At 43.5% G+C, this 114763-nt stretch overlaps 8 protein-coding genes, 1 long non-coding RNA gene and 2 pseudogenes across 14 annotated transcripts; 6 read left to right on the forward strand and 5 right to left on the reverse strand.

The window, feature by feature from the left end:
* Positions 1–6491: 6491 nt before the first annotated feature.
* On the reverse strand, positions 6492–8566 carry tmem74b (transmembrane protein 74B). The gene is made up of 2 exons (XM_029502346.1): positions 8375–8566; positions 6492–7088 (listed from the first exon to the last, which is right to left on the reverse strand). Exons 1-2 carry the CDS (start codon positions 8564–8566, stop codon positions 6492–6494), a joined length of 789 nt encoding a protein of 262 aa, XP_029358206.1.
* Positions 8567–13408: 4842 nt separating this feature from the next.
* LOC115043988 (butyrophilin-like protein 1) lies at positions 13409–48038 on the forward strand. 4 transcript variants are annotated; one of them, XM_029502796.1, is made up of 8 exons: positions 13409–13625; positions 14737–15051; positions 15482–15489; positions 16841–16871; positions 18766–18911; positions 45228–45360; positions 46725–47003; positions 47934–48038. In XM_029502796.1, exons 1-8 carry the CDS (start codon positions 13559–13561, stop codon positions 48011–48013), a joined length of 1059 nt encoding a protein of 352 aa, XP_029358656.1. In that variant the 5' UTR covers positions 13409–13558; the 3' UTR covers positions 48014–48038. The 4 variants fall into 4 exon arrangements, with proteins under 4 accessions (XP_029358656.1, XP_029358657.1, XP_029358659.1 ...); XM_029502799.1 differs by having other exon boundaries at positions 13412–13625; positions 47601–47953; XM_029502797.1 differs by lacking the exon at positions 18766–18911 and having other exon boundaries at positions 13411–13625; positions 45082–45360.
* On the reverse strand, positions 30882–31284 carry LOC115043998 (uncharacterized). Its single transcript, XR_003840757.1, has 2 exons — positions 31199–31284; positions 30882–31131 (listed from the first exon to the last, which is right to left on the reverse strand). It is a non-coding gene; the product is annotated as an uncharacterized LOC115043998 (long non-coding RNA).
* LOC115043994 (butyrophilin subfamily 2 member A2-like) lies at positions 32743–38775 on the forward strand. Of its 2 annotated transcripts, XM_029502809.1 has the most exons (7): positions 32743–32941; positions 34049–34363; positions 34794–34801; positions 36154–36184; positions 36710–36988; positions 37373–37465; positions 38136–38775. In XM_029502809.1, exons 1-7 carry the CDS (start codon positions 32875–32877, stop codon positions 38144–38146), a joined length of 804 nt encoding a protein of 267 aa, XP_029358669.1. In that variant the 5' UTR covers positions 32743–32874; the 3' UTR covers positions 38147–38775. The 2 variants fall into 2 exon arrangements, with proteins under 2 accessions (XP_029358669.1, XP_029358670.1); XM_029502810.1 differs by lacking the exons at positions 34794–34801; positions 36154–36184 and having other exon boundaries at positions 32746–32941.
* Positions 48039–49702: 1664 nt separating the features above from the next.
* LOC115043987 (V-set domain containing T-cell activation inhibitor 1-like) lies at positions 49703–58849 on the reverse strand. The gene is made up of 6 exons (XM_029502794.1): positions 58763–58849; positions 56539–56853; positions 54086–54364; positions 52306–52584; positions 51558–51659; positions 49703–51043 (listed from the first exon to the last, which is right to left on the reverse strand). The coding sequence occupies exons 1-6, from the start codon at positions 58827–58829 to the stop codon at positions 51012–51014; spliced, it is 1074 nt and encodes a 357-aa protein (XP_029358654.1). The 5' UTR covers positions 58830–58849; the 3' UTR covers positions 49703–51011.
* A 929-nt stretch (positions 58850–59778) lies between these two features.
* Positions 59779–67560, reverse strand: LOC115043989 (butyrophilin-like protein 1). Of its 2 annotated transcripts, XM_029502800.1 has the most exons (7): positions 67284–67560; positions 65886–66200; positions 65448–65455; positions 64066–64096; positions 63505–63783; positions 62338–62442; positions 59779–61835 (listed from the first exon to the last, which is right to left on the reverse strand). In XM_029502800.1, exons 1-7 carry the CDS (start codon positions 67348–67350, stop codon positions 61786–61788), a joined length of 855 nt encoding a protein of 284 aa, XP_029358660.1. In that variant the 5' UTR covers positions 67351–67560; the 3' UTR covers positions 59779–61785. The 2 variants fall into 2 exon arrangements, with proteins under 2 accessions (XP_029358660.1, XP_029358661.1); XM_029502801.1 differs by lacking the exons at positions 64066–64096; positions 65448–65455 and having other exon boundaries at positions 67284–67556.
* Positions 67561–74269: 6709 nt separating this feature from the next.
* On the reverse strand, positions 74270–87442 carry LOC115043697 (recombining binding protein suppressor of hairless-like protein). Its single transcript, XM_029502357.1, has 12 exons — positions 87406–87442; positions 84374–84515; positions 80754–80888; positions 80581–80651; positions 80374–80489; positions 79513–79687; positions 79016–79153; positions 78506–78618; positions 76689–76829; positions 76460–76615; positions 75741–75844; positions 74270–74567 (listed from the first exon to the last, which is right to left on the reverse strand). The coding sequence occupies exons 1-12, from the start codon at positions 87440–87442 to the stop codon at positions 74270–74272; spliced, it is 1626 nt and encodes a 541-aa protein (XP_029358217.1).
* Positions 84268–100024, forward strand: LOC115043985 (matrilin-4-like). Its single transcript, XM_029502792.1, is given in 16 exon segments — positions 84268–84429; positions 91658–91801; positions 92974–93149; positions 93429–93509; positions 93511–93588; positions 93713–93944; positions 95050–95172; positions 95487–95518; positions 95520–95610; positions 97325–97447; positions 97822–97919; positions 98026–98157; positions 98424–98607; positions 98688–98840; positions 99466–99570; positions 99919–100024. Coding segments are annotated over 15 exon segments (1749 nt in total). The 5' UTR covers positions 84268–84429; positions 91658–91719; the 3' UTR covers positions 99978–100024.
* Positions 100025–104112: 4088 nt separating this feature from the next.
* LOC115043701 (odorant receptor 131-2-like) lies at positions 104113–105199 on the forward strand (annotated as a pseudogene).
* A 1842-nt stretch (positions 105200–107041) lies between these two features.
* Positions 107042–108632, forward strand: LOC115043703 (odorant receptor 131-2-like). The gene is made up of 2 exons (XM_029502364.1): positions 107042–107191; positions 107838–108632. Exons 1-2 carry the CDS (start codon positions 107042–107044, stop codon positions 108630–108632), a joined length of 945 nt encoding a protein of 314 aa, XP_029358224.1.
* Positions 108633–110376: 1744 nt separating this feature from the next.
* On the forward strand, positions 110377–114759 carry LOC115043706 (odorant receptor 131-2-like; annotated as a pseudogene).
* The last annotated feature ends 4 nt before the right edge of the window (positions 114760–114763 follow it).

Genomic DNA, 114763 nt, shown 5'->3' on the forward strand with positions numbered 1-114763 from the left:
GAGGCTTCGCTGCTCCGTTGATTTTAAAAAGAGAAACAGACGACCACCAAGATGTTTTTAATCAGGTTGTGAAGCTCAAACATTAAATTGGATGAAACTGATCTGAGGTTGAAGCGAGAAACAGACAGAACACACTGAAGTTAAAAACAACAACAGCAAACAGAAGGTTTTATTGGTCATGTAACAAAATCAGACTTAAAAATCAGCTCCAGGAAAAAGGCATCAGGCCGTTACAGAGTCACTAACAACATGCAGGCTCCCCGGTTTCCTTAAACTATGAGTGAGGAGCGAAAACACTCATTCAGATTTAGGTCACACCTTTTTCTGAAGCAACATTATGTTTAATCCCTCCATTCATCCTCATTAATGTTCACAAGGAACTGAGCTCCTCACGCCAGGAGCTGGATCGGGGTCTGTGGATCAGGAGTCTGTAGATCAGGGTGTGTGGGTCAGAGATCTGTTGGTCTGTGGATCGGAGTCTGTTGGTCTGTAGATCAGAGGTCTATTGGTCTGTGGATCAGGGGTCTGTTGGTCTGTAGATCAGAGGTCTATTGGTCTGTGGATCAGGGGTCTGTTGGTCTGTGGATCAGGGGTCTGTTGGTCTGTGGATCAGGGGTCTGTGGGTCTGTGGATCGGACTCTGTTGGTCTGTGGGTCAGAGTCTGTGGCTCAGGGGTCTGTAGATCAGAGGTCTATTGGTCTGTGGATCGGAGTCTGTTGGTCTGTAGATCAGGGTCTGTGGGTCAGAGGTCGGTTGGTCTGTTGGTCTGTAGATCAGGGTCTGTGGATTATCGGTCTGTTGGTCTGTGGGTCAGAGTCTGTGGCTCAGGGGTCTGTAGATCAGAGGTCTATTGGTCTGTGGATCGGAGTCTGTTGGTCTGTAGATCAGGGTCTGTGGATTATCGGTCTGTTGGTCTGTGGGTCAGAGGCCTGTTGGTCTGTGGATCGGAGTCTGTTGGTCTGTAGATCAGGGTCTGTGGATTATCGGTCTGTTGGTCTGTTGGTCTGTAGATCGGGGTCTGTGGATTATCGGTCTGTTGGTCTGTTGGTCTGTAGATCAGGGTCTGTGGATTATCGGTCTGTTGGTCTGTGGGTCAGGGTCTGTTGGTCTGTAGATCGGGGTCTGTGCTGCCTTTTCAACCAGACTCGTTCATCAGGAGGAAAACAAGACGACTCGTCTGAACAGACTGAAATAGAAACAATTCACTTTGATCCAAAAGTACAAATGATACAAAAACGAGTTAACATTCCTGTTTCCGCTCATGTTTTGGGTTTAAAACACGTTTCTGTTGTGACCGTCGGTTTGGATGTTTCACATCTGGAGCGGATCAGCAGCTTTAAAGTTTCCTTCGTCCAGAAAAGGTGTTTTATATTTGAATTTTCTCAAACATCTGAACCCCTTAGATCAAAAATCTAATGAGCCGCCGTCAGTTTCAGACCCTGTTTTCACTCAGCTTAAAGGGATATGTCACTTTTTATTTCAGTATGTACACACACTACAAACAGAGCAGCAAAGAGAAAAACTAAGAAATAAAAGTGATACATCCCTTTAATGTTCATTTTTCTTCTGTGCTAAATGTTACTTTCACTGTCATATATTGATTTTCTAATAAATTCACATCTTTGATTCACAAACAGACACAACAACTTTCTCACAAACAGATTTCTTCATCGAATAATTTTCTTAAAGCGATATTTCACCTGGACAGAATATATTTCATCTATTTATTTATATAGATCTCTTTTTTTACATTTGTATTTTAATCAGCAAAGAATCTGAGTTCAGCCAAATGTGTCTTTTCAAACTTTCCCTTTTCTTCGGCCACAAAGCTTCAAACTTTTTAACTGTATTAAAAGCTTAAAGCTCAAATTTTTCTGAAATAATCTGAAGACAAAAAAGCGTCACATGATCGGTGTCTCAGTTCAAAGGTCACATCCTTCAGAGGACTCATCGTCACAGTCAGACTGTCCAGTTAAAGATGCAACCTTTCCCATGATTCATTGCAGATTTGTAACTAAAAAGTACAGCAGCTGGAGAATTTCACAGGTTTTTTTTTTAGCTAAACCCGCTGGCCTAAAAACATCCAGCGACAGCAGCCAGATTCCAGCTGAGTGAAATATCGCTTTATCTCCTCTAATACACACCTAAATAAACCTCTGGACGCTCAACACAGAATTTCAAAGTAAAGGTGCAGGAAGGTTCCACAGGTGAACCGTGAGCGACACATTAATGGTGAAGGCGCCACTTCCTGCGCTACGCTGTCATTTTGTACATTCAGTGAGTCTCTGAGTAAAATGCTACTGTGTGTTCGTAAAGGGAAGAGGGACGCGTCTGCAGCATGATTCTGGACAGATGTTTTCTGCAGCCTGAACTGAGTCTCTGCTGAAGTGTCCTTCAGGACGTGCTGGATCTGACCTTTGACCTCCGACCCCTCAGTGTTGGGGAGGGAAGTGGAGTGTGACCGTGAGAGAAGACAGACGGTAAGTTAAAGCTCTAAATGACATGAAATGACGGAAACCTTCATTCTATACAATCACCATCAGGGGGCGACGCCGCTGGTTGTATTGAAGTCTATGGGAAAATGTCCCTCCTCCTCCCTGATGAGTTTCTGGTCTCAGTCTGAAATACAACATGATGTTCATTTAGAGGGAAAGGGGAGGCGCTAGGGGGCGGGGCTACACTGTGACTGACAGACTGAACCCCCCAATCAGAACAGAGTCCAGAATGGGGCGGAGCCACCAAATCAGGTTTCTTTTGGTTTCAAAAGAAGAAGATGGCAGCTGATTTCATGAGCCTTTGCATTATAACAAACCTTTATCCAACAGAAACATGAACTGGTGTCACTGTCACAGCCGAAATAAAATTCTAAATGAAATATTCATAAACAGACGCTCTGCCTTCTGACATTAAAGCTCTGGTTCTTGGAAAACTTCCACTGAGAGATGAGCTCATCTGAAAACCTCCTTTATTCTCGACCGTGTCTCTTTTGTCGTGTCCTCACAAGGACTTTCCACGACACTGGAGACCAGCCCTCGATATAAATAGACCCTTTCTGTGGTAACAGAGTCGCTGCCGCCTGAACAAAGATTGATTTTCTCTGTTTGACCGAGACACTGGAGTTCAGTCCTGACATTCAAACATGCCCGTCCTGTTAACACCCATTCATGTGTTTGTGTCTTTGTTGTTGTTCTTTAAACCGAACATCTGGCCGAAACCAAATGTTTCCCTCTTGAAGGTCACCTCAGCAGAGACAGAAAGGAATTGAACCTGTGACTCTGCCGTTCCACCACCAGCTCAACCTGCTCCTTGTACCTGACCGATACAGAACGTTTCTGCTGATGAAACGATCATCAAATTACTGAATTCAATTCAAATGAAATCTTTGATCAATATTGTTGAAACTTCACATTCAGCGTTTAACTTTTCTATCTGCCAGAACTGAACAAGTGTGCTCTTGCTGATGTTGGTTTTTGGAGTTTCAGCAAACTTGGAACAATAATGATTCCAAATGAACTGATTCTGATGAACTGATTAACTTAATTCACCAATTTCCTCAATTTTTTCTCAAACTAAATCATTTTTGTGACAAAAAGACACTTTAATTTTTATGTATCGTTCTAATTTTTGGGCCAAACAAACAGTTTTAAAATACTTTTCTACGTTGTTACTTCCAGCTCAAATATCATCTCGCTGTGAGCTGTCTGGTACTGAATGAATGTAAATGTTAATTATAGTTCAGAGTTGTGTTTTCTCTGTTATTTGTTGGTTGTGAAGTTGCTGCTGACAGAAAGAAAACTGGTCCACGCGGTTTTTCTAATTTTGCATACCTGCGTTGTGTATTTGGTTTGTATAGCGTTGGCTTCTGCTGGTCCGACACGTCTATGGCAAATATTTACAGTATATTTGTTCTACGATATAAAACGTGGTTCGTTTGAATCAAAAGCTGGAGATTAGCATGTCAGTGATGTCCAGTCACGTCCTCACAGGACACCAGTGTGTGTAGCTACATTACCCTTGGCTAAATCGCTCACAATACAGACCTTAATACATTAGCATAATAATATTGGCGTATACACAATTTACAGTGTGTTTACTCATTAAGGCATATTGTACCCTTACATGACAGAAACAACATGTTTACATATAATACAAATGAGTAGGTGCTGAATCATTAAAGGTTCATTCCAGTCAAACTAAAACTCCCAGACGAAACGTTTGTTTTCTACTTTTTAAATAAAATCTGGATTTTTTTTCTCACTTCTTAAATGTTTTAGTGGATTTTCTTTCCACTTTCTGCACCAGAAAGTAACTGGAGGACAAACTGGTTAGCATTTAGCTTTGAATTTCTTTTTCTATTTCAGGTCTGGGAGGAAAAGCTGCTGTGAGCTGATATCAACCTTCAGCACACAAACATCCAGTTTCTGATTTTATTTGTGTCCAAATTCAGAAACTGCATTTAAAGAACAAAGGTGTCTTCACGTGCGTCCTCCTTTTCCTGGATTCATTACATCCCACTCACTTATTGGACAAAGTTTTGTTTTTCTGATTATGATTAAAACCAGGACTTACAGCCTCATTTCGGTACAAAGGACCAGATCTTTGTAGACCAGGTCCTCAGAGGGATGAAGCCTCTGAATCAGGACACAGCTAGTTTAAAGTGATGCAGAATCTGTTGATTAATAAAGAAGAGGCAACATTTCTGGGCCAATGCAGAACGAAACGCTGGACATGTGAAGTGACATTTTGGAGGTTTTGGTGTTTGTTATTTCATTCAAATTCAAGCCTTCAGGCACCAAACAGGAAAAAGTGGAATAAATATGAGATCTCAGAGGATCCGACTTTCACGCCTTGACAGATTTTTTTGTCTCATCTTGTCACTTTTGAAATCTCCCGTCTCCTCCAGCTGTCTGAGCATCAGACATGTGATCCTCAGAGCTGATTCAGTTTGAAGTCGTTCCATCCTCCATCTTTTCCGAAATACAAGCAACGACAAAATCTTTCCCACACAAACAACTCGGAAAATAAAATCAGGACGTGATGGAAATGACTAAACTAAACATTGAAGTGGGTGGGTGTGATGCTCCCAGTGGTTTCTGGGTAATGTGTGTGTCATGAACTAAATTGGGACTCATTTCACTTTGACACCTCTCAGTCTGACACTCATCATTCTCTAACACCTTTTTCTGCGCCTTCTCTGCATTTCTTTACTCAAACTTTGTCCTTTTGAGCTTTTCGGTTTGATCTCTTTGTGTTTTTCATTTTTTAAAAGTCTCCTCACCTTCAGACTCAGCTGATTCTGTCTGATCAGTTCAGACTCTGAATGTTTCCTTCGTCTCCAAAGAAAAGTTCCTCTCGTGTGTTTGGGTTGTTTCTATCTTTATCTGATCAGGAGTTTTGCTTGTTAATGATGAAAAATCAGTTCCAAATATCTGATTGTCTTTATTCTGTCAACTCAGAAACATGCAGGACTGATCCTGATTGGCTGTGACATCACCCACCGGAGCCAATAGGAGCGTCCGATGGAAAGACGTGACTCCAGACGTCACTGTCAAAGATGGAGGATGAGGATGGACGGATAAACACACAGAAGGAGTCAGAGAGTCGGACTGATCCAGATCGGACAGATCAGCTGATTCTGTTTAAGGGGGAAACAGGAAGAGCCATCAGGTTTGGAAGTTGACATAAATGTGTTTTAACTGCAGAGGAACAATAACTTCAAAAGCAGTCTTTGGTCACTGATGGAGCTAAGTCTTCAAACTTCTTAAAGTTGTTGACATTTCATATTTTCAGTGAAGAATAAATGAAGAGATCAGTTCAGTCTGATGGTCACTAAGAAACATTTGTCCTTCAACATGTCTCAAATCTTTGCTTTCTGTCAAGTTGTGAGACAAACTGATCCTGGGGGGTTGAGGCTGATGACACATGTTTTTGTTTCAGCGTGTTTTGTCTGTTTTGTCCGTGTGACTGCTTCCTGATGGGTTTGTTATTAGATTATCTTATTCTCTGGCTCTGGTTTGGACTGTAGATGTGAAGTTATTGCTTTCAAAAATGTTGCCTCAATTTATTTCTGCGACAGTTTCTATCACAATTAATTAATCAAGTCAGATAATGAAAGTCAGATATTTCATATCTGTGTTCAGGTTAATCTGGTGTTTAGGATTTAAATGTTGAACATCAGTTTGTGTGATAACTGAGCATCAACACTGAATCTTTCCAGGTTCATCACACACAATGTGCTTTCACATTAGAGCTCTACTGTTTGACATCCGTCCTGGCTCTGATCCACAGACTTACCTCGTCTGAACTGGGCCGAGCCCTCAGACGTCCCTGCTGATTGGTCAGAGCAAATATCCCATAACCTCAACCCAGAACGTTGGGCTGAAGCTGAAAGCCTGGTGCTCACGATGTGCTTCTCCTGTTGGCACAAATGAGGACCTGCTCCGTTTAGCAACTGAGGGCTCGCTGAGAGGACGGCAGAACGCAAGGCTCAGCTAGTTGAGTCCGTGTGCAGAAGAAGAAGCCCCAGCAGAAGAACTACTCGGTCCTGGTTCGGATCTGGAGTCCCAGTCCGGACCTGGCTGTTGGTTATTCCCCGTCTCCGGATGTTCCACCAAAAACGCCTCGCCTCCTCCGGCCTCTCCAGTGGCCAGCTGTTTCATCCTCAGGTTGATGGAGCCATAAGTCCTCTTGGGTCGGACAAACGCCGCCCGGCGCCGGTACATCTCGCCCCGGCAGATGGACACCATGAGCAGAACCGACAGGAACATCCCCCCCAGGGTCAGCAGGCCCAGGCCCGCGATGATGCACTTGTCCAGGTGGGAGCCCAGCTGGGCGTAGTACATCTCCAGCTTCTCCATCTGGCGAGCCGACAGCAGGTCCGGGTCGACCTTTGCCTCCCGAGGGATGGTGTAGGCGATGACCACGAGGACGATGCCGCTCACCAGGAACACCAGGGCGAAGATGAAGCCGTAGTCCGCCGAGTGGTCGTCAGCAGGAGTCAGCTCAGTGAAGTCCTGCCCGTCCTCCTGCCCAAGAACGCCTTCCTCCTCATCCAACGGCCTGGGGGGACGATCCTGATGCTGCTCCCCCTGGAAGAAAGATGAGGACAGGTGAGGACAGGTCAGGTGAGGAGACGTGAAGATGGGAGAGGACAGGTCAGGTGAGGAGACGTGAAGATGGGTGAGGACAGGTCAGGTGAGGAGACATGAAGATGGGTGAGGACAGGTGTGGACAGGTCAGGTGAGGAGACGTGAAGATGGGTGAGGACAGGTGAGGACAGGTCAGGTGAGGAGACGTGAAGATGGGTGAGGACAGGTCAGGTGAGGAGACGTGAAGATGGGAGAGGACAGGTCAGGTGAGGAGACGTGAAGATGGGTGAGGACAGGTCAGGTGAGGAGACGTGAAGATGGGTGAGGACAGGTGAGGACAGGTGAGGACAGGTCAGGTGAGGAGACGTGAAGATGGGTGAGGACAGGTGAGGACAGGTGAGGACAGGTCAGGTGAGGAGACGTGAAGATGGGAGAGGACAGGTGAGGACAGGTCAGGTGAGGAGACGTGAAGATGGGAGAGGACAGGTCAGGTGAGGAGACGTGAAGATGGGAGAGGACAGGTGAGGACAGGTGAGGACAGGTCAGGTGAGGAGACGTGAAGATGGGAGAGGACAGGTGAGGACAGGTCAGGTGAGGAGACGTGAAGATGGGAGAGGACAGGTCAGGTGAGGAGACGTGAAGATGGGTGAGGAAAGGTGAGGACAGGTCAGGTGAGGAGACGTGAAGATGGGTGAGGACAGGTGAGGACAGGTCAGGTGAGGAGACGTGAAGATGGGTGAGGACAGGTGAGGACAGGTCAGGTGAGGAGACGTGAAGATGGGAGAGGACAGGTCAGGTGAGGAGACGTGAAGATGGGAGAGGAGAGGTGAGGACAGGTGAGGACAGGTCAGGTGAGGAGACGTGAAGATGGGTGAGGACAGGTGAGGACAGGTCAGGTGAGGAGACATGAAGATGGGTGAGGACAGGTGAGGACAGGTCAGGTGAGGAGACGTGAAGATGGGTGAGGACAGGTCAGGAACCAAACGAACCGTGACAGGTGAGGACAGGTCAGGTGAGGAGACGTGAAGATGGGTGAGGACAGGTGAGGAACCAAACGAACCGTGACAGGTGAGGACAGGTCAGGTGAGGAGACGTGAAGATGGGTGAGGACAGGTGAGGACAGGTCAGGTGAGGAGACGTGAAGATGGGTGAGGACAGGTGAGGACAGGTGAGGACAGGTCAGGTGAGGAGACGTGAAGATGGGTGAGGACAGGTCAGGTGAGGAGACGTGAAGATGGGAGAGGACAGGTGAGGACAGGTGAGGACAGGTGAGGAACCAAACGAACCGTGCTGCTGTCAGAGGTCGAGGGCCCAGCTGCCGCCTGCTCTTCGTGCTGCTCGTCCGGCTGGTAGGAGGCGTTCTCAAAGCCGCGGGCGGACGGCGTCCAGGACGTAGAGGCCTGAGCCGCAGACACGACCTGCCGGCCTCCTCCGCCTTGGAGCTCGCGGAGCTCTACGGCGTTAAAAGAGGACTCCATCGAAACCTGCTGGGTGTGTTCATGTCTCCGCCATCGTCCTCACTGAGGAGGTGACATCCACAGTAAGAGGTCAAAGGTCTCTGTGGAGTTTCTGTCATCATGTCAGACGGTGACAAACTCTGCAGAAGTTTCTGTTTGTTTTGGGGGGTTTTTTGGAACTTGGACTAAACGAGAATTTTTTCCACGTCTGGAGACTCACAAAGCTTTTGGTGCCAACAGTGAAGCACAAAAAAACATAGTTCAATTCACATCATCAATGTAATAATGGCGTCTCACCTCGGTAGATTTTATTTCCATTTCTTCCTCCTCTCGTCATCGCAGCCTCTTCTTCCTGTTGAGGTGAATGAAGAATTGAAACCAGAACCTCAGTCCTCATCAGTGTCCACACACTAAAGAGGAGTCCGGGCCTCAGGACAAAGGGAACCGGATCCTGTGGTCCTGGTCTACGTCATAATTCTGTTTTCTTATTTAAAGCCACTGACAGATAAAGGTGACAGTTAAACGATTTATCATGATGACGGCTGCAGGTTCAGGATCTGATGAAATACTGAGACGGTCCTCATCAAACCTGATTCAGTTTCCTCCAAAACATCTCTTTCCCTTTAACTCCTTCTGGGAGCTCCCGGTGCCACAGGGAGGGGGCCGGGGGGGCCAGGAGGGCCCGGGGCCCCCCGGCCAGTGTGTCAGCTCCTGATGTGCACAGAGACGGTGTGACCTTGATACGTCAACCTGCCGAAACCTGGAGCACTAAGTGTGTGTGTGTGTGTGTGTGTGTGTCTCTGTGTGTCTCTGTGTGTGTGTGTCTGTGTGTCTGTGTGTGTCTCTCTGTGTGTGTGTGTGTCTCTGTCTCTGTGTGTCTCTGTGTGTCTGTGTGTGTGTGTGTCTGTGTGTCTCTGTGTGTGTGTGTCTGTGTGTCTGTGTGTGTCTCTGTGTCTCTCTGTGTGTGTGTCTCTGTGTGTCTCTGTGTGTGTGTCTCTGTGTGTCTCTGTGTGTCTGTGTGTGTGTCTCTGTGTGTGTGTCTCTGTGTGTCTCTGTGTGTCTCTGTGTGTGTGATCATATCAGGACCAGCCCGGACAGATAAGCGCCACCGACTCATTCATCATCCGACCTGAGGGCTGATAAGTCGGGCAGACGGAGGATGGAGAGTCCTGATCCTGATCCGGATCATCCAAATGAGCCAACACGGAGACGGGAAGTACCGATTTAACCGGCTGGGGGTGGGGTGGGGGTGGGGGATGACCGGGATGGAGTCGGTATCCACCGGACAGCCATCGACGGTGGCTCCGGTTAGACGGGCGGAGGACCGGAGTGACAGCGGGGTCTTACCTGCTGCAGGCGGCCGAGCAGATCCGGAGACATCCGGAGAGGAGGGAGCTGCTGGAGGATGGAGGGGATGCTGAGGGGGGAGGAAGGGGAGGGACTGAGCATGCGCAGATGAACATGAACACAGTCTGAACTCCAATCATCAGTCATGATCGATTACAGTGTCAGCGGTGGGGGAACATCAGGTCTGTCTGTCCCTGTGATGGACTCTGATCAGAATCAGAATCAGAATCAGTTACAGATGCTCCCATTCAAAAGTCTGAAGAAGTGTAAAACACTAAAATAAAATAAAATATAAATGTCCATTTGTTCCTGTATCTACAAAGTGATGAATAAAACAGCAGTCTACCAACATTTGAATATAGAATATAGAATAAACCAGCTGACTCAGAGTGAGTCAGTGTTTTCAGCCCAGTCCAGTTTATTGTCCACACAGACCGTCTGGATGGACTCAGGGGTCATCGGCACCTTAGTCCTTCTCAGGTCCACAACCAGGAGGGGACGAGTTCAGTTCGTCTGGAAAATCTGCTGAAAAACAGGCTGAGTTCGTCGGCCCCGTCCACGCTGCCTTCAACCCCCCTGCTGCCAGCTGACCTGAAGCCTGTGATGGTCCTCCGGGATGGACTCTGGAGGACTCTGGAGGACTCTACTGGACTCTACTGGACTCTACTGGACTCTGATGGACTCGGATGGACTCGGATGGACTCTGATGGACTCTGGAGGACTCTGGAGGACTCTGGAGGACTCTACTGGACTCTACTGGACTCTGATGGACTCTGGAGGACTCTGTAGGACTCTAATGGACTCGGATGGACTCTGATGGACTCTGATGGACTCGGATGGGCTCTGATGGACTCTGATGGACTCTGGAGGACTCTGGAGGACTCTGATGGACTCTGGAGGACTGTGGAGGACTGTGATCTGTCCAGGCTCCATCAAACCTGGAAAATGTTGATGAATGAACTTCCACAGTGATTGAAGAGGAGAGTACGGCGGCCCATTGAGGACAAAACTCAAAGATTAACGTCTCTCTCTGAATGTTCAGAACCTGGACCTGGACTCTGGTCTGAAGAGCTTTAAACCTTCATGACCATCAGGGGGCGACTGGACTGATGTGAAAAGAATTCAGATTGATATGAAACACGAAACAGATTTTCTCCAAACTGCACCAGAAGAACCTGAACTGACTCCATCTTCATCCCAGCAGCAGCCCGTCACTTTATCATGACCTTGAGCAGAAGTGAGGAGAAAAAGAAGGATTTTTATTTAAAGGTGTTCCTTAAAAATTTGAATATCAGGTTACATTTGCTGTTCAGTTTTTCTTGCTGGTTTTGTTTCGGTTCTTTCACCGGAGCAGTACTATCTGTACTTCATCTTCATGAATACTCTGGGTTCTTTCACCGGAGCAGTACTATCTGTACTTCATCTTCATGAATACTCTGGGTTCTTTCACCGGAGCAGTACTATCTGTACTTCATCTTCATGAATACTCTCGGTTGCTTCACCGGAGCAGTACTATCTGTACTTCATCTTCATGAATACTCTGGGTTCTTTCACCGGAGCAGTACTATCTGTACTTCATCTTCATGAATACTCTGGGTTCTTTCACCGGAGCAGTACTATCTGTACTTCATCTTCATGAATACTCTGGGTTCTTTCACCAGAGCAGTACTATCTGTACTTCATCTTCATGAATACTCTCGGTTCTTTCACCGGAGCAGTACTATCTGTACTTCATCTTCATGAATACTCTGGGTTCTTTCACCGGAGCAGTACTTTCATCTTTGTGCATGTACTTGTACCAGAGTACATTTTAGCTCCAACAGTAACTCTCAGTATTTTTCCTCCCCTTGTGAAGCTGTTAGATGTGATCATCAGTTCGTGGTTCCTCTGCAGGTCTGCTGGAGGAATTCATCTGATCAGGATCTGCAGAAAAGACATTTCATTTCTGAGGAAACAAGAGAGCAGTTATACTGAAATGACTTCTGCTTACTTTTCTTCCTGTGATTTTCAGAGTCCTTGATGAGAAAGAACTGAACCAGAGCTAAAACTGTTGCCACGACCAAAAAACTTCCCAGATCCACATGTAGACACGGCCGCGATCAAAGAGTTCCTCTGAAACATGATAAAATCTCTCAGAATCATTGTGTGTAAAATGTGGAACTTTCTGTGAAAACACTGAGATCTCACTTGGTAAAGAGAACTGAGCTTCAACAACATGGAGATCAGTTTGATGGTTTTATTGTATGAAATCACTCAGAGAGCTTTGATTTGATTTAAACCTCTGTGTAAGATGTCATAATGAAAAGACACATCCAAGTGGTTTGTCATGAAGGAGGCTCACAGGATCATCTACTCCGAACGGTGTGGAGACAAACAGGAAGTCAGACTGACAGCAGTCTGTCTCTGACACACTCCGACTGATGCTTTGTCTCATTTAAACAACGCAGTTTAGATTTGTTGTTTCTTGACTAGAAAGGAAATGCACTCCTCGAGCTTTTAACATTTACAGGGGGGCACAGAGCATGTTTACTGGGGCACGTTCACGTGCTTGACCCCAAACGGGCTCATTAGGATCTAAACCTTCAAGGTTTCTGTTCTGGAAAAAATCCAGATTTTCAAATAAAATGAAAAACAAAACAGTTTGACATTTCCACAGAAGAATGAGGAGGTAAAGGAGAAGTTGTTCCTCCGCTGCTTCACTTCAAAAACTCTCGATCACAGCTTTTAGGAGATTAAAGCTGACGTTTGAGATACTCCGGACGAAAAGTTTCTCTTCTGTAAAATGAACTGAGAAAGAAGATCAGAGGAACTGACCTCTGAGCAGCAGAAGTCAGAGTGAAGACATTTCCCAGCCTCCTCCAGCCTGAAGCAGCTGAGAGACTCATTCCTGTCGTTCAGGGTGAAGACAGAAAACTAACGGAGCATCATACAAGTGAACGTTAAAGCAGCAGCACACTGATCACTGCTGTGAACGTTCATCTCTCTTTGCTGTCTGTGTGGGGTTGTGTTTCATGGGACGTCAGCTGATTGGACAGACTGTCTGTGTGTTCCTGCAGGGGTTCGGGTTAACCCTAACCCACACAAAAGGAACACAAAAAGAACCCACAACCACACATTCATGAAAAACTGAAAGTGCTGAACTCTCATTTTGGGGAAGTGGCTGATTTCATTGGACCTGAATCTGAAACCTGATCTGAACCTTAAACTTTTCTCCAAAATCAACACAAGACTCACTAAGTCTCTGTTTCTCCAACACAACAAACATAAATAAATAAAAATTAAAAATCGAAGGGTCAAAGGTCACAGGTCTGTCGGCCATCTTGTTCTTTAGAAACCAGATGAGGAGAAGGTGGATCTGAGCCCCCTTCAGGTCAAAGATCAGACTGAAACTGTAACAGGAAATGAAAAACATCGATCAGATATTATAAAATAAAAAAACTCTAATTTTATTTCTATTTAAATAAATAAACAGATGAGCTCCTTCGGCTTTTCTTCATTTTCCAGCATCACTGAATGGATCTGATGAGCAGGTTCAGTTTGTGGATTTCTCTGCACTTCTTCACTCTCTCCTTCCTTCTGATGATGCAATGACCGTGTGAAGGGGCTGACTGCGAGAATCGAAAGCGTTCTGCAGAAAAGCTGCAGGTTTGTGTGCCAGCTGCAGTTATGGAGCTGCTTCCTCTGTGTGTGTGCGTCCTGATGTGGGCTGCAGCAGCGTCTGCCGAGGAACCCGGTGAGAAACTGAGCTGCACACAAAACAACAACTTTGTGTTTGTAAAAGTCGTTTAAAAATCTTTCTCCATGAGTCGGCGACAAACTTTTCTGTTCATATTTGTTTAAAAAGTCGGCTGTTACTTTTAATTTGACAGCGACATAAATGTGAAATCATGTTCAGGTTATTTGAAATTGATGAGACTGGGCAAAGATTTGTTAATATAAAATATTAAACTGTTATTGTCACAAGCACAGGTGCTGATTTATACAAGAAAGAACTGATGTAGAAAACTAATACAGTATATACATTTCTTATCATTGTCAAGCTTTTGTGTTATTTTGTTGTCTGATGTGAACAAATTTTCACGGAAATCTAAAGTGAGCAAAAAAAAAAAAAAAAAATGATTCTTTCTCCAAAAGAAAAGAATTTAGTTTTTAATAGAATAAAGTGATTTTTCATTTACACCCAAAAAACAACTTGCTGTTTTAGCTCACATCAAGTTTAACAGTTTTCATGTGTAACTGTAACTTTAAATGTTCTCATAGATCATAATTTAAATTATTTTACAGATTTCTGAATTTATCTCACTGAGCCAAACGCCCCTCAGACATGGAGGCAAAAACACCTCGAGCTGTCTAAACGGCTGAGGAAGCTGAGCGACCACACACACACACACACACACACACACACACACACACACACACACACTCGTCTTTACTGAGGTGATCACTTCACTTCCTCATTTCAAACGTCTTCAGGAGAAAAAGAAACTTTCCCACATTACGGCCTCTTTCATAACACGAGTCTGTTTGAAACGTCCCAGAATGAAAATAACATGACGAAATAATGAGATGTTTGTAATTTTCTGATCATCTTATTTCCTGCTGAGCCGTCTGTTGACTGAACATTTAGTGTCACTGAAACTCTTCATTCTGTGGATGGACACCTGTTTATTTAGAAACGAGTCATTTTACAACAAACAGACAAACCAAACAGTCAAATGTCTCAGAATTTGTATTTGTTAAGTTGTTTCTGTCTTTAAGTGAAAGTATTTTATTCTAAATTCAGTTGATGTTTAGTCAGAACAAAGACGTCCACGTGTCTAAATCCAACATGTTTTGTCTTCCAGGACCAGAGATCACAGTGATAGAAGGACATGATGTGACTTTACCCTGTTCCATCTCAGAGGATATTACAGCTGAGAGGTTTGACTGGAGGGCTGACGGTCAGAAGGAGGTTTATGTGTATGAAGGTGGTCTTTCTTCCAGTAAAGATCTATCAGGTCAACATGAGCAGTTCAAAGGTCGTGTCTCACATTTTCCTGGAGGACTGAAGGACGGAAACGCCTCCATAAAGATCAGCAACACGAAGGTGTCTGACAGTGGAAAGTACAGCTGTGAATTTAGACGTACAAATCAGACACAGCACGTGAAGCTTCTTGTTGGTGAGTGTTTTCATCAAACTCCTGATTATTCACTGATCTGATCTCAGATCAAACATCAGAATACACATCTGGAGGACCTCGTCCCCACAGACCTGCAGCCACATCTGGGCTGATTCCCTCTGAAGGATCAGACATGTTGGATATCTGACACGTTCCAGTTTAGTTCATTCTGAACAATCACCTTTCAGCAGTTTGTGGTAGATTAAATTTGAGATGAATCTACTTCAGACTGATGAAACGAGATTCAACCAGAAAGGTGTTTGTTTCCAGCTCAGCATTAACATGAACATCTTTGAATGTTGTTTTTAAACTTAGACGTTGGTGAAATTGGTTTTAGGTAGATCTGTCATACATTCCCAGGTTTGTTATCTGTTTTCTACACGAATGATTTCACAAACTAACATCTGTTTTGCTTTGTTCTTCCTTTTAGATGGTCCCTTAACCTGTTAGGGTTCATTTTACTGATGTGCATTTCTGTCTCTGAATACTTTCCCATTTTTAACCGTGTTTTCCACCAAAAGTACAAGAACCTGATCCATTTCCACAGCATGAGTGAAAACGAGCTGTCGGAGGTTTCATGGGCTCCGTTCATTTGACTTTCAGCTCAGAATCTGTAGAGCTGACGAAGGATTGAACCGACAAACACGGAAACGCTGCTCTTCTTTGACTTCCAGCTCATATTTAGACCGCAGTAAAACCGTCGTATCAGCAGATATCAGGCCCACGTTCACACCGTCCGTTCGTCAGCTGGCGTCCAACATCTGTACCAAATGTCATGTTGATAGACTGAAGTGTCTCTGAGATATTTCCCAAAGTGCAGCACAGATCATCTCCATCAGAGGACTACAGAGCTTTAGAAAAGCTCTCCAGAGCTCCAAATAAAGAAGAGAAAAGTGTTGAGTGGCTCTAAAAGTGTCCCTGAATGTTAAAGCCGACTAAAAGAAGCTGCACTTCATGTTCACATCCACATTTCCATCTTTAGTTTATTCGATCTGCTCTCTGTGGCCCGATAAGGACTTCCTCTGTTCTGTGGGCGGGCCTCCGCCGCAGGAAGTCCGGCTACGCTAACTTCCATATATGGGCAGGCAGCTCCTTTTACCGCCGACACGCTCTGACTGTTTTAACGGAGCTCACTTCCGATTGGACGGAAGCAGCTGTCCATCAAAGTCATGAGGGGCCGCCGAAAGGCGCACTCCTCTGATTGGCCGAGGAATAAAGCGTTCGTTAGTGACGTCAGTGTAGGTGCTGTAAAGGTGCTGATTAGTTTGATTTGTTGCTGGGCGGGTCCGGATGTCAGAGACCTTGAAGCTCATTGGTCAGTTATTCGGTCCAAAGTGAAAATTGACAGAAATGCAGATGAAGCGGAAGTTTGAAGAGCAGCGTTCAAACTAAAGGCGGGAATTCATTCACTTTAATTTGGCTCGTTTTTACATCCACTGGATTTAAAACCAGCTGGATTCAATCTGCGGCTTCTTCTTCTTTAAAAAGAGCCCACTTCGTCTTTAAAAGTCTCTTTTTGGACCAATAAACCGATTTTAACGGCGGCGACACAAGTTAGCAAGCTAGTTTCTGTCGGCTGACTGCCGTAAAGTGAGACGTTCCTGTTCGAACGTCGTAAATCCGCCGTGAAGATCGTTAAGGGCGATGAAAAAACGAACATCTGAGCTTTCAGATGAGATATAACGTGTTTATATGAACATTTGGCTCCATGTGGAAATATGTAGTCAATGTATTTATGGACTTTTCCACATTCATGTCGGGTCGTATGCAACCTCTGAGCCACAAAAGGTTAAAAGACAGAGGTGACGAAAACATCCCAGGTGAGTCGTGATTCTGATGACGTCAGTCGTCCTGTTGTAGCCTTGTACAATATCATTGAAGGATATCATGATTAGCTGGAAGTTCACACATTAATTGTTCTTTGACTTAGATATTTCTAACATTAAGCTGCTCATTCAGAATATTTCAATGTTTGTGTATCCGTGTTTGCTTCCCTTTGTCTTATATGACAGCACCCATCCAGCATCAGACACATTTTAATCCACATTTTAATGTGTCTAAAAAAAAAAAAAACTGAAAAAGAGGTGCTGAACTAAAAGATTGAGGAATTAATTTTCTAATCCTTAAAAGTTCTTTAAGTTCTTGTTTATCAGAATCAGTTGGGAACTCAAACAAGTAATGTGATTTGGTTCATTTTACTCTCAGCATGTGAGTGTTTTTAAATGGGAGATATGTTCATGACAAGGTGAAAGTAAACATATAAAATTGGACGGACAAGACAGTGAGAAGAATATATAATATAAAAAATATAACTTTAAATATTAATTCACAGTGAAGATTGAAAAAAAATGTGCAAATAGCCTGAGGATAAAATACGCCATGTGTTATTTAGAGTCCTGTACTTGAATGCTCCGACAATGTTCATCAGACTGACGAAGAAACTGGGTAAGAAACTGTCTCTGTGCTGGCTGGTTTTCACAAACAGCACTCTGTAGCGCCTGCCTGGAAGGAGATGTTTTAAGAGTTTGTGTCCTGGATGGTGGGAAGATCAGCACTGATGGTCTTCTCTGCAGACCTGATTGTCCTTTGCAGTCTGGTCCTGTCCTGTTTTGTGGCTGAGCCAAAGCAGACAGTGGTGGATGTGCACAGCAAAGACTGAATGATGGCAGTGTAGAAGATGACCAGCAGCTCCCGTGGAAGGGCTTGAGCTTCCTGAGCTGCTGTACCAAGTACAACTGCTGGGCCTTCTCCCGGACATTGTTTATGAGTGAGGACCACCTCAAATCCTGTGAAAGGTGGATCCTCGGAATCTGAAGTTACCTACAGTAGGCACTGTGTTTTTGAGGATGGTGAGAGGCAGGAGTGTGTTGAGTGAGGATGGTTCTGAATGCATCACTGGACCAGTCATTTACAAATTTCAGGGGCTTCACCGACCAGTCCCCTGAGGTGCAGTTGTTTGTGTAGGGAGAGAACACACCTCTGGGTGCTGATGGTCCTTATGCCAGATGTGATACTCCCCAACTTCACCTGCTGTTTCCTGTCAGCCAGGACGCTGGTGATCCACTGACAAGTGGAGGTGGGCACAGTGAGCTGGGTGAGCTTCTGGGGGAAGATGTCTGGGATGACAGTGGTAAAAGCCGAGCATGGCATGCATCCCTGGGTAGTCAAAGTGGTGCAGGATGTAGCCAGTCCCACATTGACTGCATCATCAGCCAACCTATTTTCCCAGGAGGGAAACTGCAGGAGGTCCAACAGGGGGCTTGTGATGTCCTTCAGATGGATCAGCACCAGTCTCTCAAAGGACTTCATGACCACAGATGTCAGGGCAACAGGTCTGTCATCATTTAGTCCTGAATGGTGGACTTCTTGGGGACTGGGATGTTGGTGGAGTGAGCAGGAGGGAACTTCACGCAGCTCAAAATATCTGTTCAAGATCCAGATGAAGATGGGGCCAGTTTGTCAACACAAACTCTCAGTCAGGAAGAGGACACGCCATTTGGTTTCCTGGTTCCTGGCATTCCTGGTTTTCTGTTTCCTAAAGAGTAGACAGACATCTTCCTCACAGATCTACAGTGCAGGCAGGGAGATGGAGAGACGGGGGGTGGGGAGTGAGGTGAGGGTGAGCAGATAGGAGGTGTGAATGGCTCTCTTTCCAATCTGCAATAGAAACTGTTGAAGTCATCAACCAATCAGGGATTATGATTATGTCAACAGGTGCAGCTCCAAAACCATCTGTCACAACGCTGCAAAGAGGAGAAGACTGGGAACTGTTGCAGTGTCAAGTTCTTGGAGCTTCACCCAAACCTGAAGTCCAGTGGAAGGACAGAGAAGGAAACATCCTCCCTGCTGAAGAACCAAAGATCTCTGAAAGAGGAGGAAGCTACGACATCACCCTCCAAATTAAAGTGACCAAGACCGGCTACTATCGCTGTGTATCTACACAGGAGAGCATCAGACATCAGACTGAGGCTGAGACCTACGTTCATTTTGACGGTGAGATTCTTCCTCTTGGTATTTTAATCTTCGGATGGTTTTAAATCCTCCTTTGTCGATAGTTTTCACAGAGAGTTCTTCTTACCCAGTAACAGATTTCAAAACATCTGATGTGAGGACTGACATAAATCTGATGGATTAGAATCATGATTCAGTTCCTGAAGTGAATATAAACTCTGTGGAACAATCCAAAGTTCATTCATCACTTCAGGATTCACATATTAGTCGTGTACTGAAAAATATTGTCCATTTCCATGTCCAACAATTTCCTCCAGTGATGTTTGAGAAACGTCTGAACTTGTTTTCATAGGTTTCAGCAGCATGCACATCTTCAGTGACGATCTGAGTGTATGCTAAATGACTTTGTTCTGTATTTCAGGGGGAACGAACACACCGGTCCGTCTGTACGTGGTTATTGCAGGGTTATGTCTTGCTTTACTTCTTGGAATAGTTTTCTGCATATGTCGCACTAGTAAGTTCAAATCAACACATCCAAATAGATTTATTCAAACTTAAGACAGTTATCATGACTGTCCTTAAATGTCTTTTAAGCAGAGCTCACATTATGAATCATCTTCATCCATGAGTTGATCAGAGTGTCCCTTCTGGTATTTTACAGCAGGTTTTACCTTTTAGCCCGTTAAAGTGTCGATACTTCCGAATATCAGTTTACCTCTGTGTTTATCCGTCCATTCTCATCCTCCATCTTTGATAGATGTCACAGCCAATCAGAGTGTGTCATTCAGAGGCCTAGCTGCCAAAGTCTCTGGATATTTGGAGCTGATTGTTCATCATTACTGCTCCAAAGAATGAGCAGAACTCCTGATCAGATAAAGATAGAAACATCAGCTCAGCTGTAGAACGACCTAAACACATAATTTTACAAATACAAAGACAATTAATGCTGATCAATAATAATACTGACACCAATGTCACATTTGTTCTAACAAGTCAAACTGTATCTCAGGATTTATCATGACGCTCTCTGTTTATGGGCTCAGGATCTCAGGAATGTAACCAAGGCAGAGACCATGTTCAACCTGATTATGAATGACAGACTTGACCACAAGTAGTTGAATAAATAAAACATCCTGCTGACAGTTTAGGTTTTCTTCCATGTAATTTTGTTTTCTCTTCTGCAGGAAGAAAATAAAGTCATCCACAGATGAACAGGATCCACATCAGTCCTGAGCCATCAGACATGTGCAGTGGGTCCTTTCTGATGTGTGAACCAGTTTAGAACGGGAAACTGGATCATTTCAAAAGCTTCTTATCATTCATTCCTCTTTAAAAGGTCTTTGTAATAAACTTGCATGAAAAGTACTTCTCAAATAAAGATTGATTAACATGAACACACTGATCAGAACAGACTGACAACGTGTCACATTGTGATCTGATGGAAACATTCAGGTTCACCTGAATAGTCGAGGCTCTGTCAGGGCAGAAAATAAAAACCTGTGTCAGATTCAAACTACAGAATTCATCAGTGATGACAGAACATCTGGACCGCCAACAGACTGGAAACACCGACAGACCGGAACCAGAACTCCGGACCAGGTGACCAAAAGAAGGAGAATTAGTGGAATCAAATAAAACTAATGGAAAAACGAGCATCGAGGTTTGGACAGTTCTGGTTTCTGCGTCACTTCCTGCCAGTCCAACATTGATCATCCGAACCGACCCAAACTGATGACCACATTCCTGAACTTCAGTCAACATGAAGTCAGACTCAGAGCGCCACCTGCTGGACACCAGAAGTCAGTGTCACATCGTCACTTGTCAGATATACGTCACACCAGCATATGTATGGAGGAGTTTTTGTGCCACTATGAAATAAATAAATACTTCATTAAATAAATTAATAAATATATAATTAAATAATTACTTAAATGTGTCAATTGAAATACCAATTGATTTTATGTAAAAACACAATTATTTCAGTATTTAATTATTTTTGTGGTCCTGTGATGCAGTGTTTCATGAATTTATTTATCTGTCAAAGTCAGTGGGCGGGACTAATGCCAATTTACTGTGATCCATTGCTTTGGTCTGAAGTCTGTGCGGAAGCCTTTCAAAACATGGCGGCAATAGAGGACGTGCATGAACTTTCACGGGAGTTGTTGATCTTTTAGACCTTGCTGAATATGTGGAAGCAGGTACTGCAGACCCAGAGCATGCTTGGTCTGCAAAGTGACTGCAAATTTAGAAGAAGTGCTCCGCTGCTTCTCTGGTACCAGGACACAACAGACAACGCACACAGGGACCGGGGCGTTGGGCATTCTGACTTCAGTTCTGGAACATCAAGTTCTTTCTGGAGCACCAGCTTGTCTAATTGCAGCAATGCTTGGAGTGTCAAAGATCAGAAGGCGTATGAAACAAAACGGCCTGCCAGATTTCGACTGCGAGTAGATCCTGCAATTTTTAGAAATTCAAATACTCCCCCTTCTTGGAGTTTCAGGAACACTTCCATAAGTTTGTTAAAACCATCATCCCCTGTGGAAAAAAGCACATCATACTGACTTACCAAAAACTAAACAAGGCCTGTGAAAACTTACCAGGTGTTCACAACATGACGTGACAAACTACATAAGTATGAGTCAAATATGGACATTAAGAAACGTATGTCTTTGAAAAAGAAATGGAAATGCTAAGTAGAACTGCACAATTTCAACTTGCCACAGACAGTAAACTTTATGGATTAGCTAAATTCGTTTTACTCATCCAAAAATGTGACTCTTTGCCCTCCAAGTCCTGAAGAAAGAAGCTCCTCTTTAAGCCAGACATCAGACTTCGGTTTGTGTTGGTGGTCTCTCTTGTTCCTTCTGGCTCAGAGAGTTTTGATACTTCAGCTACAAGACAGAAAAATATCACAAATCAATCAGCTAAAGCAGCTAGTCTCTGGGACAGGTCCGCTTCTCTCCGCAGCTCCGGGGAACTTCTCAGCATTTTGTCCGACTCTGCCACTCGCGGGACGGAACGATTGAATGATTATTATTGACCCAGTTCGGCAGTCTGTGCGGACCTTTGTGCTGTTGTGTACCGGAGTGTGTTCTCCAGCTCTGCGTCGATCCGTGATCTGGATTCGATCTGTTTTGACTTGATGCTCTGGGTAACCAATCAGGCGTTAGTCCCGCCCACTGACTTTGATGGGTGAGTTTGACAGATTAAATTAATTAATGAAACACTGCATCACAGGACCACGAAATGATTAATTAAATACTGAAATAATTATGTGTTTTTACATTAAATCAATCGGTATTTCAATTAATAAATAACACATTTAAGTATTTAACTAATGATTTTTTTATTTAATGATGTATTTATTTATTTCACAGTGGCACAAAAACTCCTCCACACTTTTGGCTCTCTGAAGACAGGTACATGCAATGTACCACTCTGACCGGAAGGTGTCAGTGTGAGTCCATTAATCACCACAACAAAACACAACATGACGTAGAACTGGCGCCACCTGCTGTCCGCTCTCTGACTCTGATTTCAGCTGATTCATCAGTCTGATTGAATTGACATGAGTTGTTGGTCCAACAGTCCAAATCCTTTTTGTGTTGTTTCAGTTAAATGATGAGTTTCTCTCACAGCAGAAGTAAAGTCAGGATTGTGTTTTGTCTGTCCGGACCGACCCGGTTCTGCGGTCTTCGGTCCGTCCAGGACAGGCTTTTATTGTGAAGGCCGTGCAGAAGGTGTGTGATCAGCCAATCAGAGTGTGAGGAGGCTGCAGCTCGGTCCTCCAGATGTTCCTGATGTGGGCCGGTGACTGTAGTGGAGAGTCGGACCGCCATGGAGCTGCTTCCGGTGTGTCTCTGGGTCCTGATCTGGTCCGGATCAACGTCAGCTGCTGAAGCCGGTGAGAACCATCAGGGACAGCTGACGTCAGCACCGGCACCTGTGACGATGCTGTTAAACGGCCGGTGACGTCATTGAATGACATCATCCGTTAATAACAGCCGTTAACAGAGCTGCTCCGGTCCAGAGGAGGTTTGGGACGTTATGACGACACAGGACAAGTGTAGATGAGTGTGTGAGTCTGTGTGTGTGTGTGTGTGTGTGTGTGTGTGTGTGAGTCTGTCTGTTTGTCTGTCTGAGTGTGTGTGTGTGTGTGTGTGTGTGTGTGTGTGTGTGAGTCTGAGTGTGTGTGTCTGTGTGTGTGAGTGTGAGTCTGTCTGTGTGTCTGTCTGTCTTGGTTCAGGGCGTTGTGTGTGTCTGTGTGTGTGTGTTGGTTCAGGGCGTTGTCTATGTGTGTTTCGGTTCGGGGCGTTGTGTGTGTCTGTGTGTGTCGGTTCAGGCCGTTGTGTGTGTCTGTGTGTGTCTGTGTGTGTGTCTCCATCCTCTCCAGATCACAGATGTTGTAGATTCTGATTTGACTCTGTTGTTGTTCTCTTTTTCTCTGATCAAATCTAAAGTGAGTTCATTTGTGTAGTTGTGTAGTTGTGATGAACTCCGTCACAGCAGCAGGTGCTCAGGTGGTTCATTGGTTATTGACTGATTGTCATCATGAACATTCAGCTCAGGTGATGTTCAGGAATATTGGACCTCCTCCACCTTTCCGTGGTAACACTCCCTCCTTCTCAGGAAAATGAGGGTGGAGATGTTGTTCCTGATGATTGTTGTGGAACAGTGAAACCTGTTAGTTCAGTTCTCAACTGTTTCTGAGGACACGCTTTGTTTTATCTCGTCTACAGGAGCCTGGAGGGGTCAGCTGAGTTTGTATCAGGGCGGCCTTCATGAATGAAGCAGTCAGGAGTCGGTTTATTAGGAACACCCAGATCAAAGAGATTCAGTCTGAATCAGCAGTCGTGAAGGTTACACTGTTCAGTTTGTGTGGATCAGGTGTCGTCTCACCTGTGTGATGGTTGGTAGGATGTAGTTTGTGTTGTTCAGTCTGCCCTCGTTGATCTGGATCAGAAGGTGTCACATTCTTCCTCCTTTCCTTCCTGACTGACTGACAGCTTCCTTCATTGTGTAACTTCTGGCTGGTTTCTCTGCTGAAATATAAAACCTGCAGAATCTGAACCAGAATGAAATAAAAAGCACAGACGGCTTTGATTTAATGTTCATATCCATGTTGGAGCCGGAGCTCTGAATGAATATGAACATAAACTGACTGCAGATTCACCTCATTGTCTTCAACATATCAGTGTTTAATCATCATAATGATGGATTTACTTTAAAACAAATCAGAACAAACAGAAACAGCAAAATCCCTGAAAACAGACAAACAGCTTCGTCCTCAATAATATTAATCAGGATAATAAATTCAGAAACGTCATTATGCTGTCAAAGTGGCACGAAAACATTTCCTGGTCTGTTTGTCTTCAGCTCCGTCAGGTCTGGACATGAAACTGTCTGTCAGTGGCTGATTGGTGATGACATCACTTCCTGTAGCAGACGCCATCTTGTGTCCATGTTAATAACAGCCTGTAAATTCCTCCATCCCATGGACTTCACTGGTGGTTAATATTTGTTGTTGCAGCAGCTCAGCAGTTAGATTGTGTTACCTGTTCACAGTGAACACGGCAGCTGATTGTGTTGTTTTCCTGTCGAACACACACAAACACACAGATACGTTGATTTTTGTGTCTTTAGTGAATAAATGTGGTTGTCTGTATTTAATGTTGTGGCCTCAACACTGTAAATGTTGTTGTCATGACCTGATTTTACTCGTTCAGTTCTTTAAGATGTTTTATAAGAAAATAAACCATCAGCCTCCACAACACTTTGACTTCAAGACAAAAATCACAACACAACTGAGGTGTGGAGTCTGTGATTATATTTCTAAATAACACAATAATTAAAATCTGTTTTGTCTTCCAGGACCAGAGATCACAGTGATAGAAGGACGTGATGGAAATGACTAAACTAAACATTGAAGTGGGTGGGTGTGATGCTCCCAGTGGTTTCTGGGTAATGTGTGTGTCATGAACTAAATTGGGACTCATTTCACTTTGACACCTCTCAGTCTGACACTCATCATTCTCTAACACCTTTTCTGCACCTTCTCTGCATTTCTTTACTCAAACTTTGTCCTTTTGAGCTTTTCGGTTTGATCTCTTTGTGTTTTTCATTTTTTAAAAGTCTCCTCACATTCAGACTCAGCTGATTCTGTCTGATCAGTTCAGACTCTGAATGTTTCCTTCGTCTCCAAAGAAAAGTTCCTCTCGTGTGTTTGGGTTGTTTCTATCTTTATCTGATCAGGAGTTTTGCTTGTTAATGATGAAAAATCAGTTCCAAATATCTGATTGTCTTTATTCTGTCAACTCAGAAACATTCAGGACTGATCCTGATTGGCTGTGACATCACCCACCGGAGCCAATAGGAGCGTCCGATGGAAAGACGTGACTCCAGACGTCACTGTCAAAGATGGAGGATGAGGATGGACGGATAAACACACAGAAGGAGTCAGAGAGTCGGACTGATCCAGATCGGACAGATCAGCTGATTCTGTTTAAGGGGGAAACAGGAAGAGCCATCAGGTTTGGAAGTTGACATAAATGTGTTTTAACTGCAGAGGAACAATAACTTCAAAAGCAGTCTTTGGTCACTGATGGAGCTAAGTCTTCAAACTTCTTAAAGTTGTTGACATTTCATATTTTCAGTGAAGAATAAATGAAGAGATCAGTTCAGTCTGATGGTCACTAAGAAACATTTGTCCTTCAACATGTCTCAAATCTTTGCTTTCTGTCAAGTTGTGAGACAAACTGATCCTGGGGGGTTGAGGCTGATGACACATGTTTTTGTTTCAGCGTGTTTTGTCTGTTTTGTCCGTGTGACTGCTTCCTGATGGGTTTGTTATTAGATTATTTTATTCTCTGGCTCTGGTTTGGACTGTAGATGTGAAGTTATTGCTTTCAAAAATGTTGCCTCAATTTATTTCTGCGACAGTTTCTATCACAATTAATTAATCAAGTCAGATAATGAAAGTCAGATATTTCATATCTGTGTTCAGGTTAATCTGGTGTTTAGGATTTAAATGTTGAACATCAGTTTGTGTGATAACTGAGCATCAACACTGAATCTTTCCAGGTTCATCACACACAATGTGCTTTCACATTAGAGCTCTACTGTTTGACATCCGTCCTGGCTCTGATCCACAGACTTACCTCGTCTGAACTGGGCCGAGCCCTCAGACGTCCCTGCTGATTGGTCAGAGCAAATATCCCATAACCTCAACCCAGAACGTTGGGCTGAAGCTGAAAGCCTGGTGCTCACGATGTGCTTCTCCTGTTGGCACAAATGAGGACCTGCTCCGTTTAGCAACTGAGGGCTCGCTGAGAGGACGGCAGAACGCAAGGCTCAGCTAGTTGAGTCCGTGTGCAGAAGAAGAAGCCCCAGCAGAAGAACTACTCGGTCCTGGTTCGGATCTGGAGTCCCAGTCCGGACCTGGCTGTTGGTTATTCCCCGTCTCCGGATGTTCCACCAAAAACGCCTCGCCTCCTCCGGCCTCTCCAGTGGCCAGCTGTTTCATCCTCAGGTTGATGGAGCCATAAGTCCTCTTGGGTCGGACAAACGCCGCCCGGCGCCGGTACATCTCGCCCCGGCAGATGGACACCATGAGCAGAACCGACAGGAACATCCCCCCCAGGGTCAGCAGGCCCAGGCCCGCGATGATGCACTTGTCCAGGTGGGAGCCCAGCTGGGCGTAGTACATCTCCAGCTTCTCCATCTGGCGAGCCGACAGCAGGTCCGGGTCGACCTTTGCCTCCCGAGGGATGGTGTAGGCGATGACCACGAGGACGATGCCGCTCACCAGGAACACCAGGGCGAAGATGAAGCCGTAGTCCGCCGAGTGGTCGTCAGCAGGAGTCAGCTCAGTGAAGTCCTGCCCGTCCTCCTGCCCAAGAACGCCTTCCTCCTCATCCAACGGCCTGGGGGGACGATCCTGATGCTGCTCCCCCTGGAAGAAAGATGAGGACAGGTGAGGACAGGTCAGGTGAGGAGACGTGAAGATGGGAGAGGACAGGTGAGGACAGGTCAGGTGAGGAGACGTGAAGATGGGTGAGGACAGGTGAGGACAGGTCAGGTGAGGAGACATGAAGATGGGAGAGGACAGGTCAGGTGAGGAGACGTGAAGATGGGTGAGGACAGGTGAGGACAGGTGAGGACAGGTCAGGTGAGGAGACGTGAAGATGGGAGAGGACAGGTGAGGACAGGTGAGGACAGGTCAGGTGAGGAGACATGAAGATGGGTGAGGACAGGTGAGGACAGGTCAGGTGAGGAGACGTGAAGATGGGTGAGGAAAGGTGAGGACAGGTCAGGTGAGGAGACGTGAAGATGGGAGAGGAGAGGTGAGGACAGGTGAGGACAGGTCAGGTGAGGAGACGTGAAGATGGGAGAGGACAGGTGAGGACAGGTGAGGACAGGTCAGGTGAGGAGACGTGAAGATGGGTGAGGACAGGTGAGGACAGGTGAGGAACCAAACGAACCGTGACAGGTGAGGACAGGTCAGGTGAGGAGACATGAAGATGGGTGAGGACAGGTGAGGACAGGTCAGGTGAGGAGACGTGAAGATGGGAGAGGACAGGTCAGGTGAGGAGACGTGAAGATGGGAGAGGACAGGTCAGGTGAGGAGACATGAAGATGGGTGAGGACAGGTGAGGACAGGTCAGGTGAGGAGACGTGAAGATGGGAGAGGACAGGTCAGGTGAGGAGACGTGAAGATGGGAGAGGACAGGTGAGGACAGGTGAGGACAGGTCAGGTGAGGAGACGTGAAGATGGGAGAGGACAGGTGAGGACAGGTGAGGAACCAAACGAACCGTGCTGCTGTCAGAGGTCGAGGGCCCAGCTGCCGCCTGCTCTTCGTGCTGCTCGTCCGGCTGGTAGGAGGCGTTCTCAAAGCCGCGGGCGGACGGCGTCCAGGACGTAGAGGCCTGAGCCGCAGACACGACCTGCCGGCCTCCTCCGCCTTGGAGCTCGCGGAGCTCTACGGCGTTAAAAGAGGACTCCATCGAAACCTGCTGGGTGTGTTCATGTCTCCGCCATCGTCCTCACTGAGGAGGTGACATCCACAGTAAGAGGTCAAAGGTCTCTGTGGAGTTTCTGTCATCATGTCAGACGGTGACAAACTCTGCAGAAGTTTCTGTTTGTTTTGGGGGGTTTTTTGGAACTTGGACTAAACGAGAATTTTTTCCACGTCTGGAGACTCACAAAGCTTTTGGTGCCAACAGTGAAGCACAAAAAAACATAGTTCAATTCACATCATCAATGTAATAATGGCGTCTCACCTCGGTAGATTTTATTTCCATTTCTTCCTCCTCTCGTCATCGCAGCCTCTTCTTCCTGTTGAGGTGAATGAAGAATTGAAACCAGAACCTCAGTCCTCATCAGTGTCCACACACTAAAGAGGAGTCCGGGCCTCAGGACAAAGGGAACCGGATCCTGTGGTCCTGGTCTACGTCATAATTCTGTTTTCTTATTTAAAGCCACTGACAGATAAAGGTGACAGTTAAACGATTTATCATGATGACGGCTGCAGGTTCAGGATCTGATGAAATACTGAGACGGTCCTCATCAAACCTGATTCAGTTTCCTCCAAAACATCTCTTTCCCTTTAACTCCTTCTGGGAGCTCCCGGTGCCACAGGGAGGGGGCCGGGGGGGCCAGGAGGGCCCGGGGCCCCCCGGCCAGTGTGTCAGCTCCTGATGTGCACAGAGACGGTGTGACCTTGATACGTCAACCTGCCGAAACCTGGAGCACTAAGTGTGTGTGTGTGTGTGTGTGTGTGTGTGTGTGTGTCTGTGTGTGTCTCTGTGTGTCTCTGTGTGTGTGTGTCTGTGTGTCTGTGTGTGTCTCTGTCTCTGTGTGTCTCTGTGTGTCTGTGTGTGTGTGTGTCTGTGTGTCTCTGTGTGTGTGTGTCTGTGTGTCTGTGTGTGTCTCTGTGTGTCTGTGTGTGTGTGTCTCTGTGTGTGTGTCTCTGTGTGTCTCTGTGTGTCTCTGTGTGTGTGATCATATCAGGACCAGCCCGGACAGATAAGCGCCACCGACTCATTCATCATCCGACCTGAGGGCTGATAAGTCGGGCAGACGGAGGATGGAGAGTCCTGATCCTGATCCGGATCATCCAAATGAGCCAACACGGAGACGGGAAGTACCGATTTAACCGGCTGGGGGGGGGGGGGGGGTGGGGGATGACCGGGATGGAGTCGGTATCCACCGGACAGCCATCGACGGTGGCTCCGGTTAGACGGGCGGAGGACCGGAGTGACAGCGGGGTCTTACCTGCTGCAGGCGGCCGAGCAGATCCGGAGACATCCGGAGAGGAGGGAGCTGCTGGAGGATGGAGGGGATGCTGAGGGGGGAGGAAGGGGAGGGACTGAGCATGCGCAGATGAACATGAACACAGTCTGAACTCCAATCATCAGTCATGATCGATTACAGTGTCAGCGGTGGGGGAACATCAGGTCTGTCTGTCCCTGTGATGGACTCTGATCAGAATCAGAATCAGAATCAGTTACAGATGCTCCCATTCAAAAGTCTTAAGAAGTGTAAAACACTAAAATAAAATAAAATATAAATGTCCATTTGTTCCTGTACCTACAAAGTGATGAATAAAACAGCAGTCTACCAACATTTGAATATAGAATATAGAATAAACCAGCTGACTCAGAGTGAGTCAGTGTTTTCAGCCCAGTCCAGTTTATTGTCCACACAGACCGTCTGGATGGACTCAGGGGTCATTGGCACCTTAGTCCTTCTCAGGTCCACAACCAGGAGGGGACGAGTTCAGTTCGTCTGGAAAATCTGCTGAAAAACAGGCTGAGTTCGTCGGCCCCGTCCACGCTGCCTTCAACCCCCCTGCTGCCAGCTGACCTGAAGCCTGTGATGGTCCTCCAGGATGGACTCTGGAGGACTCTGGAGGACTCTACTGGACTCTACTGGACTCTGATGGACTCTGATGGACTCTGGAGGACTCTGGAGGACTCTACTGGACTCTACTGGACTCTGATGGACTCTGATGGACTCGGATGGACTCTGATGGACTCTGGAGGACTCTGGAGGACTCTACTGGACTCTACTGGACTCTGATGGACTCTGATGGACTCGGATGGACTCTGGAGGACTCTGGAGGACTCTACTGGACTCTGATGGACTCTGGAGGACTGTGGAGGACTGTGGAGGACTCTGATGGACTGTGGAGGACTGTGGAGGACTCTGATGGACTCTGGAGGACTGTGGAGGACTCTGATGGACTCTGGAGGACTCTACTGGACTCTGATGGACTCTGGAGGACTCTGGAGGACTCTGATGGACTCTGGAGGACTGTGGAGGACTGTGATCTGTCCAGGCTCCATCAAACCTGGAAAATGTTGATGAATGAACTTCCACAGTGATTGAAGAGGAGAGTACGGCGGCCCATTGAGGACAAAACTCAAAGATTAACGTCTCTCTCTGAATGTTCAGAACCTGGACCTGGACTCTGGTCTGAAGAGCTTTAAACCTTCATGACCATCAGGGGGCGACTGGACTGATGTGAAAAGAATTCAGATTGATATGAAACACGAAACAGATTTTCTCCAAACTGCACCAGAAGAACCTGAACTGACTCCATCTTCATCCCAGCAGCAGCCCGTCACTTTATCATGACCTTGAGCAGAAGTGAGGAGAAAAAGAAGGATTTTTATTTAAAGGTGTTCCTTAAAAATTTTAATATCAGGTTACATTTGCTGTTCAGTTTTTCTTGCTGGTTTTGTTTCGGCTCCTTCACCGGAGCAGTACTATCTGTACGTCATCTTCATGAATACTCTGGGTTCTTTCACCAGAGCAGTACTATCTGTACTTCATCTTCATGAATACTCTCGGTACCCTTCACCGGAGCAGTACTATCTGTACTTCATCTTCATGAATACTCTGGGTTCTTTCACCGGAGCAGTACTATCTGTACTTCATCTTCATGAATACTCTGGGTTCTTTCACCGGAGCAGTACTTTCATCTTTGTGCATGTACTTGTACCAGAGTACATTTTAGCTCCAACAGTAACTCTCAGTATTTTTCCTCCCCTTGTGAAGCTGTTAGATGTGATCATCAGTTCGTGGTTCCTCTGCAGGTCTGCTGGAGGAATTCATCTGATCAGGATCTGCAGAAAAGACATTTCATTTCTGAGGAAACAAGAGAGCAGTTATACTGAAATGACTTCTGCTTACTTTTCTTCCTGTGATTTTCAGAGTCCTTGATGAGAAAGAACTGAACCAGAGCTAAAACTGTTGCCACGACCAAAAAACTTCCCAGATCCACATGGAGACACGGCCGCGATCAAAGAGTTCCTCTGAAACATGATAAAATCTCTCAGAATCATTGTGTGTAAAATGTGGAACTTTCTGTGAAAACACTGAGATCTCACTTGGTAAAGAGAACTGAGCTTCAACAACATGGAGATCAGTTTGATGGTTTTATTGTATGAAATCACTCAGAGAGCTTTGATTTGATTCAAACCTCTGTGTAAGATGTCATAATTAAAAGACACATCCAAGTGGTTTGTCATGAAGGAGGCTCACAGGATCATCTACTCCGAACGGTGTGGAGACAAACAGGAAGTCAGACTGACAGCAGTCTGTCTCTGACACACTCCGACTGATGCTTTGTCTCATTTAAACAACGCAGTTTAGATTTGTTGTTTCTTGACTAGAAAGGAAATGCACTCCTCGAGCTTTTAACATTTACAGGGGGGCACAGAGCATGTTTACTGGGGCACGTTCACGTGCTTGACCCCAAACGGGCTCATTAGGATCTAAACCTTCAAGGTTTCTGTTCTGGAAAAAATCCAGATTTTCCAATAAAATGAAAAACAAAACAGTTTGACATTTCCACAGAAGAATGAGGAGGTAAAGGAGAAGTTGTTCCTCCGCTGCTTCACTTCAAAAACTCTTGATCACAGCTTTTAGGAGAATAAAGCTGACGTTTGAGATACTCCGGACGAAAAGTTTCTCTTCTGTAAAATGAACTGAGAAAGAAGATCAGAGGAACTGACCTCTGAGCAGCAGAAGTCAGAGTGAAGACATTTCCCAGCCTCCTCCAGCCTGAAGCAGCTGAGAGACTCATTCCTGTCGTTCAGGGTGAAGACAGAAAACTAACGGAGCATCATACAAGTGAACGTTAAAGCAGCAGCACACTGATCACTGCTGTGAACGTTCATCTCTCTTTGCTGTCTGTGTGGGGTTGTGTTTCATGGGACGTCAGCTGATTGGACAGACTGTCTGTGTGTTCCTGCAGGGGTTCGGGTTAACCCTAACCCACACAAAAGGAACACAAAAAGAACCCACAACCACACATTCATGAAAAACTGAAAGTGCTGAACTCTCATTTTGGGGAAGTGGCTGATTTCATTGGACCTGAATCTGAAACCTGATCTGAACCTTAAACTTTTCTCCAAAATCAACACAAAACTCACAAAGTCTCTGTTTCTCCAACACAACAAACATAAATAAATAAAAATTAAAAATCGAAGGGTCAAAGGTCACAGGTCTGTCGGCCATCTTGTTCTTTAGAAACCAGATGAGGAGAAGGTGGATCTGAGCCCCCTTCAGGTCAAAGATCAGACTGAAACTGTAACAGGAAATGAAAAACATCGATCAGATATTATAAAATAAAAAAACTATAATTTTATTTCTATTTAAATAAATAAACAGATGAGCTCCTTCGGCTTTTCTTCATTTTCCAACATCACTGAATGGATCTGATGAGCAGGTTCAGTTTGTGGATTTCTCTGCACTTCTTCACTCTCTCCTTCCTTCTGATGATGCAATGACCGTGTGAAGGGGCTGACTGCGAGAATCGAAAGCGTTCTGCAGAAAAGCTGCAGGTTTGTGTGCCAGCTGCAGTTATGGAGCTGCTTCCTCTGTGTGTGTGCGTCCTGATGTGGGCTGCAGCAGCGTCTGCCGAGGAACCCGGTGAGAAACTGAGCTGCACACAAAACAACAACTTTGTGTTTGTAAAAGTCGTTTAAAAATCTTTCTTCATGAGTCGGCGACAAACTTTTCTGTTCATATTTGTTTAAAAGTCGGCTGTTACTTTTAATTTGACAGCGACATAAATGTGAAATCATGTTCAGGTTATTTGAAATTGATGAGACTGGGCAAAGATTTGTTAATATAAAATATTAAACTGTTATTGTCACGAGCACAGGTGCTGATTTATACAAGAAAGAACTGATGTAGAAAACTAATATACACATTTCTTATCATTGTCAAGCTTTTGTGTTATTTTGTTGTCTGATGTGAACAAATTTTCACGGAAATCTAAAGTGAGCAAAAAAAAAAAAAAAAAGTGATTCTTTCTCCAAAAGAAAAGAATTTAGTTTTTAATAGAATAAAGTGATTTTTCATTTACACCCAAAAAACAACTTGCTGTTTTAGCTCACATCAAGTTTAACAGTTTTCATGTGTAACTGTAACTTTAAATGTTCTCATAGATCATAATTTAAATTATTTTACAGATTTCTGAATTTATCTCACTGAGCCAAACGCCCCTCAGACATGGAGGCAAAAACACCTCGAGCTGTCTAAACGGCTGAGGAAGCTGAGCGACCACACACACACACACACACAGACACACACACACACACACACACACACACTCGTCTTTACTGAGGTGATCACTTCACTTCCTCATTTCAAACGTCTTCAGGAGAAAAAGAAACTTTCCCACATTACGGCCTCTTTCATAACACGAGTCTGTTTGAAACGTCCCAGAATGAAAATAACATGACGAAATAATGAGATGTTTGTAATTTTCTGATCATCTTATTTCCTGCTGAGCCGTCTGTTGACTGAACATTTAGTGTCACTGAAACTCTTCATTCTGTGGATGGACACCTGTTTATTTAGAAACGAGTCATTTTACAACAAACAGACAAACCAAACAGTCAAATGTCTCAGAATTTGTATTTGTAAAGTTGTTTCTGTCTTTAAGTGAAAGTATTTTATTCTAAATTCAGTTGATGTTTAGTCAGAACAAAGACGTCCACGTGTCTAAATCCAACATGTTTTGTCTTCCAGGACCAGAGATCACAGTGATAGAAGGACATGATGTGACTTTACCCTGTTCCATCTCAGAGGATATTACAGCTGAGAGGTTTGACTGGAGGGCTGACGGTCAGAAGGAGGTTTATGTGTATGAAGGTGGTCTTTCTTCCAGTAAAGATCTATCAGGTCAACATGAGCAGTTCAAAGGTCGTGTCTCACATTTTCCTGGAGGACTGAAGGACGGAAACGCCTCCATAAAGATCAGCAACACGAAGGTGTCTGACAGTGGAAAGTACAGCTGTGAATTTAGACGTACAAATCAGAAACAGCACGTGAAGCTTCTTGTTGGTGAGTGTTTTCATCAAACTCCTGATTATTCACTGATCTGATCTCAGATCAAACATCAGAATACACATCTGGAGGACCTCGTCCCCACAGACCTGCAGCCACATCTGGGCTGATTCCCTCTGAAGGATCAGACATGTTGGATATCTGACACGTTCCAGTTTAGTTCATTCTGAACAATCACCTTTCAGCAGTTTGTGGTGGATTAAATTTGAGATGAATCTACTTCAGACTGATGAAACGAGATTCAACCAGAAAGGTGTTTGTTTCCAGCTCAGCATTAACATGAACATCTTTGAATGTTGTTTTTAAACTTAGACGTTGGTGAAATTGGTTTTAGGTAGATCTGTCATACATTCCCAGGTTTGTTATCTGTTTCCTACACGAATGATTTCACAAACTAACATCTGTTTTGCTTTGTTCTTCCTTTTAGATGGTCCCTTAACCTGTTAGGGTTCATTTTACTGATGTGCATTTCTGTCTCTGAATACTTTCCCATTTTTAACCGTGTTTTCCACCAAAAGTACAAGAACCTGATCCATTTTCACAGCATGAGTGAAAACGAGCTGTCGGAGGTTTCATGGGCTCCGTTCATTTGACTTTCAGCTCAGAATCTGTAGAGCTGACGAAGGATTGAACCGACAAACACGGAAACGCTGCTCTTCTTTGACTTCCAGCTCATATTTAGACCGCAGTAAAACCGTCGTATCAGCAGATATCAGGCCCACGTTCACACCGTCCGTTCGTCAGCTGGCGTCCAACATCTGTACCAAATGTCATGTTGATAGACTGAAGTGTCTCTGAGATATTTCCCAAAGTGCAGCACAGATCATCTCCATCAGAGGACTACAGAGCTTTAGAAAAGCTCTCCAGAGCTCCAAATAAAGAAGAGAAAAGTGTTGAGTGGCTCTAAAAGTGTCCCTGAATGTTAAAGCCGACTAAAAGAAGCTGCACTTCATGTTCACATCCACATTTCCATCTTTAGTTTATTCAATCTGCTCTCTGTGGCCCGATAAGGACTTCCTCTGTTCTGTGGGCGGGCCTCCGCCGCAGGAAGTCCGGCTACGCTAACTTCCATATATGGGCAGGCAGCTCCTTTTACCGCCGACACGCTCTGACTGTTTTCACGGAGCTCACTTCCTATTGGACGGAAGCAGCTGTCCATCAAAGTCATGAGGGGCCGCCGAAAGGCGCGCTCCTCTGATTGGCCGAGGAGTAAAGAGTTCGTTAGTGACGTCAGTGTAAGTGCTGTAAAGGTGCTGATTGGTTTGATTTGTTGCTGGGCGGGTCCTGATGTCAGAGACCTTGAAGCTCATTGGTCAGTTATTCGGGCCAAAGTGAAAATTGACAGAAATGCAGATGAAGCGGAAGTTTGAAGAGCAGCGTTCAAACTAAAGGCGGGAATTCATTCACTTTAATTTGGCTCGTTTTTACATCCACTGGATTTAAAACCAGCTGGATTCAATCTGCGGCTTCTTCTTCTTTAAATCGAGCCCACTTCGTCTTTAAAAGTCTCTTTTTGGACCAATAAACCGATTTTAACGGCGGCGACACAAGTTAGCAAGCTAGTTTCTGCCGGCTGACTGCCGTAAAGTGAGACGTTCCTGTTCGAACGTCGTAAATCCGCCGTGAAGATCGTTAAGGGCGATGAAAAAAACGAACATCTGAGCTTTCAGATGAGATATAACGTGTTTATATGAACATTTGGCTCCATGTGGAAATATGTAGTCAATGTATTTATGGACTTTTCCACATTCATGTCGGGTCGTATGCAACCTCTGAGCCACAAAAGGTTAAAAGACAGAAGTGACGAAAACATCCCAGGTGAGTCTGTTGTGTTATGACGTCACGGTGACGGCGCCACTCTTTATTTGCGACGTGAGGATAATTACCCTTCACTTTATGTAGATTTATCCTGATTGATTTAGATCTATTCAGACATCACTGATCCGTGTTCAGAAAAACAAGATTATGTTGAATTCAGTCAGTTTAAGTCGACTCCATCACACAACAGTTGTGTTGAATTGTGTTAGATTGTGTTAGATTGTACAGGCGTACCTAATGAAGTGAACACTGAGTGTGTGTCAGTGACACAGTTAATACTTAACATAATCTTTACGTTGTTTTAGTGGGATAGAAGATGTTCTTTACGTCTTAACAAATTTCACATGATTTCATCTTGACAAATATCAATAGCCCTCATAATATCAAGTCAAAAGTAAATCCTCCTATTGTGCCTTTCTCTGTTATGTATTTTCTACTTAAACTCAATATAAAACATTTTTTAAGCAAAAAAGATTCTGTAAGATACTGTAAAAATTGTTCATAAATTATTCTTTATGTTTACAGGTACAATTTCAAAGCTGTCCTTCAAGATACTTGGTGAAACACAGGATGGTGTGAATCTCGAGTGTGAGGTTCATGGTGAGACCTTCAGACCTGAAGTTCAGTTGATGGACGGAGATGGAAACATCCTCCCTGCTGAAAAACCAAAGATTTCTGAAACAGGAAGAAGCTACACCATCATCGTCCATACTAAAGTGACCACATCTGGCAACTATCGCTGTGTAGCAACACAGGAGCCCATCAAACATCAGATTTACGATCAGAACTATGTACCTGTACCTGGTGAGATTCTTCATGGATCTGCTCATTCTGTGTTCAGACTTTACTCAGTACATCTGGATGGTGAATCTCTCAAAGTTGTTGAAATGTTGTAAAAGAAACCCTTGATTGTAGCTACAGCTATCAGACAATGATATGAATATAAACTCTGTGGAACAATCCAAAGTTCATTCATCACTTCAGGATTCACATATTAGTCGTGTACTGAAAAATATTGTCCATTTCGCATTAATTCATTCCTGCTTCTAAACTCTGCAGAAAAAAGTCAAAGAATTTCCTCCAGTGATGTTTGAGAAACGTCTGAACTTGTTTTCATAGGTTTCAGCAGCATGCACATCTTCAGTGACGATCTGAGTGTATGCTAAATGACTTTGTTCTGTATTTCAGGGGGAACGAACACACCGGTCCGTCTGTACGTGGTTATTGCAGGGTTATGTCTTGCTTTACTTCTTGGAATAGTTTTCTGCATATGTCGCACTAGTAAGTTCAAATCAACACATCCAAATAGATTTATTCAAACTTAAGACAGTTATCATGACTGTCCTTAAATGTCTTTTAAGCAGAGCTCTCATTATGAATCATCTTCATCCATGAGTTGATCAGAGTGTCCCTTCTGGTATTTTACAGCAGGTTTTACCTTTTAGCCCGTTAAAGTGTCGATACTTCCGAATATCAGTTTACCTCTGTGTTTATCCGTCCATTCTCATCCTCCATCTTTGATAGATGTCACAGCCAATCAGAGTGTGTCATTCAGAGGCCTAGCTGCCAAAGTCTCTGGATATTTGGAGCTGATTGTTCATCATTACTGCTCCAAAGAATGAGCAGAACTCCTGATCAGATAAAGATAGAAACATCAGCTCAGCTGTAGAACGACCTAAACACATAATTTTACAAATACAAAGACAATTAATGCTGATCAATAATAATACTGACACCAATGTGACATTTGTTCTAACAAGTCAAACTGTATCTCAGGATTTATCATGACGCTCTCTGTTTATGGGCTCAGGATCTCAGGAATGTAACCAAGGCAGAGACCATGTTCAACCTGATTATGAATGACAGACTTGACCACAAGTAGTTGAATAAATAAAACATCCTGCTGACAGTTTAGGTTTTCTTCCATGTAATTTTGTTTTCTCTTCTGCAGGAAGAAAATAAAGTCATCCACATCAGTCCTGAGCCATCAGACGTGTGCAGTGGGTCCTTTCTGATGTGTGAACCAGTTTAGAACGGGAAACTGGATCATTTCAAAAGCTTCTTATCATTCATTCCTCTTTAAAAGGTCTTTGTAATAAACTTGCATGAAAAGTACTTCTCAAATAAAGATTGATTAACATGAACACACTGATCAGAACAGACCGACGTGTCACATTGTGATCTGATGGAAACATTCAGGTTCACCTGAACAGTCGAGGCTCTGTCAGGGCAGAAAATAAAAACCTGTGTCAGATTCAAACTACAGAATTCATCAGTGATGACAGAACATCTGGACCGCCAACAGACTGGAAACACCGACAGACCGGAACCAGAACTCCGGACCAGGTGACCAAAAGAAGGAGAATTAGTGGAATCAAATAAAACTAATGGAAAAACGAGCATCGAGGTTCGGACAGTTCTGGTTTCTGCGTCACTTCCTGCCAGTCCAACATTGATCATCCGAACCGACCCAAACTGATGACCACATTCCTGAACTTCAGTCAACATGAAGTCAGACTCAGAGCGCCACCTGCTGGACACCAGAAGTCAGTGTCACATCGTCACTTGTCAGATATACGTCACACCTGCATATGTATGGAGGAGTTTTTGTGCCACTATGAAATAAATAAATACTTCATTAAATAAATTTATAAATATATAATTAAATAATTACTTAAATGTGTCAATTGAAATACCAATTGATTTTATGTAAAAACACAATTATTTCAGTATTTAATTATTTTGTGGTCCTGTGATGCAGTGTTTCATGAATTTATTTATCTGTCAAAGTCAAATCATCTCACTTCAAATCAAATCAGATTTATTTGTATAGCGCCAAATCATAACAAAGTTACATCAAGGCACTTTAAATATAGAGCAGGTCTAGACCAAACTCTTTATAAATTTATTTAAAGAGACCCAACAGATCCCCCGATGAGCAAGCACTTGGCATAAGTGGCAAGGAAAAACTTCCTTTAAGAGGCAGAAACCTCGAGCAGAACCAGGCTCAGGGGGGGCGGCCATCTGCCTCGACCGGTTGGGTTGAGAGAGAGAGAGAGAGAGAGAGAGAGAGAGGCAGACAAGTCAGTGGGCGGGACTAATGCCAATTTACTGTGATCCATTGCTTTGGTCTGAAGTCTGTGCGGAAGCCTTTCAAAACATGGCGGCAATGGAGGACGTGCATGAACTTTCACGGGAGTTGTTGATCTTTTAGACCTTGCTGAATATGTGGAAGCAGGTACTGCAGACCCAGAGCATGCTTGGTCTGCAGAGTGACTGCAAATTTAGAAGAAGTGCTCCGCTGCTTCTCTGGTACCAGGACACAACAGACAACGCACACAGGGACCGGGGCGTTGGGCATTCTGACTTCAGTTCTGGAACATCAAGTTCTTTCTGGAGCACCAGCTTGTCTAATTGCAGCAATGCTTGGAGTGTCAAAGATCAGAAGGTGTATGAAACAAAACGGCCTGCCAGATTTCGACTGCGAGTAGATCCTGCAATTTTTAGAAATTCAAATACTCCCCCTTCTTGGAGTTTCAGGAACACTTCCATAAGTTTGTTAAAACCATCATCCCCTGTGGAAAAAAGCACATCATACTGACTTACCAAAAACTAAACAAGGCCTGTGAAAACTTACCAGGTGTTCACAACATGACGTGACAAACTACATAAGTATGAGTCAAATATGGACATTAAGAAACTTATGTCTTTGAAAAAGAAATGGAAATGCTAAGTAGAACTGCACAATTTCAACTTGCCACAGACAGTAAACTTTATGGATTAGCTAAATTCGTTTTACTCATCCAAAAATGTGACTCTTTGCCCTCCAAGTCCTGAAGAAAGAAGCTCCTCTTTAAGCCAGACATCAGACTTCGGTTTGTGTTGGTGGTCTCTCTTGTTCCTTCTGGCTCAGAGAGTTTTGATACTTCAGCTACAAGACAGAAAAATATCACAAATCAATCAGCTAAAGCAGCTAGTCTCTGGGACAGGTCCGCTTCTCTCCGCAGCTCCGGGGAACTTCTCAGCATTTTGTCCGACTCTGCCACTCGCGGGACGGAACGATTGAATGATTATTATTGACCCAGTTCGGCAGTCTGTGCGGACCTTTGTGCTGTTGTGTACCGGAGTGTGTTCTCCAGCTCTGCGTCGATCCGTGATCTGGATTCGATCTGTTTTGACTTGATGCTCTGGGTAACCAATCAGGCGTTAGTCCCGCCCACTGACTTTGATGGGTGAGTTTGACAGATTAAATTAATTAATGAAACACTGCATCACAGGACCACGAAATGATTAATTAAATACTGAAATAATTATGTGTTTTTACATAAAATCAATCGGTATTTCAATTAATAAATAACACATTTAAGTATTTAATTAATGATTTTTTTATTTAATGATGTATTTATTTATTTCACAGTGGCACAAAAACTCCTCCACACTTTTGGCTCTCTGAAGACAGGTACATGCAATGTACCACTCTGACCGGAAGGTGTCAGTGTGAGTCCATTAATCACCACAACAAAACACAACATGACGTAGAACTGGCGCCACCTGCTGTCCGCTCTCTGACTCTGATTTCAGCTGATTCATCCGTCTGATTGAATTGACATGAGTTGTTGGTCCAACAGTCCAAATCCTTTTTGTGTTGTTTCAGTTAAATGATGAGTTTCTCTCACAGCAGAAGTAAAGTCAGGATTGTGTTTTGTCTGTCCGGACCGACCCGGTTCTGCGGTCTTCGGTCCGTCCAGGACAGGCTTTTATTGTGAAGGCCGTGCAGAAGGTGTGTGATCAGCCAATCAGAGTGTGAGGAGGCTGCAGCTCGGTCCTCCAGATGTTCCTGATGTGGGCCGGTGACTGTAGTGGAGAGCCGGACCGCCATGGAGCTGCTTCCGGTGTGTCTCTGGGTCCTGATCTGGTCCGGATCAACGTCAGCTGCTGAAGCCGGTGAGAACCATCAGGGACAGCTGACGTCAGCACCGGCACCTGTGACGATGCTGTTCAACGGCCGGTGACGTCATTGAATGACATCATCTGTTGATGTCAGCCGTTAACAGAGCTGCTCCGGTCAAGAGGAGGTTTGGGACGTTATGACGACACAGGACACGTGTAGATGAGTGTGTGTGTGTGTGAGTCTGTCTGTGTGTGTGTGTGTGTGTGTGTGTGTGAGTGTGAGTGTGAGTCTGTCTGTGTGTCTGTCTGTCTCTGTGTGTGTGTGTGTGTGTCTGTCTGTCTGTCTGTCTTGGTTCAGGCTGTTGTGTGTGTCTGTGTGTGTGTCTCCATCCTCTCCAGATCACAGATGTTGTAGATTCTGATTTGATTCTGTTGTTGTTCTCTTTTTCTCTGATCAAATCTAAAGTGAGTTCATTTGTGTTGTTGTGTTGTTGTGTAGTTGTGTAGTTGTGATGAACTCCGTCACAGCAGCAGGTGCTCAGGTGGTTCATTGGTTATTGACTGATTGTCATCATGAACATTCAGCTCAGGTGATGTTCAGGAATATTGGACCTCCTCCACCTTTCCGTGGTAACACTCCCTCCTTCTCAGGAAAATGAGGGTGGAGATGTTGTTCCTGATGATTGTTGTGGAACAGTGAAACCTGTTAGTTCAGTTCTCAACTGTTTCTGAGGACACGCTTTGTTTTATCTCGTCTACAGGAGCCTGGAGGGGTCAGCTGAGTTTGTATCAGGGCGGCCTTCATGAATGAAGCAGTCAGGAGTCGGTTTATTAGGAACACCCAGATCAAAGAGATTCAGTCTGAATCAGCAGTCATGAAGGTTACACTGTTCAGTTTGTGTGGATCAGGTGTCGTCTCACCTGTGTGATGGTTGGTAGGATGTAGTTTGTGTTGTTCAGTCTGCCCTCGTTGATCTGGATCAGAAGGTGTCACATTCTTCCTCCTTTCCTTCCTGACTGACTGACAGCTTCCTTCATTGTGTAACTTCTGGCTGGTTTCTCTGCTGAAATATAAAACCTGCAGAATCTGAACCAGAATGAAATAAAAAGCACAGACGGCTTTGATTTAATGTTCATATCCATGTTGGAGCCGGAGCTCTGAATGAATATGAACATAAACTGACTGCAGATTCACCTCATTGTCTTCAACATATCAGTGTTTAATCATCATAATGATGGATTTACTTTAAAACAAATCAGAACAAACAGAAACAGCAAAATCCTGAAAACAGACAAACAGCTTCGTCCTCAATAATATTAATCAGGATAATAAATTCAGAAACGTTATTATGCTGTCAAAGTGGCACTAAAACATTTCCTGGTCTGTTTGTCTTCAGCTCCGTCAGGTCTGGACATGAAACTGTCTGTCAGTGGCTGATTGGTGATGACATCACTTCCTGTAGCAGACGCCATCTTGTGTCCATGTTAATAACAGCCTGTAAATTCCTCCATCCCATGGACTTCACTGGTGGTTAATATTTGTTGTTGCAGCAGCTCAGCAGTTAGATTGTGTTACCTGTTCACAGTGAACACGGCAGCTGATTGTGTTGTTTTCCTGTCGAACACACACAAACACACAGATACGTTGATTTTTGTGTCTTTAGTGAATAAATGTGGTTGTCTGTATTTAATGTTGTGGCCTCAACACTGTAAATGTTGTTGTCATGACCTGATTTTACTCGTTCAGTTCTTTAAGATGTTTTATAAGAAAATAAACCATCAGCCTCCACAACACTTTGACTTCAGGACAAAAATCACAACACAACTGAGGTGTGGAGTCTGTGATTATATTTCTAAATAACACAATAATTAAAATCTGTTTTGTCTTCCAGGACCAGAGATCACAGTGATAGAAGGACGTGATGTGACTTTACCCTGTTCCATCTCAGAGGATATTACAGCTGAGAGGTTTGACTGGAGGGCTGACGGTCAGAAGGAGGTTTATGTGTATGAAGGTGGTCTTTCTTCCAGTAAAGATCTATCAGGTCAACATGAGCAGTTCAAAGGTCGTGTCTCACATTTTCCTGGAGGACTGAAGGACGGAAACGCCTCCATAAAGATCAGCAACACGAAGGTGTCTGACAGTGGAAAGTACAGCTGTGAATTTAGACGTACAAATCAGAAACAGCACGTGAAGCTTCTTGTTGGTGAGTGTTTCCATAAAAGCAGATGTTGTTAAAGTCTGTGTCTTTATCAGCGTTCACACCGTCTTTATGTTTGTTATCTGTCTGTTGAAGGAATGAAATCACAAACTAACGTGTTTTATTTTTCCTTTTAGATGGTCCCTTAACCTCTTATGGCTCATTGTGGTTGTGTTCATTTCCAGCCGTTCGTTCACGCTCATCTTAAATGTTCTGCTGTTCTCAGACTATAAAGAACCGACACACGTCCTCAGCATCACTGCAAAGAACACACTGAGCTGTCTGATGTTGTGTTAGTCTCATTTCTACCACAAACACAGATGTGTTGGTTCAGGAGCAGACACACAATCATCTGAAAACCTGCTGCTTTTCATATTTTTATTACACATTCAAAGTTCAGTAAGTTGGCTATAATTTGGACTATCAGGCTGAAATTTACAGGAAGTGTTCGTCAGCTGGCGTCCAACATCTGTACCAAATGTCATGTTGATAGACTGAAGTGTCTCTGAGATATTTCCCAAAGTGCAGCACAGATCATCTCCATCAGAGGACTACAGAGCTTTAGAAAAGCTCTCCAGAGCTCCAAATAAAGAAGAGAAAAGTGTTGAGTGGCTCTAAAAGTGTCCCTGAATGTTAAAGCCGACTAAAAGAAGCTGCACTTCATGTTCACATCCACATTTCCATCTTTAGTTTATTCAATCTGCTCTCTGTGGCCCGATAAGGACTTCCTCTGTTCTGTGGGCGGGCCTCCGCCGCAGGAAGTCCGGCTACGCTAACTTCCATATATGGGCAGGCAGCTCTTTTTACCGCCGACACGCTCTGACTTTTTTCACGGAGCTCACTTCCTATTGGGCGGAAGCAGCTGTCCATCAAAGTCATGAGGGGCCGCCGAAAGGCGCGCTCCTCTGATTGGCCGAGGAGTAAAGTGTTCGTTAGTGACGTCAGTGTAGGTGCTGTAAAGGTGCTGATTGGTTTGATTTGTTGCTAGGCGGGTCCTGATGTCAGAGACCTTGAAGCTCATTGGTCAGTTATTCGGTCCAAAGTGAAAATTGACAGAAATGCAGATGAAGCGGAAGTTTGAAGAGCAGCGTTCAAACTAAAGGCGGGAATTCATTCACTTTAATTTGGCTCGTTTTTACATCCACTGGATTTAAAACCAGCTGGATTCAATCTGCGGCTTCTTCTTCTTTAAATCGAGCCCACTTCGTCTTTAAAAGTCTCTTTTTGGACCAATAAACCGATTTTAACGGCGGCGACAAAAGTTAGCAAGCTAGTTTCTGCCGGCTGACTGCCGTAAAGTGAGACGTTCCTGTTCGAACGTCGTAAATCCGCCGTGAAGATCGTTAAGGGCGATGAAAAAACGAACATCTGAGCTTTCAGATGAGATATAACGTGTTTATATGAACATTTGGCTCCATGTGGAAATATGTAGTCAATGTATTTATGGACTTTTCCACATTCATGTCGGGTCGTATGCAACCTCTGAGCCACAAAAGGTTAAAAGACAGAAGTGACGAAAACATCCCAGGTGAGTCGTGATTCTGATGACGTCAGTCGTCCTGTCCATCACCTGGTGGAGACATTTCACCTGTTCACTACAGTTCATCTTTATCCCACTCAGTCTGCAGAGTTTGTTCAGTTTGTGTGGACTGTCAGAAAAGAGTTCAGAAATCAGAAATCACAACAGAGAGGCTGAACAACAACAACCTGCTGTTATTTGGAAAACTTTGTCAAAGTTCTCCATAAATTATTATAATGATATAATATAATATAAATAATACTTAAAATTATTTCTGATGTTCACAGGTGCCGCTCTCAGACCTTTCATCAGGACACTTGGTGAATCTCAGGATGGAGTTCAGCTTCAGTGTGAAGTTCTTGGAGCTTCACCCAAACCTGAAGTCCAGTGGAAGGACAGAGAAGGAAACATCCTCCCTGCTGAAGAACCAAAGATCTCTGAAAGAGGAGGAAGCTACGACATCACCCTCCAAATTAAAGTGACCAAGACCGGCTACTATCGCTGTGTATCTACACAGGAGACCGTCAGACATCAGACTGAGGCTGAGACCTACGTTCCTGTTCGTGGTGAGTTTATTGTTCCTGTTTTTGCATTGAACTTCATCTGACCACAAGAAAAAAAAAATTAATCTTCAGTCAGCTGGATCTCCATGTTGGAAGTTGGAAGGAAGTCTCTCCAGATAACAACAAAGTTATTAACTCCACAGATCTGAGGTCTTAAAGTCACAGCAGACTTTATTCCTCCGTTTTGTTCCAGACATCATGGTAACAAACAGAACAGGAAACAGCTGATGGAGCTGATGGAGGATCCGGAGCTGGACTCTGCTCCTCCGAACACTGGGGGGAGCTCTGGAGCACAGAGAGACTCTTTAAAGCCTCAGATCCCTGAAAGCAGCTCAGGTCTTTCTGGGTTTGGGTTCTGGTTGGTGACTTTGCTGCACTTTGATCTGGACACAGTGAACATGTCATATTTCAGACATCGGTAGCTTGAATTAACTGAGTAAAATAAAAATGTATCAGGTTTGTAAATAACAGAAGAAAACTGATCAGAAATGAGGTCATGACAAACAAACGTCACCTGCAGCAGGTAAAGACGCAGACTTCAGTGAATGGAGACACACAGATAGTCTGAAGGAGGGAGCTGATTATTAAAGAGGAAATTCAGCCTCCAACTGTTTTCTGGCTCCGTTCTGCCGTCTTCACCTTCTGTTCTTATTCTACACTCTTTTTTAACCCCCCTTCAAGTGAGAATGCTCTACTTTCTTCCTCCTTCAAAATAAAACAGTCCAGTTCAATCTGTGATCAGCTGCTGCTACAAAAGAAGAATCACAACAAACCTGATGATCAGTTTTCCTCTCACCTGTACAATCTTCTGCCGTCAGGACAAACAGCTGAGTCATCAATCCCAGCTGAACAAAGTTTGTCATGTTCAGTTTGTGTGGACTGTCAGAAAAGAGTCGGTTCAGTTCCGTGGTTCTCGCTGAGCTCAGACATAAAAACTGAACATCATCAGCATCAGAGAAGTCGACTCATCACACAACAGTTGTGTTGGATTGTGTTAGATTGTACAGGTGTACCTAATGAAGTGAACACTGAGTGTGTCAGAGACAGATCAGAGCTGATCACACACAGTGAGTCTGTTCTTTAACAGCCTGTGTCTCATATTAGATCAGTTTTATTCTCAGTTTAGTGGAATAGAAATGGAAAAGACTGGAGGATGAACTTGTTCGCAAACTCGTTCCCTCAGTTGGTGTTTAGATGATGAAGGTGGAGACGACTGTCTCCTTTATCTGCTGAACTGGGTCAGATCTGGAGACGGTGAAGGTCACAGTTTATGATTCTCATCAGACTGTCGGTGACCTCTGGGTGGACTCTGACGTCCTGTTTGACTCTTCTGTGTTTAACTTTGTCCACATTGTTCATGTTTACAGGAACAGCTCAGAAGCCAAATATTGTGACAATTGACCAGACAGATAACTGGGCTCAGCTTCAGTGTGAAGTTCTTGGAGCTTCACCCAAACCTGAAGTCCAGTGGAAGGACAGAGAAGGAAACATCCTCCCTGCTGAAGAACCAAAGATCTCTGAAAGAGGAGGAAGCTACGACATCACCCTCCAAATTAAAGTGACCAAGACCGGCTACTATCGCTGTGTATCTACACAGGAGACCATCAGACATCAGACTGAGGCTGAGACCTACATTTATCTACATGGTGAGTTTTGTCTTGTTTGTTTATCAGATTTTATATCTGTTCAGACTGAATACAAACCAAACTGGGACAAAGAATCTGAGAGTGTAAAATGTGTCTCAGTCCTCAGATGAAGGTGAAATCAGGGATTTGTTTTGTCAGGATCTTTCTCTCTTTGTTTCCCTAAAGTGATTTAGGCTGCAGGAGCTGCAGAGTTTTATTCACATGCAGCCGTTTAACAGCAGCAGAGTCATATGAATCAAACAACAAACAACACTCCCAACAGTTCCTGATCATTTCATCTGTTTCTTTCTTCAGATAGAAACTAGATCCAGACTCTGTCTCTGACTCTAGATGAGATGGGAATAATGTTGGTAGAAATGGAGCTTCCTAACACTTTGGTTCATGACCTGCTGCAGCTGGTTGTTTTGGTTGTTCAGGAGCAGAACATGTGAGAAAGTGATGTGTACGAGCTGAACTCCATGAGCAAGAGAAATAATACGAGTCAACGTGAGCCAAAGAAATCAAACGTTAATACTCAGACAGTGATTGGAGAGAAAAGGGCTCTAAGACAGCAGTTAAATGGTCTTTAAGCATCTTTGGACATTATTTCATCTTCAGTCTGAGCGGAAATGAACATCTGCAAGTGATGAAGATCAGAAGGTGGACCAGCTGAAGATTCCGTTGGACTGAAGACAGACAGGGACAGGACCGGGACCAGGACCAGGAACCGGGACCAGGACAGGACAGGCCCAGCCAGCTGTCAGCTGTGCAGCCCAGCTGGAGGAAAGAGGCCATCAGATGGATGCTGACATCTCTGAGCCTGATGACCTTCATCTGCTGATCTTTGGAGATCAGAGGAGCATCAACACACTGAAGCTGTGATGTTCAGTCTGATCAACATGATGAGACCAAACTCTGAGTCTCACATCCACGTTCTGTCCTCTCTTACAGGAAGTCTGACTGGATGGAGCGATCCTGTCTCTGTAGCTGTGACTCTCCTTGTTGTTTGTGTTGTTCTCACTGTTCTTTAAGCCGAAGATTACGTTTGTACTAAAGGTGAGTGACATGAAGTTGTTGATGATAAACACACAACTAAAGCACAAAGTGTGTGTCTGTGTCTGATGTCCAGTCAGTTGTGTTGTTGTTCCTCTCCTGGACCACAAAGCAGCTTCAACAGACCAGGATATCTTTATCTGTCTCCACTGAACCTGATAAGCTGCACTAACAAGCTGAAGAACAACTCAATAGTCAGGAGTTGAGTTCAGCATCAGTTACCATGGTGATGTTGCAGATGATACTGCTGCAGTTCAGCCTGTTCAGTTCAGCTGTGAACATTTTAACTGAAGGAATCATTTTTTTGTCTTAAATTTGTTGCTGCAGACTTTTGATGTTTGTGTTTTGTGGCAGTGTTATGTCGTCCTTCAGCTTTAAAACAGTTTTCTTCCTGTCAGTCCAGAGCGCCTGAGCTCCGACCTTCAGGAGGAGGAAGACTTCATTATGGCTTCATCCGCTCTTAGTCCACGTCCAAACCAAACAATTCTAATTCTTCAGATCAGAGTTCACTCCAGCTTCATTCATTAATTCACTGACTGATGTTTCAGCTTCATTCATGCATCTTTTCAGTCACTGAATAAATGTTGGTTGTTCCAGACTTTGTTCAGAAAGGTTCCTGAAACATTCAAAGTTAACACAACGACCTGAGTCAGACTGTAGGTGATTTTAAATATGACTGCTGGTGTCGTCATGACAACGTCTGCTTTGGGAAAGCACGTCGACGGCTGTGTCACACAAACATGGCGACTGGAGGAGGTACTGATAATGTTCAATATATCTGTTATGGACTCGATCAGATCTGTCATTATATCCATATGTGTGTAAGTTCTTCACCAACTCCAACAACCTTTCTTCAAAAAGTTTATTTTAATGATTTTTTTTTTTTAACCTACCTTCTGATGACATCAGAACATAGTTTTGAGTGACAGTGGAGCCACAAATTAAGTCAAAACAGCTTTTTCATTTAATTTCCATGACATACTTAGATTCTCACTGAAAACAATTTAAAATAAAATGTGATGTCCACAATGTAATTTGAAACATAAAATAAAGTTTATTAAGTGTTTCCTCAGTGAAACATTATTTTATGGTGAATCTCTTCTTCCTGACCAACAAACTGAAATCACCTGAACCTGCAGAAACTCAGGACGAGCTGAAGTATCCAGGAAGTAGTTTGGACCAACAGCTCAGCTGGTGTCTGACAGATGAACTCATCAGTTTGTTCCACATTTTCTTAACTCAGTGACACAAAGCTCCCAAACTACAGCTGTTGTTCTGTCCGCCATGTTGGCCAGACTCCTCCCACTGCTGTAGAGGGCGGCGCCATCTGCCGGAGCAGAAGTACGGAAGCTGAACTGTTCACAACACGTCTGAACACATGAATCAGTGTTCTAAAAAAAGATTTTATTGGACGGCGAAATATAACTATGTTATTATATTGATATTTTTCCAGTTCAGTAAAAATGCAAGCCCATAAGTATGAATACAGATAAGACACATTGAAGGTTCATTTGTTATTTTAATTAACATGTAGTTATTATAACAACAACCAAGATGAACTTATATTACCAGAATCTGATATTTTCACTGCATACAGCAATATATTCAACACAAACCTGATCCTGTTCACAGGATATTGATTTATTATTGACATCTGGAGAGAGAAAGATGAATCTGGGAATCCCAGAACTGATTTATGTTTCTAGCAGCTGAATTCACAGGTTAGTATCAGAGGTTTAAATATCAGGTTCACCTCGAACTGATGGAACTCTTTATCCATACAATCATCAATAAATGATAAAAGGACAGAAATCTACTGTAACAGATGGGGGTTCTCCTTTGTTATGTGGAGGGCAGCAGGAAGGAGAGTTACAGAAAGCTTTTTGTGGCCGATGCTTCACCTCTGGTTCTCAGTTTTGGGTAACCAAGGCAGCACCAGTCATTCAGGCCACCTCCCAGTTAAAGCCCCTCCTTTTCACCTCATACAGGTCAAAGTTATAACTCGACCAGACAGCCAGCTTCAGTGTAACAAACAGCTCATGATGATGATCACAAACGTCTGATGCTTCAATCAAACCAAACAGTTCTGCTGTCTAAATGTTTCAACACAGACAAACAAAAGTCTTCATGAAGACTTCATGTGTTGAACTTAAAAAGTCCGGAGTCAACTCACCAACAGATCATCATGAAAGAACCTGAAACAGAATGAGGAGTAAAGTGGAGCGGAGTGGAGCAGCATCACAAACTCAGCGTCTTTGGTTCGAATCCTGACAGTCCTTTCCTGAAATTAAAGAAACAATAAATCTAAAGTCAGATTTATTTAAAACTGATCCAAACCAAAGATTCATTTCTTTGGCTGTCAGGTTGTTTTCACGTTTAAGTCCATGATTGAAGACTAAATCAAGGAACCACACTGTTCATCTGTTTTCTATTTTTGATCTCAGTGTGAAAAAAAAAAAAAAAAAACAAAAAGCAAAAGATGTGTTTTTTTCCATCTCAAATAAATAAACAGATAATAATAATAATAATAATGATGTTTCCATTTTCTGGTTTAGTATTCCAGGTCAGGTCATTTAAAGAACACAGTTTACAGCTACAGCTCCTGATCATCCTCTTAATCCTTCTTTTTCAGGGGAGCCTGATGGACCTGAAAACGCCATACAAAGTCAGACTTCCACCACGTTCTGATCTCCGAGGCAGAGAAGCTAAATGTTCAGAACATCAGACAGGTTACATCGTGATTAGACGTTGGTTATGATTTCAAACTTGATTGAAGGAAGAACCTCCATCTTCTCATCATTTAGTGTCAATGTTGATTTCTGGTTGGTCTCCTGGCTGACGGAGTCCTCTGGACCCAATACTGGACGAGCTGCGTTACACTGACCTGTGGAGAATATCCACGATTCTAAAACTCAGTGAGTCAAACAAAACAGACACACAGCAGCAGTAACACAAACAGGTGGAGGCAGCTGAAGGTTACAGGACTTCTTTCTGGGAGTCTGATGGACCTGAAGGAGGGAAAACAAAGTTAGAATCCAGAAAATCCCAGCTGAGCAGAGTCCTGGACCACGAAGCAGGATCTGAGGTTATGGAGGGAACTTCAGGTTTAACTCTGGTTTTCAGTCGGGGTAAATCACCATGGTAACTGATGCTGAACTCCTGACTATGATGATGAGTCTGATCAGCTGGAAATAATGTCCAGTGTTTCTCTGATCGGTCAGAGTTCATCTTGTTAAATGTCACAGGTGTCACAGTTTGTTCTCAGCTCATGTTCAGTCTTTCACATGAAGCCGCTCGTACCTGGACAGGTGAACTCAGGGTTAACTCAACTAGTTGATCTTCAGCTTGTTAGTGCAGCTTATCAGGTTCAGTGGAGACAGATAACAAAGATATCCTGGTCTGTTGAAGCTGCTTCGTGGTCCAGGAGAGGAACAACAACACAACTGACTCTGGACATCAGACACAGACACACACTTTGTGCTTTAGTTGTGTGTTCATCATCAACAACTTAGTGTCACTCACCTTTAGTACAAATGTAACCTCTGAGTCTAAGAACAGCAACAACAACAACACCGAAAAAGAGACTCCCAAAAACCGCAGCAACAATCCATCCAGTCAGACTTCCTGTAAGAGAGGACAGAACGTGGATGTGAGACTCAGAGTTTGGTCTCATCATGTTGATCAGACGGAACATCACAGCTTCACAAAGAGAACAGCTCAGTGTGATCAGATGAAAACACTACTGGGACTGTCTGAGTATTAACGTTTGATTTCTTTGGCTCACGTTGACTCGTATTATTTCTCTTGCTCATGGAGTTCAGCTCGTACACATCACATTCTCACATGTTCTGCTCCTGAACAACCAAAACAACCAGCTGCAGCAGGTCATGAACCAAAGTGTTAGGAAGCTCCATTTCTACCAACATTATTCCCATCTCATCTAGAGTCAGAGACAGAGTCTGGATCTAGTTTCTATCTGAAGAAAGAAACAGATGAAATGATCAGGAACTGTTGGGAGTGTTGTTTGTTGTTTGATTCATATGACTCTGCTGCTGTTAAACGGCTGCATGTGAATAAAACTCTGCAGCTCCTGCAGCCTAAATCACTTTAGGGAAACAAAGAGAGAAAGATCCTGACAAAACAAATCCCTGATTTCACCTTCATCTGAGGACTGAGACACATTTTACACTCTCAGATTCTTTGTCCCAGTTTGGTTTGTATTCAGTCTGAACAGATATAAAATCTGATAAACAAACAAGACAAAACTCACCATGTAGATAAATGTAGGTCTCAGCCTCAGTCTGATGTCTGATGGTCTCCTGTGTAGATACACAGCGATAGTAGCCGGTCTTGGTCACTTTAATTTGGAGGGTGATGTCGTAGCTTCCTCCTCTTTCAGAGATCTTTGGTTCTTCAGCAGGGAGGATGTTTCCTTCTCTGTCCTTCCACTGGACTTCAGGTTTGGGTGAAGCTCCAAGAACTTCACACTGAAGCTGAGCCCAGTTATCTGTCTGGTCAATTGTCACAATATTTGGCTTCTGAGCTGTTCCTGTAAACATGAACAATGTGGACAAAGTTAAACACAGAAGAGTCAAACAGGACGTCAGAGTCCACCCAGAGGTCACCGACAGTCTGATGAGAATCATAAACTGTGACCTTCACCGTCTCCAGATCTGACCCAGTTCAGCAGATAAAGGAGACAGTCGTCTCCACCTTCATCATCTAAACACCAACTGAGGGAACGAGTTTGCGAACAAGTTCATCCTCCAGTCTTTTCCATTTCTATTCCACTAAACTGAGAATAAAACTGATCTAATATGAGACACAGGCTGTTAAAGAACAGACTCACTGTGTGTGATCAGCTCTGATCTGTCTCTGACACACTCAGTGTTCACTTCATTAGGTACACCTGTACAATCTAACACAATCCAACACAACTGTTGTGTGATGAGTCGACTTCTCTGATGCTGATGATGTTCAGTTTTTATGTCTGAGCTCAGCGAGAACCACGGAACTGAACCGACTCTTTTCTGACAGTCCACACAAACTGAACATGACAAACTTTGTTCAGCTGGGATTGATGACTCAGCTGTTTGTCCTGACGGCAGAAGATTGTACAGGTGAGAGGAAAACTGATCATCAGGTTTGTTGTGATTCTTCTTTTGTAGCAGCAGCTGATCACAGATTGAACTGGACTGTTTTATTTTGAAGGAGGAAGAAAGTAGAGCATTCTCACTTGAAGGGTGGTTAAAAAAGAGTGTAGAATAAGAACAGAAGGTGAAGACGGCAGAACGGAGCCAGAAAACAGTTGGAGGCTGAATTTCCTCTTTAATAATCAGCTCCCTCCTTCAGACTATCTGTGTGTCTCCATTCACTGAAGTCTGCGTCTTTACCTGCTGCAGGTGACGTTTGTTTGTCATGACCTCATTTCTGATCAGTTTTCTTCTGTTATTTACAAACCTGATACATTTTTATTTTACTCAGTTAATTCAAGCTACCGATGTCTGAAATATGACATGTTCACTGTGTCCAGATCAAAGTGCAGCAAAGTCACCAACCAGAACCCAAACCCAGAAAGACCTGAGCTGCTTTCAGGGATCTGAGGCTTTAAAGAGTCTCTCTGTGCTCCAGAGCTCCCCCCAGTGTTCGGAGGAGCAGAGTCCAGCTCCGGATCCTCCATCAGCTCCATCAGCTGTTTCCTGTTCTGTTTGTTACCATGATGTCTGGAACAAAACGGACTTTAAGACCTCAGATCTGAGGAGTTTATGTGATGGAAGCAGTTTCTCTGTTGTTATCTGGAGACACTTCCTGCTTCCAACACAGAGATCCAGCTGACTGAACATGAGTTTTTATTTCTGTGGTCACATGATGTTGATGGTGTGTAGAACCTGATTGTTCTCTGTGGATCTTGTACATTTTGATTCCTGTAGACTTCATTTAAAGCCAGATGTTCCTAAATCTGCCAATAAACTGATGAAAGACGTTCTGCCTCCTCTGTCTGATCAATAACTTATTTATTTTAATTATTTACAGATTAAAATAACACTCACCGCTGATAAGAACAAAGATCTTAGCATCGATCTGATGTCTGATGGTCTCCTGTGTAGAGACACAGCGGTAGTAGTCGGTCTTGGTCACAGTAGTTTGGAGGATAATGTTGTATTTTCCTTCAGTTTTTGTGACATCTGGTTTCTCAGCAGGAATGATGTTTCCAGCACTGTCCTTCCACTGGACCTCAGGTTCTGGAAAAGCTCCATAAACTTTACACTGAAGAAGAGCCAAGTCTTTGGTTTGATTAAGGATTGTGACTGACGGCTCTGGAGCTGCACCTGAAAATGTAGAATAAACAACGACAACATTAGAAATGTAACACTGACATTCACCCATTCTCAGTTTGTAGAAGTGAATTACAGACTTTTTAAAGATAAACAGACAACCAGAAGCTGTGAAGCACAAATGAAGCATTTATCAGTTAAATCTCAGCTGTTCATCTGTACATCATAATTCAAACACTGTGAATTCACAGAAAAACTCAGAATTAATGAAGTTATCACTGAAGGAGATTGAAGTTGTCTTTGATTGTTCAGTTTGTCTGTTCTGTGAGTTATCAGGTCTAAATGAAGTCGGGGAGAACTGCAGGTTATTTAATCGTCCTGTCAGACAGAAAACCTCCATCATTAGCTGATCTTTAGTTTATAAAATTCTTCTTTATAAAGACGCCGATTCAACTAGTTGGACTACTTTTTGATATTTTCACTAAACTACAAACAATTATGGTCCAAAAATGAACCAGATGAAATAAAGTGACATGAATCAGTGAAGGATTAAATGCTAGAAAGCTCTGAGCTCACTGAACCATCAGGACTCTGTAAACTGATCAGCTGCAGACTGAGTGGGATAAAGATGAACTGTAGTGAACAGGTGAAATGTCTCCACCAGGTGATGGACAGGACGACTGACGTCATCAGAATCACGACTCACCTGAGATGTTTTCGTCACTTCTGTCTTTTAACCTTTTGTGGCTCAGAGGTTGCATACGACCCGGCATGAATGTGGAAAAGTCCATAAATACATTGACTACATATTTCCACATGGAGCCAAATGTTCATATAAACACGTTATATCTCATCTGAAAGCTCAGATGTTCGTTTTTTCATCGCCCTTAACGATCTTCACGGCGGATTTACGACGTTCGAACAGGAACGTCTCACTTTACGGCAGTCAGCCGGCAGAAACTAGCTTGCTAACTTGTGTCGCCGCCGTTAAAATCGGTTTATTGGTCCAAAAAGAGACTTTTAAAGACGAAGTGGGCTCGATTTAAAGAAGAAGAAGCCGCAGATTGAATCCAGCTGGTTTTAAATCCAGTGGATGTAAAAACGAGTCAAATTAAAGTGAATGAATTCCCGCCTTTAGTTTGAACGCTGCTCTTCAAACTTCCGCTTCATCTGCATTTCTGTCAATTTTCACTTTGGACCGAATAACTGACCAATGAGCTTCAAGGTCTCTGACATCAGGACCCGCCTAGCAACAAATCAAACCAATCAGCACCTTTACAGCACCTACACTGACGTCACTAACGAACACTTTACTCCTCGGCCAATCAGAGGAGCGCGCCTTTCGGCGGCCCCTCATGACTTTGATGGACAGCTGCTTCCGCCCAATAGGAAGTGAGCTCCGTGAAAAAAGTCAGAGCGTGTCGGCGGTAAAAAGAGCTGCCTGCCCATATATGGAAGTTAGCGTAGCCGGACTTCCTGTGGCGGAGGCCCGCCCACAGAACAGAGGAAGTCCTTATCGGGCCACAGAGAGCAGATTGAATAAACTAAAGATGGAAATGTGGATGTGAACATGAAGTGCAGCTTCTTTTAGTCGGCTTTAACATTCAGGGACACTTTTAGAGCCACTCAACACTTTTCTCTTCTTTATTTGGAGCTCTGGAGAGCTTTTCTAAAGCTCTGTAGTCCTCTGATGGAGATGATCTGTGCTGCACTTTGGGAAATATCTCAGAGACACTTCAGTCTATCAACATGACATTTGGTACAGATGTTGGACGCCAGCTGACGGACACTTCCTGTAAATTTCAGCCTGATAGTCCAAATTATAGCCAACTTACTGAACTTTGAATGTGTAATAAAAATATGAAAAGCAGCAGGTTTTCAGATGATTGTGTGTCTGCTCCTGAACCAACACATCTGTGTTTGTGGTAGAAATGAGACTAACACAACATCAGACAGCTCAGTGTGTTCTTTGCAGTGATGCTGAGGACGTGTGTCGGTTCTTTATAGTCTGAGAACAGCAGAACATTTAAGATGAGCGTGAACGAACGGCTGGAAATGAACACAACCACAATGAGCCATAAGAGGTTAAGGGACCATCTAAAAGGAAAAATAAAACACGTTAGTTTGTGATTTCATTCCGTCAACAGACAGATAACAAACATAAAGACGGTGTGAACGCTGATAAAGACACAGACTTTAACAACATCTGCTTTTATGGAAACACTCACCAACAAGAAGCTTCACGTGCTGTTTCTGATTTGTACGTCTAAATTCACAGCTGTACTTTCCACTGTCAGACACCTTCATGTTGCTGATCTTTATGGAGGCGTTTCCGTCCTTCAGTCCTCCAGGAAAATGTGAGACACGACCTTTGAACTGCTCATGTTGACCTGATAGATCTTTACTGGAAGAAAGACCACCTTCATACACATAAACCTCCTTCTGACCGTCAGCCCTCCAGTCAAACCTCTCAGCTGTAATATCCTCTGAGATGGAACAGGGTAAAGTCACATCATGTCCTTCTATCACTGTGATCTCTGGTCCTGGAAGACAAAACAGATTTTAATTATTGTGTTATTTAGAAATATAATCACAGACCTCAGTTGTGTTGTGATTTTTGTCCTGAAGTCAAAGTGTTGTGGAGGCTGATGGTTTATTTTCTTATAAAACATCTTAAAGAACTGAACGAGTAAAATCAGGTCATGACAACAACATTTACAGTGTTGAGGCCACAACATTAAATACAGACAACCACATTTATTCACTAAAGACACAAAAATCAACGTATCTGTGTGTTTGTGTGTGTTCGACAGGAAAACAACACAATCAGCTGCCGTGTTCACTGTGAACAGGTAACACAATCTAACTGCTGAGCTGCTGCAACAACAAATATTAACCACCAGTGAAGTCCATGGGATGGAGGAATTTACAGGCTGTTATTAACATGGACACAAGATGGCGTCTGCTACAGGAAGTGATGTCATCACCAATCAGCCACTGACAGACAGTTTCATGTCCAGACCTGACGGAGCTGAAGACAAACAGACCAGGAAATGTTTTAGTGCCACTTTGACAGCATAATAACGTTTCTGAATTTATTATCCTGATTAATATTATTGAGGACGAAGCTGTTTGTCTGTTTTCAGGATTTTGCTGTTTCTGTTTGTTCTGATTTGTTTTAAAGTAAATCCATCATTATGATGATTAAACACTGATATGTTGAAGACAATGAGGTGAATCTGCAGTCAGTTTATGTTCATATTCATTCAGAGCTCCGGCTCCAACATGGATATGAACATTAAATCAAAGCCGTCTGTGCTTTTTATTTCATTCTGGTTCAGATTCTGCAGGTTTTATATTTCAGCAGAGAAACCAGCCAGAAGTTACACAATGAAGGAAGCTGTCAGTCAGTCAGGAAGGAAAGGAGAAAGAATGTGACACCTTCTGATCCAGATCAACGAGGGCAGACTGAACAACACAAACTACATCCTACCAACCATCACACAGGTGAGACGACACCTGATCCACACAAACTGAACAGTGTAACCTTCATGACTGCTGATTCAGACTGAATCTCTTTGATCTGGGTGTTCCTAATAAACCGACTCCTGACTGCTTCATTCATGAAGGCCGCCCTGATACAAACTCAGCTGACCCCTCCAGGCTCCTGTAGACGAGATAAAACAAAGCGTGTCCTCAGAAACAGTTGAGAACTGAACTAACAGGTTTCACTGTTCCACAACAATCATCAGGAACAACATCTCCACCCTCATTTTCCTGAGAAGGAGGGAGTGTTACCACGGAAAGGTGGAGGAGGTCCAATATTCCTGAACATCACCTGAGCTGAATGTTCATGATGACAATCAGTCAATAACCAATGAACCACCTGAGCACCTGCTGCTGTGACGGAGTTCATCACAACTACACAACAACACAAATGAACTCACTTTAGATTTGATCAGAAAAAAGAGAACAACAACAGAATAAAATCAGAATCTACAACATCTGTGATCTGGAGAGGATGGAGACACACACACAGACACACACAACGGCCTGAACCGACACACACAGACACACACAACGGCCTGAACCAACACACACCGACACACACAATGGCCTGAAACGACACACACAACAGCCCGACACACACAGACACACACAATGGCCTGAAACGACACACACAACGGCCCGACACACACAGACACGCACAGACACACACAACGGCCTGAACCAACACACACAGACACACACACACACAGACAGAGACACGCACACGCACAGCGGCCTGAACCAACACAAACAGACACACAGACTCACAAACTCATCTACACTTGTCCTGTGTCGTCATAACGTCCCAAACCTCCTCTGGACCGGAGCAGCTCTGTTAACGGCTGTTATTAACGGATGATGTCATTCAATGACGTCACGTCAGCTGTCCCTGATGGTTCTCACCGGCTTCAGCAGCTGACGTTGATCCGGACCAGATCAGGACCCAGAGACACACCGGAAGCAGCTCCATGGCGGTCCGACTCTCCACTACAGTCCAATTCAATCAGACTGATGAATCAGCTGAAATCAGAGTCAGAGAGCGGACAGCAGGTGGCGCCAGTTCTACGTCATGTTGTGCAGCTGTGACGTAAATCTGACTGATCCACCTTCCGTTAAAGCTCTGTATGTAGGTGTGTGACTGATGTCAAAGGAAAACAGCTGTCTGAACATCTTTTTGGTATCAGAGAGGTATTTTTCTCTGAATAAAGCTCCATGTTGAACCCATCACAGAGGACTGAGACATACTGAGATCTCCTCTTTTATTTTTGAAATTCAGCGTTTTTTTCACTTCCGTTTCCAGCACCTTTCTACAGGTAGGAAGTTACAGCATTTTCAAATTAAAACGTAAGGGCTATTTATGTGCAGTGTTCTCCAGAAAACACCGTCTTTATGTAGAACTGTTACTGAACTAAAAATGATTTCTGAGTTCTGTCCATCCACAGCGGGGATACTGGTGAGGCTAAATAACCTCAAAGGAAATGACCGCTTTCTAATTACTTCACCTGTTTCTCATAATCAGTTGCTCCTTATTTCACAGACTAAATGGACCTCAGATCATCAGTGATGTCTTTCACTGTAAAAATGTCCCGACTGGATCAGGACATGTCACATGTAGGGCTGCAGACCAGAATGTTTCCAGACAATCAGTCATAACTCCCTGAAGACTAAACTGACTTTCACACGTTTTTTGTTGTTGTTTTGTTTTTTTGTTGCTGCTCTGATACAGGACACATGGTTCGGTGTGTTTCAATATTCATAGTGGGGTTAACAGTAGCAGAATATCCTGATGTATGATATATGTGATGTATGACAGGGATTTTGCAAAACACACACACACACACACACACACACACACACACACACACACACACACACACTATATACACATTAATATATGACAGACAAGCAGAAACAGATAGTGGCAGTAAAGTCAGCTATTTTAATAAGTTGAAGAAACAATATATGAAGACATTATATATCTATATATAACATAACAATAGACAGGAGTTCTACATCAGAGAAAATGAAAATATATATAAATCATACATGAAGTATCAATATAATTCATATCTATGTATGTATATCAGGTCTGACAGACACCGTTCTGTTTCAGGAAGCAGGTTCAACAAACTCAGTTCCCTAAAATCCGTGTGCTGTCTTTTCTCTGGTCATGGCGTTCTTCTTCTCTCGCTCCAGACTTTCCTCTCTGGCTGAGGCGTCGTTCCTTCACTCCTTCATCCTCAGCGGGAGGAGATGAACATGGTTTGAGTGACGTTTCACTTCATACCATCAGTGTGCGGCCCACCTTCTCTCTGACAGCCATCAGCTGTCACAGCTTCTGCCAGCAAAGGCCTTATATGACACACCTGGTCTTTCCAGGTGAACCAGGAAGCTGAAGGTGGATGGAATAACACCATCTCTGAGTTCTGCTGTCTGTATTTTTCAGACATGAGGTGTCTCCCTTTAGTTAGGGTGCATTACATGAGAATGCAGTAGTCATGTTCAGTCTTCCTGTTTCTGGTGGTCCGCCGATTTAAACAGCAAAATGCTGCAGTTTTGGCATCTTTCGCGTTTCTCCTGTTGCTAGGCAACCAGCAGGAAACCGATTCAAGATGGCGGCCGCACTTCTTCCGCCCCTACAGCCAATATGGCGTCTTTATGTGTCATGGCTGGACCCGTACCAGAGAAAAACAGCAGGGGATTCTGGGTAATCCCCACCAACTACATGATCTGAAATCAGAGTTATGTGGAAACATGAAGATGACTCAGCGTTTTTATATCATCTGTCTCACTGACGTCACCTTCTGGAGAAGGAACACGATGGCGCCTCTCGGAGCCACAACAGAAGATGAACGGGTTTGTTTTCTTTTGTCCCAAATACAAACAGGTGTGGAATAAACCTGCCGAACCTAAAGTCCGGGCCGCTCCGTCAGAAGACGTCACACTGCGGTCACATACACAGACGGTGATTGGCTGCTGGTCCGCCATGTTGGAAGTGGCAGATCCGCCACCAGAACAAATACAGGTGTTTGAGAATAAAAAGGACTGACGTTTATATTTAACGGACTGTGACGTCAGTGACGATCACCGAGACAGAAAATGAAAGTCTGCAGTGAAATGATGAACTCCGTTGATATTTTATTCACTTCATTATTTAGCTGGAAATTCTTCCGTCTCTTAAAATGAAAAAGCACCAATTTAATAGAGACGAGCTGATGACTGAGGGATGGAAACAGTCAGTGTGAGCTCAACTCGTTAACTCTGGAAAACTTCAGCTAAACAATCCAAAGATATTGAGTTCAATAAGAAACTGTCCATAAAGGTTTAGTCTACATTTGTTTGGAGGCAGTTTGACAAGAACTCCAACAGATGAGACGGAGTTCTAAACTGTGGAGTCGGCCAGAGTTACCAAAACAGACAGTAACAGCTGAAACAGCGCTGCTAAAATACTCTTTAAACATCAAAATCAGTTCATTTAAAGAAAGACATCATTCAGAAAAACTGAAAACAAAACAGGCAAACACGGGTGTGTGTGTGTGTGTGTGTGTGTCCTGAGTTTGTCTATTCAAGGCCAAAAGGGACAGAAAGAAGTCGGCTCTTTGTTTTGTTCTTGAAGTTCAGTCACTTCTTGGTGGAGTTCAATCTGATTCTGCAGCCAACATTCAAATGGAGGGAAACAAAATTAAAACTAATTAATCTGAAGATCTCAGCCTCCTCAGCAAACAGACACACAACAGCTGAGAGCTACTGGACGTCTTTCTGGGAGTCTGGTGGACCTGCAGGATCTCAGCATGAAATCAAAAGTAAAAAAAAAAACAAAAAAACAACTAAACAAATGGTGATTGGTGTTTTGGTTTCAAATGTTTTGTATTCCAGGTTATTTACAGAAGAACACAGTTTACAGCCGAAGGTCCTGATCAGACTGCTCATCCTCTTAATCCCTGTCTTTCAGAGAGGTGTGATGGACCTGATGAACCTGATGGAGGGAAAACAAAGTTAGAATCCAGAAAATCCCAGCTGAGCAGAGTCCTGGACCACGAAGCAGGATCTGAGGTTATGGAGGGAACTTCAGGTTTAACTCTGGTTTTCAGTCGGGGTAAATCACCATGGTAACTGATGCTGAACTCCTGACTATGATGATGAGTCTGATCAGCTGGAAATAATGTCCAGTGTTTCTCTGATCGGTCAGAGTTCATCTTGTTAAATGTCACAGGTGTCACAGTTTGTTCTCAGCTCATGTTCAGTCTTTCACATGAAGCCGCTCGTACCTGGACAGGTGAACTCAGGGTTAACTCAACTAGTTGATCTTCAGCTTGTTAGTGCAGCTTATCAGGTTCAGTGGAGACAGATAACAAAGATATCCTGGTCTGTTGAAGCTGCTTCGTGGTCCAGGAGAGGAACAACAACACAACTGACTGGACATCAGACACAGACACACACTTCATCAACATCGTCATCAACAACTTAGTGTCACTCACCTCTATTGTGAAGAAAAAAACCGACACCAACAACAAGGAGAGTCCCAAAAACTGCAGCAACAACAGAGACAGGAAGAATCCATCCAGCCAGACTCTCTTGAATATCTGTAAGAGGACAGAACGTGGATGTGAGACTCAGAGTTTGGTCTCATCATGTTGATCAGACTGAACATCACAGCTTCAGTGTGTTGATGCTCCTCTGATCTCCAAAGATCAGCAGATGAAGGTCATCAGGCTCAGAGATGTCAGCATCCATCTGATGGCCTCTTTCCTCCAGCTGGGCTGCACAGCTGACAGCTGGCTGGTCCTGTCCTGGTCCTGGTCTGGTCCTGGTCCTGGTCCTGTCCTGGTCCTGGTCCTGGTCCTGGTCCCTGTCCCGGTCCTGTCCCTGTCTGTCTCCAGTCCAGGCTGTGATGGACTCTGTGCTTCACTCAGAATAAATGCTGCTAAAAGCTGACAGACGTCTAAACGTCTTCTTGTCCCTTCAGTGATGAACCTCTCAGTGTGTTTACTGTGCTGACATGAACAGACACACAAACAGCAGCTGCTGCTTCATTTACTGGACAACAATCTGCTGTTTGACAAACTACACATCTTGAAGATTGATCACATCAATAGTTCTATTGATCAGATAGATTCAGTCCAACGGAATCTTCAGCTGGTCCACCTTCTGATCTTCATCACTTGCAGATGTTCATTTCCGCTCAGACTGAAGATGAAATAATGTCCAAAGATGCTTAAAGACCATTTAACTGCTGTCTTAGAGCCCTTTTCTCTCCAATCACTGTCTGAGTATTAACGTTTGATTTCTTTGGCTCACGTTGAATCGTATTATTTCTCTTGCTCATGGAGTTCAGCTCGTTCTGCTCCTGAACAACCAAAACAACCAGCTGCAGCAGGTCATGAACCAAAGTGTTAGGAAGCTCCATTTCTACCAACATTATTCCCATCTCATCTAGAGTCAGAGACAGAGTTTGGATCTAGTTTCTATCTGAAGAAAGAAACAGATGAAATGATCAGGAACTGCTGAAAGTGTTGATGTTTGTTGTTTGATTCATTTGACTCTGCTGCTGTTAAACGGCTGCATGTGAATAAAACTCTGCAGCTCCTGCAGCCTAAATCACTTTAGAGAAACAAAAACCGTCAAAACAGGAACAATAAACTCACCACGAACAGGAACGTAGGTCTCAGCCTCAGTCTGATGTCTGATGCTCTGCTGTGTAGATACACAGCGATAGTAGCCGGTCTTGGTCACTTTAATTTGGAGGGTGATGTCGTAGCTTCCTCCTCTTTCAGAGATCTTTGGTTCTTCAGCAGGGAGGATGTTTCCTTCTCTGTCCTTCCACTGGACTTCAGGTTTGGGTGAAGCTCCAAGAACTTCACACTGAAGCTGAACTCCATCCTGAGATTCACCAAGTGTCCTGATGAAAGGTCTGAGAGCGGCACCTGTGAACATCAGAAATAATTTAAAGTATTATTTATATTATATTTATATTATATCATTATAATAATTTATGGAGAACTTTGACAGTTTTCCAAATAACAGCAGGTTGTTGTTGTTCAGCCTCTCTGTTGTGATTTCTGATTTCTGAACTCTTTTCTGACAGTCCACACAAACTGAACAAACTCTGCAGACTGAGTGGGATAAAGATGAACTGTAGTGAACAGGTGAAATGTCTCCACCAGGTGATGGACAGGACGACTGACGTCATCAGAATCACGACTCACCTGGGATGTTTTCGTCACCTCTGTCTTTTAACCTTTTGTGGCTCAGAGGTTGCATACGACCCGACATGAATGTGGAAAAGTCCATAAATACATTGACTACATATTTCCACATGGAGCCAAATGTTCATATAAACACGTTATATCTCATCTGAAAGCTCAGATGTTCGTTTTTTCATCGCCCTTAACGATCTTCACGGCGGATTTACGACGTTCGAACAGGAACGTCTCACTTTACGGCAGTCAGCCGGCAGAAACTAGCTTGCTAACTTGTGTCGCCGCCGTTAAAATCGGTTTATTGGTCCAAAGAGAGACTTTTAAAGACGAAGTGGGCTCGATTTAAAGAAGAAGAAGCCGCAGATTGAATCCAGCTGGTTTTAAATCCAGTGGATGTAAAAACGAGCCAAATTAAAGTGAATGAATTCCCGCCTTTAGTTTGAACGCTGCTCTTCAAACTTCCGCTTCATCTGCATTTCTGTCAATTTTCACTTTGGACCGAATAACTGACCAATGAGCTTCAAGGTCTCTGACATCAGGACCCGCCCAGCAACAAATCAAACCAATCAGCACCTTTACAGCACTTACACTGACGTCACTAACGAACTCTTTACTCCTCGGCCAATCAGAGGAGCGCGCCTTTCGGCGGCCCCTCATGACTTTGATGGACAGCTGCTTCCGTCCAATAGGAAGTGAGCTCTGTGAAAAAAGTCAGAGCGTGTCGGCAGTAAAAGGAGCTGCCTGCCCATATATGGAAGTTAGCGTAGCCGGACTTCCTGCGGCGGAGGCCCGCCCACAGAACAGAGGAAGTCCTTATCGGGCCACAGAGAGCAGATCGAATAAACTAAAGATGGAAATGTGGATGTGAACATGAAGTGCAGCTTCTTTTAGTCGGCTTTAACATTCAGGGACACTTTTAGAGCCACTCAACACTTTTCTCTTCTTTATTTGGAGCTCTGGAGAGCTTTTCTAAAGCTCTGTAGTCCTCTGATGGAGATGATCTGTGCTGCACTTTGGGAAATATCTCAGAGACACTTCAGTCTATCAACATGACATTTGGTACAGATGTTGGACGCCAGCTGACGAACGGACGGTGTGAACGTGGGCCTGATATCTGCTGATACGACGGTTTTACTGCGGTCTAAATATGAGCTGGAAGTCAAAGAAGAGCAGCGTTTCCGTGTTTGTCGGTTCAATCCTTCGTCAGCTCTACAGATTCTGAGCTGAAAGTCAAATGAACGGAGCCCATGAAACCTCCGACAGCTCGTTTTCACTCATGCTGTGGAAATGGATCAGGTTCTTGTACTTTTGGTGGAAAACACGGTTAAAAATGGGAAAGTATTCAGAGACAGAAATGCACATCAGTAAAATGAACCCTAACAGGTTAAGGGACCATCTAAAAGGAAGAACAAAGCAAAACAGATGTTAGTTTGTGAAATCATTCGTGTAGGAAACAGATAACAAACCTGGGAATGTATGACAGATCTACCTAAAACCAATTTCACCAACGTCTAAGTTTAAAAACAACATTCAAAGATGTTCATGTTAATGCTGAGCTGGAAACAAACACCTTTCTGGTTGAATCTCGTTTCATCAGTCTGAAGTAGATTCATCTCAAATTTAATCTACCACAAACTGCTGAAAGGTGATTGTTCAGAATGAACTAAACTGGAACGTGTCAGATATCCAACATGTCTGATCCTTCAGAGGGAATCAGCCCAGATGTGGCTGCAGGTCTGTGGGGACGAGGTCCTCCAGATGTGTATTCTGATGTTTGATCTGAGATCAGATCAGTGAATAATCAGGAGTTTGATGAAAACACTCACCAACAAGAAGCTTCACGTGCTGTTTCTGATTTGTACGTCTAAATTCACAGCTGTACTTTCCACTGTCAGACACCTTCGTGTTGCTGATCTTTATGGAGGCGTTTCCGTCCTTCAGTCCTCCAGGAAAATGTGAGACACGACCTTTGAACTGCTCATGTTGACCTGATAGATCTTTACTGGAAGAAAGACCACCTTCATACACATAAACCTCCTTCTGACCGTCAGCCCTCCAGTCAAACCTCTCAGCTGTAATATCCTCTGAGATGGAACAGGGTAAAGTCACATCATGTCCTTCTATCACTGTGATCTCTGGTCCTGGAAGACAAAACATGTTGGATTTAGACACGTGGACGTCTTTGTTCTGACTAAACATCAACTGAATTTAGAATAAAATACTTTCACTTAAAGACAGAAACAACTTTACAAATACAAATTCTGAGACATTTGACTGTTTGGTTTGTCTGTTTGTTGTAAAATGACTCGTTTCTAAATAAACAGGTGTCCATCCACAGAATGAAGAGTTTCAGTGACACTAAATGTTCAGTCAACAGACGGCTCAGCAGGAAATAAGATGATCAGAAAATTACAAACATCTCATTATTTCGTCATGTTATTTTCATTCTGGGACGTTTCAAACAGACTCGTGTTATGAAAGAGGCCGTAATGTGGGAAAGTTTCTTTTTCTCCTGAAGACGTTTGAAATGAGGAAGTGAAGTGATCACCTCAGTAAAGACGAGTGTGTGTGTGTGTGTGTGTGTGTGGTCGCTCAGCTTCCTCAGCCGTTTAGACAGCTCGAGGTGTTTTTGCCTCCATGTCTGAGGGGCGTTTGGCTCAGTGAGATAAATTCAGAAATCTGTAAAATAATTTAAATTATGATCTATGAGAACATTTAAAGTTACAGTTACACATGAAAACTGTTAAACTTGATGTGAGCTAAAACAGCAAGTTGTTTTTTGGGTGTAAATGAAAAATCACTTTATTCTATTAAAAACTAAATTCTTTTCTTTTGGAGAAAGAATCACTTTTTTTTTTTTTTTTGCTCACTTTAGATTTCCGTGAAAATTTGTTCACATCAGACAACAAAATAACACAAAAGCTTGACAATGATAAGAAATGTGTATATTAGTTTTCTACATCAGTTCTTTCTTGTATAAATCAGCACCTGTGCTCGTGACAATAACAGTTTAATATTTTATATTAACAAATCTTTGCCCAGTCTCATCAATTTCAAATAACCTGAACATGATTTCACATTTATGTCGCTGTCAAATTAAAAGTAACAGCCGACTTTTTAAACAAATATGAACAGAAAAGTTTGTCGCCGACTCATGAAGAAAGATTTTTAAACGACTTTTACAAACACAAAGTTGTTGTTTTGTGTGCAGCTCAGTTTCTCACCGGGTTCCTCGGCAGACGCTGCTGCAGCCCACATCAGGACGCACACACACAGAGGAAGCAGCTCCATAACTGCAGCTGGCACACAAACCTGCAGCTTTTCTGCAGAACGCTTTCGATTCTCGCAGTCAGCCCCTTCACACGGTCATTGCATCATCAGAAGGAAGGAGAGAGTGAAGAAGTGCAGAGAAATCCACAAACTGAACCTGCTCATCAGATCCATTCAGTGATGTTGGAAAATGAAGAAAAGCCGAAGGAGCTCATCTGTTTATTTATTTAAATAGAAATAAAATTAGAGTTTTTTTATTTTATAATATCTGATCGATGTTTTTCATTTCCTGTTACAGTTTCAGTCTGATCTTTGACCTGAAGGGGGCTCAGATCCACCTTCTCCTCATCTGGTTTCTAAAGAACAAGATGGCCGACAGACCTGTGACCTTTGACCCTTCGATTTTTAATTTTTATTTATTTATGTTTGTTGTGTTGGAGAAACAGAGACTTTGTGAGTTTTGTGTTGATTTTGGAGAAAAGCCAAAAGTTGTAAAAGTGAAAGCACAACAAACTGCCTGAAGATGGGCAGACACACAATCGTGCACACACACCAGCTGAGACGGCTGTTGCCCCTTTAGTCTGGTGGGGGGGGTCATGTGAGCTGAGTCTCCAGCAGTGTGTGTGTGTGTGTGTGCAGACACATGAAGGTCTCGAAGTGGAATCAAACAGAGCTGGTCGATCACAGTTTGATTATCTGCAGACCGTCAGACCAGTTTTGGGTTTCAGGCGGTTAAATAAAGTTTTTCTTGAAGCTCAGAGCGAGCTGCCGGAATGTCACCTGTCAGTCAAAAGAGGCCCCGCCCCCAACTCTGCAACTTTTGTTCTCCATAAAAAGCCAGAATGGAAATGTGATTGAATGTGTTTCTGTGTGTGGATCCAGACTCTGGTGGACTGCAGCGGATCAGCAGGTCTGAGGTTTGGATTCTAATTTCCGATTAAATCAGCCACTTCCCCAAAAACTGAGTTCAGCACTTTCGGTTTTTCATGAATGTGTGGTTGTGGGTTCGTTTTATGTTCCTTTTGTGTGTGTGTGTGTGTGTGTGGGGGGGGGTTCTTTATACAACAGGACCCCAAACACCCAGTGAACAAGGTTCAGGAGGTTTAGGGGCCAGATCCCTCTGAATATAGTTCATCAAACAAAAGTCTGTCTGTTGTGTGTCTGTTGTATGTCTGCTGAGTGTCTCTCTGCCTGTTGTCTGTTTGCTGTGTGTCTGTTGTGTGTTGTACAAATGATGGACACATTAAAGTACGGACCTTCAAACTGGAGGCGACTTTAGAATTCATTTGAGCTCAGAAACACACGTCCAGAAAAGTGTGTTTTTTGTTTGTTGTTTTCTGAGACAGTTCATGAAGTGTGGACACATTTTAAAAATGAGAAACCCAAAGTGATGAATGATCTCTCTGAAGCTCCAGACAACTGATTTTAAAGTGCTTTCGGACATTTGTGGGTTAAACGGTCCTGGTTACTGGGCCCGGTGGGCTCACGTGGAGTTGTCTCGTTGTTCTGTCACTGTGCGGCGTCGCAGTCAGGAGGAGGATGGAGGACACTGAACCTGCGTCTCTTCCATCGGAGTGCAACCTTCCCTGACAGGAAGGAGGAAATCTAATCCTGCAGCGGGTGGATGGTCCCGGTGGGCGGGGCTTGGCTGTGCTGACAGCTGGTTTTAGTCCTGGCAGTAGGACTCTGAAGGTCACGTGATAAGAATTGTGTAGCAGTGTGTGAGTCAGTGATCAATATCACACTGCAGAGCTTCTTTTTTGTTTGACAGTAAAATGTGTTGACTGTGTTTTTGTGTTTAATTAAACAGTTTTCACTGTTCAAAACTGATTTTATCTTTTAGCCTCAACATGAACACAGTTCAGCTCTGATGTCACACTGAACTGGGACTTTCCTGTGTGTGTCTAAATTGTTTGAATCAGAAGACTTTTGTGCGTGTCCTCTCTGGGCTCTGGTGGCCTTCAGTCTTCAGGTTGGCAGGAGGATGTGAAGGTCAGCGAGCTCCACTGTGGGTCAACAATCATTAACACACAGACACACACACACACAGCCGGCTGTTAGGGGATACTTTGTGTCAACATTTGGTTTTGAGTTGTCGTTCAAACTTGTTTGAACGTTTCTTGGATAACTTTGGGTCAAAGTCTGATGAGGTACTGGTTTAACAAACTTCTCTGTCCGGTCCAGAACTGGTCCAGAACTGGAGCAGAACCAGAGCAGAACTGGTCCAGAACTGGAGCAGAATTGGAGCAGAACTGGAGCAGAACCGGAGCAGAACCGGAGCAGAACTGGAGCAGAACCGGAGCAGAACCGGAGCAGAATTGGAGCAGAACTGGAGCAGAATTGGAGCAGAACTGGTCCAGAACTGGTCCAGAACTGGAGCAGAACCGGAGCAGAACTGGTCCAGAACTGGTCCAGAACTGGAGCAGAATTGGAGCAGAACTGGAGCAGAACCGGAGCAGAACCGGAGCAGAATTGGAGCAGAACTGGTCCAGAACTGGTCCAGAACTGGAGCAGGGTTACTTCCTCCACTTGGGTTCGTGTTAATGTGAGAAACATCTGCTGGCCAGACGACGTTTCAAACCTTCAGCCGTCGACTTTTGTTGGTTTTGTTAAACTTTAATGATCTTTACTGAAACAAAACGAAGACGCTCCCACAGTGTAATTTCTCCAGAGCTTTATTTTGAAAGGTCAATGTCCATGAGGAAATAATTAGAGCTTTCCCTTTTGAAGCTGGTGGAGCCCGAACCTGGAGCTCACAGTGTGAAATATAAACTTAAAGGTCTTCGGTCTTTTACTGTGAAGATATATTTGTGTTTTTACGAAGTGACTGATGACACAAATAAACATCTTTTCATAATAAAAGTCTGGACTTCCTCCCGTTGTTGAGCTGCACAGACTTACAGAAGGATTCTTTGTGTCTCTAACTTCTCCAAACGTGACAACATTATGCAACAACCTGCTGACCAAACGGTTCCTGGATCAAACCCCTCGGCGGTATTTCCACATCCAGGTGTTTTCAGAGGATGATGATGGACGATATTCGCTGTGAGCTCATGAAACACTTTTCACAAGACGAGACTCATAAATTCTTCCTGCTCACCATCTCTGGCTCTACATGTGACCCTGAACTGTTTGGATATCTGGGGTAACGTCCTCCGACACGCAGTTAGTCAAACACACACACAGTATCTGAGATCACCACGGCAACATCAACACACACACACACACACACACACACACTCTCACACAGTAACAGGAGGAATGCACACCTGTGTTTGTTCCTGTCGGTCTGCTGTCTCGTTTTATTACGTGGGACATTAAGTTCAGTCTCCTGATAACAAAGAGAAGAACCTGGACTGGTCCAGACTACAGAACCGGTCCGAGCTCAAACTCCAGTTCACACTGAAGCTCCACATTTAGCTCCTTCAGGCCTGCAGCGTCACTGAACTGAATGGAATATCGACTTCTGTGTGGAGAAGAAATCCAGCTCATGTTTACTGTTTGACTTTTTAAGTTAGTGACATAAAAATAAAACATGGTTGTAATCGACCCAAATGATGAGGTGTGAGCTCGGCAGCCGTCTGTCCAGGCGGAACAGCCTCACCTGGATCTCTTCAGGTAAAATGCCCTGCTCCAGGACGTGACCACCTGGGAACCATCTCTGTTATCCTTCATTAGCATTCCTGCCATATTTCCCATGCTCCGTTAGCTGGACAATTAGCATTCTGCTCATATTTGCCCAGCTGCTCTGACAGGAGGATCCTCAGCTGTGAACATCTGTCCTCTTCACTGAGGACAGACTGTGTCTCCTCCAGTCACCTGATATCTCTGCTGTCCTCCTTTTAATAAACTTTTATCTGATTCTGGATTCTTCTTTACTTTCCTGCTCATGTGGATTCTCTCTCCGTTCACTCCGCGGCCTTTATTTGACTTACTTTCCTCTCCTTTTCCGCCCTTCTGCATTTTCTCATGTGTTCTGTCTTCACCTCGCCGTGCGTCCATCACAGTGATGTTGAGGCGATGATATGCAGGAAGAGGATTGTGGTGCAGTTGGACAGTGGGCTCCTTTATTCGGGGTAATACACAAAGAGGGCCCAGAGCGACGGGGCCTCTCGACCACACTGTGAAGGATATGAGAGCTCACGCTGCAGGCCTCGGGATAATACTCCCTCTGTCCAGACACACGTGTGTTTCACCTTCAAAGCTTTCAAACTTTAATCCACTTTTCCTGAGCGACCCTCAACTGCACCCTGATCTTATTCTCAAAAGACAAAATAGATTATTCTTTCTTGATGCGTCTGATGGGACATGCGTGCAGGCTCAAGAGGACGGAGTCTTTCTGATCCCAGGACAGATTCTGATGCGTCCAGTATTTTGGCTGATGTTGAATTGATGTAGATGAAAATGACTTTCATTCAGTTCTAATTATTTATTCAGATGAAAACAGATCAGGAAGGATCGGAGGGTCCTTTTCCCAAAACCTCTAACGGTTTCCCAGACAGCATCGTCTCCATCTGATTACTTAAAACAACCATTAAACAGTCAGTCGCCGTCAGACTGTCCTCTGAGTAGGTGAAGAAAAGCTGCATTCAACAAGAAGCTAAAAGGCAAAAATGAGCCGAGACCGCAGAGAGTGGAGGTGAAGGGTCTGAATGGAGAAAGCTGAGAACGGCTCTTTTCATTTGACTCCTCATCCATCAGGACGGAGGGCACGTGAATGTCTGCCACATGATAGAGATTAGGAGAGACGGTGTTTCTGCCCGTCTCCTTCCTCCTCTCACACGTTTGTCTTATTAATGATGAGGAAGGGAGGAGGCAGGAAGACACATGGCGTTCTGTTCCTGTCAGAATATGAGACACGTGAGCGAAGGCCTCTGGTTACACAACCATGAAGAGAAAAAACCAAAACTGACGCCTTCATTTTATTGAGTTTTATCAGGAACTTACAAACTTGTATAATAACAATATAATATAAATAATAAAAGCGTCGTGACAGATTTTGAACGACGCGCCAGTTCAGACCATAAATCAGGGAATGGATTAGGGGGCGGGGCTACTGTGTGTCTGACTGTTCCAGGACCTGTACTCAGGATGGAGTGCAGAACACGTCGGCCCCACCCCTTTCAAAAAGCAAGATGGCCGACAGACAGCTTACAAAGCGGAGGCAGGGTGACATCATGGTGGCTTCTTGGTTTAAAGCAGCGTTTAAAACAAAGATGATCTGTGACCACATGAGGCTGTCGGTCCGTGCTGAGCTGAAGGAAGGACGCGTCCAGCTGTAATGAGAAGAATGTCACACATGAAAAGAAAAAGAAATGTTTTTGTACCAAGCGACGTGTGGGAGGTCTCATCACGCTTGGCTGATAATCTGCTTCACTTGGCTGGAACAAAAGAGGCTTTTCTGCTTTCCACAGCAAACTTAATGAGTCATGGCTTCACTTTAAAGATCCAACTTACAGAAGGAACAAAGTGTAGAACGGAATCAGCTTTGTGGTTTTGTGGGTTTTTCTGGTACCAGACACTTTAATTAATCGGATTAACATCATGAGGATGTGGACGTGAATGAGATCCAATGAATTCCTGCCGTTGCTCTGCAGCCTTTGTTTGTCGAATGTGTGGTTCAGTTAGAACCTCCAGATCTGGGCCTCCCACAGAGACCTGCAGGTGAACTGCTGACTCTCTGAGTGCTGGAAGTGAGAAGTCTGTTTGTTTTCCAAGTTCTGCAAACATCTGGTTCTTATCTCTGGCGGAAGAGAGTCGGCTTTCAGACGCAGGTCACATGTATTTTATTTCCTGTGGTGACTCAGAGCTCTGATGTTCCACCTGAGATCGAAAAACCTGAACGTAGCCAGACGATGGAGACCCACCCTCGTCATTCACGTTCATGTTACTTTGGCAAGTCAATGTGACCGCCACCTGATCAGACATCAGTTCAGATGGAGGATGAGTTCACATCAGACTCAGCTTCTGATAAATCCACTCTGACTGTTGATGACTGACAGCATGTTGAACCCACATTGGTTACAGTTACAGTTCAGGAACAAAGTGCCATTCACACACAGGCGGTGCTCAGAGACCACATGACTGAACCAACGTCCTCCAGTCTGCAGTGCTGTGTTTCCTGTTTGTGGCTGAGCTGTTTCATCAGCTCGTTGTAACTCACACCAAATATCAGACCCTCCATCGAACAGTGCTGATTTATTATCTGTTGTGTTATCACTCAGGGACAAGTGGAGTCAAAAGCACAAACGGTCCCCACGAAGACATGAAGTCAGACGTGAGGAGCTGGCTGTAGTTGGTTTGTGCGCAGAGGTTGGACGTTAACGTTTCCTTGAACTAAATTTGAAAACCTGGGTAGCAGAAGTATTTCTGAGAACACTAACAACTTCCCGTTGTGGTTTCTGCTCATGCATCAGAATGATCTGAGACCGTTTGGAGTAAAATAAAGCTCCTGTGGTTGTTCAGATGGGTTCAGTTTTATAACACAAAATAGAACCATGTTTCCTGACTTCAGATTTAAACCTTCTGACTCACAGAAGGAGCAGAAATGATGATATCTAACAATGTTCATCACACCTGGACTGTTAATGAGCTCATTAACTTCATCAGCCAGCATAAATTGGCCTTTGGTGACATTTTGAACAGGATGCTGATGATGCTAACATGAACCATCTATGTAACTTACTTATTTACATCTTATTAAGTTTAGAATAATGGAGGTGGTGGCCTGTTTGATTGACAGCTGGGATTAAAGGTATTAAACTGCTTGCAGGTTCTTAAAGAAATGAATAATTTGAAGGAATAAACTGGTTTAATAAGCAGAGACGTTTGGATTATGTATTCATACTGTTGTTGACAGTTCTGCCAGTGTTCCTGATATTCCAACTTTTTCCAAGATGAACAGATCAGCCTGATTTCACCTGAGGACAGTTTGTCATCGTCACATGAAGAGGTGGAAGTTGGCTCTGGTGAACTCCTGATGGATGGTCTCCAGCAGGACGTCGTCCTCTTGTCCTCCGCCCGCCCCTCCCTCTCTCTTCCCTCCTCCGCCTCCTGCTCCTCGGAGAGATGCAGACGGCTGGACTTCAGGCGTGTAGGTGAAGCTGAAGGACGTGCGATAAAGGAGGCCATCCAGGCGGAGCAGGGACAGGGGGACGGTGATGACGCGGCGGAGACAGCGCCATCCGTCGGTGAAAACAGAGACGTCAGGAACGACGCAGAGCAGAGACTTAGGAGACCTGAGGAGACAGACAGAACGTGACCATGCTCAGTCAGTCTGGAAACATCTACAGGTCAAAGGTCACAGCCATTGGTGTTACGGTTCATTGGACGAGTCATATCATTTAGTTTCATTAAATTAATATGGAAGTCACCCGTTGAGTCCAACTGACAGGTATCCAAGGTAACCAGGTAGGTGTTATGTAAGATTAAAAAGATTAAAAAGTGATAAACTGTGGCCGTGGAGAGAAGATCAGATTAGATCTGATCAGAGTGAGATGTAAAGTGTATTAAAGCAGATCGTGTCTGAATGGCTCTTTATAACGAGGCCCGTCCTGCCTCTCTGCAGAGGGATCATGTTCCTCACCGGCTGCAGCTTCTCGCACAAACAGCACATTGTGGTTGACGGCTACACAAACATGGTTTTCCTCTGAGCTGCTGACTGAGGAGAGCCTGATATACGACGTCTCAGCACTTCAGGTGTGGGATCTGAGGTGGACTTCGATGTCAGAGCTGTTTCGGGTCTGTTGGAGAGGAGTGCTCCTGTAGACCGGGCTTCATGCCCCTTTAAGGTGGGAGAACTGGAAGGTTCAGGAAACTGGACGACGGTCAAACTCAATTAATCAAAAAGAAGACAGCTCTTCGGATAACCAGGATGAACTTCAAGGCCTTTAACATCTACCTTCAGAGCATATGGACAAATCATCTCATCTGTTAACACGTTCTTTTAGAAAGGATCACTGAAGTCTGCTGTGTTTTATTGAAATTCCTCAACAAACAGTGAAATCTGGATCAAACGAGGAATCATCTGTGTTCAAACTGTTTGGTGGCATGATATTCGGTCTGGAGGTGCCACCTAATTATTTCACATGAAAACGCCATAAACATGTTGACATGCAGGTAAAATTTTATGACTTAAAGAAGTCCTTAGCTTCGATTTGTTGCAGCTGATGCTCTGTGGTGAAGCAGCATGAGAGCCAAAGGTATGAAAGAGTCATGGATATAAAAATAAGGAGTCTCAGACTGTTCAAGAAAAAAAAAAAAAAAAAAAAAAAAGAAGTCATTTAAGAGATCAGCTTTTAAGACCAAAAAAACTGGTTAACTGATTTAGATAATAAGTGTTTGTCACCACAAACCGGCCGATCTCCAGACTATTTTTGTCTGTCTGTGTCTGTCAGCTCTGTGGGACTCACTTGAACATCGTCTCAGCTTCGCTGCTGCCAAACCAGACTTTGAGATGAGGGCTGAAGTTTTCTCCGTGGATTTCCAACATGGCCACGTGTCCTCCACCGTTCACCTGCAGAGACACACAGACAGTCTGTCCAATCAGCTGACGTCCCATGAAACACAACCCCACACAGACAGCAAAGAGAGATGAACGTTCACAGCAGTGATCAGTGTGCTGCTGCTTTAACGTTCACTTGTATGATGCTCCGTTAGTTTTCTGTCTTCACCCTGAACGACAGGAATGAGTCTCTCAGCTGCTTCAGGCTGGAGGAGGCTGGGAAATGTCTTCACTCTGACTTCTGCTGCTCAGAGGTCAGTTCCTCTGATCTTCTTTCTCAGTTCATTTTACAGAAGAGAAACTTTTTGTCCGGAGTATCTCAAACGTCAGCTTTAATCTCCTAAAAGCTGTGATCAAGAGTTTTTGAAGTGAAGCAGCGGAGGAACAACTTCTCCTTTACCTCCTCATTCTTCTGTGGAAATGTCAAACTGTTTTGTTTTTCATTTTATTTGAAAATCTGGATTTTTTCCAGAACAGAAACCTTGAAGGTTTAGATCCTACGGAGCAAATAAATTAGAAAACATTGCCAAAATGTCAGTGACTTAAGTTCCAAATGTTGGGAAACACAAACCCATGGGCTGTGTGTGTGTGTGTGTGTGTGTGTGTGTGTGTGTGAGAGAGACTCACCTCTAACCCGGTGATAACAGGAAAAGGAGTGACTGGAGTCTGGACGCAGGCGATGCCCTGATTAAAGGTGAATTCCACTGTTTCCACTCCGATGATGGTCCAGCAGGATCCGTCGTTCAGGACGACCCGGCTGGAGTCTCTGGTGCTTGAAGCAGCCTGGAAGGATGGAGAGGTGTTTGACGGGAGGAGCAGGAAGATGGAGGAGGGGGACAGCAGGTGTCCGGCTCACCTGGTACTGAATGATGGCATCATTAGATAAACACAGGAAGGTGAGAGGATCGTCTCTGAATTGGAACGCACACTTGTGAAGCTGAGAAACCGGCTCGTCCACGTCCAAGATGGCGTACTGCTTGTTGACCTTACGAATCACCTGTTGGCAAAACCAATAATCCATTTAACAAATCAATCAATTCATTCATCACTTTATCAAAGGAAGGAACATTGTTTTAACTAAAATGTGCTCAATCAGCAGGAACAAAGTTCCCCATCTTAGCTTAGCATGTTAGCATTCTAACATTAGCCATTAAAGGAAACAAACTGCAGCTGATGACGACGTGAAAATCAGAAGAACAGAAAGTGAAGTTGGAGGCTGAATTTCCTCTTTAATAATCAGCTCCCTCCTTCAGACTATTTGTGTGTCTCCATTCACTGAAGTCTGTGTCTTTACCTGCTGCAGGTGACGTTTGTTTGTGATTTCTTCTGTTATTAACAAACCTGATACATTTTTATTTTACTCAGTTAATTCAAGCTGCTGATGAGGACAATCAGAAATCTGATTTCTGTGATTAACTTCCTGCTTAAATCAGCTGGAGGGACTTTGTCCTCTCCGAAGCAGCTTCCTGTTGTTGGCTGTCAGACGTTCCATCCAGACTTGTTCTCAGACAAACTAACCAAGTCTGAACAACAGTTTGTTTATGGAGCAGTTCTTCTCCATGTCTGAAATATGACATGGTCACTGTGTCCAGATCAAAGTGCAGCAAAGTCACCAACCAGAACCCAAACCCAGAAAGACCTGAGCTGCTTTCAGGGATCTGAGGCTTTAAACAGAGCTCCTTACAAAAGACTGGAAAAGTTACTGCCGATCTTGAAGACAGACCAGCTCGAAGGAACAGACCGACCAACAAAGTAAAATGTACAGAGACGGAGCGGCAGAGATCCAGAGATTAAACTGACACTGAGGTGGTCCGACTCCTGCTGTCTCCCTTTGACCTGACGGCACTCCACCTAAACCTGCGCCACACACACACAACTCCTGTCAGTCCTTTCACAGAAGCTGATGCAGCTTTTCTCTGCACATCCTCCTTCACCTCTTCAGTCCTTTAACATCGACCACAACCGACCCAACCTGCTCGTCACGTGAGGAAAAACCTCCATCTTCAAACAAATCCAGCAGAAACAGGCCCCAACTATAAAAACATATAGAGGTGTAATGAGCAGCTATACCTTCACTTTCCCCCACCGGGCCACGTTGTTATGACTGAGAGAGAGAAACTGTCCGCTCAGCAGAATGTGGGGGATTCTGCTGAAGTCGGGCTCAGCAGAAGTTTAAGTGGATGATGGGTGGAATAATGAGAGCAGTTTAGGAATTAGCAGGTTATGTAACAGACACATCTGTCAGACATACGAGATCGCCGCTGACTGTGTGACTGAAATAATCAGGTGACATGGCTGCAGCACCTTTTCTCTGTCGTCTGAAAGTTCAACCTTTTCTGCATCAGCATTGAAACACAGAGAAGGCAGAATTTTCCTGTTGGAAGTGAGATCACCTGATTTCATTCAGCACTAAACACCAGAAACTTGTGAGATGGTGGGAGTTTGGTGTTTAGTTTCGTGTTTGCTTAACGGCACTTCAGCAGGGTGTGTTTTACCGTCATGGGGATTTAAAGTGATTCTCAGAGAATCAGCAGCAGCAGTAAAAACCTCAACGTTACTGAAGTGAACTGAGAGAAAGACTGAGTCTATCAGGGTTGTTTTTATCTTAAAGGTGTGTAGACCTATGGCCCATAAGAGAGTGTGTGTGTGTGTGTGTGTGAGTGTGTGTGTTACCAGGGGTGGCAGGGTCAGTCCAGAGTCGGTACACACTAACTGGACCACACAACCGTAACAGATGAAGCCTTCACTCAGCACAAAGTCTCCTTGGTCAGTGCGCTGCTCCTCCACTATACACACACAGACACACAACTGTTATGAATATTCATACACTGTCTGTCTATCTTCTCATTATCTGATATATAGTTGACTAAGATTTAATGTGTCTGTGTGTGTGTGTATACATATATATATATATATATATGTCTGTGTGTGTGTGTGTGTGTGTGTGGTGATTGTGCAGAGCAGACAGACTGAGGTTTTGGCGGTGGGAGGTCCGTGTGTTGAATAAATAAGCTCTCAGTCTCGGTGTGGGAGGGAAACACTGACTGTATTTATGCCTGGGGGGTCAGAGGACGTGTGGGGACCGGAGGACGCAGGTTCGATGCCAGCGATGACCACAACACTTGGACCACATCCAAAATGCTCCAGATCAATGTTGTATTTTCTGATTTGTGTCACGTTTACCCAAAGTGATGGTGAATGCCGTCCACTGTCGGGCGCTGGCCACAAACGCTCCTCTGTCCACTGACAGGTACCGAGTGCTGACCGTCTGAGAGCGCAACCGGTTGAACAAAGCTACCCTGGAACACGAGGAGATACACACTGAACACACACACAGACACACACACAGCGGTCAGAGCCTCCCACAGAGACTGGAGCAGCCTGATGTCACCTGACCTGCATGATGATGTGTGTGACTGTCTGATTGAATCAATTTATAAACATTTAGACATGACAGCCATCTACAAACCTGGACCTGGACTGTCTATAACCTTTGGCGTCTGTAAAGTGAGGCCAAAGATGAAGAGCCTTAAGCCTTCGTTCAGGTCCAGGTGGATTGTGGGGGCCGAACCTCCCTGAGACTCTGAGGATCGTCTCACAGTGACGATCACAAACATCTAATAATGAAAATAACTGAGCTGGAGCGACAACAGGAGACAGACGGACAGAAACAGACTCACAGTCTGCGTTCTTCATGGACTGCCTCTTCTGAGAAGGTTTGGAGATCACTTTGATCATTCTGCTCTGGAACGAACCCACTTCCTGTCTGCTGCCCAGGAAGAGCCGCAGCAGGAGGCGGAAATGCTTCCTCTTGTCCTGATCGGAGATGAACAGGGACTTGGCACAGGCAAACATCTGCTGCAGAGACAGAGAGAGAGAGAAGGAGAGAGAGAGAGAGAGAGAGAGAGAGAGACAGTGAGAGAGAGAGAGAGAGAGAGAGAGACAGAGAGAGAGAGAGAGACAGTGAGAGAGAGAGAGAGAGAGAGAGACAAGAGAGAGAGAGACAGTGAGAGAGAGAGAGAGAGACAGAGAGAGAAGGAGAGAGAGAGAGAGAGAGAGAGAGAGAGAGAGACAGAGAGAGAGAGAGAAGGGGAGAGAGAGAGAGAGAGAGAGAGAGACAGAGAGAGAGAGAAGGAGAGAGAGAGAGAAGAGAGAGAGAGAGAGAGAGAAGGAGAGAGAGACAGAGAGAGAGACAGAGAGACAGAGAAGGAGAGAGACAGTGAGAGAGACACCAACACTGAGCTGAGCCTTAATGACGACGATTTTTCAGGATTATTGCAGAGAAGAAGTTTTTGTTTTGAAAACCTGAAAATGGTTTTAATGACGTGGACCTGGAGAGTCTGGCTCCACCCATCTGATTGTGTTTCTGGTCTGTGCAGGAGAAGCTGGTCCACCTTGGTTTCTGAGCTTCTACCTTCTGAATCTTTAGTGACTTCTTTGAGGTTCATGTTTGGACAGTGTGGTCGATCTTCATTCACACGTTCCACCTTCTCTAACAGTTTAACTAACAGGAGAAAACTTTAAAGACGTCAGACTCTCACCTTGGAGTTTGGCTGCTGATCAAAGATCAGTTTGAAGGTGTCCGTCTGAGACTGGGTGGCGTTGTCCAGACACATGTAGCCACACACTCGATATACAGAGTCGCCGAAGCCAGCAGCTGGACGACAGGAAGAGAGAGGACAGAACAACAGAACACATGAGCTGTGGAGATGAGGGGCTTTTCTCTAAAACCACTTTTTCTTCTTCACCTTTCAGATGATCCTGCATGACCCTCCATCCATGGCCGCTGATGTAAACACACGGAGGAGGACAGAAGAACCTGCAGATATGACATGAATTCAGACAGCAGACACTAAACTGACGAGTAAAGTTTCTGAATCTGTTCTGCTGATTCACATCTGCTCAGCTTTAATCATCGAACCGTTTCTCGTTGCCGTAGGACTTCTGAGCCACCTTGGCGTGCAGGATCATGATGCTTTGGTCTGCGTGGGCTTCTCTTCCTGGTTCCCTCATCGTCCCCAGCAGCTGACAGCCTTGAAATTCTGAATCCAGTCTCCTAATTGGTCAAGAAAACAATGAGTCAGCTGGAGGCTGATTACGAGGACCAATCAAAACAGCATAAAAAAAATTGGTCACCAAAGAAACACACAATACTAAAAAGTCACATGTGAACATGAGCTAATCAGCACTGAAGGCAAAGTACAGCCGAGGATGACACCCACTAGAATCCAGTAATGTGAGACGTGAACCAAATGGAGCAGCAGAGCGACTTCAGTTGTGTTGTCATGAGTTCGTGTCACTCTCCCTGAGCCGACCTGTTGTTGATTAAGAACTGTGATGAAGTGTGATGGGCTGCTGTTGACTAAATGTGGCGCTCAGTCAAACATGTGAAACATGGCGGAGTTTTTAACAGTCTGTGGCTGAGACTCCCCAAATGACTGAAGGTGGTCTAAGTGGACGTCAGTCTGTGTCCCTTTAGACCGACAATCCAGTGTACATGAGAGTGAACACTTAAACCAGCTAACATTTGAGCTTTTCAACAGATTTTTGTTCAAATTTACTCGGTTATTGTTTCCATCATTCATTAGTTTGACCTCATTCAAATACAATGAAAGGCCTTTCCAGTCTTATTAAATCTGAGTCAGGGCCAAAATGAACAGCAGGCAGATCAAAGCCTAACAACCACAGACGGATTTGTTTTGGTGACTTTTCTCATATTTTATCTTTAACGGTGTTGTTAGCTGATTGAATACAAAAAATCTGAAGAAAAAACAAAAATAGTCAAATTCAATAAATAATACTAAATTCAAATATTATATATTTTTTTTCTCCTGCATTAATCTACTGAAAACTTTAGTTTGAATATTTCATTTACATTTTTTCCTTGTTTTTTTCATGTTTCTGATTACAATCCTGCTGAATCAAAATCAACAAACTCTCGTGTGTGATTAAATGTTAAATATTCAGCAGAGCGGCAGGTAGCTGTCCGACAGAGCAGGACCGGCCCCGTGCAGCTCTGATAACAAAGGCAGCTGTCACTTCTGCTGAGTTTTCTCTGCGCTGTTATGACGTCGTGAGGAGCCCGACATGGAGCTTTGGCCCTGGGGCCCCGGCCCCAGCCCCGGCCCCAGCCCCGGCCCCAGCCCCGGCCCCGGCCCCAGGGCTCAGGTCTGGAATGCTGCTCATAATGAAGCCTGTTGACATGAAGGGAGGAGGGAACCAAAAGATAGCGATGCGAACGACCACTAAAACAACTACAACAAAGGATGAACACACAAAAAAAAAAAAAAAAATAGAGGTAAGATCCGTTATAGGACAATAACAAAAGTTAGGGTTAGAGTCCCTCCTCCCTTATGTTGAAGTGTATGTGAAAATGTCCCTCCCTAAATGATGTTCATTTAGAGGGAAATGGGAGGGGTTAGGGGGGCGGGGCTACTGTCTGACTGACAGACTGAACCATCCAGTCAGGACAGAGTCCAGAACAGGTCAGATCCGCTTTCACTAAATCTGGTTGCAGCTAGTTAAAAAAAAAAACAAGATGGCTAACAGACAATAAACAGACTGGAGGTAGCAGCTCATTCGCTGATAATTATAATTATAACAGAAACTATTTAATTTAGAAAAAAAGTAAATCTCTTTCTTTGAAGGAATGACATGACTGACCTATGTTCAATGAATAAATCCAGTTTCATGTGATTCATCATTTCTTTTTACATGAATGAAACGTGCATCATTAAGCTTTAGTTTTTGATGGAGATTCAGTTTGACCTGACACCGGCTGCTCTTACAGATTTTTTTTGCTCTCCTTGTCCACACAAAGTGCTTAAAGTGAGTGAACAGGACGACCTGATGGCGAAGTTCTAAACCACGAGTGAGCAGACGGATGGACTCTTCCCCAGTCAGTGTCGCGTCTCTCCTTAATACACTCGAAAATAACTATAAAAAGAATGTACAGATGTGAAGCTTGTTTGGTGCAACAAACATCACATTTTTATATTATAACAGAAAAAATAACAGAGAAAATAAAATTGCAATAAAATGATGACATGATGATTTTGCAGACCTGGTTTTGATTCTGTGATCGGCACAGCAGAATATAACAGAGAGTGCTTCAGCCTGCTCTGTTTACTTCATATGAGCCAACTGACCCTGTGTGTGTCTGTGTGTGTGGGGTCAGTCACCAGGGTGCCACCAATGGTCTAAATTAGACCTTCCCTTTTCAAAGGTCAAAGGTTAGTGTGCCTTCTGGTATTTCACAGCAGTAACACAGAAGGGGGGGGGGTCCAGGCAGTTGAAGTCCTGGTCCAGAGTCTGAACGATGTCACGACAACGGTCGTGGTTTGTCAGCGAACGTCAGTTCAGTAAAATACCTTCCTGAGTGTCCACAAGCTGGCTGTTAGGTCAGAGTTTAGGTAAGAGAAGGTCCTTAAAATAAAGACACATCAGCCTTCAGCCTCAAGATCCTGAAAACCTTTTCTCTTTATCTCCGTCTTACATGAGAATCTCGAAAGACAAAGTCAGAAAACAGTCGATTGGGTCACTTCCTGTAGCTGCTCCTTCACTATTCATCAAACCAGCAGACGTCAGTTTGGGAGCTGAGCACTTCATGTTGAAATCTGTCGGCCATTTTGGTTTTTGTAAACCAGCAGAAACCAGATTTGGAAGAGAAAGTGGATCTGACCTACTTTGTGGTCTCTCCTGATTGGGTGTTTCAGTCTGTCAGTCACACAGTAGCCCAGCCCCTAACCCCTCCCCTTTCCCTCTAAATGAACATCATGTTGTATTTCAGACTGAGACCAAAAACTCATCAGGGAGGAGGGGGGACATTTTCCCATAGACTTCAGTACAGTGGGGCCGACCAGAGCCTGAGTCCAGGTCCTGGCTAATTAGCACATGAAATATAAAGACAACCAATAACAGTGGCTCTAGAAGTGGCGTCGTCATAAACACCTCACCATAGCAACAGGTGATAGCTTTTATTGTTCAGAGAGAACCAATAGGAACGAGAGTTCCGGTCTCCATAGTGACCCAGCTGTCTCATTGGTCGATAAGAAGCTGTTCAGTCTGCTGTAATAAAGTCTCCCATCATGGACCCAGCCGGTCCCTCATCTGTCCCATCAGGATCCAGTCTCTGGGGGTCCTAATTCGGGACGGTCCCGTATTCTAAGGGCCGGTCGGCAGCCCAGCTCAGTCCTCCTCTCCTGGACTCCACAGACCGGGGGAGGGGTCTGTCCAAGTCCTGCTGGACCTTTAATACCTTCACTCCATCATCCGCCTCCTCAGTCCAGACCGACAGGAGGAGGAGGAGAGACCGGAGACCGGAGACCAAAGACTCAAAGACCGGAGACACAAAGACCAGAGACCGGAGACACAAAGACCAGAGACCAAAGACACAAAGACCAGAGACCAAAGACACAAAGACCGGAGACCAAAGACACAAAGACCAGAGACCGGAGACACAAAGACCAGACACCGGAGACCGGAGACCTGCCGCCCTGCTCGGTTCGGGATCAGACCCGGGACAGTGTGTTTGGACCTTACCCGTGCCATCCGTCCCCGGTCCTCGGAGCGTCGTGTCCGGCCAGCAGCGTCCCCAGGTGAGTGAGAGGGCTGACCGGGTCTGGGGACAGGCCGGGGGGGTACAGCGGAGCCGGGTCGGCCTGGGGGGGTCGGGTCCGGTGGTCTGACAGGATCAGAAGGAAAGCATCAGAGTTAAAGAGCACAGACTCGGTCCGGTTCTGTCTTTCCTTTGAGTTCAGATGAAATCTAAAAACAGACTGTTGGACATTTTATCATGAAACATTAAATCAAAGCTCAGAGGAACACGGAGGTCCAGAGAGATCTGGACCTGTTGGTCATTCCTCCAGTCAGCTGTCCATCCTCTGATGGACAGAACGGTGGGTTCACTCAGGCTCTCTGGAGGAGACGGTCAGGACAGACCGGTTCAGTCCAGAGCTCTGGGCTCAGAGCCGGGACCCATTTGGTGATCCAGATCTCTGAAGACAAACGGGTTCAATTTTCAGTTCAAAACTCTGAACGGATCAAATTTAATGTTTCATTCTAATTAGATTTGAGTTTAATTTAGATACTGAGACCTTAATGAGGTCTACTGATTGGAAACAGTCAGTCAGGAAACTACAACAGGAGCAGAATCCAGCAGAGTCCACATCTGGTTCCAATCTGAAGCTGCTAACAAGACCTTCACTGTTCAGTCTGTCAAAACCCGAACCAGATACAGGACCACCACAGTCAGGAGAGAGTCCAGAGCAGGTCAGATCCACCTTCTCCTCCAAATCTGGCTTCTTCTGGTTTGAAAAAACTAAGACGATGGACGAATGATGAGCTACCTCTGAATTTTCAGATGTTTGTCGATGAATTTAATTTTGTCCTGATGGTGGCTCAAAGTAAAGAGATCACAGAGGTGGAAACAGCTCGGGTGAGCAAGAATGTATTAGGAGTCCAGGAGACGGCCATCATCATCATCATCATCATGAAGTGACTGTTAATGAGTAAATGAATGGTGGTGTCATCAGAGGAAGTGGGGGGTAAATGTCTAACATGCCAACAGTTGTTGAGATATTCAATCCTGGACCAAAGTGATGCACGGCCTAAAACATCTGTGGGACAGAAACAGCTCCTTCCTTCGGCTCGTTCCGACCAGCTGGTCAGCCAGCGGTCCAAACGTTTGGCAGCACCACACACTTCTTGTTGACAGAGGTTTGGTAGAGCATGACTGTCCGACAGAGTCACGTCCGTGTGTCTGAGCAAGAGAGGGTTTATTTAAAGGTCCAGGGGGTCTAAAGCTCTAAAGGTCCAGGGGGTCTAAAGCTCTAAAGGTCCAGGTGGTCTAAAGGTTTCAGGGTCCAGGTGGTCTAAAGGTTTAAAGGTCCAGGGGGTCTAAAGCTTTAAAGGTCCAGGGGGTCTAAAGCTCTAAAGGTCCACTTCTAAAGGTCCAGGTGGTCTAAAGGTCTAAAGGTCCAGGTGGCTCTAAAGGTCTAAAGGTCTAAAGGTCCAGGTGCTCTAAAGGTCTAAAGGTCCAGGTGGTCTAAAGGTCTAAAGTCCAGGGGGTCTAAAGGTCTAAAGGTCCAGGTGCTCTAAAGGTCTAAAGGTCCAGGTGGTCTAAAGGTCTAAAGGTCCAGGTGCTCTAAAGGTCTAAAGGTCCAGGTGGTCTAAAGGTCTAAAGGTCCAGGTGCTCTAAAGGTTTAAAGGTCCAGGTGCTCTGAAGGTTTAAAGGTCCAGGTGGTCTACAGGTTTCAGGGTCCAGGTGGTCTACAGGTTTCAGGGTCCAGGTGGTCTAAGGTTTAAAGGTCCAGGTGGTCTACAGGTTTCAGGGTCCAAGTGGGCTAAAGGTTTAAAGGTCCAGGTGGTCTACAGGTTTCAGGGTCCAGGTGGTCTAAAGGTTTAAAGGTCCGGGGTCTAAAGCTCTAAAGGTCCAGGGGTCTAAAGCTCTAAAGGTCCAGGGGTCTAAAGCTCTAAAGGTCCAGGTGGTCTAAAGGTCCAGGTGCTCTAAAGGTTTAAAGGTCCAGGTGGTCTACAGGTTTCAGGGTCCAGGTGGTCTAAAGGTTTAAAGGTCCAGGTGGTCTAAAGGTTTAAAGGTCCAGGTGGTCTACAGGTTTCAGGGTCCAGGTGGTCTAAAGGTTTAAAGGTCCAGGTGGTCTACAGGTTTCAGGGTCCAGGTGGTCTAAAGGTTTAAAGGTCCAGGTGGTCTACAGGTTTCAGGGTCCAGGTGGTCTAAAGGTAGGTCTAAGGCACAGCTGATGCTCATCATAAATTGGAAGTGCTTCTCGTCATCCTCCCTCCACCGAACTGAGACTTTGAACCAGGAAAGTTCAGGTCAAATATCTGTCAGCTGTCACTGCTGCTCAACCTGAGGGTCACGACCCTGACTGGAGGTCGTGGGATGGACACCAGGGGTCGCGAGTCAGACGAGAGAATGTGGAGAATAAGACACAACTGAGCCGAGGCTGAGATGTGAAATGTTGAACAAAGTTGTTTTTACAGCGTCATTTATTCCGTACTGTTTTTGTCCCAGTCTGTTTGAAAGAACAAAATCAGAAAGTCTGTTTCTGAATTCAAAGCTTGTACAGCACGATGACACAGAGGAGTGTGGGAGAATTCATCCTTTTTAATGAGGTGTAATTTGAGTACATTTGTTTGTTTAGCGTTTATTCAGCGAACAGGGATTATAAAATGTTTGCCTCATGTCTCAGGCTGGACCTGCTCTGTACTCTATCCTGATAGGATGGTCCAGTCTGTCAGTCAGAAGCCCCGCCCCCTAACCCCTCCCATCCTTCCAGGGCTGCTTCCCTCTAAATGGAGCTTCATTTAAAAAAATGAACGTTTCATTGAAGAAACTAGAGACCATGAAAACTGGCTGCACTCAGACCAGACTGAGTCTACGTCCACTTTCATAAAGTCTTTGGTTGTGAGTCATATCTTTATTTAACTTTATTTCACTCTTCATGTCATCTTTGTCAGTGAAGAATCACAGAACAGAGCAGATTCTGAGAACTGTTTCTGTTAAACTGACCTCAGGAATCTGTCAGTGCCCAACAAAACCGCCCTCTGCTCACCTTCCCTGTCTTCGCTCATGAAGTCAGTCTCATCCATGTCAGGGGGGGTCAGCTGATTTTAGGAGGGGGCGTCTCTCAGGTCCATGGTCGCTGTTTTCACAGCAGTGCAGATCACTGCTGTTAAATCTGAAGGGCCCTTTGTGACTGAAACAAAGAGCAAGTTTCCAGAGTCCAAGACCAAACCAGCATCAGGCTGGTTGATGGTCTGTTGAGATCAGATGTTCTCCAGCTGTTTTACAAACTCACCCTAAAGGCAACTGATAATCTTCCTGGATTAATCCGCCCAGAATCTAAACTGGACTTGATACCTCTTCAGACTATGAATTAAACTCAGCTCACTTACAGTCTGACAACAGAAAAAACAATCAATATCAGATAATAATAATAATCTGTTACCGTGGTCAGTTGAACTGACCTGAACTGGTTCCGTAGCTTGTTGGTTAAAATCTTCTAGATCTTCTTCTCATTCTGCAGCTTCAGTCTCCATCCAGATGATTCAGATTCTGTAACAGTGCAGTTAGCTCAGTTTAAAGTTCAGTTAAAACACTTCGTCCATCAGTCAGTCATTCACCTTCAGCAGAGCTCAGAGCTGATGCAGCATACAGTCGATCTACAGTAACAGGCTGCTCTGCAAAACGTTTGTGTTTGTACTCCGTTCCAGATCTGTTATCTGACCACTGGTCCTGTTGTGTGTGTGGATAAGCAGATAATCACCTGCAGGTTTCTCACACACACCTTCCTCTTCAGTAAACACACCCCGTTTTTTAAACATTGAAACACCAGTTTATCTGATCCATCTAAAACACAAAGTTATTGTTTTCATTCAGGTTAACAAGGTGCCATGTTATTACTTATAAAGATAATTTTACATTAGTAAAAAACAAACTTATTGACAGTGAATCATTGAAAGAAAAACTCTTTCTCAGCAGAAAACAAGGAGACTTCAGTTTTATTTATGTGACAATTTGATTTGGTTCCAAACAGACACAATGCCTGATAATACAATGTATTGTATTTTAAACACATTGTCCCACTTTGAACATTCAAATGATCACAAAAGGAATATTTTTCATGGAGTAAAATCCATTTATGATTAAACAAATTCAATGTGATATGACATAATAATACAAACAAAAATAAAAGTAAAATTAATAAACTATCAGTTAATATTAATATTAATATTAATACCAAGGGAACTGCAGTTACTTCCATTCTCATCCTCCATCTTTGATAGTGACGTCGAGAGTCACCTTGTTACATTAGACACTCCTATTGGCTCCGGTGGGTGATGTGACAGCCAGTCAGAGTCTCTGGATCAGTCCTGTATGTTTCTGTTTCTGAAGGTGGTGTGAGTTTATTGTGTTGACAGAATAAAGACAACTTCAGTGGTTTCAATCCGCTCACCTCTGTTCTCTGTCAGGTTCTTGATTCTAGGTTAAGGCCGTTTCCCTTCAAGCACCTTCATCTCTGAGCCGACGTGTGCTGCAGGACGCTGCTGAAAACAAACAGCAGTCAGCAGCAACACAAAATCATAGTGTAGGCGACTTTTCCAAAAACGCATATCTGGTATCACTGCAGCTCCCGTAGTTTATTATCAGCGCCGATCAATGTCGACATCTGTTCAGATTTCCTTTTACGGCAGAGGAACAATATTTTGTCAGTCAAACTCAAGCAAGCAGAAATGAAAACCATTTGTGGTCCCGAAAACCAGACAGAGCAGACAGACAGACAAGCCACATTTTGATTTAATGAAATACTAAATAAAGTGTTAATTGATAATCAGAAAATCATTGAACCAACTCTGGATTAAGTTGATATGTCAGATGAATTGCTGCTCCTCACCTGTCGTTATGCTGCTGAAGCAGCCGGACGCTCTGATTTCTTGCGCAGATGCTGCAGCTCAACGACTGAACATCCGGAGCCATTTAAGAGGAAATCTGGAAAAAGCCTTAACATGCCGCCTTCCCTAGAGGGCAGCACTAACAGAAACTCCAGGCCTCCTTTAATACAAACAGAAGTGTCGTCACTGCCGAGACGCCAAAAACTGACAACAGTCTCTCCCTTTCCCGATCTTCTGAGCACTGGATGATTCAGACAAACTTTGTCAGAATATACGAGGAAAAACTGCTTAAGAACAAATCCAGAAGTCTTTGGAAATATCCTGGATTATTGTGGTATCCACCAATGAGGATCTTTGATTTACAGCTTTTCATAATAATGAGGATCATTAAAGGTTAAACTGAGCTCAAACTGAAGCATTTTTAAAAAGCTGCTTGATACAGAGGAGAAAGTGGACGCATGTTGCTGTGCTAGGACACCTGATGAGGGTTAACACTGTCAAAGTGCATCTGGTTTGCAGTTTCCTCCTGGTTCAGGAGCAACAGTAGCTGGAGTGTTGTGATGGAGCTGATTTTTAGTTTGACCTTTCACCCTGCTGACATTCTGCTCCACCACAAATCAGATGGGAGGAAATCCATCAGTTAGTTTTTTTTCACAGTTGGGATTTGAAAAGGTCTTTCACGAAACAGCCACTGTTCCATTCGTCACGTTAATCTCACGTCTGTGCCAACGTAAACAGCCGCTGCTGCTCTTTGACTCCTTTCTAACAGGCAGCTCTGTTAACACATACATTCTTTAGATCTGCAGATTTTCTCTCAGGTCAGAAGTAAAAAGGTCACTCAGCTCATTACTCGTTGGTTAGATCTAGAGAGAAGACAACAGAGCAGACACAGTTTTACTTGTAAATGTGAACTGAGGATCTTCAGTTCCATATTTGACAAACTCACGGCCAAGACAAGAAGCGGCCGAGTCCAGAATCCGAGTCAGTGGGTCGTTTTACAAGAAAATATTTGATCGGAGCTGAATGATTCTCTTTGTGGGTAATTTTAGAACATATATTGGTCTGTGGGGGAGCAGTGAGTGTGTGTGTGTGCTGGATTGCCGTAGACTGTCAGTTGGTGGACATGAGGAGACAGGAAGGGCTTTGGGGGCCACAGAACGTTAGACTGAGGAGTCTTTGTCCCTCCCCCACCACACACACACACACCAAACTGAAAGAGCTGATATATTCAGTGTGTTTGCTTTCACGTCATCCTTTTCTCTCTTTGTCCTCTGATGAAGAGGGTTAGAGTTGATTGGTCGTCCGTCAGCAGGTCATTATGACCTCACTGACGTCACCTAGCAGTCTGTCGGCCATCTTGGTTTTTCACACCATTAGAATTCAAGAAGATGAAGAATTTCTCAAGAAAGTGAAAGATTAAGGAATAAATAACTAGAATGAATCGGGAACTGGCAGATGACAGACGGTCACACAGGACTTGGACTGTTGATCAGGCTGCGGACAGTGAAGTCACTGCTGCAAAGGATTCTTGAAAATGTGAAAAGAATTAGGAGCTCCAAATGTTTGACTGACCTTTGCACCATCACAGGGATGTTCCTAAAAACACGGGCAAGGGATCAGAGAGAGTGGGCAAAGATGGCAGGAAGACAACAAGCAGAGAAAAGAGCCCTTTTATGTGTCGAGTCAGAGCTCAGACCTGATCCTGGACCACAGAATCCGGCTTCCTGTCAGACAGAGATAAGCCCCCGAAGGACCTGTCTCTGTGGACCAAAGGGAGAGGTGGTCTTCATGCCTGTTTGAATTTACAGAGCTCTCAGACATGCTGATTATCACTGTGCTGCTGAAGGACTTCAGGGATGCTGACCGACTGAGGCGGATCAGGAACTGTGTGTGTTTAACAGTCGGCTATTAGCAGAAACTGCCAAGCACCTGATCCAGGTGTTTGGAGCCAAGTATTTTACGACGGGGCAGGACTGGAATTTCCCACTCCAACAGACACGCTCATCATTGCCATCATGACCACTGAACACTCACACACACACACACACTCCGATCTTCAGCACGGATCTCAGATATTTTAGATTATGTGTTTTCTGTCTCTACAGACTGTTTACAAAATAGATCCATAAATCCATAAAGCAGGAGCTGTATTAGACGGCATGGCTACTGTAAGACTGACAGGACTGTCCCAGAGCAGCTCAGATTTTTATTTATTTATTTTTTTAAAGTTGCTGCTTGTTTTCAAGACCATCGATGGCTTTCAGTGTTTCTTTCTGTTTAAAACAAAACAAAAATGTCTCTGGAATCAATCTAACAGCTGAATAACTAAGTCTTATAAGGAGCCCCAAAACTCTCCCCTCATGTAACCTTGTTGGTATTTCTGCCCCTTTCCCTCCACCCTCCCACTCACAGTTTAATCCAGTTCCAGCCGAGTCCAGCTGTGATCAGCCGTCTGGTAGATCGGTATCATCAGGATGAAGATGAGACGGTTCAGTGCTCCGGGTGGATTTATTCTGCTGACCTTGGCTGTCCTCACCGCCGCCAGGCCAAAAGCAGGTCAGTCTGCCAACGATGTTTCAGACAAAAGAAAGACTGTTTTAAGGCGCTGCGTTCATTAGGGTCAAAATTGCCTTCTTGAAATGGAAACATAAATAGACTGTCTTCTCTGTATTTTTTTTAATAATTTCTCAGAATAAGAGACAGACATGTAAAAACAAACAAAATCAACTCTGAACTTCTCCACCTGTGATCCAGCTCAGTGAATCATCATTTCACTCTGAGATAATCCTAATTAAGCTTTGTTAACCACGATCCTCCACATTCATCCTCCCTCACGTGAAAGAAGAAAGGCCAGTAAAAATATCAATAATGTACAAGAAGCTTGGCTGAATAAATTCCTGCAGGTTCTTTTGACCCGAATGCTGTGTACTAACACACTAAACCAAAGTCCGCTCCTTCACAGTCGGTGCATTATTGTTAAAGCTCCTCTACAGAACCTTTAAAGTGAATGTACCAGCCCTGTAGCTTGGATGCTGTTTTCTGCAGCTGATCTGATTTATATGAGCAGACTATGAAACCAGTCACTGCTCATGTCTGTCTGAAACTAAAGACCCACAACAATCCCCCACCACCTCTGCTCAGACTCCTGGCCTTCGGCCCATGTGAGGAGATTCTGGACGTTCACCGATCAGACTATTCTTTCCCAAGTTATAAAGTTACACAGCTCACCTCATACCTCAGTCTGCTGCTTCTGAGCCCAGAGACGGTGGAGATTCAAGACAAAAACAGGCAGCGTGAGCGGCTGAAGTCATGGAGAATATTAAAGCTACACAGATTAGTGAAAGTCACACACCCAGAGAAGACAGGAGGAAATGCCTCATTATTCATGCAGCATCTTCGCAGCTCTGTTGACCGCAGGGGCGTTTAATGTTTCTAACCTGAAGAAGATGACTGGTGTTATTCTAGATTTCCTTCATCTCAACAAAAAGCATAAAAACATTTATAGTTGTAATTTGTGAAAGTGTCAAAGTAAGTCGAGGGTGTGGCCTCTGTGAGTGATCTTTTTGTCCCTTTATTGGATTGGCCTGCAGTAAGGGGCGGAGTCAGGATTTCTATGGCCTGGGTGACATCAGAGACTGTGACATCACCCAAACAATTTGATTCAAACTTCATGTAGACATCAAATATATTTATTCTTTTTAACCATTTCTGCTCCTTCTTTATCCCAGATCCTGCACAGAAATGTAAGTCTGGTCCAGTGGATCTGGTCTTTCTCATTGACAGCTCCCGCAGCGTTAGGCCACACGAGTTTGAGACCATGAGGAAGTTCATGATCGACATCCTGGACACCCTGGATATTGGACCCAACACCACCAGAGTGGGAGTAGTTCAATACTCCAGCCAGGTAACATGGCTGCACATCCAGGCCTTCATCATCCTCCACCACGGGTTCTATTTAGAGCAGAAGAGTGCTCAGTCAAAATTAAGCAGTGAGTCAGTCCAGTTTCTGCAGCTTTCACTCATAATGGAAATATCTAACAGACAAGTTTAAAGGTCCATACAGCACAAAGGTAGACGATAAAGGCCCATACCGTTTGTTTCATTTTTCCTTTTCTGAATATTTCTTGGCTCTGCTTTGATAAACATGATGAGTGGACCTCAACACTTTCTGCCCACTCTGCAGGTCCGCAGTGAGTTCTCTCTGAAGACACACAGCAACCTGGACGCCATGGTCAAAGGCATTAACCAGATCATCCCCCTCGCCCCAAGGCACCATGACTGGACTCGCCATCAAATACATGATGAACATGGCCTTCAGTGCAGAGGAGGGAGACCGGCCAAAGGTCCTACAGGGCACACCATCCCATTAGCTCCACCTTATTACACAACAATGCAATCATTTCACTCTAGAAGTGTTATGTTATGTTTTTTTTTTTTACATGAAGTGGTCTGGTACTTTCCCTTCAGGTCCCCAACGTGGCAGTTATCGTGACCGACGGGCGTCCTCAGGACCGCGTGGCCGAGGTGGCAGCTGAGGCCAGAGATAAAGGCATTGAGATCTACGCCGTGGGAGTGGCCAGAGCGGATATGACATCACTGAGAGCCATGGCGTCCCCGCCATTCGAAGATCACGTCTTCCTGGTAGAGTCATTCGACCTCATCCACCAGTTTGGACTCCAGTTCCAGGACAAGCTCTGTGGTAAGGCTGCTGGGAAAAAGGAAATGACCTCACTGTCTATGAAATCCAAAGTGTATGTTTGACATTTTAATTGGTGTTGCCGCAAAAAACCATTTACAGCCATGTTTTAAAGTGCCGAGCAGGAGTTTTAAAACACGGCTGGCTCTTAAAAGTAAAATACAAGCAGCCCATGTTATTTTCATTTGGTTTAGTTGAGATGTACAATCTCAGCTTTCATTACATTATTTCTTCTCCAAAGTTTTGGGTGAAGGCAGAACAAAAACAAAGTTATAAAATACCTGCAGTACGAGACGACCATTAAAACCTCACATCTTTCACCACAGACGTATTATTTCTATTTAAAGTCACTTCATCACAAGACAAATAAAACCTGCAACCAAGTCTGACAACCTGGGAAACGCTAGATTCTCTATTATTAAAAGACTATTAATGTCTAGCCAGAATGAAAAATAAATAAATAAATAAATAAATAAATAAATAATAAATAAATAATAAAAATAAATAAAGAAAAAAAAAAAAAAAAAAAAAAAAAAACACAAGTCTTGTCTAACCACACAGAACCTTGATACTTCTCATAACTGACTCAAATCTCCAAAGTGTAAAACATATCCTCAAACTGGTTTTATTCTCGACAGAAAGTCTCTTTGCTCAGCTAGAGATAAGATAGTCTTAAAAAACTATAACGAGGGGACTAAACTGTTAGCTGCCAATAGAGCATTAGCCTAAGAGAAAACACTGTATTGATGTTGGTGGCCCTTAAGTTTTGATAATCCTGATCCAGGTTGGCCTCACATGACCTGTCCTCCTTTGCAGGTGTGGATCTGTGTCTGGAAACGGCTCACGGCTGCGAACACATCTGTGAGAGCTCTCCGAGCTCCTTCCACTGTCTCTGTCTGCCCGGATACACGCTCAACAACGACGGCAAAACATGTGCAGGTGACAAAAATCACATAAACAGGATGTTAACTGTGACAGTGATCAAGGTGCAGAATATACAGAAGGGAAAGTATAGTCAGACAGGGAGAACGGATGGTAAAAGTTAAATATATCCAGGCAGAGTTTTAGATGATTATATAAAAATTAATGTGTGTGTGTGTGTGTTCAGCCATCGACCTGTGTGTTGAGGGGAAACACGACTGTGAACAAATCTGCATCAGCTCTCCTGGTTCCTTCACCTGTGACTGCAAAAAGGGATACAAACTGAACGACGACAAGAAAACCTGTTCAAGTTAGTTTCACCTGTGAAAACACAAATTCACTGAATGAACAGTCAGGTGCGTCCACGTGACCTCCTGATGTTCACTGCTCTGTGTCTGCTGCTTCATGATGCTGGGATTGTTCTATGTTCCTCTGCTGAATGAAACTTTTACTCCTGAACTGAACAACATAAGGGTTGCTTTTTAAAAAGTACCTTTAACTTCTGAACAGTTTGAAGAGCTACTTTACTGGAAGGAAGCAGATTTTCAGAATAAAAGGTCAGGAGGGAACATAGAAACAATCTTCGCTCTACAGTTGACAGCCTCGCTGCTTTCCTCCCCTCAGTGATCAACTACTGTTCGTTTGGCAACCACAGTTTGTGATCACGAGTGCGTGAGTGTGCTCAGTGGTTACCACTGCCGCTGTAACGAGGGATACAGGCTCCTGGACGACAGCAAGACCTGCCGGGGTGAGTGATGCAGACCGGAGACAACTAACAAGGTGTTCATCAGGTGAAGAAGCTTCAACCCCACCGAGGCCTGAACACTCTTCACCTGATGAATTCAAACAATGCATTGTGTGCAACCAATTTTCATGTGTGCAGCAAAAACGCAAACAATCACAGGCAGAGGCATGGCAAAAGCTGCAGTTTTGATCATGTTGACAGAAAACTGAAATGGAGACAATTTACAAGCACACACTGGCTCCGCCCCTGAAGGCGTGCAGATCACTTCAGAGCACAAGCAACACAACGTGTAATGGTGTTGTCTATTTAACCCAAATTCCACAGACACACCGTTTAAAGACAGGCATTTAAAATAACATATTATTATGCTGCTGCAGATTCAGATGTTTTTGACTTTCTGAAAACACCTGGTTTACAACTTTACAGGTTACAAACAAAATAATACACTTCTGAATCACAGCGACTTATAATCGCTGTCAGCTGCTTGTATATCCAAAGTCTCTGGATCAGTCCTGTGTGTTTGAGCGTTTATTGTGTTGACAGAACTCCTGATCAGATAAAGATAGCAGTTTCAGATCAGCTCTAGAACGACCCAAACACACAAGAGGAACTTTCCTTTGGTTATTCTGCTTTACAGTTTTTATCTTGTATATGGGGGAAAAAAAGTTTTTCATTTGTTTTTTGGAGCTTTAGTGAGTCACCGATAGAACCATCTGATATCTGAATATGTGGAGATTGTTTTAAAAAATGACAAAAAATTGGTTGGCAGAATAGAGATCTAACAATTACAAAATGTGTCTTAGCTTAAATTAAAATAATATTTTCATACAGTTTTCCTCTCCTTTGACATCAAAACACACTAAGTGAAAATGTCTGTGTGTTATTTATCCATTGACCTGTGCACTGAGGGGAAACATGACTGTGAACAAATCTGTGTCAGCGCACCAGGCGTCTTCACCTGCGACTGCAGCGAAGGATACACACTGAATGAGGACAAGACAAGACCTGCACACGTTAGTCTCACACAGAGGTGTACACACACACACACACTCTCCTGCAGCCTGATCTCATCCGCTCCATCAGCTGAGTCAGTGATTGCTCCTGATCATCAATCGGTATTGTCAGTGTCTTGGGTGCTTCTTCCTGCAGCTTCTCTGTCGTGCTGGCAAGTCCAAAATTTTTTTTTTTTTATTTAAAAATAGTTGAAGAGTGGAATTAACTGCAGAAAATGTCACTCATTCACACTCCTGTTGAAGACAAACACAAACAATTCCCACAACATCACTCAAAACTAAATAAGAAATAATTGCGTTGTGTGTGTTCTTTAGCTGTTGACCTTGTGTGCTGAAGGGAAACACCGACTGTCAACAGATTTGTATCAGCGCAGGGCGTCTTCACCTGCGACTGTAACAAAGGATTCAAACATCAACAAAGACAAGAAGACCTGCACAAGTCAGTGAATCTCACACGGGGACACACACATTACTGTTTTTAGATCTACACAAAAACTGTCTCAAGTTTGAAAAGATCAAAACTTTTTTTTAATCCAGAGTCAACATTTTCTGAGGTAAAATGGAAATAAACACTTTTTGCCAAATCCCAGTTCCTGAAACTTTGCTCAACCTTCATGTAAACATCCTGTGGTTTGTTCCCAGAGCTGTTCAGCACGTGTGTGTGTCTGTGTGTAATTAAGATGTGAACCTGTGTGTTTTTGCAGACGTGGATATGTGTAACACAGTAGAGCACGGCTGTGAGCATCAGTGTGTGAGCACTCCAGGATCGTTCTACTGCGTCTGTCCAGAGGGACAACTCCTGCAGGATGACGGCAAGAGCTGCGGCAGTGAGTCCAGCCGGCAGTTATCTGTAAAATATACATAAAGATCGGGTGGATCTCAGACGATCTCATCAGTCACAATCAATAAAATAAACTGGAGCAGCAGATCTTAAACTGACGGAGACTCAGATGCCCCCGAGGTCCTGCTGGTCAGGGATGAAGGTGGAAGGCTGTAGATTAGGGATGTGGATTTAGGTCCCAGGTATGGGGGGGTAATCTGTTCTGACGGCCAGTTTGACGGTGGTGAGATCCGATCAGACCAGATCAGTAACCAGTCTTATGTCCACAGAGGCTCCTGTGTGAATGTGCAGCCAGCTCTGGCTAACTGACCTCAGTCTGACCTTTGTTGTCAACACACCTTTTCATTTGTCTGTCTTCAGCTTGTAAATCTGCCAACATTGACTTGGTGCTTCTGATTGACGGCTCCAAGAGCGTTCGCCCTCAGAACTTTGAGCTGGTCAAGAAGTTTGTCAACCAGGTGAAACTTTGATAACACAGAATGAATTTTGAGTTTTGTCATTAAAAAGGCCTTTTCATGAACAACATGAAGTGTCCCTCCTCCTGTCCCTCCTCCTGTCCCTCAGGTGGTGGACTCCCTGGATATCTCTGCCCACGGTACCAGAGTTGGTCTGGTCCAGTACTCCAGCCGAGTCAGGACCGAGTTCCCCCTCAACATGTATCACTCTGCTGATGAGATCAAAGCTGCAGTCATGAAGGTGAAGTTGTGTGTTTCTCATACATCATATTCAGTTCATTTGTGTTTTAATAGGAGATGTCTCAGCTGCCAGTGAGAAAAAAAATAATGACGGCAATAATATTAATTTATAATTAATTTTAAAAATGTTCAGAGGACGGTTCCATCATTTAAGGGACATGTGATTTAACCAAGACAATAGTTGATTTCAGTAGCAAATCAGACATCCTCACCACGTCATGAGTCTTCATCCACTGAGGTCCCGGTCCTGTTCATGTCCCTGTCCAGGTTGATTACATGGAGAAAGGCACCATGACCGGCCTGGCTCTGAAACATATGCTGGAGAACAGTTTCTCAGAGGCTGAGGGCGCTCGTCCCACCAGCCGCAATATCCCCCGAATCGGGCTGGTCTTCACTGACGGACGCTCGCAGGACGACATCACCGAGTATGCCAAGAAGGCCAAAGAGGCCGGTAAGACTGGACCAGTGTGAGAGCCAACCAGGTTTAATACAGACAGGAAGTGCACGTTTGTGATGTGTGCTCGTGTGCAGGTATCACCATGTACGCTGTGGGCGTCGGAAAAGCTGTAGAGGACGAGCTCCGTGAAATCGCATCAGAGCCGGTGGAGAAACATTTCTATTACACCACCGACTTCACTGCCATCAGCACCATCGCTGAGAACCTCAAACTCAACGTCTGTCCAGGTACAACACTCTGGGCCGCACCGAAGGACACAACACAACAGGAAACACAAAGAGGACGAAACATCTACACATTTCACCGGTTACATTCATTCTTTCACGTTTAAGCCCCAGAAGGCCCCAGAAGTTCAATTCCACAGACATGAGTCACAATCAGACTGAAACAAACCTGGACTGTCCCTGATCCACTGACAGGCTGTGACTTGATGAAGTGTTGTTTGGCTCCATCTACTGACAGAAACACAACATGACAGGTGGAGAAAGGAACACGTTAAAAAGGACAGGGGCAGCACAGTGAAACAGTGGTTAGCACTGTTGCCTTACAACAAGAAGGTTGCAGGTTCGATTCCTGGACATGGGGCCTGTGGGGAGTTTGCGTACCTCCATGTCTGCACACATTGTATATAAACAACAGTATTGGGATAATTGATTTTCATACTGCACATGTGAATAACAGATCCCATTTAACTGTGCATATTGCCTTCATGTTGGTTAGTTTTGTTTGATTTCTTATCACACCTTTGAATTTCAGATTCCTCTACAGGTGATCATCACAGGTTCACCTCCCCTTCCTTTGGGTTAGGGCTCCTGACTGATGTGTTTGTCTTTCCTCTGTCTGCCCCTGTAGAGGAGAGTCAGGGGGAGATCGAGGTGAAGGATCCTTGTGCCTGTGAGAGTCTGGTGGAGTTCCAGCAGGCAACCATGAGCAGCCTGGAGCAGCTCACACAGAAACATATCCTTTTTAAACATCTTCAACACAAAAAAGGAGGAAATGATGACGCTCTGCTGACATCAGAACAAAATCATTTGTTGAATGTCATTTCTCTAAAACTTAAAACCAGATTTAACACCAAACTTATTTTCTGCAGAGTTAAATAATTTTTTGAGGCCTCAGAGAAGTCAGTGTCACTAATGTTGAATCTGCTAAAGCCAGTGAAATCAATATTGATCAATTTTAGGGACAAATATGGTTTCCTCTGGATTCAAAAACAGGTGTGAACAAACAGGTGGTGTCAGTGTGTGTGTTGGTTATTTACATACATGTATCAGTGTCTTTATCCGTCCTTAATCCGCTCTCCACTGGTGGGGATGACAGCTCGTCTGGAGCAGCTGGAAAACCAGCTCCTGTCCAGGAAGTGATGAGGTCATCACGGTGAGCGAACAGGACGTCACAGAGGAAGAATGACAGGATGGAGAGGAGGAGGATGGGGGGGGGGGGTTCGGAAACTCTCATCAATGGACAACAGAATCTTTGTCAATATATCTGTTGCTCCTCACATTTATAGGACCACATTTATCTGAAATCTTGTGATATTTCTGGTATAGATGAAAGTGACCCAATTTGTACTTTTTGTCTTAAAAAAAGAAAGAAAAGAAAGAAAAAACAAACATCAACACCCATTTTCACCCATCGCTGTCCTGGCAGTCAATACAACACAGAAAAAAAAAACAGATGAAGCTTACATGATCCTGATTCTCCAGGACCTGGTTCACCTCCAGGGATCTGACACCTACATGTAAACAATTAACATAAATACAATATTTTTTTTTTTTTTTTGTGTAAGTGTGCAGTCAGATGCACAAAGAGGATTGTGGGTCTGTTGGTATGTTTGTAAATCGCTGTACTGTACGATGGAAACATTAGAATTCACTCAGTCTCTCACCTTCGGCCTGTTTCTCTTCTTGCCCTGTTTATACTTGATCTGTTTTGTACGGTTTGTTAAATATTATGTATTTATAGCTTTTTGTACCAATAGTAGAAAAAATAATAATAATAATAATAATAAAGTTGGAAAGGAGAGAACTGGAGTTAGTGAAATGAAGTGTTGTTACCACTGCCGATATTATCACTGGGTCATTTTCATACAATAATCAAGACTTGTTTTCATCAGAAAACTAATTTTAATGGTACACCTGAAGGTTTTGTGGGCTAGTTTGGAAAAAAAGGGAAGCCAGAAGTATAAAGATTCAGTATTGACTGAAGCTGTGGTCTGTAGTAGATTGAGGTGTTTGGATATATCCAGCATTAATATGACCTTTTAAAAATGTGTTCTTCACTCGGCACTTTCCACATTTGGTCTTATCACAACAGGAAATACACAGACTGACAAATAACTGTAAAAACAACTCTTAAAATGTGTCTGTCAGTAGATTAATATGAACTCAACTGTGGCACATGTGATGACTCAAAAACAAAAAATAAGAGCACCACAAAATATACCCTTTATATTTGAACGCCTTTATGTTTTTGTATATTTTCTAATATCCTTACTTTTTGTATTTTTCGTAAGAATCCATGTATTACGGCACAGAAGGCAATAAAAGAGTGAACTTTCATCATGTGTGTGATGTAATTTTATCCATGACGTTCAAAATGTCTGCCGCTGTGCCTCTATGATGGGTCCTGTTAGAGTTTATGATCTTTCCAACAAGGACTGATGAATGCCAACATAAGCTCTGAGGCCATTTTACTGACCTTCGCACAAAGTAGGATAAAAATGGTTGAGAGAGAGTGGATCAACTCAATTAATCAATCTAATTCATGATTATTCAATTAATATTGTCTTCTGAAGTGAAGATGAGGAGCTGGTTGTTTTGTTCACTGAAAACCTTTTTACTGAACTTTGTGAACAGAGATAATTTCCCAGATGAGGTTTGTTCCTGAAGTTTATTCTCAGCAGGTTCATCATGTTTTATCAGGTTTGAAGTCAACACTTACAGGAACAGAGCTAATTCTCTGTGGCCTTAAAGAGCAGCTCCACAGGGACCAAACTAACGGCATCGTTACCAACGATGACATTAAAAACATTTTCTCTGCAGACTCATCAAAGCCAACTTTGTTCCATTAAGATTCACTGTAAAAACCGATGAGTTTCACTTGATTGAAGTTAAAGAAAACTATTTATGATTTTCATTTTATTGGTGAAAGAGGAGATTTAAATTTAATATTTCATATGAAAAACATTTCTCTTATATTTAAATTAAAGCTTCAACTAACAGCTTTTCTTATTATTTTTGGAATTTAAGCAGAAGAAGGATGATTTTTTTTAAGTGTGAAATGATTCAACAATTTCTAGGAAAACTTTTCTCCAAGTTTCTGTTGTCAAAATCTGGAAAACAACAAAAGGTCCAACATGGCCCTTGTGGATTAATGTCTCTGATCGTAATCATCTGTTCTCCACCGATAATGAGGCAACTTTTTTAATTTTACTAAAAAAAGACAGAGTAAACAATCATCTTAAATATCAGAGTCCAGGCGCCTTATGAAAGATCCTTCGAAGACAATGTTGAGAAACTGTCTCAGAAGACATGTCTAATAAATCCCTTCGATGTGGTGTGCATGTCCGTCAGTATGTTTGTGTTTTGAATCCTCCATAACAAGCTCCCCCCATGTGTGTGTGTGACCTTTATCTGAGGCTTAATGAGGAAGGAGCAGCAGGCTTACTGTTCTGCGCTCTGCAGTGACTCTTCCTGAATACTCGGAGGGTTTGTGAAAATGTCAGGAGTTCCCAGAGCTCCTTCTGTGGAGAAGTTAAGACAAGTTCATCTCTGTTTTCACGTGTTGGGTGAAAAAAGTCACAATCAAACAATTGGAAGAGATTTTTTCTGAAAATGTGGTCATTCTTTCCAAAAATTAAAACTTTGAATCATTGTGCCATGATCAGCCATTCCTCCCTGAGAACAACAGCAGCAGCAGCTAACAATAAATTCAACAACAAATTCAGGTCATCTGTGGTCTTAAACTTTGGTGGACATATAAATAAATATATATATATGCCATCCACCAACCTTCAGCGTGTATCGATCAGAGTATTGATGAGGAGTTCACCGGGTCTGGAGTTGGTTGGACGGGGTTTTGGAGCCACTGGCCATGAATCTGAAGTGAAAATCGGAGCTGCGAACAGTTGTGAACAGAACAATTCTTAAATTATTTACAGATATGTTCATTTGAAAACATTTACACACTTGCAGACATTTATTACTCAACAGATTTAGACAAAATAATTAATTCACACTGACACAGGAGACTAGACTGTTTCTACATCACAATGATAAGCAAAGACAAAGTAAACTCTGCCACACCAGAGTCCAGGCCTTCAACACAAAATAAAACTCAAATTAATTTGTGTTCAGCTTTGTGTTTAGCTGCTGAACTGTACAATGCATACCAGCCCTGACATCCTGAGCCTGATTGGACCGGAACCTGGACCCATCACAGACATCAATCTTCATATTTTTAATTATACAACAATATTTTGCTATTCCTTCGTATCATTTAAAGATTTCCGCACATTTAAATTTACTTTTACTTATAATATACTTGTTTCCTTTTGTATTATTTTGCAAAAAACATGCTGAAACACACACACGCACACAGACACACCAAACGCTCATAAGGCCACAAGTGATTTCCATCCAGACCAGATAAATTCAGCGTCCTTCAGCTGCAGTGGTGGCGTGTTGATGTAAATGCTGTGACTCAGGTGAATTCAGGTAAGGCAAAGTCACAGTAACGACCTTCTGCTCAGTTTACTCCTGTAGCTCAGACAGATTCTGGACTTTATTTCCTGGCACACTAATGCATGTTCTGCTAAGGTTGTCCATTTGTGTACTGACTGAGTTACACACTTCGACAGGTCTCTGTGTGTTTTACTGCTGGATAGTCAAAGGACTTCCGTTTAGTTGGCAGGAGATTTTATTCTGTAAATGTACAGTTTTAAATTATTTAAGTTTGGTCAACACCTCAGTGACAGTTTAACAAAACACAGAGGCTTCGCAAATGTTAGAAAACCAAAAGTACAACGATGACAAAAGGACATTGAATGTGAGTTGAATGTGTACCTGAAGACTCTTTACTGTGTTTCATTAGACAGAAAACAGCTGTTCAGTTTTCACTAACAGAAATGCTGTCTATCTATCTATCTATGTGTGTGTGTGTGTGTGTGTGTGTTAAACTAACAAGGTAGTGAAGAAAATGTAAAAACATATTTGAGCTATTGTTGAATTTGCATTATTGTTACTGTCAGTTAAAAAAAGTGACATTTCGATCACCGATGGGACCGATGATGTGAGGCACTTTTCTGATGGGATCTCATAATAATTCATGGTTAGTTTTTTCCTTGGTCTTTTTTCCTCAGTTATCTTAGTATGATATTGGCTGGAGTAAGAGTTTTTCTGAGAATTTCAAGATGAGCTGCAGAAACTTGGAATATTTTATGAGCTGTGGTCAAAAGCCATTTTGTTTATTATCATGTTTTCTTTCAGTGTTTGAGAGATGAACGTCTCATCTGCCAATGTGACTTTGGTCATTGAGTATCGAGACTCCTTCACTAAAGCTGTGACCAAGAACGTCATTGTTGTGGTTCTCGGCATCTCCATCAACTACATAAATGCAGGTCTCATCCGCACATTCGGCAAACATCAGGTAACCTGCCCTGTCCACACCTGCACTTGTTTACAGTATTTGGCACGACTTCTTGGCCACTTTAGACAGATTCCAGTAAAAGTAGAGACTCAAATGTTCCAGAACGGCGGTGGTGCTGCTGTTATTTTATTAAATTTAATTCACTGGATCAATGATCTTTCTGATTCCCTCCAGATCTTCTACACGAATCCTCGGTACATACTGTTTTTTCACCTGGTCGTTAATGACATTATCCAAGTGACTCTGACCGTCATCCTGTTCATCATCAGCTACACCATCTACAAACTCAGCGTCTCCGTCTGCTGCATCTTCATCCTTCTTGCTCTGTTCACCACTGAGAACACCCCCCTGAATCTGGCCAGCATGGCGGTGGAGTGCTACATCGCCATCTGCCTCCCCCTTCGCCACGTGCAGATCTGCACCGTCAGCAGGACTCTGATGCTGATTGGTTTAATCTGGGCGACCAGCATGTTGTCTGTTCTTCCTGATCTCTTCGTCACCTTGGCCACAGAACCTCTGGACTTCTTCCACTCCCGGGTCTTCTGCCTCAGGGAAACTGCCTTTCGTAACTATCACATCATCAAGAAGAGAGACATCACCTACATCATCTACCTTGTTATTGTATGGTTCGTCATCTTTTACACTTATTTCAAGATCTTATTCACTGCAAAAACAGCAAGCAGAGATGCTAAAAAGGCCAGAAAACAATCCTCCTTCACGGGGTTCAGGTGCTGCTTTGTATGGCGACATATGCAGAACCACTGTTAAAAGATGCTCTGCAGCACTGGTTCCCTGAGAATTACACCGCTCTCTTTGCTACCTATATTATAGTTCAGATTCTCCCACGATCCATCAGTCCAATCATATATGGAATACGGGACAAAACCTTCGGAGGTATCTGAAGAGATATCTGCTGTGCACTCGGAGCTTTCAGTGAGAATCAACATGTTTGGTCCAAATTGAGTGAACCAAGTTTTTGTTTTCTTGAAGTTGATGTGATGATGCTTTAAAATGTGTGTTTGGCATCAGACCTGAATAAAACAAATTCTGATTTAAGTCTAAGTTTTCTTCCGAAGGGTGTAGAATAATTTAAATTTTTCATCAAACACATTAACATTGTTTTTGGAAACTGATGAGTTGCATTACAAACTAAAGTTAAAAAATAAAAGAATATTAGATGTCAGATTAGAACTACAGCTAATAATGATTCTTGACTAATAAATAATAAATCTGCTGGTAACTTGGTTGATTGTGTCCATAAAATAACAGTAAACCATGAAAACGTCTACAGTACAGGAAAACATTCATGCTCATCCATCTGGTTAGAGCTAAGATATTTCCTTTATCATCTTGTATGACAAAGAAAGAGCACCAACTAATCATCTAATTTAAATGATCATATTAATGTATTCCTATTTTAAAAAAGACTTGTGTTCAGTAACGCAACCCTTATATACATAGACTAAATGTAAACTAAATTTCAGCATAAGTGTGATGTCCAGATGGAAGGAGGTCTCCTCCTGACCGGAGAGAACCAGCTTGAATGAGCATCATTTTTTAGCTTTGGTCAACAGAAATGACATTTAAAAAAAAAGGAATGACATTACAAACAAATCTGACAAAATCATTGTTCATATCGTTCAGCCTTAATTTTCTGTTGGTTCAATGTTTTATGTTCACACACACTCCCTGCTCACAAGAATGACAACATGAGTTCATGTTTACCAGGGGAATCATGGGACCTTTCCCACCAAAGCAACTATGAAGGCTTAAGACTTCTGCAGCTGCCGTTTAGTTCTGGCCAGAACGTTGGACAAGGTGAGTAACAGCGAAACCTTTGATCTGCAGTCTGACACCAGTGCTGTTCTACTCTATCATGACAAAAATGATTTGTGAGTTTTATAATACTCGTACGCACTTTTCCTGCTTCAACCAATTTGTTCAATAGTTTACAAAACATGACTGAAATTAAACTGACAAAAGTGTCAGATGTGTTTGAAATAATTCTCACTTTGCCTTGTTGCAGCAGCTTTAGGACGGTTGGAAGGAGCAGACAATGAAAATTTGAACTCAAAAGATGAATGATTTTGTTCTTTGCTCTCTCAAACTTTGATTGATTTAACAGATGAAAAGAGAATATGTAATAGTTGTACTTAAACTAAATTCTGCCAATCAAAATAAGAACTGCAATCATTCAGACTGACTGTCTTCCTTTCAGGTTTCAGTTGAATCTACAGGGTCTGATCTCATCACATATTTGTATTCGTTCAGCTGTTAATGTTGCAGATGACACTGAGCTTCAGTTTCTATTTTCTTTTATCTACTTTTCAAATTCTAGAAAACACTGATATATTTCTGGCACCTGAAAGTGACATAAAACAAGTTTGAGGGCTCATGATAAGAGTTTAACAGCATGTAGTGAGGATGATGTAAGCACAAAGTCTGCAGTGCTGAGATGTGACTTGGCTGTGGTGTTCGTTCATTTATCTCACTCAGTGTGTTCCTGCCTCCTGGAGCTGTGCATGAGCTGGATTTCCGTAAAGAAAGTTGGGCCTCATTCAGAGTCCAGACTGAGATCATTGGCCTTGAAGTTGAAGTTTGTGGAACTTCCGCGACATCACATGTACGATTAAATGCTTTTCTGTTGGTTGAAGTTCTGACCAGAAACAGGTGTAGTGAGATTGGTCTGAAAAAAGACGCTTCCGTCATCAATAATCGCTGTGAATATCAAATGATTGAAGATATGTTATGTCTTCCGGTCTTTTTCAGCCCTGGAGAGATGAACGTCTCATCTCCCAACGTGACTGTGGTTTTACAGAATCGAGACTCCTTCACTAAAGCTTTGACCAAGAACATGATTGTTGTGATTATCAGCATCTCCATCAACTACATCTATGCAGGTCTCATCTTCACCTTCTGCAAACATCAGGTCTGACGTCTCCTCATGTCACCATAGACTTACTGAACTTTGGGTTTGTCCAGAGCTGCACTAATGATCAAAAAGAAGCTGAAATGCAAAGTGGGCAGCACTGATTAGGAAACTCTTAAGTGTTGACCGTTTTTTTATTCTAGGTAAATGGGACTGTTTGCTTTAAACTGGTCCAAACAATCAGTGACTCAACCGGAAGATAAACTTGTTGTAACTTCAGTTAAAAACATAATTCATCCAAACTCCATCCTGAGACTTCCCCTTGCAGATAGTCATGTATGTGATGTAGGATTTGTATTCATTCTGTTGAATTTAAAAATCTAATGATCATCAGGGGGCGGCTTCACCGGCTGTTAAAAACAAGTCACTGTATTCAAGTTTATGGGAAAATGTCCCTCCTCCACCCTGATTTATCCAACACTATGTTCACTTTTTACATGTTGGTCATTTTAATCAGGCTCGTAATTTGAGTTCTAAGTTAACATCAAGCTAAGTCAGGATGCAGTTGAGAAAATGGCACAGACAAAAAAGGAACACCTCATGTCACCTTTGAATACGTTTTTACTTTGAGCCTCACGTTGTGACCTCTGACCTTAAAGGTCCCTAATGGTCCTCAGATATTGTTCATGTCTTCCCTCCCGTCCAGATCTTCTACACGAATCCTCGGTATATCCTTTTCATTCACCTGGTCATCAACGACATGACTCAAGTGACTCTGACCGTCATCCTGTTCATCATCAGCTACACCATCTACAAACTCAGCGTCTCCGTCTGCTGCATCATCCTTCTTGCTCTGTTCACCACTGAGAACACCCCCCTGAATCTGGCCAGCATGGCGGTGGAGTGCTACATCGCCATCTGCCTCCCCCTTCGCCACGTGCAGATCTGCACCATCAGCAGGACTCTGATGCTGATTGGTTTAATCTGGGCGACCAGCATGTTGTCTGTTCTTCCTGATCTCTTCGTCACCTTGGCCACAGAACCTCTGGACTTCTTCCACTCCCGGGTCTTCTGCCTCAGACAGACTGTCTTCCCCCACCCCCTCATCATCAGGAAGAGAGACTTATCCTACGCAGTGTTTCTGGTCATAGTTTTGTTTGTTATCATTTTTGTTTACTTCAGGATTCTGTTCACTGCAAAAACAGCTAGCAGAGATGCTAAAAAGGCCAGAAATACAGTCGTCCTCCATGGATTCCAGCTGCTGCTTTCTACAGCAAGCTATGCAACCCCCCAGTTAAAAGATGCTCTGCAGCACTGGTTCCCTGAGAATTACTCTGACTCTCTCTTTGCTTATTATATTATAGTCCAGATTCTCCCACGATCCATCAGTCCAATCATATATGGAATACGGGACAAAACCTTCAGGAGGTATCTGAAGAGATATCTGCTGTGCACTCGGAGCTTTCAGCGAGAATCAACATGTTTGGTCCAAATTGAGTGAACCAAGTTTTTGTTTTCTTGAAGTTGATGTGATGATGCTTTAAAATGTGTGTTTGGCATCAGACCTGAATAAAACAAATTCTGATTTAAGTCTAAGTTTTCTTCACGAAGGGTGTAGAATAATTTAAATTTTTCATCAAACACATTAACATTGTTTTTGGAAACTGATGAGTTGCATTACAAACTAAAGTTAAAAAATAAAAGAATATTAGATGTCAGATTAGAACTACAGCTAATAATGATTCTTGACTAATAAATAATAAATCTGCTGGTAACTTGGTTGATTGTGTCCATAAAATAACAGTAAACCATGAAAACGTCTACAGTACAGGAAAACATTCATGCTCATCCATCTGGTTAGAGCTATTTCCTTTATCATCTTGTATGACAAAGAAAGAGCACCAACTAATCATCTAATTTAAATGATCATATTAATGTATTCCTATTTTAAAAAAGACTTGTGTTCAGTAACGCAACCCTTACATACATAGACTAAATGTAAACTAAATTTCAGCATAAGTGTGATGTCCAGATGGAAGGAGGTCTCCTCCTGACCGGAGAGAACCAGCTTGAATGAGCATCATTTTTTAGCTTTGGTCAACAGAAATGACATTTAAAAATAAAAAGGAATGACATTACAAACAAATCTGACAAAATCATTGTTCATATCGTTCAGCCTTAATTTTCTGTTGGTTCAATGTTTTATGTTCACACACACTCCCTGCTCACAAGAATGACAACATGAGTTCATGTTTACCAGGGGAATCATGGGACCTTTCCCACCAAAGCAACTATGAAGGCTTAAGACTTCTGCAGCTGCCGTTTAGTTCTGGCCAGAACGTTGGACAAGGTGAGTAACAGCGAAACCTTTGATCTGCAGTCTGACACCAGTGCTGTTCTACTCTATCATGACAAAAATGATTTGTGAGTTTTATAATACTCGTACGCACTTTTCCTGCTTCAACCAATTTGTTCAATAGTTTACAAAACATGACTGAAATTAAACTGACAAAAGTGTCAGATGTGTTTGAAATAATTCTCACTTTGCCTTGTTGCAGCAGCTTTAGGACGGTTGGAAGGAGCAGACAATGAAAATTTGAACTCAAAAGATGAATGTTTGTTCTTTGCTCTCTCAAACTTTGATTGATTTAACAGATGAAAAGAGAATATGTAATATGTTGTACTTAAACTAAATTCTGCCAATCAAAATAAGAACTGCAATCATTCAGACTGACTGTCTTCCTTTCAGGTTTCAGTTGAATCTACAGGGTCTGATCTCATCACATATTTGTATTCGTTCAGCTGTTAATGTTGCAGATGACACTGAGCTTCAGTTTCTATTTTCTTTTATCTACTTTTCAAATTGTAGAAAACACTGATATATTTCTGGCACCTGAAAGTGACATAAAACAAGTTTGAGGGCTCATGATAAAAGAGTTTAACAGTGTAGTGAGGATGATGTAAGCACAAAGTCTGCAGTGCTGAGATGTGACTTGGCTGTGGTGTTCGTTCATTTATCTCACTCAGTGTGTTCCTGCCTCCTGGAGCTGTGCATGAGCTGGATTTCCGTAAAGAAAGTTGGGCCTCATTCAGAGTCCAGACTGAGATCATTGGCCTTGAAGTTCTGACCAGAAACAGGTGTAGTGAGATTGGTCTGAAAAAAGACGCTTCCGTCATCAATAATCGGTGAATATCAAATGATTGAAGATATGTTATGTCTTCCGGTCTTTTTCAGCCCTGGAGAGATGAACGTCTCATCTCCCAACGTGACTGTGGTTTTACAGAATCGAGACTCCTTCACTAAAGCTTTGACCAAGAACATGATTGTTGTGATTATCAGCATCTCCATCAACTACATCTATGCAGGTCTCATCTTCACCTTCTGCAAACATCAGGTCTGACGTCTCCTCATGTCACCATAGACTTACTGAACTTTGGGTTTGTCCAGAGCTGCACTAATGATCAAAAGAAGCTGAAATGCAAAGTGGGCAGCACTGATTAGGAAACTCTTAAGTGTTGACCGTTTTTTATTCTAGGTAAATGGGACTGTTTGCTTTAAACTGGTCCAAACAATCAGTGACTCAACCGGAAGATAAACTTGTTGTAACTTCAGTTAAAAACATAATTCATCCAAACTCCATCCTGAGACTTCCCCTTGCAGATAGTCATGTATGTGATGTAGGATTTGTATTCATTCTGTTGAATTTAAAAATCTGATGATCATCAGGGGGCGGCTTCACCGGCTGTTAAAAACAAGTCACTGTATTCAAGTTTATGGGAAAATGTCCCTCCTCTACCCTGATTTATCCAACACTATGTTCACTTTTTACATGTTGGTCATTTTAATCAGGCTCGTAATTTGAGTTCTAAGTTAACATCAAGCTAAGTCAGGAAGCAGTTGAGAAAATGGCACAGACAAAAAAGGAACACCTCATGTCACCTTTGAATACGTTTTTACTTTGAGCCTCACGTTGTGACCTCTGACCTTAAAGGTCCCTAATGGTCCTCAGATATTGTTCATGTCTTCCCTCCCGTCCAGATCTTCTACACGAATCCTCGGTATATCCTTTTCATTCACCTGGTCATCAACGACATGACTCAAGTGACTCTGACCGTCATCCTGTTCATCATCAGCTACACCATCTACAAACTCAGCGTCTCCGTCTGCTGCATCTTCATCCTTCTTGTTCTGTTCACCACTGAGAACACCCCCTGAATCTGGCCAGCATGGCGGTGGAGTGCTACATCGCCATCTGCCTCCCCCTTCGCCACGTGCAGATCTGCACCGTCAGCAGGACTCTGATGCTGATTGGTTTAATCTGGGCGACCAGCATGTTGTCTGTTCTTCCTGATCTCTTCGTCACCTTGGCCACAGAACCTCTGGACTTCTTCCACTCCCGGGTCTTCTGCCTCAGAAACTGCCTTTCGTAACTATCATCATCAGGAAGAGAGACATATCCTACGCAGTGTTTCTGGTCATAGTTTTGTTTGTTATCATTTTTGTTTACTTCAGGATTCTGTTCACTGCAAAAACAGCTAGCAGAGATGCTAAAAAGGCCAGAAATACAGTCGTCCTCCATGGATTCCAGCTGCTGCTTTCTACAGCAAGCTATGCAACCCCCCAGTTAAAAGATGCTCTGCAGCACTGGTTCCCTGAGAATTACACAACTCTCTCTTTGCTTATATTATAGTCCAGATTCTCCCACGATCCATCAGTCCAATCATATATGGAATACGGGACAAAACCTTCAGGAGGTATCTGAAGAGATATCTGCTGTGCACTCGGAGCTTTCAGTGAGAATCAACATGTTTGGTCCAAATTGAGTGAACCAAGTTTTGTTTTCTTGAAGTTGATGTGATGATGCTTTAAAATGTGTGTTTGGCATCAGACCTGAATAAAACAAATTCTGATTTAAGTCTAAGTTTTCTTCACGAAGGGTGTAGAATAATTTAAATTTTTCATCAAACACATTAACATTGTTTTTGGAAACTGATGAGTTGCATTACAAACTAAAGTTAAAAAATAAAAGAATATTAGATGTCAGATTAGAACTACAGCTAATAATGATTCTTGACTAATAAATAATAAATCTGCTGGTAACTTGGTTGATTGTGTCCTAAAATAACAGTAAACCATGAAAACGTCTACAGTACAGGAAAACATTCATGCTCATCCATGGTTAGAGCTAAGATATTTCCTTTATCATCTTGTATGACAAAGAAAGAGCACCAACTAATCATCTAATTTAAATGATCATATTAATGTATTCCTATTTTAAAAAAGACTTGTGTTCAGTAACGCAACCCTTATATACATAGACTAAATGTAAACTAAATTTCAGCATAAGTGTGATGTCCAGATGGAAGGAGGTCTCCTCCTGACCGGAGAGAACCAGCTTGAATGAGCATCATTTTTTAGCTTTGGTCAACAGAAATGACATTTAAAATAAAAAGGAATGACATTACAAACAAATCTGACAAAATCATTGTTCATATCGTTCAGCCTTAATTTTCTGTTGGTTCAATGTTTTATGTTCACACACACTCCCTGCTCACAAGAATGACAACATGAGTTCATGTTTACCAGGGGAATCATGGGACCTTTCCCACCAAAGCAACTATGAAGGCTTAAGACTTCTGCAGCTGCCGTTTAGTTCTGGCCAGAACGTTGGACAAGGTGAGTAACAGCGAAACCTTTGATCTGCAGTCTGACACCAGTGCTGTTCTACTCTATCATGACAAAAATGATTTGTGAGTTTATAATACTCGTACGCACTTTTCCTGCTTCAACCAATTTGTTCAATAGTTTACAAAACATGACTGAAATTAAACTGACAAAAGTGTCAGATGTGTTTGAAATAATTCTCACTTTGCCTTGTTGCAGCAGCTTTAGGACGGTTGGAAGGAGCAGACAATGAAAATTTGAACTCAAAAGATGAATGATTTGTTCTTTGCTCTCTCAAACTTTGATTGATTTAACAGATGAAAAGAGAATATGTAATATGTTGTACTTAAACTAAATTCTGCCAATCAAAATAAGAACTGCAATCATTCAGACTGACTGTCTTCCTTTCAGGCTTCAGTTGAATCTACAGGGTCTGATCTCATCACATATTTGTATTCGTTCAGCTGTTAATGTTGCAGATGACACTGAGCTTCAGTTTCTATTTTTTTTATCTACTTTTCAAATTCTAGAAAACACTGATATATTTCTGGCACCTGAAAGTGACATAAAACAAGTTTGAGGGCTCATGATAAAAGAGTTTAACAGCATGTAGTGAGGATGATGTAAGCACAAAGTCTGCAGTGCTGAGATGTGACTTGGCTGTGGTGTTCGTTCATTTATCTCACTCAGTGTGTTCCTGCCTCCTGGAGCTGTGCATGAGCTGGATTTTAAAGAAAGTTGGGCCTCATTCAGAGTCCAGACTGAGATCATTGGCCTTGAAGTTCTGACCAGAAACAGGTGTAGTGAGATTGGTCTGAAAAAAGACGCTTCCGTCATCAATAATCGCTGTGAATATCAAATGATTGAAGATATGTTATGTCTTCCGGTCTTTTTCAGCCCTGGAGAGATGAACGTCTCATCTCCCAACGTGACTGTGGTTTTACAGAATCGAGACTCCTTCACTAAAGCTTTGACCAAGAACATGATTGTTGTGATTATCAGCATCTCCATCAACTACATCTATGCAGGTCTCATCTTCACCTTCTGCAAACATCAGGTCTGACGTCTCCTCATGTCACCATAGACTTACTGAACTTTGGGTTTGTCCAGAGCTGCACTAATGATCAAAAAGAAGCTGAAATGCAAAGTGGGCAGCACTGATTAGGAAACTCTTAAGTGTTGACCGTTTTTTATTCTAGGTAAATGGGACTGTTTGCTTTAAACTGGTCCAAACAATCAGTGACTCAACCGGAAGATAAACTTGTTGTAACTTCAGTTAAAAACATAATTCATCCAAACTCCATCCTGAGACTTCCCCTTGCAGATAGTCATGTATGTGATGTAGGATTTGTATTCATTCTGTTGAATTTAAAAATCTAATGATCATCAGGGGGCGACTTCACCGGCTGTTAAAAACAAGTCACTGTATTCAAGTTTATGGGAAAATGTCCCTCCTCCACCCTGATTTATCCAACACTATGTTCACTTTTTACATGTTGGTCATTTAATCAGGCTCGTAATTTGAGTTCTAAGTTAACATCAAGCTAAGTCAGGATGCAGTTGAGAAAATGGCACAGACAAAAAAGGAACACCTCATGCCACCTTTGAATACGTTTTTACTTTGAGCCTCACGTTGTGACCTTGACCTTAAAGGTCCCTAATGGTCCTCAGATATTGTTCATGTCTTCCCTCCCGTCCAGATCTCTACACGAATCCTCGGTATATCCTTTTCATTCACCTGGTCATCAACGACATGACTCAAGTGACTCTGACCGTCATCCTGTTCATCATCAGCTACACCATCTACAAACTCAGCGTCTCCGTCTGCTGCATCTTCATCCTTCTTGCTCTGTTCACCACTGAGAACACCCCCCTGAATCTGGCCAGATGGCGGTGGAGTGCTACATCGCCATCTGCCTCCCCCTTCGCCACGTGCAGATCTGCACCGTCAGCAGGACTCTGATGCT

This window comes from Echeneis naucrates, chromosome 5 (assembly GCF_900963305.1).
Source record: "Echeneis naucrates chromosome 5, fEcheNa1.1, whole genome shotgun sequence".
In the NCBI taxonomy this organism is placed as follows: domain Eukaryota; kingdom Metazoa; phylum Chordata; class Actinopteri; order Carangiformes; family Echeneidae; genus Echeneis; species Echeneis naucrates.

Bases quoted from the DNA above. Each gene is read 5' to 3' on its own strand.
- tmem74b (XM_029502346.1), bottom strand. From the start codon at position 8,566: ATGGAGTCCTCTTTTAACGCCGTAGAGCTCCGCGAGCTCCAAGGCGGA. The intron at 7,089-8,374 runs GTTCGTTTGGTT...TCTTTCTTCCAG, and splicing joins CGACCTCTGACAGCAGCACG to GGGGAGCAGCATCAGGATCG.
- LOC115043988 (XM_029502796.1), top strand. From the start codon at position 13,559: ATGGAGCTGCTTCCTCTGTGTGTGTGCGTCCTGATGTGGGCTGCAGCA. The intron at 16,872-18,765 runs GTGAGTCGTGAT...TTATGTCAACAG, and splicing joins AGGTGACGAAAACATCCCAG to GTGCAGCTCCAAAACCATCT. The intron at 45,361-46,724 runs GTGAGTTTATTG...TCATGTTTACAG, and splicing joins GACCTACGTTCCTGTTCGTG to GAACAGCTCAGAAGCCAAAT.
- LOC115043994 (XM_029502809.1), top strand. From the start codon at position 32,875: ATGGAGCTGCTTCCTCTGTGTGTGTGCGTCCTGATGTGGGCTGCAGCA. The intron at 32,942-34,048 runs GTGAGAAACTGA...TTTGTCTTCCAG, and splicing joins AGCGTCTGCCGAGGAACCCG to GACCAGAGATCACAGTGATA. The intron at 36,989-37,372 runs GTGAGATTCTTC...TCTGTATTTCAG, and splicing joins GAACTATGTACCTGTACCTG to GGGGAACGAACACACCGGTC.
- LOC115043987 (XM_029502794.1), bottom strand. From the start codon at position 58,829: ATGGAGCTGCTTCCGGTGTGTCTCTGGGTCCTGATCTGGTCCGGATCA. The intron at 56,854-58,762 runs GTGAGAACCATC...TTTGTCTTCCAG, and splicing joins AACGTCAGCTGCTGAAGCCG to GACCAGAGATCACAGTGATA. The intron at 52,585-54,085 runs GTGAGTGTTATT...TCATGTTTACAG, and splicing joins GATCTTTGTTCTTATCAGCG to GAACAGCTCAGAAGCCAAAT.
- LOC115043989 (XM_029502800.1), bottom strand. From the start codon at position 67,350: ATGGAGCTGCTTCCTCTGTGTGTGTGCGTCCTGATGTGGGCTGCAGCA. The intron at 66,201-67,283 runs GTGAGAAACTGA...TTTGTCTTCCAG, and splicing joins AGCGTCTGCCGAGGAACCCG to GACCAGAGATCACAGTGATA. The intron at 63,784-64,065 runs GTGAGTCGTGAT...TGATGTTCACAG, and splicing joins AGGTGACGAAAACATCCCAG to GTGCCGCTCTCAGACCTTTC.
- LOC115043697 (XM_029502357.1), bottom strand. From the start codon at position 87,442: ATGGATGAGACTGACTTCATGAGCGAAGACAGGGAAG. The intron at 76,616-76,688 runs GTGAGCCGGACA...CCATCCTTCCAG, and splicing joins ATGCCATCATTCAGTACCAG to GCTGCTTCAAGCACCAGAGA. The intron at 75,845-76,459 runs GTGAGTCTCTCT...GTGTCTCTGCAG, and splicing joins CTGTTATCACCGGGTTAGAG to GTGAACGGTGGAGGACACGT.
- LOC115043703 (XM_029502364.1), top strand. From the start codon at position 107,042: ATGAACGTCTCATCTCCCAACGTGACTGTGGTTTTACAGAATCGAGAC. The intron at 107,192-107,837 runs GTCTGACGTCTC...CCTCCCGTCCAG, and splicing joins TCACCTTCTGCAAACATCAG to ATCTTCTACACGAATCCTCG.